Source organism: Mastigoproctus giganteus, chromosome 12, assembly GCF_048544385.1.
Source record: "Mastigoproctus giganteus isolate SK-2022 chromosome 12, ASM4854438v1, whole genome shotgun sequence".
In the NCBI taxonomy this organism is placed as follows: Eukaryota; Metazoa; Arthropoda; class Arachnida; order Uropygi; family Thelyphonidae; genus Mastigoproctus; species Mastigoproctus giganteus.
The window spans coordinates 151,839,868-151,984,046 of record NC_143586.1 but is presented as its reverse complement, the minus strand read 5'-3'; the positions used below and the strand labels follow the sequence as shown (position 1 = coordinate 151,984,046).

Genomic DNA, 144,179 nt, shown 5'->3' with positions numbered 1-144,179 from the left:
AAAAGCTACGTTAACACCGGATGGGAAATACCATTTAAATGTTGTCTGCCGAATTTGAACGTATGTGGAATTTGGTGTGTCAAATTCTAATATGGGGGTAACTTTCAAGAAAGATGGAGCTTTTAAAAATCATAAAGGAAACGCCTCTGTGTTAAATACTTCATTTAAAATTTTTATATGGAGGGGGGGGAGGTTAGATTTGAAAATTCAAAAGGCCTCCATAATGAAATATGTTTCTAAAATTGAATATTAGGAAAGGTTAATTGAATTAAAACTCAGAAGCAGCAATCTCTTACGACTGCTGTTAATATTATTGCTGTTTTAGTGGAACTTTATTTAAAATGTTTATTTTAAATGCTGAGCTTTAAATTTATATTATTCAAAATCGAAGTTTTGCCACCAATTCACAAAAATGGAGTTTTCATGAATTGTGGTTCTCACACTGCATAGGCCAAGCCGAGCCTCTCATAAATAATCACCGCACAAATTCAGTATACGCCATGAATCTCTATTTCTCTGTTTTTAATATTAATAAATAATTCTTGAGGTTAAGTGTCTAAGAAGCCAATAAAGTGCTGCCATCTCTGAGTATGTTAAGGAAACATTAAAAATATATGAACCAAGTTTTCTTACCGTTGTTAATCACCTCAAAAGAAAAATAAATTTAAAAACAATGGCTGGATCGTCTTAATAGCTAAATAATTTAGTCATCAAATATCACGTTATGTCAGATGTACAAAATGCAGTAAAGTTATCCATGAGCAAATATATGTTGCGATGTTCGGGCGCATTTGATGTTTTTACTATAATATACACTGAAATGACAGAATTCATGGGGTTCTTGGACAACGCTGCGCTGTCACCCCTCTCGCTAGTGTTCGAAACCACGCTTGGCAGGTATATAGGTTCACTGCATTCACGTAGACGACAATGCGATGTAATTATGGATAAGCATCTTGAGTTAACTGACTTTGAAAGAGGGATGATGGTGGGTGTCCAATGCATGGATCACTCTATAAATAAATAAATAAATAAATAAATAAATTCTTTATTGCTAATAAGTACAGGACATGTACTAGAGACAATAATACTCAACACGGCGACATGGCTAGGAGTTTTACATTATAAATGAAATTATAAATGAAATTAATTGGCAAAAAGGAAAAAAAAAAAAATCGTGGAGATGGTACAGAAATTGCACTATCCCCGTTCGATAGTATCAAGACTGTATCGGGAATACGCCATTCCCGGAATAACATCTCATTGTTCACAGCGCTGTGGGTGGAGAAAGTTGATGGATGAATGTGGCCGTCGACATCTGTCTCGAATTGCTAACACCACGACACAGGACTCTACATCTCAACTGGCGAAAGAACACCAGCAGTGGACCTTGGATGATTGGAGACGGGTCTCCTGGTCCGATGAGTCCCGTTTCCAGTTATTTCGAGCGGACAGAAGGGTGCGTATCTAGCGAAACCGCTCGAAGTTATGCATCCGTCATGTCAACAAGGAACTGTTCAGGCAGGTTGATGGTCGGTAATGGTCTGCGGCGTGTTAAACTCGCACACGTTGGGACCTCTGGTACGTCTAGAAGCGGTCCAGGTTTCGTGTCCATCCATGCAGACCATCTGCATCCCTTCATGGTCATTGTGCGCCCACAAAGCAATGGACTCTTCCAGCAGGACAATGCGCCCCCCCACAGAGCCGTGGTGACTACCCTTATCCGGGCAAAAGGTGGGCGTAACCGTTAATTGGTAGGTATCCCATGATTTCTGTCCACTCAGTGTATTACGAAAGATAATTTATTTATATTCAGCAGAGCGCCCTTTTGATATCGGTTTATGTTTTTAGTAACCAGCTGATTGTTTTTTTTTGGTTTTTTTTGTGAGTCGTTCGGAACATTGTTAAAAAAAGTTTTGTATTAAAGAATGCTTAGAAAAAAAAATATAACTGGTCAGTAATAAGAGAGGCTAACAAGGTTCAAGATTTGTTAATTTTTTTGGAGGGGGGTGTCAAATATACGTACTATACGCTAAACCTTTCTACCATAACCTCGTCCACAAAACTAATAAATCCGAACCATTCTTGCCTCTCTTAATTTCGTCCATATAGTCTGTGGACTCAAATTTCTAAAGCTGCATGGTCTGGTCCACTTATTTCTAAAGTAGTTTCCACGGATCAAGAGAAGCCGCGAATCCTTTGCAAACTCGCGCCATTAAGCAATTCCGGACCATAATAGGGTTTAATAGTGACCACTACTGTTACCCTGGCAATTTCGAAACTGATCAGTGAAATAATTCAAAGTATACACGAACTCTTGATCCCAAAAGTAGCAACTACGAACCTTTGTCTTCCGACACAGATTTTCACATTTGGCTTTTCCAACTGAAGTTCGTGCCAAATATTATTCCCAGATCTGCTGATTATTGATTTGTGTGCGAAAATTCTAGGTTTCAATCCGGTTAGTGACTCAAAGAACAATTTTTGCGAAAGAGAAGGCTCTGCTCTGTGCATGCCCATACCCCTCGACGTGGGCACCTGTACCCTCACCGACGTGGGCACCTGGTGAGGAGATATCCCAGTGATGCTGCTGGACTTCCAGATTAGCATCACTGGGATCTAAAGCCCATACCTTGGTTCCAGGGTTACATCGTTGGAATCCGGCGTGTGCAGCCGTGCGCCGCGACCCGTGGAAACTCGGAAAGGGGAATCCTGGTGGTTGAGGGGCCCAGCCTTAATACACCATTTCTGCCCCTGGTTCGACAAACGGGAGGTCCCGGACCGGCCCGACTGGGATCAATCGGCGGATGGTTCTTACTGCTTGGGTCAACTGCGTTCCAATAAGTCTCCCTCCCTTTGGTCCTGGGACGGGATCAAGGCTTATTGGAAACGTGGGTATGATGCCCCTGAGCGAACTTGGCGTCCCATTCGTGTACGCAATACCTGTTAGTTCATGAGTGGGCGTCCCCTCGTAGGGCTCCGTGGTGGGTGAGGTACTTAGGCCATCTGAAATTTTTATCTTACTCCTATTAGTATTATAAATTCAAATTCTTCTGGGGCCCTAACAAGGCCCCTACCTAACCGACACCGATAATGCCAATTCAAAAAGACCCAGAACTGAGGATAGACCACCATCAGTGATACCGCTTTTCCTCATTCTCCATTCCACTGGAGAGCAATCACTTGGGAAAATGTCACCCTTCTTCATCCAGAAAGGATTAGAAGGGTTGGTAGCATCTCCAAAATTCGTCAAAAGGCTGCGTTCTGGAGATATTTTAGTTGAGGCTGCAAGCCAAAAACATGCACAGCAAATTCTAAAAGCTATATCGATGAGGGGAATACTCATCGTTGTTACGCCCCATAAAACTCTGAACTTCTCACGTGGTGTCATTTCAGAGTGGGACCTTCTTCATGTCTCTGAAGAAGAGATCTCCTGTGAATCGAAAGATCAAGGCGTGACAGCTGTGACGAGAATATCGATGCGTAAGGATGGGAATCTCGTCCCTACTCGGGTTCTCATCCTAACGTTCAACACCCCACGTCCTCCAAATTCGATCAAGGCAGGCTATTTAAACTGCCCGGTGAGGATCTACATCCCGAACCCACTGAGGTGTTTTAAATGCCAAAAAGTACGGCCACTCCCAAACAGCTTGTCGTGGCTCCCCTGTCTGTGCTCGTTGTGGTGCTAAAGACCACGAGAACAAGGAATGTTCAGCTTCTAAGCCAAACTGTAACTGCCAAGGAGAGCACCCTGCATACTCTAGAGCATGCCAGCGGTGGAAGGACGAAAAAGAAATTCAAAAAAATAAATACAGAGCTGAACATATCCTATCAGGAGGCCAGAAAACGAATCCAACCAGTAAATAGCGCCAAGCCTTCGTACGCCCAGATAGCTTCTGGGAAGAGTACCATCGGGACCCAGACGGATATGACAATTCCACCAAGGGAATCATTTACTCAAGTTTGGCGCTATTTATTAAGCTCGCAAAAGCCCACCCAAAAATCTCAGTCAGCTGCCACTCCTATATCCGTACCTTCTAACGCTCCAGCACTTCAAAAACCCAGTGCTAAAGAAATTCCAAAGAAATTGGAACAGCCACCTGTAATCCAAGAAACAATAGATGTGGAAGATAAGGAGGTACAGGAAGAATCAGTCCTGGAATTATTTGCAGAAGTAGAAGAAATGGATACGGGCCAATGTCCAGTCTTTCCTAAAAAACAGAAATCCAGGACTGAGAAAACAAAGCCCTCAGCCCTTCGGAAGCCACCAAGACAGACCCAATAAATCTAAACGATGGGTACATTTAAATTTCTACAATGGAATTGTCGTAGATTCCGTAGAAATAGTAATGACATCAAGGGTCTCCTGAGTAAGCATGAGCTAATTTGCTTTTGCTTACAGGAGACGTATTTTAACGAAATGAGGATCATTACTTGCGTAACTATTGCAAATACTCTCGGGGAGACATTCGCTGAAGTGTCTTCAGAAACAGCGTACCCCCCAGAGGTCCTCGCACTCAAACTAAGAGCAGAAAGACATCACCTGAAGCTCTCCTCTAATAATTGCGAGGAATACAATCAGCCCATTACACAGTCGGAGTTCAAAGCAGCACTCTCACTGTCCAAGGCGAGTGCTGTTGGGCCAGACGACATCCATTATGATATGATTAAACATCTTTCATCAGAATCCATGGATCGTTTTCTCTGTCTCTATAATAGAATCTATATTGAAGTGACATTTCCGGACTCATGGCATATGGCAACCGTCCTTCCTTTTCCGAAACCAGGAAAGGATCCAAAAATACCAAAAAAAATTACCGCCCTATTTCTCTGAAGAGCTGCTTGTGCAAGATCCTGGAAAGAATGGCGAATGCTCGCCTTTTGTGGTATTTAGAAGCTAACTACCTCCTTTCCCGGATACAGTGTGGCTTCCGAAGGAACAGGTCAACACTTGACCATTTAATACGCTTGGAAACATTTATACGTGATGCTTTCCTGAAACGTGAGCACCAGGTGTCGGTTTTCTTTGATATGCAAAAAGCGTACGACACGGCTTGGAGATATGGAATTTTAAAAGACTTTTATATAACTTTGGCCTTTAGGTGACACATTGCCCTCTTTATTAAAATCTTCCTTGCAGACCGGTCTTTCTATGTTCGTGTAGGATCCATCCTCTCCCGGCCACTTTGCCAAGAAGAGGGAGTTCCACAAGGATCAGTTTTAAGCGTTACGCTTTTTGCTATCAAAGTTAACTCTGTAACTGAACAACTTCCTCCAACCGTAAGCAGTGCCCTCTTTGTAGACGACTTTAGCATCTTTTTGCAGTCATGCAATATGAGGGTCATTGAAGGACAATTGTAGCATGCCATTGACCACGTCAACTCTTGGGCAGTGACTAATGGTTTTAGGTTCTCGCCACAGAAGCCTGTCTGCGTACACTTTTGTCGCAAACGAAACCTTCACCCTGAACCAGAACTTAAACTCGGACAAGACATCATTCCAGTAGCACCCGAGACAAAATTCTTGGGGCGCATTTTCGACAAGAAGTTGACTTTTTTTACCATATAACCGGAAACTGCGGATAAAGTGCACGAGAGGGTTGAACATGCTATCTCCTCCAATAAATTGGGAGCAAACCGCTTCACTTTACTCAGCTTTTATCGTGCGCTTGTCCGATCTAACCAAGACTATGGGTCTCAAGTGTACTCATCGGCTAGAAACAGCGTACTTAGGTGGCTGGACCCAGTTCACCACCAAGCCATCCGTATTGCTACTGGAGCATTTAGAACATCCCCTGTCCAGAGTTTATATGATCAAGAACATCCCCTGTCCAGAGTTTATATGATCAAACACCATTGTCATTTCGACGAAAGCAATTGTCTTTAAAATATACTTTTAAATTAAGATCCCTGCCAGACAACCCTACGTGGACATCCGTTTTCAAGCCACGATGGGAAAACCTATATAACACTCGTCAGACTGCCAACCGGCCTTTTGGTATCCGTGTCCAAGAGCTGCTCAGAGAGCGCGACATCATGGTAGACAATGTTGCCCAGTCACCAAGGCAACCACTTCCACCCTGGCGTGCTCACTTACCATCATGCGACTTCTCCATTAAAAATTGCCGTAATTCGACAACTCAATCTTCTGTCTACCACCAACTCTACGCTGCCAAACGAACCGAATATTCTGACTTCTTGCCTGTCTTCATTGATGGCTCGAAGTCGGAGTTGTCTGTTGGATCTGCTGCTATCTTTCCAGGTCTTTCTATATCTGGAAAGACTCCCCAAGAATGCAGCATATATACAGCTGAGTTGTATGCTATAGAGTTAGCCTTGGACCACATTAAAACCCATAGGTATCAAAGGTGTATGTTGTACACTGACTCTGTAAGTACACTGCAGGCTTTATCGGGTATGAGGTATAATCCTCATCCATTTGTGACCCGGATTCAGCAGACGCTACACTTTGTCTGAGTATTCTTTTGACATTTGTTTCTGCTAGATCCCAAGCCACATTGGGATCGGGGGAAATGAACTGGCAGATGCTGCGGCCAGATCACCAGAACCCCACAAACTTATTGCCTGTTAGTCCGCTATACAGACTACAGGCAGTTAATACACGCTAAATTACTGTCCCAGTGGCAACGATCTTGGCATGAGCAAGTCACAAACAAGCTCTATCAGATAAAGCCTGTAATCCGACATTGACAGTCTAGTCTGCGCAGGAACCGCAGAGAGGAAGTTGTTCTAGCTCGTCTCCGCATAGGACACAGTCATCTTACACATGCTTTTCTGCTGAGGGCGGATGACTGTCCTGTGTATGAGAACTGTGACACCTTTTTAAATATTCGTCACATTTTAACCGATTGTCCACGTTTTAGACACGAACGTGATTTTTATTTTACCGCTTTTAGTCATCTTGCTGAGCTTCATACACTCAATCAGATTTTATCCGACAATGACAAAAAGTGTTGCTATTTTTGCTATTTAAAATCAGTAAACCTTTTTACTCGTATTTAAAGTTTACCTTTTATTATTATTTCTTTGTTGATATGTTTTATACCTACGTTATTATATATCTTGACATGGTGGCCTGACTAATTAAGTCACTGAATGCTTAATTTTTATATATAACCTGGTTTTGCCGCATTATAGCCTTAGTTGCTAATGCGCCAATAAAATCCAATCCAAAGCAAACCAAGCATGCCCATACAGCTTAAGTTCGCGCGAGTAAAATTGTGAGATGCAGAAGTTGGAAGAGTTATGCTACTAGAAAAATCTTGTCAAAGCTTGATTTTATCTCCATGTCATAGTCGTGGTTCGGATAAACTCGTACTTTGTGATCTTCACGGTGTTACTAAGAGGTGACTACCCACTTTACCTTCAATTCTCAAACGGTCAGCCGAACTTAACTCTCATTGCCACTTGAGAGTGCGGGTAAACTTGAACGGGTAAACGCTAGAAAACAATATCCTACACAGGTTGGATTATATTCCAAAGTTTCAATACTGTGGAATTTAGAGTAGAAGACAAATTGCGGATTGCAACGTTTCAAAGGATGCAAGACGGCCACCCCTGGTGGCCGTCTTGAAAGAGTCCATCGCAATCCGGCTAAAAATGAAGCGCTGCAGGGTGAGGTTGTTCCACTAATACAGAAAGATATTCATTGGGGTAACAGGGCCTTCTATTAGTGTGAACAGACCCAGTCCATACCAGCAGAATGCACCCTATACCATGCCGTTTGCAGTAGCTTTTAGTGGTAGATACGAGAGTTTGAATGCATGAGGTTCATGCCACCAGAGGCGTAGCTAGGTGGTTCCTTTATCCCAACAAGCGGTCATCTGTTGTTTCGTGGAAGTCAAGCGGAACTGTTTCAAAGCTATTGGCCAATCATCGAGCACGATATGAGATACAGAGGAAATGATGCCTCCCACACTACCATCGTAGTTTTTTCTTAAGAGTTATCTATGGTGTATCCACACCGATATTATATAGATAGAAAACTCTTACTCGTAATATATTATGCCTCGTTGCATTTAGTTATTTTAAATTGTTTCACTTCGTACTTTTGTTGCTAACAAATTAATAAATTCATTCTGAATTTCTGGAGATAAATAATTAGTTTGGCGTTTAATCGTGCTATTTCCACGAATTATTGAAACATCGGCCATTAGTGACAGGATACGTATTTAATACGGGTTGCACCATAAAAGATCTGTTTTTGTGGACATTAAAGTTCCATGTGGTCGGATCATTAAAATTCAGACTTACGTGTTCCACGTTAATTAATATTTTATTGCTGCCATCATTTTCTTCTGCTAACTGTTGTTGGTATTGTCCACACTTTCTAATTCTTTTAAAATAACTTCAACTGTTTGAACTTTTCTTGGACTTCCATTTCAGTGGCATCATTTTTTTCATCTTCATTCGAATCTAGTGGTAGATACGTTTCGTTTTCTTCGTCACTTTCAGGTTTGGAGTGGCTTATTGTAAGCCAGTTTTGTAAACTAGTGGAATGTTTTTTTCTTATTTCCTGCTTATGCAGTCTTTCTACTCGGTACTGATGTCCAATTTTTTCTTTGGTGGCATATCTGAAATTAATTTGGCCTTTATTGTTTTATTTAAATTATAAATCACAATATTCACGATTACCTATTTATATAGTGTGTTTATGGTCTAACGGCACCAGGGGTTTCCTCCATCTCCGCGTAGTATACATTGTGGTGTGGTGTGATACAGAACACTGTAGAGACCAGAGGATTAAAAGTGTGTGGATATTGTGGTGTGTAATGTTTTGTACCGTTGTTCATCTGATCTTTTAGCCGTTGGGCCTCAAATGAGACCCACCGTTACCCACACTATACCTCGTGGAGGCAGACCAGGTACACCAGTATTTTAGAGTTTTACTATTTACTCTGGCAGGTCCTGCCACCTAATTTCCTGAGATTTCAGTGGCTAGGACCTTAAAAAAAAGAAAGTATGGGGGAAGAGAAACATTAGAAATTGGGTCAGGCCGAAAGGGATATAAGTTGGGCACCTTTGTAGCCAGGTGGGAAGGAGCAGCAGTGCGTAGCACACGCTCCTTGATTAGACCGGGGTTTGAGCCGTCACCACCAAATACGGAGGATGCGGAAAGGTCAGAGAATAACCACTGCATATCCCGGAGCAATATGGCCTTAGTTGCTAATGCTCCTAAAAACCAAATAACAACAACAAGATATAAGTTATGCGGGATAGAGTTAAATTTTTTTTTCTTTTTTTAGTGTGGGGCTTGTGTAGTTTTGACAAGAGTCAAACGCTAGTGGCAAGATAGCTAGAGATGGAAGGGAGACTGAACATTGGGGGCGTGAAAGACAGAAACATGGGGATTAACAGTGAAGGTAACCCCAAAAGTTGGTGAGGCAGGCCCATGTCTCACCAGGTGAAGATAGGGGATGGCAGGGGGAGGGTACAGAGTAACTATCCCCCTGCCAAGGGAAGGGATGGAAAGTGAGCCGGGTGAGGGTACAAGTTCAGATCGTCTAATGACGTTTCGGCAGCAAACTGCATAATGTCTTTGTCAGGGCTTCGTATGCAATTCCTGTGACATGTTGTCCCGTCCGTGTGAGTGGTCAAGTCCAGATAATGACTCCAGTTTAAGCCAGTGGTCAGATCCAGGTCAAGTTAAAGATTACTTGTTTTTCAGATTGTAGCTGTTAGGTTTTTGTTTGGTTGACACATCTATAGATCTTTATTCTGGATGACGAGTGGTTGGTTTGTAGGAAAATTCCTGCTAAGGTTGTGGGTATGTCCTTCTAGTAAAAAGATCCTGCGCGAACTGCGTTAAAGCTTTATAATTGTCATCGCTCTCCAAGAGATATTGTTCTTGGCTTATTGGCGAGAAACATATTCTGGTTATTAAGAGGCAGCGGAGGTCTTCGTATAATTGGCAGTGGTGCATCAGGTGCTCCCACGTCTCTGGCTGTCTACAGTGGCACGTCGATGACGCGAGGAACTTTAGTGGGCTTTTTTCACTCCTTGGCTGAGTTAGTCGGTCTCAGGCGTAGATAGCAATGTTTTTTCCCTCAGAAACAGGTTTTTTCGTCCAGCAAAACAGGCAAATCGACCATAGAACACACGCAATTTACAGACACGAATACGGGTTAATGTAATCATTTACGGGTAACCCTAATATAGTAATTTTTAGTAATTTTTGTCCACAGTGGCAGAGAGGGGTGTCACTCAAACCGAAACTCGAGAGTTTTGCTCTTATTGCGCCTGTCCCGTGAGTAGGTAAGATGTCAGCAGTCCTGGTTGTTGTTGTTATTTGGTTTTTAGGAGCATCAGCAACTAAGGCCATATTGCTCCGGGAATATGCAGTAGTTATTCCCTGACCTTTCCGCATCCTCCGTATTTGGTGGTGACGGGCTCGAACCCTGGTCTAATTAAGAAGCGTGTGCTACGCACTGCTGCTCCTTCCCACCTGGCTACGGCGGCGCCTAGCAGTCCCGATGAAATCCAGTTTGGGCTTTTGGGAAACACTAGTTGATTATCCGGTATGAATCTTCCGGTGACTTCCCCTTTTGTCGAAGTCGTCCAGCGGGTTTGCCAGGCCTGCTGTAGGTGTGTGAGAAGGCGTTTTTTTTCGAGTTTACGATCGTTCGCCGGATCAGTCGTGTAGTCTAGGCAGATGATTGCTTTGCCTTTGGATAGTTGATAAAGCAACCCACAGCGGACGATCTGCAGGTCCAGGGGGAGAGCGCCCAAGAGGACCTGGAGGGCGTGGGTGCTTACAGTACAGCAGGCTCTCGAGATTGTCAGTAGGATTGAACGTTGAATGGTCTCTAGCTTCCTTTTGTTTACTGCTGTTACCGCCTTGTGGAACCAGACTCCTGATGCGTATGTTATTACTGGTAAGAAGACTGCCTTATAGAAGAGGGCTAGGGTCCTCTTCTTAAGCCCCCCAGTCGCGACGAGTGACTCTAGCTATTAGTGCGGAGTATTTTTTGATTTTGCTTCGGAGGTAAGTAAGATGGGGTGTGAATGACAGATTTTTATCCAGCAGAATACCAAGATATTTAAGTTCAGTGGAAAGTTTAATTGTTGTTTCCTGAATCTTTATCTGGGGAGGCCTTCTGATATTGAGAGAACCTTTAAGTAAGATAGAGCAGGTTTTGGTGCTGTTCCGGGTCCAGTCCAACTGTGCTGAGAGAGTGGTCGGCCATGATCAGTGAATCCTTAAATTGCTGCCATTTTGCCTTGTCAATTGCAAATATATGTAGAGTTTGCCTTATAATTGGTTGTCGGCCTACTGATCGGTGCAGTTGGAAAGTTATTACACGGTGGTCCAAAGTGGCCCAGCTTTCTCTAACTGTCCAGGATGAAGGGTGTTGTGCAACGGATCTTGTGGCCAGGGTGATATCAATTGTGGCTTCCCACATTGTACTAGAGAAGGTCGGTAAGTTATTTGGTTGGTTGAGAAACAACTGTTTGAGAGATATTATTCCAGTCTTTGTCCGTTGTTTGTGCCTCGTCTATCTTGCTTTTCACTGAACCACGCTGGCGACCTGCAGTTGACGTCGGCGGCAACGATGATTTTCGCATTTGGGAATTCCAAAGAGATGCTTTGTAAGTATCTAATAATCAAGAGAATATCCTCCCCCGGCCGAGAGTAGAGAGAAACTGCGTAAAATTCCCCCAAAATGGTGTTGATATGGGCACAGGCTGCCCAGGGAAGGCAGTAATGTGGTATTTTTGTGACAGTGAGATCAGGGTTTCTGACCAGAATAGCTGCCCATGGGGTCTCCCATCCACTTGAACGATCTTATAAATCAACGGATACCCTCTGACTGCTTTACTATGCGAGTATGGCTCTTGAAAAAAGAGGATATCGAGGTTCTCATCTGCTTTTTTCCTCAACTGCGCTGCAACTGCTTTAGCTCGTTGGGCATGGATTTGTGCAAATTTTACAGTGGTAGTATTAAATGGTTTAAGGTAAGTCCCCATAATCGAGCCTTAGTTGACATGTGCTCTTAGCTTTTGTGTAGACAGAGCATTTATTGTCCCGGATGGAATGATCCGCCTGCATTTTCATTGATTTGCAGTTTGCGCAAGTTGGTGGGTCTTCTTGTTTAGGGCACGAGTTAAAGTCGTGGCCTCTCTCAGCACAGTGTCCACATGTGGGTTGAGCTTGGGTACAGACTTCCTAATAAATCTACAGTTGGTCCTGACGGTTTCCCTCTCTTCATGGTTAAAGTGTGTAGTGCCTTCATTGTGGAGCCCCCTTCTTGTAATCTTTAATCGCATATTGAAGTCCGGATCAATTCCGACAATGTGGAATCACTACAGGGTACAACCCATACCGAAAAGAAGAAACCCAAAGGAACCTAAGGACTTGAGACCGATCTCAGTGGGTTGCTCTCTATTAAAAGTGTTTGAAAAAGTTATCTTATCAGCACTGATCGACCAGTGCTTCTCTCATAGACCGAAACATCTGCATACCGTGATCCCCAAAAGATCTACATATACAAACCTACTGGATACCCTATTTAAAATTCAAACTGCTCTCAACAGTAAATCTCAGCTAGACGTCATCTTCCTGGATATTTCATCTGCTTATGACAAGCTCTCAATTCCCGCTCTCATCAACATTCTGGAAAAGTACTTTGGCATTTCTGGAAGCCTGCTAAAAACCATCAACCGCATCCTTACACCAAGACAACTCATCATCAGCTATAAATCCTTCCAACAGGAGTGCATTATAACGAGAGGAGCACCACAGGGAGGTGTCCTATCCTGTGTACTGTTCGCCGCTGCCCTTGAACCCTTCCTCGCAAGGTATACTGATTTCTCATCGTATGCAGACGACCTCAAATTATACATAACATCTAAAGAAGCTGAACAAACTCACCTGACTAATCAGCGAGTCTCCGTCCTAATCGACAGCCTTGTAGCATATCTACTGCAGATAGGTCTGGAAATAAATGCATCAAAGTCAGCTCAACTTACCTTCACAAAAAAGAGAATAAAAAATGACATCACAGCCTATCACAGTGGAGTGCACATAAGGAAAGTGAAGTCTCACACCGACCTCGGCTTGACTTGTGACGAGGGCCTCACTTTTCAGAACCATTTCTCGACCATGAAAACGAAGACTTTCTCGGCGATGTGGGCAATTCGACAAGAGCTGACGGGGTTACTGAACGTAGATGTAGTCGGAGGATACGTTCAGCGGTGCCTACAACCTATCGCACTGTATGCATCACCAATCTGGTCTTCTGCCTCGACGTCGTACATAAATAGATTCCTCGCAGTCGAGTACTGGGTAATGCGATGGATGAACAGGGTCACGGGCAATGCTTTCACCATCTCCAGGGCTGTGTTATATACCAACTTAAATATGACTCCCTGGAGAGTTCACATTGCATCCAGGAATATTCTTCTTCTTTCTCAGATGCTTACCGGTGTGATTGACGCCCCCAGTCTTCGAGGACTTATCTCTACTCCACGTGCTGGACGCAGTAATGACAGTCCCTACCTACCGTTGCATTCTACACTATCCAACCTGTGCTGTCTGAAGAACTTCTTCCCAAACAACGCAGTGAACCTTTTCAATTCATTGACAATAGACCCTGTGAAATACTCCGAAAGCAAGCAGTACAGAGTGAAGAGCATCTCAGAAGCGCACAGCTTACTTCAACTATAATCTTGACAATGAGTGAATTTGTAAACAATATTGTAAATATACGCACTTGTGTAAATTATTGTTAATAATTGTATTCGTGCATTTTTGTACACTCTTCTTATATTGTAAATACTGTAAATAATTGTAATTTTTGCTTTTTGTACACCCTTCTTATATTGTATATAATTGCAATTCTTGCATTTTGTACACCCTTCTAGCCGGTCGGCTGTGTATAAGGGGTGAAAGCAAACACTTGCTATTTTTTAATAAACGGATTTTAATAATAATAATAACATGTGCGTCCAAAACGACAACACTTGTAGCATTTGGGGACAGCCACATGTTCCTTGAATCGGTGACTGCCCCAATTTATGAACACTATTTTGTTGACTTGTTGTTCTCCAGGCTGCGGGGGAAAGCTCCACTACCCAGTTGGTAGAATTTCACACTCTGGCAATTTTTTGGAATTTCGGGAAAACGAGGTCATTTGGTTCAACATCCGGGTGGTCCTGCTGAAGGTTTCTTCTGTATAGTTCATCCTGGAGTGTTGCTGGGGTTAGGTCATTTTCGGTGTCATAAATTATTATGCTGGGCCCCTTTCTTTTCGGGGGTGCAGCCTGTAGGCCAAGTGTTTGTATTTTGGGAATACTAATGATTTTGTTAGCTTCTTCTTTCGTGTCAGTTTCAATGATGACACCAATATTACGTGTGTTCCGCACAGATTTAATTTTTGCCATTTTCAGGTCTTCTGCTAAATTTGCAACCACTATATTTTTTACTTCCTCACTTGTGTGAAGATCTTCTGTGCAAGTAGGTCTAACAATGACCAGATGTGGTTTTTGTAGAAGAGTTTTCCGTTTGGTTGAGCTTCCTGATTCAGTTGTTTGTTCAGCATTTCTGGGAATCCCCAGCGCGTCTGCATAGGTAGGGGCGCGCTGTTGCATTTGATTATCCCTACCGTCAAGATATGCCTCGAGTTTAGCCACTGCCTTCTCGCGTTCCAGGTGCGTTGCAAGTAAAATGGTTTCCAACTTCGTCCATAGGGAAATTGTCTGCGCGCAGAGCTGTACTGACTCTGCTGTTGGTTGTCTTCATTAAAGTTTCTAATGAAGTTTTTAATGAAGTTTCTAATTGAGAACTAGTGCAGTTCTCAATTAGAGAACCTGCTCTAAAACGGGACCCTCAGGTAGAGTGGGATCCAGTGGCGTCTCTTCATCATCATTTTCTCCTTGCTGGGAAGTTCGGTCTTGTAGTTCCTTTCGTTCACTTTGGGATCTGGTTTCCATTTCTGATTTCGGAAATGATTTCTTATTACGCTTCTTGGAGGCCTCCGTATCACCCAGTAGGCCTACAGTTTGGATAGTTTCAAGAGTAATTTCCTGGCATTCATCAATGATATTATGGTCTGCAGTGGACATGATTTTCGAAACACTGTAACTTATAACTTATTCAGGTCATACACAATGCATGAATTGCGAACTGCTTTGCATTTGAGCATGCGTTGATGAAGCGATCACCTGATCGGTCCTTTCAAAGTTACATTCTGGACAGCAAATAGATCTATGATTTTATGCAGTATGTACTCAGGTGTAAGGATCATGCAGGCTTGAATCGCCGTGTGAAAATTAATTTTCGCCCTCCCTGTGCTGTCATCTTGATTCGACATCATCGAGGGGCGCCATTCCGTCAGCTAGCCTTGGGTGCCGAATAGCTTGGCACTGTACTGACGTGTCCGTGTCCTGTCAGTGGCACCCTTCTGTTCGGCGCCCTTGGCACCTGCCCCAATGCCAAGGCATTCCTATGCCGCAATTTCACCCTATCATTGGTGCAAAAAACCGTAGCCGAGTGGTCAAAAGCGAGGGTGCATAAGTACGCTTGTCTTGAGTGACCGGGTTTCGAGTCCGTGACTGCTAAATACGGTGCTTTTTCTTGTATTCTCTCCAACTTGTGAACTTCTGTGGTCGTCTCGGAGTATAGATAGAAAATGAATTTATTTTGTTAAGTTTGTCGAGAATCGTTGAACCACATGATCTTTTTCCACTGTTCCTTGTCTATTCTTGGGGTCAGCGGTACTACTCCAATGGATCTTTCGATTTTTCAGAGATTCAATAAGAAGCTACAGGGAAGCATGTAATATTTCTCTGATACCAAGGAGCTGGTAGATTTCGTATAGGAACAAGACCCACATCTCAGATCCTTCAACTCCCGCCGTACGGGCGAGAAAAGATCCGTTTCTGTTGGAAACGGGTCTTTTTTTTCGTCTAAATTGATTTTTCAGTCAATTTGCTGCACACTGGACAATCTACTCGGACGCACAGTTCGCTTTAAGTTCCTCTAGTCTCGGAGTACTGAATTTCTACCTCATTTATTCCTTTTAGAGCTGTATTAATCTTTCGTCTTTCACTCATTGAATACATTTCCGATGGTTGTTTTCAACACACCAGTGACTTCCTTTTTTATCAATTGTCGTTTATGCTAAATGTGCCTCTAATAATATTTCCTTTCTGAAAATTGGAGTGATCACTTCTTTTTTATGGCCGGTTCGAATAAGAGGGCTACAGGGAAGCGTACGGTATTTCTCTGATACCAAGGAACTTGTGATTATACCATGTGACAACTTACATTTGTGTAGGGTACGTTTATGTGTTGAAGCCATTTGCAAATTGTAACTAATTGATTAGCTACTGTTTGTGTATACAGAAGATAGCCTCAAGAAAACTTGCAGAAACTAGATATGAGTTACATTATAGAACGTCTTGTATTTATGTAATAATTGAATTAAGGTATAGCTCATAGCAGCGCAATACTTCAAAATAATCGACTATAAGTAAATAAAATTTATTGAAGCATGGTAATGTGGTGGTACAACGCGTGTTTTCGCTTGTCTTCAGAAATTTCTTCAGAGTGAAGACATTTCACGAATATAATGATCCTGAGGTCCTCAGAGCGGAACCCCATCGAGCATGTATGGCATGTTCTCAGATTACAAATCTTCAGACATCTGCCTCACGTGAGTTACGTGCTCTCTTCAAAGAGGGTGCTTTAATTCTACGAGTATTAGGACTCTTAAACCCTCACTAATGGCATGAAATTTTATGAATGCTACCAGGGATAATCGTATCCCCCCCTCGTAAGTTCTAGAACATTCTTTACTGGTCATTTTTAGCTATTTGTGACTGAAGATCTTTGTTCCGGGAGAGTATATTATGATCCGCAATTGCAACTTGATACACTTCCATATCAAAGATTAAAAAGAATCCATACCAAAATTAACTGACACAAATTTCATTGATTTGTGTCAGCTAGTTTTTATTTGTCTGTACCATAACTTTTTCCATCAGCAGTAGTATCGATATGACGAGAATGAGCCAGTACGTTTTTCTTGCTTGTTCCGTCATGTTGGATTTGGCATTTCTTTTAATAAATATTACGCGTATCAGATGTCCTCTATGATATTGTAAAACATTAATCGCAAAAGATTTGCGCAGAATCTTAATTAAAACCGGATATAGGTAATTTTACAACAAATATGAGCTTAATTAAGGAGACCAAGGGTTAATTAATTAGCGTTATCAACATTATATTGAACCGATACAAAATATTATTCTAATTAACAATGGCCAAAAGCTATTTTGGGATTTTCCAGGGCTCCATGGTTGCGGCTGGGCATTTTCGTAACTGAGTAGAGTATTCAGACGTGTCTGGTGGATAAAATAAATGTTTGAGATTATTTTTATTTTTTTTTCAACGATCTGCAATGAAAATCTCTTGGTGGCTAACAGAGACAATTTTTTACATGATATTAATATCACCTGAAAAATATCCGGTTCGATATCCAACTGGATCGGAGAAACGTCTTTTCTTTTTTCTTTTTTTTTTAAGTGAAACTTTTTTAGGCAGTTTTCAGATGGGAGTAACGCGTTCGTGGACTGGCAAAAACGCAACGAAAATTCGACCGTTGCCATAAGTAAACGCGTTACAGGCACTCTGAACAGCCAACTATCGTACTAGGCTAAATGCCCCTGTTCTGGTGCGATCACAGTTACTAAACGTGAAGCATTAGGCCCCGTTAGTAATTGGAAGGATGGCCATCTGCGAATACACGGTGTTTTTGCCTGCCTTCCTTTCTTTATTTTCTTTTGTTTAATTCGAGGAAACAGTTTTAAAAGATTTATGTACGTCGCAGAAATCAACTCCGCTATCTCTTGGAAGTCTAAAATGTGAATGATTCTAATATTCAGTTCACATGCATTCAGTGGCTGCTTCAGAAAAACTAGCTGATTTTCAACAACCGCATCCTCTGATCTGAAGATCTTTCGGTGAGCCCGAGTATATCTCACACTCAAAAGGCATTAAGGGATCTGTAAAAGTCTGGTTTACTGGAAATGACCAGAACCAACTAACATTTCTTATGTTTCGTGGTATATCTCAAAAAGTTGCTGACGGGATCTATAATCAGGTTTCTAGATGGCAGAAAAACTTATTGTAGGTTGTTTCCAGGTTAATTCAGGAGTGATATTGCTGCTGCCATTCTCGTGACTGGGAAAAATCTGTAGCATTCATGATATTTGGGGGTCGATGCGAAATACTTCTTCCATGTACATATTCCTAAAATTTTCATCACTACTTATTTAATATTTTCTCTTTTGTCTTTCACAACCGTATCTCTGAAAAAAAAAGTTGTAATTCATTGCAATTGTAAAAATTAGACAATCCGTTTCTCTGAAAGTACACCACAATGCATGTTATGTTGTGACTTCTAATTTAAAGTCACACATGTTGTGGTTTTAATTCTAATCTCAGACAATTCAACTTTCTTTAGCCCTCATTTAAAGGCCATGTTCTTTCCTAATAGAATTTCGATGATTGGTTACTTGTGTATTTATCACTTTTGAACTCTCAAATATACTTTTTGTTCAACTCATCTCGTTTACTGACTTCCTCGCACTCTCGAACGCTGCAAATCACTGTGAAAGAGTTAGTTGTAGTATATAACTTGAAGTTTTCTAACAGGTGTCGTTAAGCGCCAAAATAACTAAGGCTGTGAGGTGTTAGTATATTGCATATGCAATGGTGTGCACTTCGGTTACTTTGCTATTTGTTGGACTAAAAACTTGAGTTTCTGGGAGAAAGTACCATGGAACTCTGTTTGAGACTGACAAACTCAGCACTTTGTGAACCTCCCCCACAAAGTTCCTCGCACCATTGATAGGATTCCAAATCAGGCCTTTTTTACCTGGTGCGTGTGTGTGACACTAAGCTAGCCGCGTGGCCATTGTGCATTGTGCAGTGGAGATTGAGACATTCGGCAAGCAGGTGGCTGACAACAGCCAATATATGGTCTGATGATGGGTACCGGAAAGATTCCCGAATCGTCACCTTAATGTACAGGAATTTAGTTATTAACTGAATAAACTATCTTAATATTAACGTGGTATAAGAGTGGTCATTAATAAAAAGTATAATTCCGTGAGGCCATTGTTTATCTTGAAATATTCTGCGAGTATTGTTCTCTGATACAACGTCAGAAGTGCACGGACCTGTTCTGTTTAAATACTTAAATCTGTATGAAATCTTCACGCTAGTGATTTTCTACCTCAAATTGCACTCACCAGGGGCTTAGACAGTGGGTATGATGCTCTCTCTCTCTCTCTCTCTCTCTCTTAATCCATTGCTGTGTGTAAGTGACTCCACCCACGTTTGAATCCGTTTGAGTAAACAGCGTAAAACATAAAACGAGCTTCGTCTAAAGTTGACCTCATGATACGTTCCAGCCTACCTTTGTCGTTTTCCACCACCGCAAACTGATATGGTTATTTCACTCAGATACAAAAGGATTGCAAGCACTAAGTCCACACAATCATTACTCTCTCGAAGTTGCTTATATAGTAAAATATTAATCACCACGCAGTGGTTAGCACTTCTACTACAGCTAAGCTCACTTCCAACACATTAAGAATTATTCCATTTAGATTCAACAGGTAATATTTGCATATTGGTTTGCTCCATTCACTTTTTTTTAATGGGCATGTATTTTTAATTTCCTGATTCCAAACTTAGTCGGATACCAGAAATCATTCTAGCAGCATGAAATCCCACTAGAATGATTTCTGGTTTTCTCGGTTGCTTTTGGCATATCAGTCGCAATCTGAGGTGGTCAGTGTTGTAAAGGTATCAAGCATCTTAAGAGTTATGACAACAAAATTCAGGATATAGGAAAGATGTCTCGAAGGAAAGAAAGGGCAAAATCAGCAGGGTTTACCATTGAATAATAATCATTGCCCTGACAGCGAAACATCTTAGGGAGTTGATAGCCAGACAGATCTCTCGAGCTCTAAGAGGCTAGAAAATGATAGTTGCAAGACAAACAGCACAGAGACGTTCTTACCAAAGATGGACTGTACGTGGCCCATGCATTGTGTCACTCTCACACCAACCCATAGGATTATCATGCTCCCCGTTACTGGTATGAATTATTCACCCCTGACCACGCAGATTTGATAGACATGATCTCACGATTATATTTCAAAACGGGCGTATTTCTTTTCAAACTCAATATAACTGGCATCTCAGATTTTATGGTTTTAACTTAAGTTTGCAGGGTAGTGTAGGGTAATATTTTAAGCTATTAAAGGTAGATCAACCCAACAGCCTTGATACAAGGACGTACACACACACACACTGGTGCGTTTTATCTATTGGAGAAATGCATGATAAATAAAGCATACTCGGATATGCCATACAAACTATGTAGAACGGTGGTAATTAGAAATTAATGGGAAATGTTTAATTCAAGCAAAGAACGAGGGAAGACGCAATGTTTTTGTGTAAGGAGGTGTAAAGTTAATCGATATTTTATTTTATTAAGGTCACAGCTGTTGGAAATGTGTTAACTTCTTTTCTGGATTATGGCAAAGTGTTCGGCAACGAGTGTTATAGATGCTCTTGTAAGATTTCTTCCATATTAAGAGCCTCAAGTGATTCAGAAATCTCAGTTGTTTGATTTATATGATAAGAAGATTCGCCCTCTTAGTAACCAGTTTTAAAATTTATAGCGCAGCACAATTTTTAAGAGAAATAGGAGATCTATTGTAAACGTCAGCCTTGGCATTGGCTTTGATATATTTTTATTGTAAAGAAACGCCTTTAAATGAAAGAACAGCCGGTGGTTTCTTTTATGCTTGGATCTTCTATATTCCTTGCATTCAGTAATAAAGCAACGCTTTAATACTCATTTTAGTCCGATGGATACTGAATATTTCATGAAAATAGGGTCATTGGATTTGGTAAATGATATTATTTAATTTTAAATCCCGTCAAACGCGAGGAATTTTTATGCCTTTTTTCCCCAACGTGGTTGAATCATTCGGTCTCAGAAGAAGATTTCGTAGTTGTTTTTCTTTCGGGGTTTTCGTCAAAAGATACCAAACCGGCCGTGGAATAGACGCAGTTACATGGACAGTATAGTGACGCCCCCATAGCGCTAGTTGTTTTGGCGCTTAACACACCTAAATCTAGAGACAGGGCCATTTCCAAGGAGATGGTGAATGACAGAGCAAAATACAACAATTTTACAATGCTTATGAGCAGACAAGAATATAGATTGTCTTTCATTGAGCAGAATTTACCAAAAATGTGTTCAGGTAAATTTCACTACGTCGAAACTTCACGAATATCAAAGATCCCAGTTTCTGTCGGTATAATCTACCTAACAGTAGGACATCACTTGCTGGTTCCAAGAAGCATATGGGTTAATCGATTCATGTTTCTTTGTAGATTTACCATGTCATCTAAATAAAGAAAATGCAACTGAAATAGGGAAGGCATTCCTTTTCTAGGCCTTTAAATTTGAGTTAGTAATCATTCGCACGATTGAAAAAGTTTTGTTTTCTGGCACTTGGGGATGCAGATGTTAAGTCACAGTTGTACTGTTGAGATGTTATTATGGGTCAGAGTAGCTCATCAGCTTGTTCATATAAATTTTCTGGATTTCAGCAAATTTCTATGAACAAGTCATAGAGCTTCATTCCCCTCTACGTGGGTACTTGTACGTGGTGAAGGGACTTCCCAGTGAAGCTGATGTCGTTCCAGATTAGCATTACTGGAATATAATGCACATACATTGGTTCTAGGGTTGCATCACTTGAAACCTGCGTATGCTGCAGTGGGCTGCGATCCGTAGTAACCAGAAAAGGAGGTTCTGAATATTCGAGGTTTAGCAAAAGACATGCATTTATAACTGCAGGAAACTATTCGTCTGGCCTGCAACTTTTTTTTTTTTTTTTTTTCTCCTTGGTTCTTGGGTTTGGGCGGCCTAAGACCAGGGATGTTGGCACCCAACAGTATTGCACTTCCTCTGTTGGGTGCAGGTTTGTGCTTTGCACTTCAGAATAAAATAGTAGAGACAGGTCCGGCTCCACGTGCCGGGGACGGGCATCAGATCGCAGCCGAAGATATTGGCTGCTTTCTGATGGCAGAGTGACCTGACATAAACAACATATTAAGCTCACAAACACTTTAACACAATTTTAATCTTTCCTATACAAAATTTGATTGTTTATACTTGGATACATCTATCTACCTCAAAATTTTGTTTGAATATTCAACTTCTTAGCTATATTTCAGGCCCATTTTACAGATTTCTGTTTTATTGAAAGAATTAGGTGGAGATGGGCATATGCCTGGGAACCACCCCGACACAGTTTACACACACACACACACACACACACACACACACACACACACACACACACACACACACACACACACACATGGCCTGCAACTACCACAACAGAATTGAGGTCTCCACAACTTATGTTCAATCGTTGGCATTCCAAAATAGGCGTCACATTGCGCTGCAAAACTTGGTACCACCAAAGATATTATGTTTCATCTTCTTCGGCCTATATAACATTGAAAAAAGCACAGTTAAAGTTCTGGAGATAGCTTGTACCTTTGTTCTTCTTTTCTTAGCCATTGCAAACAAACAAGCAAAAGAGCTAACTATAGGGTCCCTTTAGGCTTCTTTGGAAAAGTCCACCGTTTCATCCATAGATAGCTATGAACCTCCATTAAGGTTATCATTACCCATTCAAAGGTTTTGTAATAGTTTGAGCAAAAGTTAGTGGTATTGTGATTTTATTCTGACTGCTATTTATCAAAGAGTTTTTTTATAAAATATTCGTTTTATGTTTTGCATATCTGCATTCAGGAACAGCTAAGATGTAGTCGTTTCTATGATAGACATTGAATATTTAAACATGAATCGAATTCTTTTTCAGAAGAAACTTTCTCTCGGATTGCATGAGGCTGTTGCTATGTGGCGAGTGAAACAGCCTTTGCTACGTATGAAACGGCAACACCAATAATGTTTAAATTTGGAAGTCTATTACTACCAAAGGTGGACGTGCTTGTTATTCAGTTAGAACAGCGAACATCCAAAAGTTTAAGGTCGTTCATATATCCACATTCTTAGTTCACTTTCGCTGATTTATAGATATAAAATTGTTTAATCTAGATTTCATTTTTGGTATCTCTTTTCAGGAGGTTTTTAATCGACTGTATTCGAGCTATGGATATACAGCTGATATGACCTTCTTTGTACTTTTATTTCGTTCTTTTCTTTCATATTGCGGACAATTCTTCAATGACAGTGCACTTAGAAATGAAGCTGGATCAAGCAACAGTCCATGATGTCATCGTTGGGTTTTTACAGTGGACACTACCGATTTTAACTATGGTGTGAGTAAAGATGAGGTCTTTTCAATATCTAGTTTAGCGAATGAATAATGGAACGGCATTTGCAGCGCATTCATTATAGATTGACTTCTTCTGAAACACCATATAAATTGAAAAAAGGCATCAAAACCAAGAATACACAAGTTCTGTCTTTAATTGAGTAGACGGATTGTGACAGTGCTAGTGAAGGCCGCTTTGAAGGGAAAATTTTGGGATGGGAGCTGTACATTGCGTTTGGTTTACGGCCCGTTAGAACCTAAGGCCATATTAGTCTGTCTGTATGGGTTATGTCTATAGGTATGCGTGTGTATTCATGGGCAGATTTGCGTGTTGTGCCATAGGTCATTTAATTCGCGAAATGGACTTAGATTAATTTTAATTATCTTTGCTGCGGTCTCTCTCCTTTTCGAAATAATCTCCTTCGAAGTACACTTATACCGTCATTGTGGTCACAGATTCTCGACATAAGTTTCGAATAGGTGAAGAAGAAGAAAATTTGATATGCTGTATTTACCACAGTCAGTTCGATATATTGGATGTGGAGAGTATCCTTGCGTCGATCCTTGCACGTGCTGTTAATGAAAGCCGTGTAACACGCGATTTCGAAATTAGTTGCGATAGTTTTTGACACTTTGATTTCCATAGGTTGGCAGAGAGTGATGTCAGATTTAAATAGCGAGTTAATGCATTCCGTATTGCAAAATCTTCTTTGAAATAAAGCCTCTCACCGATTTGGCATCCATCTTCCGCGAAGAACAAGTCTTTACTCATGTCTACATCTTCTAAGGAAGTAACTGGCTCGCTTGATGAGACAAGGAGGGATCATAAAATATCCCCGACTGACGTGTTAATGGCAATTCAATCGATTAAATAAAAAATGTCAGATACTCAACGTGAGCAGCTTCTTGCCTCGGAATCTTCACACCTCTCCAAACTTATAAAAGATGTCTATGGGTTGCTTTAACACCCCAATATATAAACGCTGTTGCTTTTGAATATATATGACAATCAGGTACCTTGGCCTTATAATCAAAACATCACTGAATTGGCCAGTGTACTCATTTGCAGCTTAAATTTGAGAGGTGCAAATGTTTGATTCCACATCGAACACGTTTTAAGCTGTGCTTTGGCTTTCTTATACATGTTTCCTTTTATACTTTATGAATATTTGTGGCGTTGATTATTATCTTTTATCTGTATAAAATAGTACCTTAATTAAACCGTGTTTAATTAGGTCAAAGATAGAAAAATGACTTAAATATCGATATAATCTGCGGATGTCACACTATCGATGTAATTTAGAGATTTCTTTTTAATGTTGATGGGACTTAAATGAGCATCTACATTAAAAACAAAACGTGAGAGTAAAGACAAATAGCCAAATTTTTATTCACTGTGAAAGACCATAAAGTGATTTTGTAAATCACGAAAATGTTAATAGAATGGGGAAACCCTACAATAGCTAAGAAAAACTATTGTTCAATATTACCTATTGATTTGAATTCTGTTTTTATATATTTTTTGGGTATCTAACTCTAACTGCACTGCTGATGGACAAACGGCGTGTTTCAGAATGGTACAATATCGCTCCGTCGAGGAGGCGATGCCACAAAACGCCCAAATTTCATCACAATATTTTAACCCTTCATAGCCCTAATTTCTTTGGTGTTTAGCATTCCCACTAACTACAAAAATTCGAAGAACGAACCTTTTATCCCCAGAAATACACTTCTGGAGTTTAATCTCACAAATATCACGAACATGTTAAAGGGTCACACACAAGACCAATTTCAAAATATCTCCTCATAGTTAATTCAACTAAAATCAAAAGTAGACGAAATATGCCCATTTTTGTTTTGTTTTTTTCCATCAGTAATATGTTTTGGATTTGCGATCTTGACAGCATTATCTGTAGAGGTGAGTCTTCCTTTTTATATCTTTTCTTTTAATATAACTGACAGATTTAAGCAATAAAGGTAGGTTGTTCAGCTGAGCGTGAAATTAACCCTAACGAGACCTATCAGTCGATGTATGATCCATCTGTAGATGTTTTCATTGACTATGTTAAGCTGGCTCCTCTTACGATGTTTATTAATTTTCCATCCTATGGCATGAAATATGGGTAATCTCTGTCATTACATAGTTTAATGGTGAAATGCTGTCTAAACCATAAATATGCAGTAGGTGTCATTAAAAGAAGCATTTCTACAATTTAGTAATCTTATTTAAAGTTGAAGAATCTACAGTGTCTCAAAAAGATGTACACACACTTATTGCTGAACTTATATATCTTGTCTTTGATTAGTGTTTTTCCGATGTAAACCAATATGATAAGAGATGACTTTAGTTGTTAAAACAAAAGCCAAATGATGCCCATCACGCGAAACTAAATAAGCAACATGGCGGCTGGATGTTCGAACAATTCAAAGAAATTGTAAAGTTATACTGGAAATCCCAGAAGGAATATAAAGTTCACGGTGGAGACATGAATTCGCCACTAAAGCACCTTCTCGAATAACAGTGATAAATTTGAGACTTATGGTGGTAGAGTGCATACAAACGTCTGGGAGATCCTGACCATCAGTGGTTGAGTAAAATTCTGATATGGTGCAGGAGTGAGATCACCATGAAAATCTATGGGGTCAGTTGCTTGTGAGATTAGGATCTATAGAGAATTTATTTATTACGTGTGCGGCTTTGACCAAACTTTGACAACTCTGCTGTATAATATATGAAGATATTGTACTGATAAAGGCCAATCAACAAAGCACTGCTGAATCATAGTATAATGGTATGTTAGGGTGTTCGTGTTGAGTGACTGGCTATTTAGCCCAGATGGGAGCAGGAACTGTCACGAACTGGTTACCCCGATCAGAGGAAAAAAATCAAGCAATCTTGTTTGGGTGGCTTATCACCCAATGGTTACATTGGAGAATGTTTTTCATTTGGTTCTTCGCCGCTGTGAAGATTGAATGGTGGAAAAGTTGAATATCTGCGCTATTTCACCATGTGCCACCAACTATTGGTTTTGCACAGACCCTATGATAGTGGTTTCTGAGGTTTATAATCAATTTCATTTCTTAAAATATTTGCACATCTTTTTGAGACCCCTAAAAGTTATTTCGTCCAAAAACTATGCATTATTCTATTGGAATAAGCACAATGCGAGCTTTATTTTCGAAAAAAAAAAGTTAGAAGTTGTATAAGATATTTAAGATAATAAATTGACTGGTTCCGTGTTTTGATTTCGAATTCGAAACGATCAATGCACGCCCTGCCCTACGGATAGAGTAGAAACCATCCCATGTCCTAGATGCAGACGTATAACGACATCTGGGTGTGGCCAGGTCCATATAGGTATTAGATTTCAACCCAATAAAGATAATTAAGAAACCGTTTCTGGGATGAAGTCGAAAGGATCAATAGGCATGCAAACCATTGCTTCCATCTCCTGTTATGGTAAAGAGGATTGCCAACGAGTTTGCAGGGCTGAACCTTCATTTGACTGGACGTTACCTTCATTTGACGACGTCCTGTTGTTCTGGGGCTAAATGCAGATTTTTTTTAATAACTGCTTAGTGTTGCTAATAATTGCTTTACTAGTGTATAAACTAAGAGTGTTGGGTTCTGTTCTTGAAATAGAGAAATACAACAGAGTCAGTCAGGTGAACAAAATACACTATGTTTATTTATTTATTATCTATATTTGATATGTTACAATCTAGTGCAGTGTAAATTATGATAGTACGTCATTATAGTTAAATCACTGGAAGGAAATATTGACAGAAATGGACCCATTTTTTTGAGAAGCAAGCGCGAAATAATGAAACTGTGCTACCGTAAAGAATTATACAGAGATGAGGTCATGCATCGAATGTTTCCTGAAAGAAACAAGAAAATAATTAATTGTACGAATTTATAAAACAAAAGACTATTTAATATAATCATATAACTAATATCCACGCTAATAATCCTCACTTACTAATTAGCATAAGTAACAATATACTGTAATTCGAAATGATATACACGTACTCAAAACTGTCATAAATAAATTTTATGGTGTATAAAATATGTATAATATTTATAAATAAGGAGTACAGAATATGATAATTTAATTTGAGAGAAAGTAAAAACGAAAGTTTGGCAAAGACTGAGTTAGATTAAATTGTTTGACATTATAATTTTGAGAAATTTAAAAATAATCTATAGATCTCATCTTATTTACTAAATTATAATTGCCCCACTAAAGTTTATAGTCTAGAAAACATCATATTATATACAAGGATGGTTCATTATCAATCCGAAATAAACTGATAGCTGTTAAAGTTAAATGAAAAGTGCATTCTGATTGTGATCCACTACTGGAACATATTTCCTGTGGCTTGTATTTGACGATTGGTTGGTTCTGTTAGTTTTTAGGCGCATCAGCAACTTAGGACATATTTCACCGCATATAATATGTCTGTAAATTGGGGGTGTTTTGTGGTCGATTTGCTGGATGAAAAACTCGAGTTTATAGGAGAGAAAACCATGCTATCCTCGCATAAGACTGACGAACTTAGCCACATTGTGAAAAAGACAGTTCCTCGAGTCATCGATGGGATTCTAACTCAGATCTTTTCCACCCGGTGTGGGGAGGACGGTGATTATACCAACTGTGCATCCCACATCAAATACATCCCACGAGGGATGTATTTCACGAAATGATATATATATATTCTACTCGTCCAAGTACACGCAAAGTATCTAGGAGGACACTTCGACCAGATACATTGACTGAATCGTCAACCAATAAAATTGTAAAGCGACATCAAGAAGTGTCCACGCTGTTGGTTGCCTTTTAAAGGACTGGCATTGTCGGGTGGCTATGTAAACTAACATTCTGTTGGTACAGCTTCAGAACTAAGAAAAACTTGTTTCGAACCATTTCTTTTTTGTCATGAGGCATCCAATTGCATTACTTGTAGTTCACGCGGTTGAGTTAATCGGATTCAAGCGCATGTAATTGGTCAGTACGGCGATATTCTTGTATGCTTTCTGTTTTTTGAATCGTTCTGACCATGTGTGGTTGTCCAGGAGTATGAAAATGGAAATTTTATTTATTTATTATTATAAATAATATATAAATAAAATTTCCTTCGCTTCCCCAAGTTGCAAATAATTTAGAAAGAGAAACATATTTTAATAATAAAGGGAGAAAGATATAAAGAACTGATTATTTTTTTTCAATTTATACATTTTTCGCAATGGAAGCGTCTTTTTTTTAGTTATGACTTTGAATTAACAAGTTTGGAAGACAACAGAAATTTACAAAAATTTTAATCTTTTAAGTTTGAATCTGAATCAAATCTGAATAATCATATGTATATGTATAGGGTTTTAGATTTCTATTAATAATAATATGTAATCTGTGTAATGTATTCCGTTGACAATTATCTCTTGTATGTAAAATATTAAACATTCGATCATTTTAATTTGGCATTTTGAATGGTAAAAACCTTTACCATATCAAAATAGACAAGAAGCCACCACCATTATTATTACCCACTGAGAACCATCACCAAGTTTCAACCATCACTAAGTTTGAGCCACCACCAATTCCAATATACAGCATTCTCTATTTCAACCAATATTTCAAACCTTTTTGAAGTCCAAGTTCTGTTTAATCCGAAGAATGATAGTGACTTGTTTATATCAGGGAATGGTGATTTTCTGTTGGTAGCCTTTCTGATCTTTTCTTCAGTAAGCTTAAAGGTATGTTTCTCTTTCCGATTCCGTTTTCATCATTCCAGGTGTTCTGATCTTTTCCTGAGCCAGCTAAATCGTCGTACTGACATCCTGCAGCAGTATTAACACAAACTCTTTTGCTAAATTAAGAAACAAAAACAAACCAACAATTTTATTATAAGAAAAGAAAACAAGAACTGACTGATAAATCTGGGGTTTGAACAGAAGTAAACTCAATAATCGCCGATAAAGTTTGAAGAATTTCAATTTAACATTGTTTCTTTTCCTAGGTGTTTTCTACCTTTTTGACAGGAAAACAATTATTGGCAGAATATATCTCGAATCTTAAAAGATCTTGTTCGCACGCTTCTGTTAAACCTCAGACCATCTTGTCTAACAACAAATATCTTTTCTTACCGTGTTTATTATTACGTTATTTACTGAAAGATGGTTGATAATTAAACATACTACGACGACATCTCTACTTCCTACGCTGCTGAGAAGCAAGGGACTTTAGGAACCTACTGACCGAAGAAGAAGATGGTGGAGTGTTCATTGACATGGAGAAATCGGATGGTGACAAGGATCGTCTCCGTCTGCCTGGAGTGTGCTCAGAGGACCAGTAATTTTGCTCATCTACTGCACTTACCAAGTCCTTGTAGTCACAGCTGTGAGACATACCGGCGTTGAAATAGCACGTGCGTTTCCTGTTGAGGTGGATATTTTCGTTGAACATCATGATCGAAAAAATAAATATTTACTTTTTTGTTGTTCGGTGACTGATCATATGAGAAAAGGTTATAAAATTCCCCCTAAACAAATTAGTTAATGTAAACAGTTAGTGACACTTTAGGTGCCTTAGCAAATAGTAATAATTTATGATTTATAATAATAAAAACAAAAAAGCAACAGCTTTTACGCACAAACTGAGAAGATTTCCTTTCTGTGCATCTGGCACCTTGCCCATTCATTCTCTAACCAGCTTATGGCAACCAAACATAAAGTGCTTCAATTATAATATGGGGGATACAGATAATTATGTGATGTGTATGAAAAAAAATGATAACTGTAGAATTTCAATTGGCCTGAATTTATTGAAATTGTCCTACTGAATTTATTGCCTGCCTTTGTCCTACGATCTGCAAAGATTTTGCAGATCATAGGACAAAGGAATTTATAACTGAAAGGATCAGCTGGGTATCTTTTGAATTTCTCCGTCGGTGGCGCACTGTTATTACCGAGGAAGATATTGGTTGGATTCCTTCGCTAGCTGAAGCTAGGTATTATTCCCGGCAGGGCAGAAGAAATTTTGATGAACAAAAACTTTTATGACAAACAAAACAACTCCATCTTTGAATTTCAGTTGATCAGTGACCGTACAATTTAAGAAACAATTAATAGAAATATATTTCTAAGCAATCGTATTTCATGCTTTCTAATAAAGAATACGGTTGTTAATTTTGTTTTTTATTAACGTGTGTTAACTAATCTATGCTAATATTAGATTATCTAATTGCAATTTCTAATTCTCTTCTATATTAATTCATTCTATTTTGTTATACTTTTCATTCATTGATAAACCCTTTCAAAGTTATTATGCAACATCAATAACTCTCCATAAATTTAGTTAAATCCATCACAAGAATTGGAAATTTCGAATTAATGCAAAGACAAATGTACAGTCAAAACATTATACCCCCCCACCGTGCGTTAACAATCGGTGGTGGCACACGCATCGTGGTGAGAACCGGTAAATGTGATATTGCAGGTACGTAGTTGTAAACCATACGAAGTATTATCCACATGGGCCAGGGACATGATATAACGGACTTCAAAAAAGGATTAATTTTCAAGTACCGTTGAAGGGTGGCAGTATTACGGAAACCGTGAATCTTGTGAGTTTCGCGAAGTGCTGTAGTTAAGGTGTTTCTAAGAGTGGACGGATAGTGGACAGGGCAGCAGTCGTCAATGATAGGCCGCCCACGCCTAATCGATGGTTGTGGTGACTGTAGGCTGTCACGCCTTGTGCATCGAAAAGGTGGAACTGTTCATCGTGGACTTTAACCAAGACGATCGGCGATGTTTCCAATATCACGATTCAACGAACCCTCCTCTGTATGGGTCTCTGGAGTAGGCGTCAACTCAAGGTGTCCATGTTTACGGCCACCCATCACCAACGACGTCTACAGTTTGCATTTGAATAGCGTTATTGGACTGATGGCGATAAAACGTTGTATTTTCCGATGAATCACATTTCCTCTTATGACGTGTGGACGGTGTATGGATTTCCTGCTATGGTGTATAGATAGCAGATGAAGGGTACGGCGACAAACTGGGGAAGGAATCATTCAGATGTTCTGGTCCAACAGAAACAGACATGTGGCAGCAGTATTTTTTCGGGGGGAATGCTTCCTAGAAATCTCTTGGAGCTCTCATATCTGTAGGCCGCTGTGAACTGTAAAAATTTCACTGTGAACGGTGAAAATGGCATATCCATTGTGAGTGATTATTATTAAAATCAGTTAAGATTATTAGGTACATACCTTCATGGTGACTGTATTGCAGCATTGGTACAGGTGTGCTCCAGCAGGATAAGGAGCCCTGCTACGCTGCCCGTATCCTTAGAGAATCCTTTGCCGAATATGAAAGTAACTTCCAGGGGCGACTTTAGCAACTGATCGCCGAATATGAAACCCATAGAACATATCTGGGATTAGGCGGACCGAAAGATCCAGCGTTTGGATCCTCCACTATGGACTAGCGCAGATCTATGGGAGGCAATCCTGGCGACCTGATACAACATACCTCCTGCGACGTTCGGAAGCCTTACAGAGTCCAAGCCTAGCTGTGTGCTTGTTTGTTTATTGTAGGGTGTTTTAGGGACATCAGTGACTAAGACCATATTTGCGCCGTATATATTACCTGTATTCTGTTTTTGTTTTCTGGACTAAAAACCATACTGCCCTTGCCTAAGACCAACTAACTCAGCTACGTTGCCAAAAAGACAGGGAAAAAAATTCCTCGCTTCATTGACGGGATCCGAACTCGGGTCTTTTCCATCCAGTGTGGGAAGGACGGTGATTATACAAACTGCGCTACCCAGTAGAGTGGTACTGGCTTACTCATATTAGGTATGGGGTCATAATGTTTTGGGTGGACAGTGTATAATGACTTATCAGAAAAAAATCAATATAAAAAATTTATATATATATGTTTTTATTTTACTGCATTTATGAATATTAAATTTAATGTTCATCAAATCGCGAAATTTATAGTTTACTGACAAAAATAATGCTGGAAAGAAAGCTGTTACTTGTGTTTATAATTTTTTCTCCAATTGATGAATTGTACGGAACCAATAATTGAGTGTACCACTTTACAAATTGGACTTGTAAAGAAGGTCAGTTAGTTGAGTTTCTTGTCAAATCAACTATCGAATGATTTTTGCGCTGTATGCAACATATTTATCTAAACAAAATTTTGAATCCAACCTTGGCTCTTTGTGTAGGGATTAAGAAAGAATTAATGTTTTAATTTTTATGACTAGGGATTAGAACTTTTTGTTTCAAATGGCAACACTACACGAACTTTTATCTTGTGCAAATAACACACATTGTAGCAGCAAAGGCAGACAACAAATTCACCCTTTTTCTTATTAAATCCTTCGAATTTCTTCTGAGGAAAAAGAAGATCGCTTTATACACGTATTTGCATAAAAATATTTACTTAAAAATTGTGCAGTAAAAAGAGAATCGATTAATCATTAATTGACAAAAAGAAGTTTACTATGGCTTGTTTTGTTGTGTATTTTTCCTGAATTATACCTCCTCAACCAAATCTGCCTGCGACGTTCTTTAATATTTCTGGTTAATTTTATAATTACACCTTTTGTTGCATTCAATGTTTTTGTTCTGGGGTTTAGTAAGCAATAATTACTCCCGAGATTACAACTGTCCGCCTTCATTAGACTTTAATCTCTTTGGGTTCCTAAAAACGAGTAATTACGCTTGCTTTTATGTAATTTTAATTAAGGTATGAAGTATCGTTGAATTATCCTGTTTGGCAAATTGAAAGTGAAGATAAAAATAGAACTTTTACGATACACTTCATTATTTTGTCGGAATTTTGTTATCTTGAAACCCTGAAATTTAAAACTCTTATGAAGGAAATAGGGGTGCTCAGGGGTGAAGCATAAATAGTCCGATAATGGTTTAGGTCTTTTCCAGTTGAGATCGCTAATATATTTTTGATTAGCTCATATCAGCTGGATTTTTAAGTGAAACAATGTTAACAAAATCAATATCAAATCAGCCAGTGCTAAGAACTTAATACTCTTAAATTCTGGTCATTTAACAAATAGAGCAACGTTCCTTCTTCTTAAGGAAACAGCAATGAAAAGGGATTTTTTTTTTGTCAGTAAAATCCAAGATAAGATGGTGAAGAAATGATTTATGGGTGCGAGAAGTAATCTATAACTTTTCTCACCCTGTGGTAAAGGCTTGGATTCCACACTCGAACTAGTTGGTCTCTGGAGTGGGTCACATGCATTTTCTATTGGAAACGAGCGCTTTTATTTCTACAAAACAGTTATCGAACGATATACTGACTCCTTATGATGTTAGTTGCCTTGGCGCAAATATTAAAACAACTACTATTTTGGAGTATTAGTCGGTTTCGTTGCAAGAGCTTCCACAACACTTCCTGATAGACGATTCCGTTGAGAGTAACCGACTTCTGGAATCACTGAGTATATCTGACTAGGCGAAATGAAGGGGAAGAGCTCCAGTAGTACTTCGCCACAGAAATAAAACATTAAGGGTACTAAAATTTCAGCACAGAGAGGATTTTTAATGCCAATTTTGGAGTTTCAAAAAAACTTGAAAGCGACATCGCAAGAGACGATGAACCTGGGTTCAAGAGGCATCTTCAGCAATAAATGACAGAATTGCTAGGCTGGGTGATTCGCTTTAAACAAAAAGATAAAGAAACGTAGAAATTGCAGAATTGTGCAAGTGAATACATTGTGTAGTAAATATGGCTTATTGATCATACATGGAAACATGTTAAAATGTGTGTTCTTCGTAGATGGCATTCATACTTCATATTGCCTAAGGCTTGAAGCAAGTACGAAGGTACCGAAGGTACTAGGAGAGAGCTCTGTGGGCACATCCATTATCGTCTATTAAAGGAAATTTTGGAGCAGTTGAGTCTAGAAACGATGGTAATCATAAGGGTATCTTGATACCTTTGGTGCGAGATAATTCCTCGTTGAAAGACACTGGGATGCCACATTAACAGTGTGTTCACACCATAAAACTATCACCTCCGACGTATCTATTCAGTAATATTAGGGGAATAGAATCTGGTTACCAGCTTTTTCAAAAATAGTTCAATGTGAATCTAAAGGCTATCTCGATTCATCAGTGAAGATCACTATATCTTAGTTGGCACACTTTCGACCCTAATTTATACGGGATCTTTGGCGAAATTCGGAGAAGAGAATAGAGATAGCTGATAGCATGAACAATGGCCACTTTCTGAAATCTGTTATGATATATATTCAGTCCTCCATGACAATATTTTTTGCCACTTGTTACGTCTTTGGAGAAGTCTGAGATTGAATCCTGACATGAACTTTAAGGAAGCATCAGTCGAGGCTCAATTTAGCCGATCTCAGGCGTAGGGGTTTCTGCTGTGAGTTATTTTTTTTTGTTTTTCAACTGGAACTGGAACAAACTGCACGAATGGGGTACCACAGGAACTGGTGTAGTAATGCGTGAGTAGCGGACGCGCCAGAAATCCTGAAGCAAAAGAAGCCTCAATACACCCTGTAGATTTAACAGGCTTAAAAGGAAGTTCGCTAGATGTGCGGTCTTAAATAACGAAATTAGGTCCCGTATGTGTTTGTACTAAAATATATATTTGCATTTTTTTTTTTCGTTCCCTATCTTTTTGAACACTGGTGTGCTTTAGAGGGGATTTGTCATCAGATAACCGTTGTCGTGTACGCGTTAACTGCCATATATTTTAACTTTCACCGTGTACCTTAGATGAGAGTGCAGTTTACTCTGATTTAGAGGATAAACGCAGACATAGCGGGACATTCTGAATTCTTGTTGCCTGTTTTTCACGCTCAATCTATAAACTGTTTGCTAAGTGGTGCAGCTCGGTATTTCTAAGAGAAGACTAAAAGCCAGATAAGTGAAATATGAAACGTTTTTATTCCCCGATGTTTGCCATCGGAGTGGGAACGGACTTTAGCGAATTTCTACTTCAATGAAAGCTTTACTTTCAAATACGTTACGTGAAGTGTTGTGTATCTGAAGAAATCACTTCTAGTTAATAAATCCTGACTGTGGTCGTTTGCCTTTCGAAAGGAAGTGATTAACAGCTCTCAACTGATGTAACGCTCCCCCTTATTCGGGTCTTCACGTGAAATTGAAAGTCAGCCGTCGAACGGTGCGCAAACATTTTACTCGCCACTTGACAAGGTGACTGATTAAACACTTGACTTCGAGTTCTGTCCTCTTTAGTTTGGCAGTGAGATTAATTGCAAGGAAGAAGCTGTTTCCACAGTACATAACACATGTCTGCTTCTATACAGAAAGCTCTGTATCCCATCAGAAAAGAAATAATGCATTGCAATTTTGTTTTAGAATTGGAACACATTTAAAATTGTGACGTTGGAAAACGTACCAGAAATGAGCGAATTTGTATTCATGTTAATCTTGATTTAAAAATTTCTGATGTCAGCGAATTTCACTGATGAGATAATTTATGATACGTATGCAATAATTTTTACAGGGTGATTATCAAATAGTAACAGAAAACCACTCGTCTACAGGGAATATTCCGACAACCGTATCCACATCATGATACAAACTTAAAGCAACAACAAAATGCATCAATGAACTCAGGATGAGATAAAGAAACTGTGGTCTGCAGTAGTTGATGGATGGGTTGAAGGAACTTCCAAAAAACCATCCGCCTCTAACAGATTCTATATGTTGTCAGAAAACCTATCAAACAGTTTCGAAAGTCGTTTGATGTCGGTCTATAATTTTAAACTTATTTTTTATCTTCCGATTTAAGAAAAAAAATACCTTTTTAATTTAAAATACGTAGTATTTTAAATTAAAAAGCGAAGTATTCATTAATATTTTTAAAAAATGTTGAAGAAAAAATAGCGAAATTAAAAATCCTCTACTCATGCTTAATTTAATTATTAATACCACAATACATATTCTAATGATGGCATTATATAAAGAGAGCGAGACCTGTAGGTGAAGTAATGCATCTTATTGATTCCTTGTTAGAACTTCTTTCTTCAGTATAAGGCTGATCATGCTAGCCATGTAATTTTCACCAAGTATGTGAGTGTGAATTCTTTCCACTTTTTCTCGGTAAAATAAAGATTGATGTTTGTGGTGCTATCCAGTGGTTCGATATTTTTGGAACGTTCGTGTACCTTATTAGAAAATTGAAGATAATATTATCCGTTGATACTGGAGGAAAGGTCGTTGGTCCAAATAGCATTTTTCACCTTCAAAAAACTTCCACTATAACTGGATTAAACTTCGGAGAATCATGTATGCAAGCAATAAACTACGGTCCATATAAACTTTACAATTGAACTTTGAAATCGAAATCCTTTTTAGTGTTGCCTAAGGTGATTTCCAGCATCCTTTATTGCCTTTCTTTATTCTCCTTGTTCTTGTTTTTTTTTTCTTAAATCACAAGAATCTTTAAAACATATATCTGGTTTCGCAGATAAAGATTAATCTCATACTTCAATGTTTGAATATAATTCTTGACAGGAATTGTCTCACAGGTAATAAACTGCTCGAAATATTATAATCGGTTTAAATCAATGGCCACTTCAGTGACTGGAATAATCCATGGGTACGAACGTTTCTCTGCTCTTGCAACCTCAACGCTCAAGACAATATTGATTTATAGTTATTCTCTTATTTTCTTGCAAATTTCTTCGAAGTATAGAATGTTCGAATGCCGTCCCTAAGTCGTAACTTTTAGGGGTGTCTAATCCAATTATGTCATAAGGAAATATATGGATTTTGACGTCCAGCCTTGTCTTGAATAAAAAATAAATAAGCTGCTCATTATAAGAAACATGTAAATTATAGCAATAAAAATAATAAAAAAGATGATGGACACTATATGGATATATTGAATTCAGTAATATCAATTCCAAATAATTTATATTACGGAATTCAATATTAATTAAATCATTTGTTTAAAGTCAATGCATTAAATTGAATTGAAACTTACTGTAATTTCAAGATTTGTGAATCCAGATCCTGAAGGAGGCTCTTAATATAATCTAGATTTTTTCTTCTTGTAATCAAGTCTCTGATGGAGCTAGAAAAATAAAACGAAAAGGAATCTTATTGTTAACTAAAATAACGTACTATTTTAACCATCCATTAACTATTTAAGTATGTTTGTATCATTTTATAAAGTACAGCATTAGTGTAATTAATTGCTGAGAGAAATTTGTCCACAGCAAACTGGTATAATATTTTCTTATTCATATTTTTAAGGACACATTTTGAACTTATTCTAGAAAAGTAATTCTCCCTATTACTTTTCAAGAATTACTGGTAAACATTAGTCGGTGGAGTTCGGTATTTTATTTTATTTTTTTGAAAGTCAAGACGCGTAAAGTAAGTAGACGTAAGATATACTAATAAAATCGTCATACGCCAACAAGTACACTAATCAGAAACATTTATCAACCATGGCTGCAATGTGCGTTAACTGAATATCAAAGATTTGAAAGTACAAGTTTGTTATTCAAAATTTCATTGAAGCTGAAATGATTCATTTATCCCGTTTGAAAGAGATAATAATATTAACTGAATTGGGATTTGTTGCATTTTGTATGGCTGTATTTTTATCTTTTGAGAGATGTAAATCTGTGGGCAGCTTATCACAGTCCACAGAATATCGCTGACATCTGAAAATAATTTCGAAGCTCGCTGTCGAAGATGCTCCTTATTTTAATTTTTCCATCTGATTCAAGAGATTTCGTTGTTGTATTCATAAATACGTTCATCGTGCTCTCAGCAAAGGATCACCTTCATTGAATATGTTTGGGGTATCCAGAGAATTCATCATTTCGAGAATATTACGGAGAAATATATATTTTGTAAAGTGAACTGACGTAACTCTCTTCAACAAGAGATCATCCATTATCTATGTGAATTTATTAAAACAGATTGTAGCTTGGCACCGAGCGGTATTCATTCCATAGAGATTAATGACATCCTATATAGCTACAAAGCAGCCGTGAAGTGAAAGTGACTTGGGTTCTCTCCCGATCGCTACTTTGGTCAATCGGAATTATTGTATGCAATTTAAATTAGGTATAACTATTTTAAATAAGAACATTTCTTAAGAGAAACATTTTATTTTATATATAAAACGTTACCTTTAACTCACCTGCATAAAAGAAAATGATCTTCTTGAGAGCATTAAAAAATCAAAATAACGTCAGCTATTTTATAATTTTTAAGTTCGAACATTCTGTGTACGGCAGCGCCCAATGAACAGCTAGCGACTGCAAATCGTCCATTGTTTGTCCTGACACATATACAGCCCATCATGACACTTTTAGTCATAACAAAATAAAAGCCGGCCAACCGGAAAACGATTTTACATAGTTGTTGAATCAGCCGATGAGCAATCTCTCATTCAAAAATGTCTTAGAAAATGCGGCTGGTCACCAAAGATAGTCAGGATACTTCCAACCTGGAGATAATCTTGTTGAAAATGTGCAAACAACAAACACTCAGAATGCCTCCTCAAGCGTTTAACTTTTGGCCGAGACCCTGTCGAGATGATTCCTTACGCAACTTTAAATTCTTCTAGAAGTTTCGTCTCTGAATGGGACCTAATGAGTGTCACAAAGGAATAAATCATCCAATACCTACAGAATCAAACAGCTGTACTGGAAAAATAGTAAAGATGATATATTGGTTCCCGTGTGCCGAAAGTCATCCTAACTTTCGGCACAACAGTCTTGCCAAATTTGGTAAAAGCAACCAATTTAAATTGTCGAATCCGCCCAAATATCCGGAATCCTATAAGATTTTACAAATATCAGAAATATGGACATTCTCAAATCATTTGTAGAGAATTTCTTGTTTGTCTTAGCTGTGGTTCCAAGGACCATACACAAACTGGCTGTAACTTCCGAACTGCAAAATGTCTGCTCTAAAATCAACCATCCGGCCTACTTCACAGCATGTAGGTAATGGAAAACAAATAAAAATAAGAGTACAACATCTCAGATACTCAGAATATCAGGATGCACCATAGTTTATACCATACGTGAAATGTACTTACGCTAAAGTAATTCAGTAACGACAGTCTGTAGGAACACAGACCGACGATCAATCCCTGTGAATATTCCACTTACTAACTGGGCCGGCGCACTACGTACTACTGAGCAGTCTTCTGAACAACCAGTAAGTCCCCAAACAAGCAATATACCGATTTTAATCCTTCCAACCGCCATCGCAATCCAGTCAACAAAAACAAAATGAGAGGAAACTGTTGTGAAAAAAAAAGCAACCCAGACAAGTATACGGATATTGACCGAAAGGAAATATTAGAGATCCATGCAGAAGATGACATAGATACTTACATCATCCCATCTGCCCTAGAAAAGAAAAGAAAAAATAATCTAAAACTGGCCGAAATAAACCTGGCACTTCAATGAAACAGACAAATCCTCTTTTCCTAAACAAAAGTAACTCATCCAATAATTTAATGGAAATGTAGAGGTCTTTAACAGTACAGAGAGCATTTAAGATCTGATTAACCAGGTATTTGCCTAATAAACAAACCTAACACCACAAATAACACCTACAATTCAAAAGCACGCCCTCTACCGAGGAGAGACCACAGTGCAACTACTGCCGAAAATGGCCTGGATATCCTCTTAGAGGAAACAATATTATCTATGCATATTCCATTGCAGACAGATCTAGAGGCAGCTGCTGTGCACGTAGTTATCGGAATCTGCTTGACACGTGTATCATTTTGCCTACCACTAAATCTTTCTTATGGCACAAAAGACTCCCAACAATTTGCTTATACAGTTACATTTCCTACTTTGTTTTCCTGGGAAATTTCAGTCTTTGCCACCTTCTATGGGCATTCCCAACTAGGTGGTCAGGGTCAAGTAGTTGAATCTGTTATAGATACTCAGAATCTCACTCTGTTAAATACTTACAGATGTAAATGGCTAAACATCATGCATTGATCTTGATCTTTCCATTTGTTCCTCATTATTCTACCCCAGCATTGAATACACAATAATAAATGACTCATTTAATAGTGATCACTTTCCGATCATGTGCAGATTCAAACAGCAAGCATCATGTAAACAGAAATTCAGAGGAAATGAAAATTTTCTAAGGCAGGCTGGATAAAATGATTCATTCATCTCAGATTAGATGAAAAACTGTTCAGACAGAATCCACTGATGATGTTACTGAACACATTACTAATCAATTACTAGATGCAGCGCTTATTGATATTCCGCAAAAAATTTCTAAGTACTAAATTGTGGTGAAATGAAACATGTAATATCATCCGAAAAGAGAAGAACAAAGCCTGGAACCTTTCGGAGATTTCCTGCCACCCACCACCAGTCTAAAAAATTACAAGAAACTCAGATCAAAGGCAGGTCGTATCAAAAATAAGATAAACGCGACTCCTGGATTAAGTTCGCCTCAACGGTCACCGAAGACTGATTCAAAAGTCATCTTGGGTAGCATAGTTGGGGTAAACACCGTCCTCCCTAGACCAGTAGGAAAAGGCTTGAGTTCGAATCCCGTCAATGACCCGAGGAATTTTTATCGGTAATTTTCACAAGTGGCTGAATTAGTCGGTCTCCCAGAAACTTTTTTGTCTTCCAGAAACTCTGGTTTTTCGTCCAGTTAACAATAAATCTACCACCGAACACATGAAACTTACAGACATATAATGTATGTTGCTGATATGTCTAAAATCCTACAACAACAAACAAGCTGAATCTAAATTAATATGGCATAAAATTAATGTAAGGGAATTATTTTCCTCACTAGATATTGCAAATTCTCTAGGTACCGCTTTTGCCCAAGTATCAGCATGAATTGCATGCAGTCCATCTTTCCAAAATATTAAATCCATTAATGAAAAACAGAACGTTAACTCGCTAACAAACTTCTCTCATGCCTATAACGAGCCCTGGGAAGGCTCACTTAGATGCACACCAAGAATCATAATTACGAGTAATAATGGCTACAAGTCTGTCCGAACAGAAAACGTTTGTCACATATTTCTGCAGGAAGCGGAAAACGCACCCTGATTCTAAACTACGGTTAGGAGGGCATAAAATATCTCATATATAAATGCAATTAACCATATAAATGTCATATTTATCATTTATATAAGATAAACAAGCCGCAAATAACCTTTTACGGGTTAATTTTTACTGGTAGTGCAAATACCAAGGTAGCCCATGATAAAGACATGGTTGTCTTGTTAGTATTAAGACTTATTGCATTTAGTAGATATTTTAAATTCTGACTGCCACAAAAACACAAGGAAGACGAGAAAGGATCCATCCCTTGCGTAATTTTCTAGACGAGCACATTTTGTCAACATTAACTGCATTTTACGTTAATTACAGGGAAGCCAAAGTGGACTAAAATTACCATATAATAGCTCACAATGCAAGTTAGAGGTCTTTAGCCAGAGGGTCCCTTTACTAATCAGACTTCATTTTGCAATGCAGATGGAAAAGGTTGGATTTAAATTAGGCATCTGGTTGCAATCTACATGGAGGAATAATGGCCATTTTGGGATTAGTCGATTTTCTCTGTAGGAGTCAAGAAATGTAACTTCAAAAATACTGCAAGATTAAAATTTAAAAAAAGAAACACTTCACGGAGAAGAAGTTAAATATTTATGATTATAAAGACATGAATCTAAACTAAGTAACCCAAAGCCCTCGTTAACAGACAGTTGAGGATGTACTTTCTTTGCAGACTATAAATGCAATAGAAACAAGAACCCTTGTGGGTTATCAGAAATCGCATTTTTAAGCACTTTTAGGTTTTGTTTCGAATATTGAAAATGAGGGGAAAATGAGCTTTCCAAGTTGGAATGAATTTTGTCTGGAATGGACAGAATCAGTTCGAATTTTAGCTGACTTCATCAAAAAGACATGCCGTTCCTTAGATCATAAACCAGAATGACAAAGAAATAAATGTAGAGCAAAATTAATTGGACTTTATTTAAAATGAAACATTTCATAAATGTATTTAATTCCAACAGTCGAAACATTTCCAATTTTTCTGTTACTTGAAAGTATTAATTTAAGTTAAAAATTCTGAATTTGTAAATCAAAATCCATGAGGATAAATATTTCATTTAAAGAAAGCCTTATCAATCACTTGCACAAGCTTTTACCGGGAATCTTGAAATAACAACAGCTAAGATTTAAGCGATAACAATTTACTGAAATGGTATTACGTTAATGATAGTATCCCTAGCTGCTAAATTGAAAATTTAATGACACCGTTGGAGAATTACTGTTTGGACCTGAAAGAACTGCTTTGCCTTTTGTCAATTATTTTCGATATATTTCATTAAAGATTGGAAAGGGCTGCTGTTGAAGAGTTCTGCTTTAGCTAAATTCTTTCTCATAGTCATTAATTAGAGAATATTGATGCTGTACGTTGTTTATAGATATCGTTTTGAATTTTGAATTCTGTAGAGTGTGCAATGAAATTCTTGAGATGGTAGATCGCGGCACATTTTGAAGAAAACAAGTAGATCGCGTCACAAATTAAGTTGGCCACTCCCTGCTATATAACATATGGGCCTATTGCTTAACTTAAAATGCAATAGGAAAGTATCTTCATACTTACCAATCGAATTTGGAATTGGTCGCAGAAGAATATATATTGATATAAACATTGTAGAACCTTGAAATTTGTTTTCCTATTTGATATATTTCTCACCAGAAAGATATTTTAAATGAAAAAACGCAAGAGAAAAAGATTTTTCCAGTCAAACTATTTCGACAGCAAGATGGATGGTCCGTAATTTCAAAGATAAGTTGAACCAAAGTTGTCAAATTTATTAAAAAAAAAAGAAACAAAATATATATATTTCAATAGATATAATGCTTTACTGAATAACTCGCTTCCAATATTCGATTCGTGCATTTCTTATTTTAATTTCCCATGGGTGTGAAAAGGAACCGAACAATACGCATCCAATGAATGAAGAGTGTCAAAAAACTATTTTCTCCCGAAACACAAACACGCCTGTGTATGTGTTTGTTTCGGAAAAACACATACAAAGTTAGGAGAAAGCCAATTAAAATTTTCCAGGAATAGTGTAAATTCTTTGAGTGTCGATATTCCATCTCCTTACAATATATTTCGTAGCATTTTGATTCCACCAAGCAATCACCGACCTACCTCGATAAATGAATTCTTTGTTCTTCAGTAACATAATACCTGATAAAAAGCCGTAGATAAAACATATCGTTGTAACTGAGTATTGGTCTTAAAAAACAATAATATAATATATCTGGAAATGTTTTTGTTCTCTCTCTCTCTATCTTTGTTCTGATTGGTGGTGAAATAAAATCCTGCCTCTGCAGGATTTTATTTCACTGAAAGAAAATTGATTTCAAAAATAAGTAACTAAATATGGAATAATTCTCAGTTAGGCTATATTTTAATTAGTTAGGAACAACAAGGCTGTAGATAATAAAGGCACAAAGGTATCTGTGTTCGGTCATCTTGATTCGTGCTCATCCTTCTACCTAAACAAATTAAAGGTTTGTGATGATTATGGCTCTTAGAATTTTTAACTATTAGTTCAGGAAAATTATTATTCATTTTTAGGAATTCTCAATAACTACTGAAAATTACAGAATTGCGATTATAATCAGACTTCGGCTGCAGAAATTTCTGATAACGTCTGATTGCTCTTTGAGATGAACAAAATTACCTCTAACAAGAATCCAATTATTAATAACATATTTTCAGGAAGGTAAGTGGGCGGTTTATTTTGCAAATTGACTAATTTAATGAATTATCGTAAATTCATTAAATTGGATAATTTACAATTTCGTTTCCAGCCAGGAAAAGCAATTCCAGTTGTTTATTTCTGTGGGTAGTTCATCCATTAACTGCCCACAGAAGTAAAGGATTTGATTTGCTTGTTCCAAATCAGCGTATATATTTCGGGATAAGAACTTAGTGAATAAATAAGAAAGACCGAGCTTTATTTCTCCCCTGATACCATGGAATTCAGTTCTGTTTCAAAATCCTAAAATAAATGCAACTCGTCTTTGAAATAATTCAAACATAACTTTTCCAATGATTGATGAATGCCATTATGTACCATGATGGACCCTTTAGGACTAAATGTTAGTGAAATCTAATAAATATTTATATAATTTAAAAATATTTTGAGAGAGAAATTTTAAGCTACTTAAAATGATATACAACCACAAGATTCCAAAATGATAGTAGTATCATGGAAAGCCGACTTAGCTATTTAATAAGCTGATTAAGTGAAAAATTTATGACATTCTGTTCATTGCCTTTCTTATGGTTCTTACCTAATGAACATCTAAGGAATTATATTTCGAAAAATGTTGCGATACATCACTAAAATTATCGGCGTAATACTTGACTCTCTTGTACCTTCCTAGTTATTATAGCCATAAAATTTCTCCTTTGGAATTCCGAGACCGATACTTAATGGGTTCCAGACATTTGCACTATGAAATGGAATATTATTCTTTATGAAGTAGATCATTAAATGAATTTCATCCGAAAGTCTGAGAAATAAGAAAGCAGTTTCTTAACGAAAACATAAATCTTGACCGAATGCGCGATACTTTCATTTATTCAATTTGTGCTAGTTTCGAAAGGCACGCTTCGAATAGGACATTTTTATTTATCGAGATGAAACCAGTAAATCCTGACTTAAGTTCCACGTATACGAGTGTATTTGACTAAAGCTTTCATAAGAATAATTGACTGCATTTAGCATCAACACTACGGACCAATGTTTCAAGAGTCTTACTATTAAAAATAATCAAGAAAAATCGTTGTTACTAGCCCTTCGAACTAAGATGCCTCCTAATAGCTATTGGAAAATAATTAATAATTGTAAATAAACATTTTCAAACAATAATTAATGGAATATAATAAGTATTGTAGAATTTATAGCGGTTGGAATAATTACTGATTTTTTTTCAGGTATCTAACAACAGGTAAAGGATATTCCTATTTGTAATTATTTATAAGATTAATGTATTAATAATATGGCGATTAATACTGACTGTACCAAGTGTCTAATTATTACCAGCATGTTTTATTATAATTGATAATTTTCTGGGTTAATTTAGACAAAAATAGAAGCAACATGTTGCGAAAGTTGTATATTGATATGGCTGACTAACACGGTTGCTTAAGGATATGATAAATAATTCCAGTTTTAATAATATTAAAAGCAGATTGATGGAGTTCATTAATAAGATGACTCATTTATTCAGTTTTGGTTTTTTACAAATACTTTAGCTGATCACACTTACCATATTTTTATTTTTTGTTCCTTCTATATACTTAATGACTTCTAACCCCTTTATAAATGTTGATTTTCACTTGGTTTAAGATAGAAGTACTGAGCATAACACTATTTATTAATAACATTAGCACTATATTAAGTGAACATTTAATAGTGTCTAATTTCTTCAAGTTTAATTCCATCTGTAAAAAAAGTTAGCATCGATCACAAAATATTTTCTTGATTCCTCTATTTAATGTTCTAGAAATATTTCAAGGGAGTTTATTATTTTAAAATGTTCCCTTTAAATATTTCGGGTAAAAATATCTTGTTCAATTTAGAGGTTCAGGTACTTTTGATTCATAATTCATCGGGGAACATTGATATCACCAAGAAAATTCTTTTCACCCAACAAAAAAAAATATAAAAATAACCGAATATTTGCAATCTTGCCACAACACCAAAGGTCCTGGTGGATTAAGGAATTTTCAACAACCAGAAGGGAACACAATAAGGGACGGGAAAAAATCTCAGGTATAGAACTTGGAATAACATCATACTTTTTTTTTCAAAATGGTAGAGTAGATGTTAGATGACGGAGTAGAAAAAAACCTCTTCGATACGTTCTGCCCAAAGTGCCGCGTACGTCTTCTGTCTCATTCTGGCAAAGTGAGTCCAACATCCCAGGTGAGGTCTAGGTTTGTATGGGACGTTACCCTTTGCACCCTTTCACCGCTAACAAAGATTTGGACATCATTTTTTACTATTTTTTTTGTTATCGGTAGTTCAGCAGATTTGGAAGGGTTCAGCTGCAGCCCAATTGTGGCTAGATAGTTTTCCAGTTTCGTCATCTGTGTAGAGGCACGTTGGTTAATATCAAACACCTGATGAGGATGATTTGAACTCAAGTAGAACTTCAGATCGTCGGCATAAGGAACAAAGTTAGAGTTACATGCTAGGAAAGGTTCTAAAACAGCTGGGAAGAGAATAGTTGAAAGCACACTCCCCTGCGGGATGCCTCTTGTGACGTCCAAAGTTATCTGAATGTCGTTGACGGTAACAGATGTCTGGGGAGTAGAATTGACTTCAAGATTTGTAGCAAGGTACAGACAGAAGTAGTGTTTAAGTATGGTAAACAGCGCTGGAAGGTATATTATGTCATATGTCGATTAAATGTCCAGGAAGAGATGTCGATCTCTTCTTGGATTCTGAAGAGAAAAGGAGGAATTACCTATATGATGTCTTATAGAACACTTCAGTGCTGATACTCTCCGTTGTTGAATCAACTCTACAAATAGTTTACATGCATTCCATATCTTCGTAGACAAAAGCAATGTTCCAATTCGCCACAGAATCGGCCCGAACTCAGCTTCTTGTAAAAAGAACAGAACAGATGAAAGAACAGATCATCCCAGTTAAACATAGTGTCCGTTTCTTAGGACTAGTTTTTGACAAAAAATTGACTTTCCTAGAGGATATCAGTCACATAAGAGTCCACTGTCTGAAGGAAATGAATATCTTGAAGGTCCTGTCTGCTATACCCTGGGGAGCAGACAGGACAATCCTACTACGTTTATATCGCCTTCTCATTCGGTCTAAGCTAGACTATGGTGCCCCAGTCTATGACTCGGCAAGATCTAGTGCCCTGAGATGGCTCGACCCGGTACATCACTGCGCACTTCTTTAGCCCTTGGGGCTTTCCGCATCTCACCCGTGCAGAGCCTGTACGCCGAAGCTCAAGAACCTCTTCTACAAATCAGAAGACAAAATCAATTACTTTCTTATGCAGCTAAAATAAAATCCTTACCAGGTCACCCCCTACAGAAAACGTTTTGCTTCTGAATGGGAACAACATTATCAGCAACAACAAAGAATCAATAAACCTGCGAATGTGAGATTAAAAAACCTTCTTCTCAGTAGAGAGCTTAACCTAGATAACATAATTCCGCTGACGAAGCAGTCTACACCACCATGGATAATCAGACAGCCTTTATGCGACTTCTCCTTCCATATTTTGAGCAAACAAACCCTTTCTTATATAAACCATCAACAGCTGCATGCTGCTTATAAGGCACAATTTTAAGATCATTGCTTTCTATATACAGATGGATCCAAAACTGATTCTCATGTGGGAGCTGCAATTTACTTTTCTGACATCACATTGGCCTAAAAACTCCCAAAAGACTGTAGAATTTATACTGCAGAACTGCAAGCCATTATGTTAGCACTAAACGAAATCGACCATTCAAGTTTTCAAAACAGCATCATTTTTACTGACTCCCGTAGTTCCATGATAGCAATACAAAATATCAAAACTCCTTGAACAACGTCGTAACATTAGATTTTGCTGGATCCCAAGTCATGTCGGAATACATTGTAACGAGCAAGCAGACAGAGCTGCCAAAGAAGTCAACAAGAATATTTCTGCATCAGAATATATCCCTTTCAAACACGTTATTGATCACAGTGGGATACATCACTGACAGCAGCAATGGCAAGTACTTATCACTAACAAATTGCATCAGATTAAAAGATTACTCCAGCCATGGAAATCCAGCATTCAGAAAAATAGAAGCGATGAAGTGATACTTTCAAGGTTAAGGATAGGACACGCGCATTTCAGTCACTCTTATCTATTGCGAGGAGAGGATCCCCCCCCCCCCTATGCCCAATCTGTAACACACGACAAACAGTAGAACGTGTACGGATTACTTGTCCAGCTTTTGCAGATGAGTGCCGAAACTCCTTCAAAGAGATAAACAAACATCATTCCCTCACTCTCAAAACCATACTGGAAGATAGAAAAATATAGCAGATGTTTTTCAGTTCCTCAAGAAAATAAATTACTATAATCAAATATGAAACCAAATATTATATCTAAAGCAAGCTATAGTCATTCTCTGTGAACCTTGGAAATTATTAGCAGCAATATACGAATTAGAACAAAACCGTTGTATAAAATCTTACAGGGGCATTTTAGCCACAGTAGCTCTTGCGCCAAGAATTCTTAAATCAAATCAAACCACAGAATCGGAGGCTCGCGAACCCAAGCTCGACCCCAAAATACATCGAATCACCAACCCTAATCTTTTGAATGAGAGAATACCATACGTCCTTATTTTAAAAACAATTTGATGCTTTTCAAAGCATTCAAATATTCGATGTATTTTGGGGTCGAGCTTGGACTTCGCAAGCCTCCGATTCCGTAGTGCATTGGATCATTGATTTTGTCTATAAGGGTTCGGAATACATGTAAACTATTTGTATAGCTGATTCAACAACGGAGAGTATTATCACTGAAGTGTTCTGCAAGACATCATAGAAGTAATTCCTCCTTTTCTTAACTAATTATGATATGGTAAAGGAACTAGGAGATGAGTCCCATATTTCCTCTACACTCCTCTACAACAGGATCTACACAGAACAACTTATTTTCAGACCAGTGGTAGGATGTGCGAACATGGTGTGTGTATGTATATATATATATATATATGTACTCTCAGTGATCAGTACAACCGAATTCTGACCAGGTACCTAATACCGTGTTGGGCCACCACCGTCATAGTTCTTGCCAGCAAAGCAAGCCCCATATTAAGCAACCACTTTCCTGGATAGTGGGCACCATGCAAGTTAGTTGTCTGACGGCAGGGGGATTCCTCCCCATCTCCGCTGGGCACGATGGATCCATGGATTTGCGTTGCTTGCGCCACACACGAAGCCGTTCGTCGGCGTGTTGCACCAAGTGTTTGGACTCATCCGACTAGCACAGTCGTTTTCAGTCCTCCACTGTCCAACCAGCGTATTGTTGACACCACAGCATTCGCCATCGACGATAATCAGCGGTGGGGAGAGGGTTGTCTTGGGTCGTCTGCTGTGGAACCCTATATGTCTGCGTGTGCGGCGCATCGTCATTTGGGATATTGTTCTTGCATTCCCCATATTGTATTGCAATGTGAACAATCGCACAGTGATCTGCCGTTGAATCTGTAGAACGTGCTGCGTCCTTCGCTCGCCATGACATCTTGCATAATCCTTTAGAGTTCTGTCGGCTGGAGATTCGACACTTCCTTTTACATATTAACAACAGCGGGCCGTGAGCAACCGACAAGGTGTACTCTTTCCGATATGGAAGCATCCGACAAACGAGCTCTCACTATCATGCCCTTTTCGAACCCCATGCTTCATAGGCCATTACGGATGGGGTGGTCATAATTCAGTGATCGCTGAGTGTGTATTGTGGGGGGTGGAAAACAAAAGAATGATTTTTTATATATTTTATTATTTTTATTATTTATTATTTTGTTTTTATTTGTTCCCTTATATGGTTGTTGTCCACCTTATTTTAATTTCCCCACTTACACATCTGACTTTACTTTACAGGAGAATTCCAGATTCAAGGGAACTTCTCAATTTTTTATAATTCCCCTCGGACAGGCTGAGTGTTCAAGAATGACAAACAACACACACATTAATATATAACATAACATTTTATTTACACTTATATACACAATATAAGGATTAACAACTCTCAAGCACATATTATTATTACTCAAATTTTGCCTATGTATTATCAGTTATATATGGCAATTAAATACATTGGTTCTACACTAGAAGGTTATTTCTTTATACACAACAAACTTAATATCTTTACAAAAACTGCTATAGCTTCTTCTTCACACATGAACAATAATTACTTAAGAGGATTAGGTACACCCCTTCTCCTACTTAAATCAAATCCTTACCTTATAAATTGATTAAGGAATTTCACTTTTAATTAGTGCCCCATTTTGTCTTGGGGAATATAACTTCACAACTTTCTTTAATCAAGACAGATAATACATTTGACACCAATTTCTGGACTAATGCTGGTCCTAAGTGTTAGCTACATTCATAAGGCTATTTCTTTCTCTGTATTCTCTACCCTTCCCTTCCAAAATATATTATACCTATATGTTAGACAATAACTAATAACAAATATCAAATTTCTCTCCTTTGCTTTTCTACATATGTCTAATTATACATTAATCAAAACCCCTATCTGATTTATCTCTATATTTATGCATATATAGTATTTATATCTTTGTATATCCTTTCCTTAACATCTTTCTAAACATTTATAAACTTTCTAAACTAATCTGATATTAGAGTTCCAACAGTCCTTTATTTGCGAGGGAGAATACTATATAACTAGTCACTTACTTAATTTCACGAATCGGATTTCTCCGTTTTGGTGCCTTCAGTTCTTGTCTGGGAATGGCATCATCGTTTACCATCTGCATTCATCTCAGAACTTCAAGTTTCTCCATGGGCTGTAGTCTACGTCTGGACAGGGCATCATTGAGTCTTTTAGTAAATTTATGGGCTCGTCTTCGATACTGCTACTTAATCTTCGGTTCAGCTATTCTGGCGGACTAGGAATTACAACTTTATCTTCTCAGCTCACTTATTTGCGCCTTGCCTTTATCACTGCCTTCAGATGGTCGACTAGGGTTATTTCTCTCCGTACACAACACTTATTTGCATGCTGGCCACTTTCACTACCTTCCGATTACGGACTAGGCTTATTTTCTCCTTACCAAGGCTCCTACTTTCAGCTTCACAAGGCTGCTTCTTTCGGTTTACCAAGGTTCCTCCTTTCACTTATTTTCACTCTGGCCACTTTCACTTCCTTCCGATGACGGACTAGGCTATTTCTCTCTACTATATTTCTTCCATGACCAACTACTCGACTGTTCTCTTTTATTATGAAACTCATCTAACCCTTCTTAACCCACTGACTGTACTTAACTTATCTTACTACTCCATCTTAACTTTGTCAGAACATTCTCAATTAGCTGACAGGACAGGACTTATCTAACCCTACACTACTCCATCTTACCTTGTCAGATCTTTCCTAACTGGCTGACAGGACAGGACAGGACTTATCTAACACCACATAACTTATTACTCAATTTTCCCACTAACACTGTCAAAAAAACTCACGTCTGTCTTTCCTAACTCATCTCCACAAACCGCCAACAAAAGCGCAACTCTGTGTTCTTTTTTTACCCATTTTCACAAAACACTAACAAAAACTCAACTCAGTAACTTTTAACTCATTTTTTCCCTAACACCGTCAAAACTCAACTCTATGTTTTTACTAACCCATTTCCACAAACACCAACGAAATCTTCTCAACTGTGTGTCTCTTGTCTCTCCCCGTTCACTCACTTTTTGTCATCTCAATTCAGCAACGCCTCCTTATGTCGGGCCTGCCTTTTTTCTGGGTTTACCCAATCTACTCATTTTTGTCAACTTTCATCATTTCCTATTCGTCCTTTAAAATTTCTCAAGCTGTATATTCAGAGCTCATTTTAATAAATTTCCAAATTTTTCCCAGGCAATCCGCTGCTTTGAAGTTCGCCGTCACCTTCGCCACCCCTCGTTAAACTTAGCAGATTTATTTTACATGCTCTAACGACCTTGCCATCGCCGACAGTCAGACGCAAATACCTGGCCGATATTTTAGGTGTCACCGGACAAAGGGATGTCCGACAATGTTCAGTCTACAGCCCTTTTGTTTTTCAGAGCCATAGATATTCGCACCTGCACGTCATTAGTCGTTGTCACCATTCCCGTTGTTATTGTTTGTTCTGTGCCATGGTGGGAACTGAAATGTATCCCTAATTGCTAATAGCTTACCGCTCCCTTCTCTAATTCAACCTTGTCTAATTTTTAATCCTTGTGAGTGACCTAGAATAATATTTGTGACTGGAAATGTTTACTGTCCTATTTTGCTATTTCCTAATCTTTATTTTAAATAAATCTCCCTCATTTCTAAAATATTAACATGTAAGATTTTTCATCTTACAGTATATATAAACCATGATCGCCCAAGGGCGATGAACTTTAAGCGTAAGACTTCAGGCGGTTTTAATAAATTACAACTGAATTATAGACCACGTGGCTCTTTAACTGAACTCTCCACTTACCACCTTCAATACTCTAAGAACAACGTGTGAGTCGTCCTTTTAAAAATGGGGAAACACATCCTTACGTAGACTTGGCTTTAAACAAATATATTCTGCTCATCCTGTACAGTTGTCAACAGATAGTCCTGTATAAACGGATGAAGCAAAATCAGGAACTATGATAGGAACAGTCGCAGATTTTTCAGATGTTATCTATCATAATAACTCCCACAGGAATATACCAAATATGCAGCAGGACTCCAAAGAATAAAATTAGCATTAGACTGTCTGAAACGTTCAGCAACCAGAACTGAAGCAAGTATAAAAATACAGCATCTACACTGGCTTCCTAAGTATGTTACAAGCATTGCAACACAAGACAACCTATACACAGATTCAATACTTTATAACGTAAATGCTAGAAAACAACAGAAACATTCATGTGTGGACCCGACGACATGCTGGAATTAGAGTAATGAGTTCACCGATGTAACAGCAGAATCACATAATCCTGTTGCTAATGGCTTCTTAATTCGATATACAGAGTACAAGTGGCAAATGAACTGGTCAGACTAGACCGAGAACAAATTGCATCTGGTAAAACAAAAATAGTATCATGGACTAGAGGCTTGAGATACCAATGGCGCGAAGAGGTAGTGCTACCCCGGATTACGTATAGAGGTAAACCTGATAGGTCTAGTCCTGTTATGTATAGGACATTCATATATTACTCGCTCTTATTTATTCCGAGTAGAGGACCCACTGATCGGAATAAATAATGCCAAAACTGGCTTTATTCAAACTATCAAGCGTAATTTGAGTGCCTACGTTTTGAGAAAGAATGTCCGGAAGGCTCCACAAATATGGGACTCAGAAAAAGTTACAGAGAAGAAGCAATGCTTGCCAGACTGAGAATTGGTCACACGTATATTACGCATTATCAATTATTAGCTAGGGAAAATCCCCTCTCTGTGTTCATGGCGAAGTTCAAGTTCATTGCCAAGTTGGTATGCTGTCGATTCAGGCCTTCCTTTGCTTCCACAGTTTATATAAACAGAATCCACTTACCCTCAACAGAGGCCCCGAGTGCCAAGCGATATTAGTGACCACAGCGCCTTTCCAGAGTGATTATCTAGTACGCTTAATTGTAAATACGTTTCTCCTGAGTTTCGAAAGTCCGATAACTCCTGAAGATTATAATTAAATAGATATATTCAAATACTATAACCTAGAAAGGAAAGCCACCTTTCTTTAATCCCTCTTTTTATTTTTAGTTATTACTAACCCTTTTCTTCGCTTGGGTCACTAGGCGGCACCGCTCTTGCCTCCACGTGGCGGGGCTGGTAACCTGGGAGAAAAAGACAATCTCCCGGGGCCAAAAAGAGCATACCATGAGTAAATCAAACTCAGACTTATCTGGGCTGCCAGACGCAACCCAGATATCAAAAAAGAAAGACAGTTCCACAGCAGGAACGGCAAAGCGCCAAAAAACTGAGCCAGAGACATATCCAATTCCAACCTATCTAATCATCCATTCAACTGGTGAGAATGCAGTTGGCAAACTCTCTCCCTTTAGAATTCAAAAGGAATTGGAAAGTAAAGCAGGATCTCCGAAATCCGTAAAAAGACTCAGATCAGGAGATATTCTCATTGAGACATCTAATACCAAACATTCTGAGCGACTTCTGAAAACAAATTTCTTTGCAGGTCTCCCAGTAACTGAAACACCCCACAGATCACTAAACACCTCTAAAGGAGTGATCTCAAACTGGGACTTACTAGATGTAACTGAAGAAGAAATGCTAGAAGAACTGAAAGAACAAGGAGTTATTCATGTCAAGAGAATCTCCACGAGAAAAGATGGTAATCTGATCCCTACCCGCAATCTGATCTTGACCTTTAACACACCGAATCGTCCATCATCCATTAAGGCCGGATATCTGGTATGTAATGTGAGACCATACGTCCCAAACCCGCTACGGTGTTTCCGATGCCAGAAGTATGGACATTCCCAAACAGCTTGCCGGGGAATCCCTACTTGCGCAAAGTGTGGTTCAATCGAACACGATTGCGAAAACTGTAATGCTCCTCAATCAGTATGTCCAAATTGCAAAAAGGATCATCCCGCTTATGCCAGAATATGCGAGCGCTGGAAAAGTGAGAAACTTATCCAAAAATATAAAACTGAGCATAATGTTTCTTACCAAGAAGCAAAAAGAATCATCTCACCACCAATTCATTCAGACAGACCTACGTATGCCCAAGCCACCAAAAAATTCCAATCAACCGGATCGCAAACTGAAATAACAGTACCTCCAAAGCAGTCTTTCTCAAATTACGTAAAATCTTTGTACAGTGCAACTCAAACCCAAGCAGTCAATACACCAATTACCATACCACAAGAAAACATAAACACTCCGGACGAAGGATTTAAAGAAAAACATATCCTAACTTCTAGTCACCAACAACAAATGGACACTAAAGAAAAATCAGCAGATGACCCTGTTCTTCAAATCTTTGTTGAAGAAGATATGGACACCGAAAGGCCTTCCTTCCCAAAAAAAGATAAAAACAAAAGTGAAAAACAGAAAACATCAACAACCCGAAAACGCTCAGAAAGTCTAATAAGAGATAAACAATGAACAGAATAATACAATGGAACTGTCGTGGATTCCGCGCCAATATCGATGACCTATACGATCTTTCCTGTAAATACTCACCAATATGTATCTGCCTTCAAGAAACTTATTTAAAACCCCAAAATACACCAAAACTGTCTCATTATAACATTATTAGAAAAGACAGAACCAATCAGAATATCGCACATGGTGGCGTAGCTATTTTAACAAACCCACATATTCCTACCAAACAGGTCTCACTGAACACTCCCCTCGAGGCAATAGCAGTCCGTATAGCTGCTGACATCCATATGACAATCTGCTCCTTATACATTCCACCAAGCTATACCTTCCAGCAAAATGATCTCAACAATCTTATAGCTCAACTCCCAACACCTTTCCTCATTCTGGGAGACTTAAATGGTCATCACACTCTTTGGGGTAACAACAGCATCGACCAAAGAGGAAAACTAATTGAACAGTGTCTTGACAATAACAACCTCCTTCTTCTAAATGACGGTTCACCTACATACGTTCACCTTCCTTCAGGAACAAGCACTGCAATAGATTTGTCTATCTGTTCTGCAACCTTATATCCTATTCTAAAGTGGACGGTAAACAACGATCCGCTACATAGCGATCATTTCCCCATAATAATTGAATTACTTAATAAGCCCCCTCATCATCCTACTAAAATTCCGCACTGGCTTACTGATAAAGCAGATTGGCAGTCCTATAAAAAATTAACCAAGCTTGATCCCGAAATAATCCAAAATTCCACAACTGACGAAGCAGTTGACTATGTCACCAAAATGATATTACATGCAGCAGAACAAACCGTACCGAAATCCTCATCAAAATTACCGATTCATCCAAAAACCTGGTGGAGCGATGAATGCCTTGTGGCTAAAAAAATGCAAAGTAAAGCTTGGAATTCTTTTCGCCGGAGTCCAACTACAACCAATCTCATTCAATATAAGCGTGCTAGAGCAAGAGCGAGATATGTTAGACGCTGCAATAAAAAGGCTGCTTGGATCCGCTTCACTTCGACTATTAATCAAGCAATGCCTACACATAAAATTTGGAAAGCAATCAGAAAAATGAGTGGCAAATATAAACCGATACCCCTACCCATCATGGAATGGAGAGGGCAGAATGTAAATGATCCTGCTGGAATTGCCAATATACTAGGTGAAACCTTTGCAAAAACATCAGCAATAGAAAGTTATACACCGACCTTCAGAAGATTAAAAACAAGTTTAGAAAAACATAAGTTAAACTTCTCTTCAAAAGGAGATGAACAATATAATTTACCTTTTACCATTCACGAATTACATAGAGCTTTGTCAACATCTAGACGCAGTGCTGTAGGACCAGATAACATTCACTATTCCATGATTCAGGAACTAAGTACCGAATCATTACAGTTACTTCTTCATCTATTCAACAGACTCTTCCTGGAAGATAAATTTCCTAATCAATGGCATCACGCTACGGTCCTTGCCTTCCCTAAACCAGGTAAAGACCCTACAAATCCCACTCATTATAGACCAATCGCCTTGACCAGTTGCATTTGCAAAATTCTCGAAAAGATGGTGAACCATCGACTGATCTGGTACCTTGAAAATCTCAATCTGCTACATTCTGCCCAATACGGTGTCCGACAAAACAGATCTACACTAGATATACTAGTCAGACTAGAGAATTCCATCCGTAATGCATTCCTCAGATCGGAACACCATGTGTTAGTCTGCTTTGACATCAGTAAGGCCTATGATTCCACGTGGAAGTATGGAATACTCCGTGAATTACATCGTCATGGACTTCGGGGTCACCTCCCGATTTTCATACAGAATTTCCTATGCAAGCGTACATTCCAGGTTCGATTCAAAACCTCACTGTCCCAAGTATTTTCCCAAGAAGAAGGAGTTCCTCAAGGCTCTGTACTCAGTGCTTCACTTTTTATAATTGCAATAAACTCCATTGCCGGACAAATTCCAGACACTGTTGATAAAGCACTGTTTGTAGACGATCTTAGTATTTGGTGTCATGCTAAAAATATGAATACTATTGAGAGACAGTTGCAAGTGGCAATAAATAAGATCAGTTCATGGGCTCAGACTAATGGATTTCAACTTTGTCCAGAAAAAACGTTTTGCATCCATTTTTGCCGCCAACGCAAACTCCATCCCAATCCGGAGCTACAACTGAATCGCCAACAAATAACAGTTCATCCCAGCATACGGTTCTTAGGAATCACTTTAGACCATAAACTCACTTTCGTTGAGCACATCAAAAGACTAAGAACATCATGTCAACAAAAACTAAATATCATCCGGGTTCTCTCTGCAACCAAATGGGGAGCTGATCGCCTTACTTTATTACGGTTATATAGAGCATTAATAAGATCGAAACTTGACTACGGAGCACCAGTCTATAGTTCAGCAAGACCTAGTGCCCTTCGCTGGCTTGACCCTATCCATCATAGTGGAATACGCGTTGCTTTAGGGGCATATCGCACGTCACCAATACATAGCTTATATGCTGAAGCACACGAACCACCTCTCTCAATCAGGCGACAACAACTGATACTACGTTATGCCTATAAAATTAGATCTATGCCAGAACACCCGAACTGGCCTATACTTTTCACATCACAGCACAGTAGGTTATACCAAAACCGCCCTAATGTTAATCGTCCTTTGGGTATGAGAATAGAACACCTCTTAGAAGAACTAAATCTAACCTTAGACAATGTGGCACATAGCCTCCCATCCTCTCTTGCTCCTTGGAATATCATTCCACCCTCATGTGACTTACATCTGCATGAATGGAATAAATCTACTTTGCCTAGAGAAAACTTCTCGCAACTATACCATGCAGTAGTAGACCAGTTTCCCAGCTTTTCCATAGTACATACGGATGGATCAAAGAATGATGTCCACGTTGGAATCGCCGCAGTTTTTCCAAACATCACATTAGCTTATCAGTTACCACCTGAGTTCGGTATATTTTCCGCCGAACTAATAGCAATTCAGGTTGCACTGAACCATATCGAGTCCTCTGATATTAACAACAGTATAATTTTCACAGATTCTTTAAGTGCACTCCAAGCACTAAAAAACACCATGAACATCACCCACCCAGTCGTGAAAAGAATAGTCAGCTCTTTACATAGCTTATCAGAACTTGGAAAAAACATACATTTCTGCTGGGTCCCAGGACATATTGGAATTCCTGGAAACGAACTAGCGGACAATGCTGCCAAATCAGCTCACCTACCACCCGAGAAAAAATGGAAAGTGCCTCATCAAGACTATCGAACAATAATCCAGGAAAAATGCATGTGCCAATGGCAGTTATCATGGGAAAATCAACCTAATAATAAACTTCGAAGTATCAAGCCAAACCTTGAGCGATGGCCTTCCAGCTTTAATTCAATCCGACATCAAGAGGTAATATTGGCTCGACTGCGAATAGGGCACACAAATATCACTCATGGTTATCTTTTAAGAGGAGAAATACCCCCTCAATGTCATCACTGTAATACACTGCTCTCAGTGAAACACATTCTGGTCGAATGCACAAAATATACAAGAGAACGCCAGATTCTTTGCACTTCAGCCACGACAAAAGATCTTACACTTACCTCACTTTTAAACAATGAAACAAATGTCTCAAGCATATATAACTTTCTGAAGATGATTAAAGTATATCACCTCCTTTAGTTAGGGAAAAAAAAAAAAAAATTATTTTCTGATTTCTTTTTCCATTTTCTGTAAGTGAAAAGAAATAGCATGCATAATTATCATATGTATGGCGCACTATGGTCATAGTTGCCGATGCGCCCAATAAATCCCGAAACAAACAAACAAACAAACAAACCCTCAACAGAGATTAGATAACTCTGCAAATCTAGATGAACTGTTTAATTTCATTCGGCAAATCCGATTTCAAAACCAATCTAACAAATTTGATTTAAGTTAATAATTCTGGAAAGGCAAATCTTGGTCAATGATGCATTCGTGGCTTAAAACCCACCTTAAAAACAACAACAGGCGCATTTTTTTGTCCGCTTTTCTGCGAATTAGAAACCTTTATCGCATCATTATAAAAACTCATACAAACTATAAAATATTATTTTCAAGTACAGATCCAGTACCATAGATCGCATTATGAAGTGAACTTTAGCTTTTTTATATAAAGGGATGATCTTAAACCATTGATACTGGCGTATTATGACCTCGGCTGCCCACACACCATAAATCTTCAAACCAAACTCGCACTCAGCCACTTCATAACATAGCGGGATGCTGGTTTATGAACTTATATCCATTTGTGATCTGAGAAGAAAATTGACTTTTCGTAAAGTTTTGCAGAGTTACTCATGAAAACCATTTGTAGAATCTTTCTACTCGCCAAGTTCCAAGTAAACTAAGTGTCACTATCGCTAAAAATTCGTCCATAAAATTTCAATTGAATGGGTGAAGAAGAAATTGGTTTTGAACAACATCAAAGCATGTTTGATTGTGTTATGATATAAGAGTATTTCTTACTAGCGCAATATATTTTCAATAAAACGTGTGAAATTTCAAAATCATGTTGCGGAAGTCCTAGAAACTCAGACTCAAAAGTATAACATAGTGATGAATGGATTTCATCTATAAACTCAATCATCTTTAAGAAACATACCTCGCACGGTGCTTATGTGGTCTGACTCTACTAGAGTTAGGGCACAAAGAGACCAGGTTGTATTTATTTTAGGTGAGGGAGAATATAATATTTGTTTTTTTTTTTTCTGAAAACAACCATCTCTTTCGTATAAATAAGAAATTAGAATTATTTTCTTACCTTTCTATTTCGTACTCAGCAACGACGATAGCTGCAAAGAACAGAACACCCAGGACAATTATTTTGGCCATTTTAGTAGCAAGTGAAAACGCCTGAAAATATAAATATTTTTAATGTATAAATCAACTCTCACTATGAAACAGTCTGTTTTGAAATAACAAACCTATAGATTTAATAAAACAGTGGACAGAGATTAAATTATACGTGAAAAAGTGCATTAATTTGCAAACTGATTCAAAGTATTATGTCATGACGCAACAGTACCATGTATAATTAGGAAAATCTTGAAGAGGTCGGGTTTCTTATTTATTACTTTTACAGAAATATCGTTGGAATTCTCAAAAAGGTAACCCTGAATGCTTCTCACACGCCACCCCGGATTTTTTTAGAGTTAATACAGTAGCAGAGTAGAATATTCTTAATGTACCCAAGGAAAAGTTCGTTTAGGAAATAAGTGATCAAATTTTAATAACTGCTAAAACAGAACAGTTGTCAAAATAATGTAATATTTCATCACTTGGGAAATTGTTCTCACATTTAAGACATTGAATCTGTAAAAAGCTGCTGGATAGTTAAAATGCCAAATTCGACCTTGCATTTCCCAATCCAGTCCAGTGCTTTAAGTTCCAAATATTTGGTCCTTCACAAGTAGTCCGCAGAGGTGTTAACTACTGTTCTTCCAGTGGTTCTAAAGAATATATCCATATAGGCTACACTAATCAATCGCAATGCTGCCCAAACCGTCAAGGAAATCATACGGTATATTCAATCTGAGTCCTTCCAGTAGAAGAGGGAAAAGAAATTTTAAAATTCAAGAGACTGATTTTTAATTTCTCACAAATATTTCAATATCTTAATAAGCGAGATTAGCCCTCTCCACATTAAAAGGATTATCTTTCAAATCAAAATGCGACTCGTGCTCTAAATACATCATCAACAGTCCTTTCCAGATAAAAATCCAGCACAGCAGCCTGTAGAACAAATAAAAAGCTCTGTATAAGATTAATAGAAAAATCTAGTACTGAAAACATTTGAGGGAAAAAAAAAAACACATGGATGGAGATGAATCGGTTCTTGAAATTCACGCATAGGAAAATATGGACACCAGCAGACTACTAATCCCCAGAAAATGGATAAGAACAAAAGTAAATGAGCGCAAATATATCACCTCCTCAAAACAAACAGATATATTTGTTAAACCCAATCCATTTAGTTCAATGGGACTTGGTGGATTCTCCGCTAATGTAGATGATATATATGACTCAATTGGTGAATACCAGCATATTGCTCTTTGTATGCATAAACTTGACCTCCCACAAATATATGAAAATAAAACATCATATATTGTATTTTATTCTAATACAAGATGTTTCACAAAGGACCCAACCGCATTATAGGAATTTTAGCAATTCACACAAAAGGGAAATAAATTACACATACTTTTACCTTTACAACGAAAAGAAATTACACAACCTTTACAACAAGAGTTGGAAATGGTTCCCACTCCCATGGATGCAGGTTCGTACCCTTTTTCATGACATTTGCAGCCACCTTACGTAATTTTTGCAATTTTTTTTCAATGTTAGCCTTCAATTCGTCAAGAGTATGAGGATTGTTGTGAAACACTTCACCTTTTAATTATCCCCAAAGAAAAAAATCTGAAGGAGTAAGATCTGGAGATCTTGGAGCCACAAGTTTTTTGAGATCAAGCGATTTCCAAAAAAATTCCTGTAACATGGCCATCGTTTCATTTGCTATATGATAGGTCGTACCACCTTGTTAAAACCAACATTCTCGTTCATTCACCTCCTGTTGGATTTATGTCACGATAAATTTCTACATTCACACTTTTGTCAAAAAATATAGGCCCTATAACACGACTGCGCGAGATGGCAAACCCCAATATTCAGGATCTGTAATGATCGTTCGTGATACGGATGTGGGTTTTCGCTGTTCTATATGTGGCTATTCTGACTATTCACATAACCATCCAAGTGGAACCAAGCCTTACCACTAAAATAAACACGATCCAACATCTCAATTCCATTTTCATCAACAAAAGAACGAAACCAACGACAATACCGTACACGTTTTTCATGGTCGGGTTCTTTCAGTTCTTGAACGACACCAATACAGTAAGCATGCAATTTTAACTTCTTTGTAGCCCTGAAAACAGCAGTTGATGACAGTCCGGTTTGAGAACATAACTTCCTAAGCGATTTTCATGGTGAGCGGGTTAAACGTTCGCAGTTAACAGTGATGGCCGGCCTGGGCTCTTTTTGTTCTCCACACTTCCAGTCTCACGAAATTTCGCAATTATAGCGATATTGTTGACTTTTTGGGGACATAGTATTAGGGTCAGGCGCCACCTGTGGTTTTCCACATCTGTGCCGCTTGTATGCTGTGAAGAAATACAATACTACTGTAAATACCAGAAAAGTGTTGTGTGTATATGCCATATTTCGATAGGTGGTTCTGTTGTGTGTCTTGGTATTTGGCTTCAGGGCCCTTGGTGGGACCCTACGTTACCCGCACACACCACTAGGAGGTAGCCAGGCTGCCCATAATTCTCTGGATGGTCTCCGCCAGGGTCGCCTGAGTGTCCTAGGGAGAGACCACTTTTTGGGGGCAAACGACCGAGCAAATTTCATCTGAAACTCGCCTTGCACACGTAAGATTTATACGCGAAGTAAGACTCTAAAATAAACACGCTCATTCTTGGAAAACGAAATGGCCGACACAACACAACACAACACAACCGACTGGATGCCTGATCGAGACTAATGCATGTCACGGTTATTCAACTGCTTACTTTGGGTGCAGTGTTGCCACCTACACTTCAAACTTGACATAACATTTGCCTGCCCGTAAATTCTAACTTCTTCATTTGCGTCCTTTATGAAACACCCTGTAGCTGTTTGAAAGCGCCATTAACAGCATGGCGCTTTCATGGCCCAACAAGTATTTTGGTATCTATTTTTGCAGCTGAAAGCATATTTGAGCCAGAGAGTATAAAGAAGAGTTAGATTGCAGTAAGATAATGATCTCTGAGGAGCACCTATCAGCAAAACTACTGACCACTGAGTTTAGCTTCGGTGGTGGATAAGAAAAAAGAATCGATGATTTCAGAATACATTTCATACTTGAAATGTCTTTTCATTCCTGTCAAGGTAATGATAAAATCCTAAAGGAATCAAAGCACGAGTTTGCGAAAGGAAAGTCTTGTCTGATAATGAAATCATAAAGCATTTAGACTCTCAAAACATTTTCGATATTTCTTACTATTGGACACTTTAGTTAAAGCTTTAGATTCAGTCTTCCATTAGAGACTGTTGTACAAATTGGTGCACGCTGGGATTATCGGGAAGATCCCTAAGGGAATGGCTGAATGGAACGAGACAGAGGGCGATAATCATGTTCTTCAAAATGGGCTGATGCAGCACACGGAGTTTCTCAGAGTTTGGTGTCGCCCCCCTAATCATATTACTGATTTTCTTCATATCATCAGCAAACTTTTACAGAGAAAGCTGACAAGGTTTGACTATAATTTAATGATAGGAGGGATGGTAAATTGAACCAGAATGACTTAGATTGGTTAAAAACCTCTGGTCATCTTTCAAAATATTATTACCATTGGATTTTTGCATCTGTGTTAAAGAAATTCTGGATTTATTTCACTTTAGGGATCCAGAATTAAAAGTGGTTTAGGATGACCGACTTAACAGCTGTGATGCAAGCATATAAAAATCAGGAGATTTTCTGGAGCTTTAATGTGAGTATCACGCACCCACTGGGGACTTTCAAGGAAAACTTTGCAACTCTATTATAATGGAGTCTTTCTCCCAATGGTAACTTATGCATCTGGTGCATGGTTTTATACGGTGGGATAGGAAACTTTCCTTGCATTCAAGAATGCTCACGGTGCACTATTGATGATCAATAGGACCTTTAATAGCAGGCAGAAGGATCTTATTATTTAGCCTCACCTAACATAAAAAGACAGAATTTGTACAGAGGATCCACAAAAGGGCAGTTAGATTTACTGAAAGTGTTGAGGGTTGCCACTATGATGAGTTTGGTATCCGTAAACAATCGAACTGAGTGCTGCATTATCAGAATTAATGTTTTGCACCAAATGCCATTACTTAAGATGTATTTGTGAGTGAAATTTTCATACAGCACTTTCAAAGTCCCCACGAAGATATTGGAACATTCTTAGGTTTAGAATATTTTTTAGATTCTCTTTCATTCTTCTGTGATTTTTTTAAATCACTCATTGATTGTTTTTTTTTAAATTTAAGTTTATTTCAATAAAATTTCCCCACCATAAAAAAGTTTCAATACAATTCCTTCACGTGTAGTAGAAGACGCCAAATACCCTCACCACAGTTTCTCATAGGAACGATATTCAACGATTACATTTGACATTTTCTTGAAAGTTAGTCCTGATATGAGATTTGTAGTTCTTTCAAATCCATCGTATGTATCACAAAGCACGAGACAGTAAAAATAAACTGACGCGTGAGAGGGAAAAAAATCTCTGAATAAACACTTCAAAAACTATGGGTGCCTTAAGAATAATATTTTTGTTCCACGCATGTTATATTTTTTATGAGAGTGAGAGTTAGAAATAAGTATATTATTTGCCATGGTTTAATCTGCCTTTTCTTGGTTGTTTCAACCGTGTCACTGACTTTCGAGCCGAAAGAAAAACACGATATAATGTGAAGAATTGGTAATGAAAAGAGATTACGTGTATACTTCCCACTCCTAAAACAGAGATCGCGTTATTTTACTACAAATCACTTTCGTTTTATTTTGCTTTGGTATTAAATAATCAATTAACTGTCTACAGCCATTTGTTGAAAATAATAAACGTGTTTAATAAGTGAGAAATGCAATCGTACATCAAGATTCAGTGTTAAACAGATTAGTTTCTTCTGGAACTCTGAAACAGAGTTCCAGAAGTTCTCAATTTTTAATAACACCATAAGGCTGGGATCGTTTATAAGAGGTTTATAATAAGAAGTCAGTCTAGAGTGCCTATGAATTGTTTTTCTCTTATCGGCAATCGTAATCATACAGTGAGAAGTGGTTACAAGTACTGTCCTTTCAAAAAGTGACAGAAAGGACTATCTTTGAATCCAGTCATGATGGAAGAGACTTTTACGGGCTTCATTATTATTATTTTGTTTTACACCAGGGTCCAATTCGTCGTCTCTAGTTTTACCCATAGTTTTACCCATAAACTTAGGTTTTCCATCCAAAAAAAAAACAATCAATGCGACCAACTTTGAGTCAAGGTTGCTTTGTCTCAAATACAGATGAAAAACCCGAGTTTCCGGCTGAAGAAAACCATACAACCCTTGCCTGAAGCTGACAAACCTTGTCATGATGTGGCGTATTCTTATATATATAAAAAAAAATACATAGGTTTATTTTTTGAGATATCTAAAAATATTTGCAGTTTTGGCCAGAGACTTTAAATCTATCCCAACCTTTTCTCATTACACCCATTTAAGTCGACTGCAGCTCTTGCCTACCTGACTGCTAAATCGGCGATGTTATTGTATTATATATCTCTTGTATACGTGTTTAACCCTAAATGGCCACGCCAGATCAGAAAATACCCCCTTAAAAATACAAAATAAATCATTAATAATTACTATCAAGATACGTTTACCATAAGTTCCTGAGGTATTTAGAACAAGATAATCCACACTAAACAAAGTGCAGCGAAACAAAACTCTCCCCTGAAGGGATATTTAATGAAAACGTAATTTCGATTTGTTAATCCACACATGGAAAAGCATCATAAGCAGGCGATCGCAAACTGTATCCTTGTCATAAAGGAAATTATTCAACGTCCATTGCCTCTCTTTAGTTTCTTATAAAGCTGCCACCAACAGGGCTTCCTCTAACAAGTATAAACATAAATTGTTCCTCATTACTCCCACGGTGTCAGAAAAATAATCCCAGATGTTTTTCCATCTGCTACGTCGTTTATCGTAAGATGGGAATGGCGATAAAAATCAATTTTCTCTTGACGATCTTCCCTATTTGTCTGTCTGTTTTTGATATATTTTTCATTATTTCCTGCCACAGCGCGGCTTTTATTGTTTGATTAAACTTTCAAGTTGAAATTTTGCAATTTATGAACTGCTTAAATTAAAGGCTAGAAATGGTAGTTGCAAATTGTTTCAATTATGCATTTTAAATGTATCGACAAAACATTTTTGTTGTGAATTAGCTAGATGAGGTGTCTGGTTTATTTATATATCTCTTTAAAGGAACGTTGTTATGTATGATATTTACTTAAAACCGTTTAAGGTTGAGTGAAGAAGAAATAGTAAACCTGTCTTCATAATACTGATATGTAACAAAAATATAAACCGTGCTACGATTATAATCCTTCAGCTTTTTTCCATCCACTTCTTAAATTATCTTAAGGTCAGATTAAATGCATAATGTGAGTTCAGGCTTTATCTTTGCAGATATACAGCATTCGCCCTGCATAATTTACATCTACTTTTAAGATTATAGCGAATTATAGAATGTGTATTTTTATTAGTAGATGCTGTTTTTCATATCGTAAAGGACACGGACTTACTCAGCCATGTTGTGAACAAAGATATTTTCCACATCTTGTGAAAATCCACTAATAGAGGCTTTTAATAAAGCATGTGTTCAATATGTGCGGGTAACACAATAATTATAATCACCATCCTACGCACACTGTGTGGGAATGTTCCGGGTTTGAATCCTGTCAATAACGCGATGAACTCATGATTTTTTCACTTCGTGAATGAGTTAGTCGGTCTCAAACAGAAAGCAAGGTTTTTTCTCATCTATAAAACAAGGCAAATTGGCCAGAGAACACACGCAGGTTATAGATTACAGATGGACAGATGAGATCGTTCTTGGGTGGACTTAATACGATAGTTTTTTTTTTGTTTTTTTTAGCATGTGTCGGTCAAGGACACCAAACATGCCTTGGTAATGTGTTATTGCCCAATGCCGAAATATGTTCACTGTGGTTTCTCCACAGTGAAGCACAATGAAGAAGTGTTAGTTATGTGTTACGTCTATAACTTGCATGTTCTTCGTTTGCCTAATTTGCTGGATGAAACACCCGAGTTTCCGGGTATAAAAATATCTTGCTATTCTTGCCTGAGCCCGACTATCGTAGCCGTAATGTGCAGACAGTGTTCCTCATGTTATTGACAAAGTTCTAACCCTCCTTTTACCACCCTCTGTGGGTAGGACGGTGATTGTATTCACTCTTCCACCCTTCTACCTCACTATTGCCCACTAGATCGCCTAGATTTGAGTATCACCAGGTTTCTTAGACAATTATCAAGCAGCTTTGATGGATTTTATCAAATCTTCATAAAGATAAGTACTATATATTTACGTTTCGGTTTTTATAGTATTCAGTTTTATAGTATTCTGAGTATTTGTTTGGTGTAGCTCCAAACAGGATCGCTGATTGACAATTGATCCAAAGTGCCTTCATTTTCATAAGACTGTATGCCCAAAAAGACCTAGGAGTAATATTTAGCAAAAATCTTTCTTTGAATTCCCGCTGTTTTCATATTGACAAAAAGAACTAAAAAAAAGCAAAATGGTTGGTCATACAGGAAACAGCAGCGATCTAATATAAAAAAAACATGGTCATAAATCATGCGCAAAGATGCATCTTTCAGTTATATGCGTCCGAAATCTGGCCTGGAGCCACTCAAATAACCGTCAATAAATTTCTTTCCCTAGGGTGTCGGTTTCTAAAATAGCTCAATAGAAAATCTTGTCTTCTCAATACAATATCCAAGCAACGGTTTTATAACAATTTAAATATGAAGCCTCTGAAACTGATCATCAACGAGTAGTCACGCTTCTTGCCAAAGTTGCTAACTTCTTCCAAATATAGCCATCGTAATAAGTGTATCTTCCAACAGAGGAAAATTCAAGAATCCAGCAGCAAATGAACATAATGTTTCCAAATGCATTCGGTCCCAGGTGCCAAGCGATTCTGTGACCAAGTGACACTGCTCTGAATTAGCGCTCTTTCTTGAAATAGAAATAGTTTCCCTTATTTAAAGTCTTCATTAACATACAATTAGATAATCTATAGTAAAGGAAGAAACTTTACTCGATCAAAAAGGAAAGTAACCTTCTCTTTTCCTTTTCTTGTATATATATATTAGTTAATAACTTCATAGTGCTTGGTCACAGGGTGGCACTGCTCCTGTCTCCACGTGGCGTGGCCGGTAACCTGGAGGGGAAAAAGCTCTCCCTTCCAGGGCGAAAGGGAGCGAACTGACTCCAATGCCCAGACATTCACTGGATCAATGGAACCGAATAGAACTGATCCAAGATATGAGGAATCTAGTTCTTTCGGAGATACTTCTAAAGCAACTAGAAAAGGCGATAGAAGTGACTCTGTTTCCACAAAGAGATTAAAAACTGATGCTAAAGCTTTAAATTCTCCAACATATATTATTATACATTCAAACACTGAGAAAGCGATAGGTCAATTGTCACCCTTTCTCATACAAAAGACTCTTGAGAGTTATGTCGGCCCACCAAAAAACGTTAAAAGACTAAAATTAGATGATAATTTGGTAGAAACGGCCAATGCTAAACACTCCGAAAGATTATTACAAATGACAACCTTTGCAGGAATACCAGTAATGTTATCCCCACACAATACATTAAATACCTTAAAAGGTGTCATTACGGAATGGGACCTTCTAAATGTGCCCGAAGAGGAAATTCAAATTGAATATCAGGAACAAGGAGTCATCAGTGTTAAAAGAATTATAGTTAAAAAAGAAGGGTTAATCACCCCCACAAGGAATCTGATACTCACTTTTAACACCCCGAAGCCACCAAAATCAGTAAAATCAGAATACCTACACTGCAGTGTAAGACAGTATATCCCGAAGAAATGAATACTGGTAGACCATATTTTTCAAAGAAAGACGAAACCAAGACGAAAACAGCCACAAGGAAACAATCAGAGGGACCATCCCCAAATGACAGACACGATTATCCAGTGGCACTGTTGAGGTTTTCGCCCAAACATTAATGATATTATAGACCTCATTACTCAGTACCATTCACTAAGTATGTGCCTGCAAGAAACCTACATAAGATCACAGGACATTAGTACAATCACAAATATAGCACATATAGAAAGGATCGCATATCAGATAAAACAACGCGAGGAGGAGTTGCAATATTAGTTAACAGGCATGTGCCTTTCCAAGCAATACCATTGAACACACCATTAGAAGCAGTCGCAGCCCGTCTAGCAATAGACTTCAATATTACCATAACATCAATATATCTATCTCCTAGTGAAGAATTTCCATTGAAAGATTTCAAAGAGCTGATTGCTCAACTACCATCTCCGTTCTGCATTTTAGGTGACCTAAATGAACATCATCCGCACTGTCCCATTATTTTGAAAATCATGAAGAAAACCCGATGTGAAGCCAGTAGACACCCCGGGTGGAAAATATATGATGGAGATTGGAAAACATTCAGGACACTAGCCAAGTTAGACCGCAATATTGTTAAACAATATTGTTGTACAGCCTCCGTAGCCGAGTGGGCAGGAGCGGGAGTGCAGAGTAGCACACGCTCTTTGAGTAGACCGGGGTTAAAGCCCCTGTCTGCTGAATACGGTCGATCTGCCAACCCGCACTGGACCAGCGTGGCAGATTATGGTCCATTTCCCTCAGCATGAATTGTTGAGGAGGCTTCCATCCTGCAGTGGGTTGATAATGGCTGCACTTTACTTTTTTTTTTACTATTGTTAAACAAGAAACAGTATAAAGATCAGTGGCTTATGTCACAGATACCATTCTTCAAGCAGTGGTAAAAGCAAAACCAAAAACATCTTCTAACATTAGAATATATCCAAAACCATGGTGGACAAAGAGTGCCAGGAAACTAAAAAAAGAGAGAAATAGAGCTTGGAATCTCTTTCGCAAAAAAATCCAACAATGGACAATCTGATACAATTCAAGAGAGCCAGAGTTAAGGTCAGGAAAGTTCAAAAAATCAGCAAAAAAGAAACTTGGATGAAATTCGCATCTACCATAACCAGTACCACACCAGCTACACTTATCTGGAAAAAGATCAGAAAGATGACTAACAATTCTCAAATAAAGCCCTCTCCATTGTTAAATTGGAAAGGACGGTTCACAAATACCTTAGATATTGTCAATGTGCTTGGTGAAGATTTTGCCAATACATCTGCCAAATGTTTTGCCCAAATAGCTCTTTGGGCAATATCTTAGAGAAAATGGTCAAAAATAGCCTAACATGGTATCCAGAAAATAATGAACTTCTCAACCCAACACATATGGCTTTCAAAAAAATCGTTCTACCTTAGATGTACTTGAACAACTGGAAAATCCGGTTAGAAAAGCTTTTCTCAGGAAACAGCATCAAGTCATGGTTAATTCTGATATCGAGAAAGCATATGACACCACCTTGCACCATGGTATACTTAGAAGGTAACATCAGCTTGGCCTTAGAGAACATCTACCCCTCTACATAGATAATTTCCTTAAGAGTCAGACTTTCCAAGTTCGAATGAATAATACAAAAAAAAAAAAAAAAAACTTACTGTCAGGAAGGAGGAGTCCCTCAAGGATCTGTGCTAAGTTCCACACTTTTTACAGTCCACTTCAGTACAATAATAGAACAATTACCAAACAACATCTTCACAACTGTCTATGCTGATGGTTTCAGCATTTCTTATCAAGGGCAGCATATGAGGACGATAGAACGACAATTACAAGTAGCTATAAACAAAGTCATAAAATGGACAGAAAGAAATGGATATAGGAGTTTAGTACAAAAGACCACATGTATATATTTCTGCAGAAAAAGGAATCTTCACCCGGAGCGAGAACTCAGGTTGAAAGAACAGATCATCCCAGTTAAAAATAGTGTCTGTTTCTTAGGACTTGTTTTTGACAAAATATTGACGTTTTTAGAGCATATTTGTCACATAAGAGTCCATTGTCTAAAGAAAATGAATATTTTAAAAGTCCTATCCACCATATACTGGGGAGCAGATAGAATAATACTACTCAGTTTATATCGCCTGCTAATTCGGTCTAAGTTAGACTATGGTGCCCCAGTCTATGACTCAACAAGACCTAGTGTCCTGAGATGGCTCGACCCAATACATCGCTGTGCGCTTCGAATAGCTCTTGGAGCTATCCGTACTCGCCTGTGCAGAGCCTGTACGCTGAGGCCCAAGAACTTCCTTTACAAATTAGAAGACATAGCTAATTACTTTCTTATGGAGCTAAAATAAAATCCCTACCAGCTTACCTCCTACAGAAAACTCTTTTTACATTAGAATGGTAACAACATTATCAACAACAAAAAGGAATCAATAAACCTGCTAGAATAAGACTAAAAAACCTTCTCCACAGTAGAGATTTTAATCTAGATTTGATTACTCCACTGACGAAGCTGTATATGCCACCATGGATAATCAGACTACATACGACTTCTCTTTCCACTTTTGGGACAAGCGCTTCCACATATCAACATCCATCTGCACGCTGCGTACAAGTCATAATTTTTAAATCATTGCATCCTATGTACAGATGGCTCAAAAACTGAATCTCAACAGGAAGCAGCAGTTTATTCTTCAGATATCACATTGGCCCAAAGACTCTCAAAAGACTGCAGCATTTAAACTGCAGAACTGCAAGCCATTATCAAATAGCCTTAAATCAAATTGAATCTCATCCGCTTTAAACAGGCTCGGGCAAAAGCAAAACGTATTACGTAGACTAGCAAAAGGGAAGCATAGAGACGTTTCGCCTCCACAATTACAAAAATGCAAACGATATGGGCAAAAATACGACGTATGTACTCAAAACATCCATGCATAAATCTTCCCATACTAACTGTAAACGGTTGTGATGTTACAACACCAGTGGAAAATGCATTTGGCGAATCGTTCATGAAAATCTCAGCCACAGCATCTTAAGCACCTCTTTTTCAGGTACACAAGGCACGGGCTGAGAAACATTTCATCAGCATCTAGTGCTACATACAATCTCCCCACCACAGTGTTTTGCACCATACTTTAGCCACCACTAAATTCAGTGCAGAAGGGACTAGACTGAGTATATTACATCATGATAACAGAACTGAGAACCTTAAGACACTGTTACTTCTTTATAACAGAATTTTCAAAGAGAATACCTTCCCAGACAAATGGCACCACGCTTATGTTTTGGCTTTTCCGAAACCAGGAAAAGACCCTACAAAACCACAACATTACCCACCCATTGCACTCACCAGCTGTATGAACAAGGTCCTCGAAAAAAAAAAAGATCAATGTCCTCCTGACTTGGTTTCTTGTCCAAAACAACCTTTTTAATCCAATACAATGCGGTTTCCGTGAAGGCACATCCACTCTCGACTTACTCATCAAGGCAGAAATAAACATCCATGATGCTTTTGTACGAAAAGAACACAATGTCATGGTCCTCTTTGACAGACAAAAAGCGTTTGACACAGCCTGGTATAATGCGAAACCTATACAAAATAGGACTACGAGGACACCAGCCAAAATTTATCAGAAACTTCCTCCATCATCGCTCATTTCAAGTTACAGTCAACAACCAGTTATCTTCCAGTTTTATCCAGGAAGAAGGGGTGCCACAAGGTTCAGTACTAAGTGCCACCCTATTTAAAAATAACTATTATATTTAAGCCACCCGATTAATTAAATTCACCTGCCGTGCTGTGTCTTATATCTGTTAATTGCATGTGTTCTATGGCCGATTTGTCTGTTTGCTGGACGAAAAACCCCAGTTTCTGCGAAAAAACCTTGCTATCTACGCCTGAGACCGACTAACTCAGCCACGGAGTGAAAAAAGTCCATTAAAGTTCCTCGCGCCATCGACGGGATTCGAACCCGGGCCTTTCGAACCTGGTGTGGGGAGGACGGTGACGATACCACTGTGCTACACGCGCAGACCCGCCCTATTTAACATACCAATGAACTCCATAACACAGGATCTACCATAGACGGTGTCCATTGCTCTGTATGCCGATGACTTCAGTATCTCCTGCCATACGCCTAATATGCGAATGGTAGAAAGACAGTTACAAGGTGCCATCAACAAAGTTGTAAAATGGTCACAAAACAATGGTTTTCGCCTCTCACCACAAAAGACTGTCGGGATACATATCTGTAGGAAGCGTAATCTACATCCAGACCCAGAACTTCACCTAGAAAATTAAATGATCCCAGTGGTTCGCAGTGTCTGCTTTCTTGGTGTGGTTCTAGACCAAAAACTTACCTTCCTCGAACATATAAAACCGCTCCGGATTACTTGACTTAAGAAGCTAAACATTCCGTACACCGCCAGTTCAGAGGTTATATGCAGAAGCAACTGAAACCTCTACATCTACGCAGAGAAATGCTTCTGTTAAACTGCGCAGCAAAAGTCAAAGGACAACTAGACAACCCTACTCGGAATGGACTTTTCTCGCCCAAATGGGAGAACCTTTACAGAGCCTATCCATCTAAAAACCCACCCATCAACAGGGATATGCTTGCCTTCCCTGCTCAGTGACTGACATATTGACCTTAGCATGATACAGCCTACTACTTCTCGTACAGGTTCGCCTTGGATGTATCACATACGGTTGTGTAGCCTTTCCCTCACATCGTTGGGTAAACACACCTTACCCCAACAGAACCTACTGAAAATTCATGCCGCATTGAGAACCCAGCACGCAGAGTACACGCCAGTCTACATGGACGGATCTAAATCTGACGCCCATGTTGGTGCAGCAGCAGTTTTTCCCAACCTTATCATAGCCAAGAAACTCCCCATTGAATGCTCATTTCAGACACTGTCCTCTCTTGCAAGGAGAAGATCCTCCTCAATGTCTTACCTGCCACACACAACAAACAGTAGAACATGTACTGATTACTTGTCCAGCTTCTGCAGCCGAACGTTGAAAATGCTTTAAGGAGTTAATAATAAAGCATCACTCCCTCACTCACAAAACCATATTGGAAGACAGGAAAAATACAGCAGATGTTTTTCAGTTCTTCAAGAAAGAAAATTCTATAATCAAATATGAAATCGAATATCTCTGCCCTCGGAAATCATTCCCAATAAAATATAAACACGAACAGAATTGCCGTATAAATACCTCCAGGTGCATTTTAGCCACAGTAGCTCTTGAGCCAAAAACACTCAAATTAATTGAAATCAAACCAAATGCATTCCTGCTTGTCTTAAACCTTCATAACATTCACTGCCAAAGATTTGACAACTCTGAAATGTAAACAGCACGATCAGATTTCCATTTAGATGAAATGAATTACTAACAGTAGTCTGGCTACTAATTAGCAACCCAGCGCTAACGTACTGTATTTCAACTGTCTTACTTTTTTAATACATGAATATATTCATAATCATTATTTTATGTATATTTCTACGTATATTGATTATTTACTAGTTTTTCTTTGTCTATTAAATTATCTGCTCCTAGCCATGTTCCTTGAAGGGCTTGCTGTAATATGCAATAAATGAATATATATTTATTTATTTATATGACTGAGTCATTGCAGTGGAAAGAGGATGAACTACAGTCAGGTACCACATAGCAAGGTTCCTGAATATCCGTCCAAGGATGATATCCGATTGTAGAGTCAGTTTCAGGAGAACCATCCCGCAAGCGCAGCCATTTTATTCTACATTAAATGAAGGAGGAGGACTATATGTCATGTAAAGCTGCCGAAGCACTTCTGGAACTCGTTTGCGTATATCGATTTTAAGTTTTTTTTAACGTTACTGGATTTACTCCAAAGACCAAAAAATGTGCATTTATCGGTGAAGTTACATTTGGAAAGAGAAAGGATAGTGAAGATCTTCAATCTGGCGTTTTGACCATTGAAAAAGAAAGGATAGTGAAGATCTTCAATCTGGAGTTTTGACCATTGAAAAAAGAAAGGATAGCGAGGATGTTCAATCTGGTTTCAATCGTTACGTAAAAGTTCTCCCACTTTTTGTCAGCTTTTGTCATCATTAGATACTGAATCGAGAATCGACTCGTTTGGTTTCTTTTTCTTTCGGAATGCAATTTTGCTACTCGAAAAACTCATCCCTTGGACATTGACCGTCTCAGAAACTTCTTTTAACAATTCGTTGTAACTTTCGATGGACGTTTTCTTCAACAGAACGGGAATTCCAGAGTATCATATACTGTTCTATAATATTTCCATTCATTTTTATGTTTTTTAAAGTGTAACGCAGTTTAATTTAATAGTGAAGAAAGATGCACTGGCAGCTTTGTGGTACCAACGACAAAATTGGCAGTGCATGTTGTATCCTGTTTCTCCAACACCTTGGCAGCATGAATTGTATAAGGGCAAAAATATATTTCCTTATCACAAGCACTTGAGGGTATTGTCATTCTTTCAATTTTCACCAGTCAGACACGATTCAAAAAAAGACCGTGACAAAAAAAAGCTGCCATTAATCACTCTCATGCATAAATTCCGATATTTTCATTATATTTTTGGAATCTCCTTTCCATATATTGTAATTGGTATGGTAAAAATGTAAGAACCTTTGTTTTCTGTAATTACACATCTTCACCAGCATGAGTTGAAATTTTAATTTTGACGTTCACCCGTTGATATGTTCATTAATGCCAAAGTAATTGCCAGAGGCTGCTAATATAGCTAAACTAATTTTCAGAATCACTGTTATTACGAAGGCAAGATTTAAAAAAAGACATTTGCATTTAGAAGTTAAATAAATAAATTATGTATTACACAAGGAAAAAAAGAAAAAATGCGCTATTTCTTATTGGAAATGAACAAACACGCGATCACATTTTTCCATTTATTAAATGAAATAAGTTTTAGTGAGTGACGCACCAAATTAATTCTGTTTGCAAAGATCATGACTCAGCACTGGCCTCTACGAAGTTGAGTGCACCAATTATGGGATAAACTTGTTAATTAATAATTATTATATTAGGCCGCGATCGTTAGCTTCTGCTGGGGATATCAACTGATTAGTAAGTGGATGGCCAGAGCAGATGTTCGGCTACTCATATAACTTCTGTTCATCAGCATTATTCCCTATCTGTGTAAATGACAAGCAGCAAGGATTAAACTTTCCCAGTACCCACTGTGGATGACATATATGCAGATAGAAGCAGCATGGATTCCCATATACTATCTAGTTTAGGAGAATCAAGTCGTATTAATTGTAAGTTAGCGACAGCAGAATTAACCTGCATTTGTATTTTTTGTGTCAAAGCAACGAAGGCTTGGAAGCACGAACTTACTGTGTTCGTATATTGCGTGCAATTCTTCTATGGTCTGTTTGCCAATTTGCTGGATGAAAAACTCAGTTCCCGAGGATACAAAAAAATTGTATTCGTGTAATTGGATCAAATTGGTAATAGGAACTTGCGCACTCTGTAAACTGCTTCATACTTAATGAAGGACGTGTTATAATAGTATATAGCTACATAAACAAAAAAAATAATGTAATTAATTACTTTGATTTTCTTTATTTGCACTCCTATAAGAAAAATTTCACTATAGCCAAAGTTGAGGAATCAAAATATTATAGAAAGTAACAGAATAAAGATAGAATTTGAGTATGTATTGTACATTGATAAATAGAACTCGTTTAAGATGTAATTAAGGTATACTGTAATTATTATCATAAACGTAATGGACATTTCAGGATTCTCTACGAGGATGACCATCTTTGTGGTCAAATATCTCTGCATCCTTCTAACTAATATAACTGTAAATAAACACAAAATGAATGCTTTTAATAGTCCGAAATTTAGTGCTGCTTGGATTAATAAAGGTATGATAATATATTACTTTTAAACTGGGACAGGCGATCTAATAAATTTTTGTTTTAAATTAGTGGATTTAATGTAGATTTTTAAATAGTTATATAGGTTTTTGTATAAAAGTGTTATATTGGTTTAAAGTTAGGATTTTGTTTGTGGTATGGAAAATATTATTTGAAAGAGCAGATTACTGAAATATTGCTAGTAAAATAGAGATTATCTTCATTAAATTAAACAAGAAAGTTGTTCGTTCTTTTAAGTGTTTGGGAAGTCCGTTTTAAAAGTAAAAGCCCTCACAAACACCGTTTGTAAAGAATATTTAATGAATAAGTTCCACAAACAGCAATTATTGAGTTACATTCATTTGGGCTAAAGTAAACTTCACCCAAATTTTGCTTAATTTCTTGAAGTGGAACAGACAGTTCATAGAGGCGATTAATAACAGTGTGAAACTTTTAATAGCATCCGAAGATTGCATTCGAAATTAAACTATAAAAATTAAAATAAAGATGTGTACTAGCCCATTTTCAAAGAAAAATTGCGCCTTGAGAAGCAATTCATTTAACACAAGCTTAATTATCCGAAAAGTACAAAATGGAAGTGGCTTTATTTCCTTATAACCCCAAGGAAACTATCACAGTATAAAAGACTTGATAAACTGTACCTTGATTTATTAATTTAGCGTTTTGACCTGCAATCATTTAAAAGATAATTAGTAATGAATAAAAGCTATTTTTCTTCCCCATCGGCCCCGAGTGCCAAGCGAGTGATCGCAGCGATTTGAAAGAGTCTTTTTTTTTCGAAGCGACTGATTAGAGATTGTTAAAACCTTTTCTTTTATAAAGTTATTTATTTCTGGCTCTTCCTAAATAAAGAAGTAAGCTTCCTACCAATAAAGGAAAGACACCTTTCTATTCTATTATATTTATAATTAAGTTGTCTAACACACTAACCACTTTTCGCTTGGTCACTGGTGGCACCGCTCCTGCCTCCACGTGGCGGAGCTGGTAACCTGAGTATAAATCCAATACTCAGGGCAAAAAGGAGCAATTATGGATCCCTTAACACCAACTATAGAGCCTACGTGCTCACGTGAACTTGAGTCATCTCAAGCAAAGAGAATCAAAAAAGACGATTGGTCACCTGAACTACCTGCTTTCCTAATTCTACATTCATTGTCAACTAAACCTCTTAGCAGCTTATCTCCATTTCTTGTGCAGAAAAGCATTGAGGCCGTAGCAGGTACTCCTAAAATTGTCAAACGACTTCGCTCACGAGATCTCCTTATTGAAACATCTAATCCCAGTCATTCTAGGAAACTCCTGAAACTAACAACCTTCGGAGGCCTTCCCATTTCTGTGACTCGGCACAGAACTTGAAACACCTCAAAGGGAGTCATTTCGGAATGGGACCTCCTTAATGTTCCCGAGGAAGAAATTGCTGAAGAACTTAAAGCACAACGTGTTATCGGTGGTAAGAGAATTATGACCAAACAAGATAGTGTCCTTACAACCACAAGAAACGTTATCCTTACGTTATCCTTAGCAGTCCGAATCTCCCAGAATCAGTAAAAGCTGGCTACCTTTCCTGTAAGATCCGAGCATATCTACCAAATCCATTTAGATGCTTTAAATGCCAGAAGTATGGTCATTCTCAAACAGCATGCCAAGGCAAGGCCGTTTATCCCCTGTGTGACTCATCAGACCACTCCCAAAATGAATGTACACCAGCAACGCCAAAGTGTCCCAATTACCAGGGTGCTTACCCCGCATATTCTAGAACTTGCGAATCATGGAAAATGGGAAAGAAAATAATGAAGTACAAGGTAGAGAAAAATGTATCTTACCAAGAGGCACGTAAACAGATATTAAATGTGATGCCTGCCAAAACATATTCCAATGTCGTCAAAAACACTAAAGAATTTTCAACACAGACTTATATTACTATTCCTCCTAAATTATCTCTTGCTCATTGGGCTAGATCCATTCTTGCGGATGGTGAGACACTGACAGCAACAAAGACCAAGAGTCCATCAAATTTTACTAATAAAAAGCCATCCAAGCCACAACAAGACGTTCCCATCTCAGGAACATTATTAGTATTAGTAACGGCCGCATGGTGCAAGAAAGCCTATGGCTTATGCTGCACCAGCCAAAAAAAAAAAAATCCGAACAAAACAATGATAAAAACAAAAAAATAAATAACTAAATAATAATAATTAATAAATAAATAAATAAAATAAAAAGGAAATTAAACTTGTCATCCTATGCGCTTCCCTTACCCGAAAGTACTATCCAGATGACCTTTGAATTTCCCCAAACTGTCGGCCTCTACCACCCATGAAGGCAACTTATTCCAGTAATTTATAACTCGCTGGCTAAAATAAAACTTCCTGCAGTCCAATCTAAACATTTCATCTCGTAACTTGAATTTATGTCCCCTAGTTCTATCATCATTTATAATCTTGAAAATATTGTCCTCATTCATTTTACTGGTGGCTCTCAGGGCCTTGAACACCTCAATCAAATCGCCTCTAAGGTGTCTAGTTTCCAAACTCTGCAACCCACATATTCGAACTCTTTCTTCATAAGGACGCCCTTTTGCCGATCTCACCAGGCGAGTTACCCTTCTTTGCACCCTTTCAAGAAGCTCGATGTCTTTCTTTAGGTGCGATCTCCATACTTGAACACAGTATTCCAAGTGTGGTCTAACATAGGCCTTATATAATGGGATTATCACGTCCCTATCTCTACTTGCAAAAGTTCGATAGATCATCGATAGGACACCATGGGTCTTCCTTGCAACCTGTTTACAATGCTCAGAGAATTTCATATCTGACCGTATCGTAACACCCAAGTCCCTTTCCTCCAGTACTGGGTTTAGTTGAACTCCACCAAGTGAATAAGTTTTTTTGGGATTACTGTTTCCCAGGTGTAATACTTTGTTGGATTAAAGCACAGCTGCCATTTTTCTGACCATTCTTGAAGTCTATCTAGGTCTCTCTGAAGAAGCTCAGCTTGACAGTGATCATTAACTACTCTACCAATTTTAACATCATCTGCAAATTTAGACATCACGCCCTCTATCCCTTCATCAATGTCGTTTATGAAAATTAAAAACAACAGTGGTCCTAATACTGATCCTTGGGGAACCTCACTTCTTACATCAACCCAATCTGAGGAATAGCCATTTATCACAACCCTCTGCCTCCTGCCCTGAAGCCATTCTATCCATCTAAGGATTTTCCCAGTGATTCCAACCTGTTCCAGCTTATAAAGCAACCGCTCATGTGGGACTGAGTCAAAAGCTTTGCTGAAATCTAAATAAACAATGCCGAAATTATTCCCTAAATCCAGCACGTGAGTGACCCTTTCGAAATAGCGAACCAGATTTGTTAAACATGATTTTCCCTTTACAAAACCATGCTGAGTATCCTTGAGAATTTCAATTCAATCCAAATGATCCTGAATTCCACCCTTGATCATTGCCTCCATGATTTTCCCTACTACTGAAGTCAGACTGACCGGTCGATAATTTCCAACTTCACTTTTAGAGCCACCCTTATGTAAGGGAGATACATTTGCACTTTTCCAATCCAAGGGAATCTCCCCAGAGTCTAGTGATGCTCGCATTATTACCCTCAATGGTTCAATACACTCGCTTGCCGCCTCTCTTAAGATTATAGGGTATATTCCATCAACTCCAGGAGCCTTACTGGTCTGTAGGCTCGAAAGTTTTTTCATTAAATAATCTTGCGAAATTTCAATATCATTAATTACATATATTTGTAACTTCGCTCCCACAATTTCCCATTGCCACAAAACGTTTTTCATTTGTAAATATCGATGCAAAATAACTGTTGAGTTCATCTGCAACGGCAGCTGGTGTATTTATTCAAGGAGAAAGATGCTCATCATACACAAAATAAACCATCTGAATGAAATATGGAAATCGATGAGAAGTCAGATAATGAAGATGCAGTTCTCCTGCTTCATACTGATGATGAGATGGATATTATTCGCCCAGGCTTTTCAAAACGAGAGAAATATAAACAGAATCGAGGGAAAACCAAACAATCAGACCAATCCACCTAACCTAAACCCAAGTAATGCAGAAAATTATTCAATGGAATTGTAGAGGACTAAGAAGCAATCTTGATGAATTAAAATACTTAATACACCAGCATGATCCTGCATGTATTTGTCTCCAGGAAACTTATTTATCATAAAATTATACCCCATACTTCTCACGGTATACGCTATACAGACGTGATAGATGTTCTGAGTCTCCGTCAAGAGGAGGAGTAGCAATATTAGTTCGTAGTAACGTACCATCCAAACCTATTCAGCTTTCCACCAATCTAGAAGCAGTATCCGTTCGAATAGTTCTTGTAATTAATCTTACTCTTATCTCCATTTATATTCCGCCAAACGTTTCATGTTCCACTGCAGAACTTGACAATTTACTTAATCAACTGCCCCAACCTGTATGCTTTCTAGGTGATCTAAATGCTCATCATCCTTTGTGGGGTTTCCCGAACATAGATCGTAGAGGGAGGATGATCGAAACTGTACTTGATAACCATCACTTAGCATTACTGAATACCGGTGTGCATACTTATATCCACTTGCCTACAGGATCAAGTTCTGCTCTTGATCTCTCCATATGTTCCTTGTCCATTTATCCTAGTTTTGATTGGACAGTATTAACTGACCTTCACAATAGTGATCACTTTCCTATAATTTGCAAAATACATACAGATACAAACTATACATCTAACCAAAGAATTACGTGGAATTTTCATCGAGCTGACTGGGAGAAGTTTTCGAAAACAGTGCAATTTGATAATCACTTGATTCTTACTACATCTGTTAATAATGCCACTAGACATATAGCAGATATAATAGATATAATAGTTGGTGGACAAGGGATTGCTTTCTTGCCAAAAGAAAGCAAAATAAAGCTTGGAACAATTTTCGCGGAAATGCTGCATGCCGAATTCGTAGAAAAGCTAAACAGGATGCGTGGATTCGATTCAATTCTACCATCTGCAGAAACACTGACCCCAGAATAATTTGGATCCGTATTCTCAATGGAAAGTTTCAACAAACCAAAGCCCCAGTCCTGTCCTGGAAAGGAATAGATATATCTTCTCCAACTGATATTGCAGAGGCATTCGCAGTCACTTCATCATCTCAATTTTATGAAGACTCATTTAGACGCAAAAAAAAAAATTCCGTAGAAAAATATAAAATTAACTTTGTTACAAACCAATCTTATTCTTATAACCTTCCGTTCACTATGAATAAACTCAAGGAAGCTCTCCAGAATTCTAGAAATAGTTCTGCTGGACCAGATCGCATTAAGTCAATAGTCGTCTCTCTCTGTCCTAATATATTCCGATTCGCTCAGTGCTATCTTAGCCATACAGGACATTCTCGCCATCCCCTTCTACAAGAAATTAGCTTTCTTATCAACCGATGTCAAAAAAAAACCACTCTGAAATAACCCTTTGCTGGATTCCAGGACACTCTGGAATAGAAGGCAACGAAAAAGCAGACAATGTAGCCAAGTCAATATCAGAATTGTCAATCGAAACAATGTTAGTATCATACACTGATTTCAGATCAATTATTATTAGAGCAAGTGAAGATGAATGGGGTCAAATATGAAGAAATCAAACTAATGATAAACTCCAAGAAATAAAACCGAATCCAGAAATACGAAACTCAAGCATCAGAAAAAGTCGCAAAGAAGAAGTAATACTTGCCAGACTAGTACTACAGTACTAGCTAGTGAGAATCCCCCTCTCTGTTTTCAATGCCAAGTTCAGGTTACAGTGAAACACATCCTATTAGATTGCCTGCGCTTCAGAAATTCCAGTTTCCTTTTCTTCGAGTCTGTGCAATAATCGGAATCCATTTACCCTTCAATAGATATTAGATAACTCTGCAAATCTAGAGAAACTGTCTAATTTCATTCTGAAAATCCGATTTGAAAAAAAAAAGACATCTTGGCCTGATACCCTTGTCTTAAAACCGTTAATCAACAACAACTACAGCGTCCCCATCCCTAAATATGATTTCTACGGGTACTCATGTTTTTCTTCTCGTGGTCCGTTACCTAAGTCGGAGACTACTGCTTCTTCGTTGAAAAATCATTTTATAATATATCAGAGAGGGAGTCCAGACATTGGTGTAGAATAAGAACATATCAACAACTTAACTTTCTCAAATAGTTCCTGCACATCCATTACTCTTTTACTGATCCCGTACTTGGAGAATAAGCTCGTCAACGTTAAGGAGCAGTGTAAGACATTAAAGACCAGAAAATAAACCCACTTACTTAATGAAATGAATATTTCACCCGGCTTATCGTCCACTGGTCTCAAATTGTTTAATTTTGGAACATCAGCTCTGGTGAGAAATAGATTCATATTTCTATTGCGATCACTTCAAGATATTTAGTGGAAAATGAAAGTGTGAGTGACGGCGGTTTGTTTCTAAGTGCTCTGGGAATCTCACTGCGACTGATTTAATTTAAATGTCGAATATTAATCCACAATGCTATTAGCCAATTCTAGTCGGACAACTAAGATAATCTGAACAACGAATACTTAATTAGTTTCTGTGAACTGCATTTGCTAATACATCTGCTGAGTTGATGAAAGTGTGGCCTAATTATATTTTTAAAAGACGGGCTTTGCTTTGATGCGCTGTTTTCTTTACTGCAGACGTGTTTCTGTCATATTTCTTGGTAAATAAACACGAATAAGCCTTCCTAGTTTGTTAGCGGAAAGAGCGAGAAATTACGAAACCTTGGAAACTTTCTGCAGTTGTAAGCAAACAAAATTTCCCTGTTAACTTCCAAGAAACTAATGAAGTCAGAAATCTTGTCAGCGGAAGGAATGATAGGAACGTTTTTCCTGGTTGAAAATGCGCAACGAACCATTTTTTTGTAGGTACTCGAGGTTCGCTCAAGATTGATCATAGATAGGACTATATTTACATAGCGAAATATTTATTTATCTTTTCAGTATGACTTTTATACTTTTACTTATAAGAATTAACTAAGCATTTTATCTATCAATAAGAGCATTGGGACAGTTATATAGCAATTATTTTATATATCATCTAAATTTAGCATTGTGACATTGGGGTTTTATTGTGTTGTGTTGTGTCGGTGGGCACTGCTCTTCTTCGATTGGTATTATTGCTGGGGTTCCACAGAATTCGATGCTTAGCCCATTTTTTCTCTATGTAATGATGATACTGATTAAAGGCTTCGTGTCTAAGTTTGTGAATTATACGGGGCCTAACAGGGTGGTTTCCAGCAGTGTGTGCTACTGCAATTGGATCAGGAAAGATTTGCGTGCGAAGTGAGAAGCTGGGATAAGGAGGTTGATTATCCTTGTTGTATAAGGCAATGGTAGTGATTTTTTTTTTTTTTTTTTTTTTTTTTTTGATTTGGTAGTTGTTGGCGCATCGGCTTCTGTGGCTATATTGCACCTCCCAAGGTTTTTGCAGTACTTTGATCCAAGCCCGAGGCGGGAATCGAACCCGCGACCTTTGGGTTGCCGGGTAGGTGCTTTACCCACTCGGCTAGCCCGGTCGGCCCAATGGTAGTGAAACATATTAAGTAATACATACCGGTCTGGAATTTCATTTCAGGCAGGACGTGGATTTGTTAGAACGGGTGCAGAGGAGTGCAACAAGATTGGAGAGGGGAGCTGAAGGGGATGCACTTACCACCAGAAGAGGCTTCAATTTTACAAATTGCAATGTGTGGACAATAGGCATATGCGGGATCTGATTAAGGTTTTTAAGGCCATGAATAGATTGCGCCAGCTCAATGCTGATGGAATCCATCCCCTTTCTCAGACTACACATAAGGGATCATAAATTTCAAATTAGAAAGATGGACGTGCCGAAATCTCTCTTGAACCAGCGGGTAGCTGATTGTTGGAACAGGTTCCCATCTGGTGTTCTGGAGGTGTGTAGTGAATTCGATGAAGAACTTGGAAAACTATTACAGTAGATGCAAAGATAAGAGAATGGTTGTTTTTTTTCTGACTTATGCTGTATAAGCTTGCTTTCTTGGATCATTTGTCACTACTAATAATAATACTAAATATCAATAAGAACATTAGATTTTATCTCAGCTATTATGCCTTTTAAGCAGAAAAGTTAAAACTTAAAGAATAATTACAATCATGTGAAATGTTGTCGGTTTACAGCTTTTATCAGAGCATTTGCAGTGGAGTGATTTATTAAACGGTTTTAGGGTGCTTGGAACGAAATACGGCGGATAAGTCTAAGTTTGGTATTACCAGGGATTAGAGTATATTATATTATATTAACAGTATCCTGGAAGTAGTAACAAAATAGATAGAATTTAATAGACATAATCTTCTCCCCTCCTTTATCATATGAAGTAGAGGAATTAGTCAAAGTTGATACTTGAATTTAAAAAAACTAAAAGGTAAGTTGATAAAGATATCTGTGTAAAATTTAATGAATCCTTCGCGGATTAAGATCGTAATCCTTTTAAATGTGGACGGGATTGCAATATCTTCAATGGGATTTAATTTAAAATGTAAATTTTTAAACAATTCGCATTGCTCTTTGTGATTACAGTTTCTTTGAACATTTGGTCATTTAATTAAATTTCTACACCTTTGTAATAAGATTTGCTACGATACGAAAATTACCAACGGTCTAATCTCAATTATCCATTCATATTCAAATCCTGCATTCATATTATTACAACCGGTTAATCTTCGATTGCCGCTGTACACAAACACGTTTTAATTAGCCATATAAACCAAAGGAAATACGTTGACCTGCAGATAAACAGAAGTAATTTATGGAGTATGAAATTTCGGTACGAATTCGAATCTTATCTGTCTTATTGGAATGGGAGTGAGAGGGTCAGTAGCATCACGCCAAATCTACATCTGCGCATGTAGTTAGCTGGTGTCAAAAATTTACTTTAAAACCATTTTTTATCTTTGCACGTAGTTGCATAAACTTCTACCAAATTTGAAATTCTGACATATAGCAAAAAATAGCAAAATTTGCAGCTAAAATATCGATTTTTAATATATTTGATAATATACAATTAACCATTGAAGGGTAGTGATTTACAGAATTAGCCTAGTAGATAACAGTTATGCAGCACTAAGGTCTATAAACTTGGAGATAAGCAGATAAACTAATTTTATCTGTTACTTGTATTCCCGAGAGCAACGAATTTATGTAAACAACAAAAACTAAGATATCTCTTTGTATGGAAGAATCGTCTGAACCCAGAGATAAGACACTGCATGTTGTTTGAGACAGCACGAGTAATGCCGTGTAAATCTTACTTTCAGATGTGTAAATACTTTTATAATTCTATGATTAAGTACTTATTATGACTAAGGAAATAATAAAAGATATTAGCAGTCTCATGTTTTAAGAAAGCAGTAAAAAGGACCATTGCTTTGAAAATCCAACTCGGAAAATACAGCAGTGAAAACAAAAAAAAAGACATACTTCAAAATGTTGAGAAGCGTAGAGCTTTAGAGAATATCTTCTGGGAAATTTTCGAAAAAACCTAACATAGCAGAACACCATTCGTTCAATGATTCTGTTCAATTGGGACTAGCTATCCCAGCAAGGAAAGAAAAGAAAAGAAGGCAGCAGCCACTAGACAACGCATAGGTCAATTTATCAACTTACCCACAGCTGTAAAGGGAATTGAAGAAAGGAACAGAATCAAACACACGGTAGCATTTCACAAATATCATGTTCGGAAGTAGGTTTTACGAGTAAAAACGTTGTCTTAAAGCTATCTGATACATAGGTATTGTTATGTATTTATGCAAGGAAGAGCAGTTTCACACCAGGACACCTAACTCAATAGCTTCTCTCTTTCGATGTAAGTGTTTCAGTTGAATTAATAGTGGCAAGACCCCTTTTTATTTCTATTGAGGAGAAGACAGTGCTCGTCTTGATGTCTCTTTCTTCCCGACTACGGGTGGTCCAGCCACTAAACGTTCTGTGAACAGAACGTCAGTGTTAAGGATAAACTGTAAGCCAATTTATCCAGAGATGTAATTTCATTTCCTTGAACATTTTTTCGATAAAAAAGGAATTTATCTCATGTGAGCTGTGCCATATGTGACATCTGTGTTATCCTAAAAGTAATGCACACTGCGCTTGTTCAAGGGGGGAGAGAGAGAGAGCTTAATCGCAATCTGAAATTAAGATGTCCAAAGTACAGTTAATGTTGCAGTCTACACGTCAGGGCACACAGGTCAGGTATTAACATGACAGGGCAGATCAGGGATTAAAAAAAACAAACTTCCACACAATGAGAGAAAATTACAAAGAGTAAATGGTATTTACAAATAGAAATTTAAAGTTAATAACAGACAGTAAGAGATGGAGCTCTCCACGCCTCCACTTTGTATATCACATGAAAGTTGTTTCTTTTTGGAAGCATCATCACAATATAAAAGTTAAAACCAAAAATGTTTGCAAGTCTGATTAAAAAAAAAAAAAGACACCAAAATGCTTAGTCCAACTGTTGCCCTTTCATAGATAAGACTTCTTTCTGTAACTTTTGCCTCATGCAAATTAGAGGTCAGCATCAAGTTTATAGACCTGAGACTGCATATGAAAAGGGAGGAAACGATCCGTAAGGAAAAGTCCTGTATTCTTGGGGGGGGGGATAGTCTTGGAGAAGTCCACAAGGCTGGGAGAGGAATTCTCCAATAGCATGAATCCCATATGGTTTGTTCAGAAATAAGTCCCACTTGATTTTCACCGTGATGACATAAGCCCATCGGAATCGATAAGCTCAGTGAGACGGGGAACCCCATTGCACTTATTAATGCTGTCGTTCTGTTTTGCGGCGGTAGATTGGGCATCCAAATGGGCAAGGTCAGTAGCCAATATTGAGATGTAATGAGAGTCTTTTTTGGTCGTTAGGGTGGGCGAAGCCTATACAATAGTGGTGCTTCACGAAGCCATACCGTTTATTGTAACAATCAGAACTACGCTTCGGTTTGAATTATGAAAGATTAGCAGAGCTTGCTCGTAAACGCAAAGGTGAATTGAAGCCTACAGATGAAAAATACTCTTTCAGTTTGTAGGCAACCTGAGCAGGATCATCAACCGTGAAACCATCGATATCGAGTGCACCAATTTGATTCCTCCTCTTCCTTCTAGTGTTTACATAAGCAAAGAAGCCTTTCTGTTTTTCTTTGAATCTCTCACCAATGATTTCTCGTAATCTGCCTTCACTTACTTAGACTACGTTATATATACCATAGACTTCTGCGTCGCCCGATAATTTATACGCATCCTATTCACTTTTCTTCGATGCCACGAGTTTCATCGATTCATGTGACATCCATTTAGGACTATACCTTGAAGAGTATTTCTTAGTCGGTAGGAAAAGCCTAGTAGCTTCTATGATTAATTCCTTGAACGCTTCCCATTTGGAATTTGCTAATGGTAACATCATCAGTTGGTTCCACTGTATAGAATTTAAAAATAGTCTGAAACCACTGTAGTCACCTTTACGAAATCAAAAGCCCTTCCCTTTATTCGTGATGGTAGTTGCACCTTTAAGTGAATCCAACATCAGTACATTGTGATCATTGCACTTAGTTCCTTTATCTGCAGATTCTTAATGCATGATAATCAGATCACGAATATTACTTCCTCATTTTTCCTCTCTAACATGCTGCTGTAGAAACTAGCCATCTAATAAGTCTGCAAAAGTTTTGCTAGTCTTTGAGTGAACAACCCACAAGTTCCAGTCACTATCTGGAAAGTTAAAATCCCCCATTATAAGACATTCCGATTTATTCGCTCATTTCCCTCTATAGTTCATTGTACTCATCATTGATAATGTTACGAAATATCATATCCTTAATGGTTTTAATCAGTCGAGATTGTTTCTGTTGCATTCCATTAGCATTTTTTAATGTTATATACTTTACGTTTCTCTAATTTTGTCATCAAACTGAAATATATGTTTACCAATCAGGTAGGCGAAGGAAGGAGTTACATTTATAAAGTAAATCTTAAAGAATGTGGTAGCACACGAGAAAATTACCTGGTATGTTTAGAATTGGAATGCATCGAAATTTCATCCTTTCTTTAAGGCTTAAATTGCTGCTTAGCTAATCCGGAGACCGAATATTAATTGCATCTAATTAAGAAATCGATGTATTGGATTAGAGAAATTCCAAAAGGAACTCTCGCCGCAGAGAGTGTTCTCGGTGCCATGAATAATTCATAAGATATTAAACAATTAGTAAATAAGCTGCTGGCAGCATTTCAAGCCCTGTATTACACACGATTTGTACGAAATAATTTGATGGTTTAAGTTTGTTTATTCTTTTGTTTTTAACTTCGTGGCAGCGCTCACATTACGAAGTTTCGAATAAAGAGTGCGTAGGAGGTGTGGAATTAAAACTCACAGGAGAATCATTGAAGTAACGCAGTCCAGATCTACTAGAATGCTATTTCTGGACCAGGGAGCCGATTAACAAGGAAGCCATTCGATCATCAGGAAATCTGAGAAACAGCGTTTCGAAGGGTGTTCCTGGTCAATTTGATATGAACATTAAATAAGAGGACGCGCGGTCGACAACTGCTGGGTTCTGTGAGACACAAAAATTTATTCATAAGTTTCTGCTTTATTTTTATTCTTCCGATTTTCCATTATGCTTACATTTGGTTTCCAAAAAAATCTTAAAATATTCCATCGTTGAATCATATCAACTATTTTCATGAAATGTTTTAAAACCTTTTTTCATCCGAACTGTCAAAAATTGCTGATTTGAACAAGTTAAGATTTTTATTCCAAATCAGTCTCCTGACATTTACTAATTCAATATATCTGTCCTTCAACATAAGTCCTTGTTATGGATGAAGAAATAAATAATTCTAGTTGCGATACTTTGAAGATATTGTCTCCTTTCGATGCTTTTCCACTGGGTTTCGTTGTCAACTAACCGAATGTTTGGAACTGAACTCATAAACCAATTCCAGCTTTGTTATTGCTTTAAAACAGGTGTTATTTAAAATTTTTAATGTGTAAGGCTACTATGCATTTCAAAATGGAAGTTATTATGGAGGGAGTGATGTTAACTGCGTCAATCCGTTAGTTGTTCAGCTGGTAAAACATTTTAAAATATATGAGATTATGCCAACGTGCCAAGTGAAGAAATTAAATCTCTTGAAATATGTATTTCTTCATGTGAAGTTTTAAGTCGTCGTAGCGATAGCTTAAATTTATCAACAAATGTATCTGGAAGTCACAGAATAAATTATTAGTATCCGATGAAGTAAAATAAATATCTTTCAAGAATTTATTGGTAAATTTTTTTGGTACTCAAAAACATTTAAAATCGCAGATAATACGTAGGATCTAATTTCATTTCAATTAGAATGATTGTTTTCAAGAAAATACTTCTAATCTTTTCAATGCAATCATTCTCTGGTTATAACGATAAAGCAGTACCCCCAATTTGTTTTCCCACATTTACTGCAATGAAAAATCTCACTAAAACTGCTCCAGGATCTGTTTATCTCTCATATGAGCTTTGCTATGTAGAACTTCAAGAGGATGCTTTCAGCATCATCTTTCTTACCGACATTTATGTCAATAATGATGGAGAACATTCTTCTAATTCAATATCGCGACTTCCCTTTTTTAATCGAAACTATCTAAAATTCCTTAGAGGAATCTCTCTCTCTCTCTCTCTCTTTGTCTCTTTAAAGAAAAAGTAAATGGTTCAATCAGACCCATTTTAACGGTCCTTCAGAGCATTAAAACCTAGAACTTAATTATTTAAAAATAAAATAAATTAGAGAAGCATAAATAGAAAAAAAAAGAATTTGTATAGTACACTTCGTGTCAGAAAGCTCAGTTTACTAAAGGTTTGGATTGATTCATTTTGCTTTGGTATACAAACAAGACATAAAAGTATTGACAAGAAATGATCAAGATATCAGAAAAAAGAATCTTATTTAATGCGGAAGAGAAGAATACCCGCTGCGAAGTAGCGGGCATTCTGATTTTTCGCATTAAATTTCCAGAGTCTCGACCTCAAGGCGCCTTGAGGAATGTCTCACATGGCATAAACTATAACTGGTTTTATATGTTCCCTTAAAACTGTTATGTTTTGCACCGATTGAGCCATGGCTCTAAATTTCCATGGTGTTATGTTCCTGATGTGCTATTCAGAAGACAAGTCAGTGAATTTAGAAGGTCAGAGAGAAATCTCTCTGACCTTCTACAAGGAAACTTGAATAACATTAAAGATACTTGGTCGAGCATGTCCTGTTGTAATCATAGCAAAAGGACTGGTCTGGAACCGGAATCAGCGTGAACATCTATCATAAGAAATGGCGTACAATTTCACCATTCCTGGAATTCCTAGGCACTGTCCACAACGGCAAATAACTGAATGGCAAATATTCTCCAGTGTAACTCTCTTTGAGCTTTACATTTCATTCTCGTATTTTCTGCATCACTTTAAAATTGCGTTGTTCGAACATCAAACATCTAGCCGCCATATTGTCCATACTTTGCATTCTGGGTATGATTTTACTTTTGCTATTCTTTATCAGCAAATGATACTAATCAAAGACCACAGATTGACTTCAATGTTTCATTTGAACAATCCTATACTGAAAAAAACACAATTTTACGAAAAAATTTAGACCGTAGGTTATTAAAACTAAAGGGGCTAGCACAGTAATTACGACGGATGTCCTTGCACATGTGAAACAGCCTGGATTGAAACTCTCTCTCAAGATTAAAGAAATTTTCATTAGGTATGGGACATCGTAGCCAGTTCAGTTGGTGTCAGGTTTCATGCTATTGTTTTATCCGAAAAGATGACAAAACTGACCAAGAAATCGAAGTGATTTACGGAATAAACAGTACAACCAGAGGATCGTACGAATTTTAATTCGACGTTCCAAAGAATCAAGATAAGAGTGGAAATTAAAATTTAATTATTGCGCGATCTGTTAATAACTATAATCTTTGTAGGCATTGGTCAATACTGAATATGATACTGTGCAGCTGCTCGGAACTGATTCTATTTATTACAAGTTTCTAAAAGTGACAACTGCTAAAACAAAATAAGAAGATCGCCTCTCTCTTGGTGAAAGTTTCGTCATCTTTTTTCCTCGAGCTCACGTTAAAGAAAACCGACCGAAGCAGAAGATTAGCGGGATTAAATTCCTCGTTTCGTGTTGCTCCCTAATCCAGTACGATTGTTTGATACGATTCTAACTCGCGCTACGGCAAACGAGATCATGAATAAATAACGTGCCGGACCGAAAGGTTCGTTATGCTACGAGGTTCGAATTATTACCGCAAATAAGATTTGCGATCTAGTTCATTCGACTTTTATTTCACAGAGGAATTGCTATATTGCCCTAGGTATTGAATCATCTGTCAGCCACTCGACTGTTTTTCTGCGGTTCTTGTTAAGGAGGTGAAGATAATTGAGAAAGAACGTTTTAGAGAAAAGCTGTTGTGGACGAAACAATCTTGACTGGAACAGGTTTCTCTATTTGGACGAATGCGATTTTGAGTGGAATGCATTTCGTATTAATGATGCCCGTGTTGCATTTTATCCCTAAGATACAGTAGACGATCTTTCGTGTGGTGTAGTTTCACAAAATTCAATCACCTTCTGTACTATTTGTTGGAATCTGGTGGCCGAGTACGTTTTCTTTTATTTTGAATTTTTTAGTAATATGAACGATCAAGATACGTTACAGAGATATTAAACTTCATATTTATCCCCAAATGAATTCGAGTTGCATTATGGTTACATTATGCTCCAGGAGTTTTTCTGAAAGTATCTCTGCATTTATTCTAAACTCTTTTCATACGAATCTCTATTTATATCAAGTGATTACCGTGTAAGAATATGCGTGGTAGCGTGCATATGGCGCAGCCACTGATGAATGATGTATCGTCATCATCCAGCTATTCGATTTTAAGATTTAGTGGATGAACTTCATTTATTGTTATGTCTGAGTGGCACGTAAACGCTAGGTTAGGAGTCCACGAGTGTTCATGGTTATGTACGATTTGCTATTTTACAATGACTGGACACCCTACATTTGTCAACATAAACCTGATGGCTTAGATGTGGACAAGATCTGAAGTTTTAATTATCTTCTTCCTAGTGCTGTTCGCATTTGTTTTAAATACAGAAAATTGAAAATATGTCTTTCAAAATAAAACTAGCAATCCTGTTTTAAATTTGCTTAATTTTTAATAAATTTTGCAAACAGATTACGATAACATAAATCATAAAAAATGAACGCTAATGAGAAACAAAGTTTTTGATATTTATTTTATTTATCGAGTGAGAAATTCGAGATTAAGTGAAACAGAAAGAAGTCTGATTTCTTATATTGGATCCGTTAAAGGATATACTCGTAAAATCAATTTATAAAGGTTTGTTGACAAAGATTCCGAAAGGGATTGAAAAGGTATTGTTTAAGAAAAACATAGTGAATCAATTATACATTTTTTTGATGTTCTAATCAAAAACTTAACACTGGAGCGCAGAGGGCCAATTCCGAATCGAAAGCTGCTCACTTTAGTCGGGGCGAAAGACAAGTTGATTTTAATGCATAAGAATTCCAGTCAACATTTCCTAAATTTGATTTGAACCTCTATTCTTTGAGAAAGGTGTTCCTGTTGAGGATATAAGATGACGTGGCAATAACCAAAAATTAATTCTGATTTTTCGGTATTACTTATAAAGATCAAATTGAATTCTTTATTTAAATTCTACAACGACTGATTCTGAAGTTGTTTTTGACAATGGTATTTTATTGATTCTCTTTAAACAAATATGACATCCTTTATACTCTCCAAATGAGCTATTGTATTTATTAATATGACGGCTACTTAACATAACCGTGAGATATACAGAAACGCAGCATCGTGGTGGAGTTGATCTGAGTACCATAAAAAAAGTTTGGCAGCATATCAAAACATGATTGGTAAAATGCCATTATAAAAGGATAGAATAGACCTTTCTTTATCTATCCGTGATACCATAACATCCAACAGTATTTCATGGATCGAGAAAGAGGATGATTTCAAGTTCGTCCACTTTACGTTTCCAGACAGACTCTTCTCCTTCTAAAATTTAATGCAGTTATTCTTCCTTCATTACTTTAAACTTTACCAAGTTTAAAGTTTGATGCTGTGAATAAATCCAGTAAGCTAGAAAATCCTTCAATCTTCTAATAATCAGATGATTATTAGTTATGGCACAAAGAGATATCTAAGGACTAGATGCAACAATTCGCTTTTCATAATTAGTAGCTACTTTCTAGTCATACGAAACTGAATTACATATTTGTAATTATAATAAACCCTTTTATGACAATAGTGGTTTAAATAAGAGGAAATACAAACGACACTGATTAAGGTGACATTGAAAAATTATGATTTTCGTACATGCGATTACAAAAGTGACACACGCTAACAAACTTATTTAGTCGCCGCTACACATCATCACGGTCATTCTGAATTATGCAAAATAGTCTTTGTTGGGGATTCTACTGTCCATTTAAGCAATTTGGTCCTTTACATGTTTCCAAGATTTCTCATTGGCCTCTGTATATTTTTGAGTCGGAATGCCACAAGTCTGGTTTACAGATGACTTTGTGAAATATCGAATTTAGGAGGGGTCTATTGAAGTTCATCAGTTTCTTCAGCCTGGCAGGTAGTGCAAAGGAACTTCGGAGGTCATTAGCTAGAGAAAACTTCTCAAAATATGGGCGTAAAATTAATCAGCACGAAATGCATTTACAAACGTTGGATACTTATTTCAGTCAAAAGAGTGTGAAAGGCTCACAGCCGAACTTATTGAATATAATCATGAAAGAACATAACGAAATTTTAGAAATCGAATCTTAATGCGACTTATTGTACAGGAATTTAAAAAGAAAATCAGTCTTATAAAGAAGTATTCAAATATGTCTTGACAGCTTGACCTTTTCCAAACTAGCGTTCGGGGAGGTGGAAGAAATAGTCTACTAAGTAAACATTTAAATAAATTCTCTCTTTTGTTCTTTGTGACAGCGTTGTGGATTTTTCAATCATTTCGAGAGAGTTGGGTTCGAACTTGTAGGTGACTGCGGAAATTCTTAAAGGATTCTTCAGGAGTAGCTGCAATTAGGGAATCGGGTTTTCCTCTTGAGTTATTCTGTGTTTTGCAGCCTTCACAATATGAAAATTGGTCCCTGAATCACTTACGCAGACATAATACGTGTAAAACCAGATGCGTTCCGCGTACTACGACCAAGGAAGTCGGATGTTACTTAGAATTGATTAAAACCTTAGTAAAGTTGCAACAAAAATGACTATTCTGTGCAACGGAGTAATGTAGGAGAACAGATTCTTGACTGCCGTTTTTATAAATAGCAAAAGTAGTAGTAGAGGCATGTGATGCAAGAAAGCAAGCTTTTGTAGCGTCAGCCAAAAAAAATTCATTTCAGAAATTCAGTATATACAAATTAGCCTCTTAACACTTGAAGTATATGCTGTGATATTTAATATACTTTTTATTACTGTATATTGCTCTTTGATTTAATTATATTTTGGACTGTTGTCGAATAGTAGTGCTCAATAGTTCATAGGGTTTAATAATAAATCGGCATTTGTATGGTTGATCTATTGAACAAGTCATTTAACTAACTGTCAGCACTTGTTTAATTCATTAAAATACTTCAGTGTTTGGAGTACATGTCTTTGAGATCTTTACCGCAAAGATCTCTCAGTTTCGGAGAGATCTTTGTAACCATGCAGAGAACTTTTAGATTTTAGCGCGTGTGGCGCGCTAAAATCTGATTGATTTTTTTGTTTGCTGAACGAAAAACCCAAGTATAATTTCACTAATATTAACTAATCCACTTCATTACCCATGAGGGCTTCGCCTTGAATCACAAGTGTGCCGAAAATAATTTGTTAAAATATTGCAATGAAATTGATTATAAAATATTGAAACCGGATATAAATATCTGAATAATTTTATTTGACTGTATAACACCTACGGTATTCCTTTTCTGCATGTAATAGTGAGAAAGGGCTGAAGTGGCCAGCTCTTGAACGGTTGATGTAGTTAATCCACTCAAAATTCTATCTATTCCTATTTTTACACAAAACTAAAGTCATCTCAAACTCCCTTAAAAGTTCTTTGCTTCAAGAAAACTTATCCATTTATGACACGCTATTGTCATAGAGAATTATATAAAATCTGTTCAAATTACGTGTTATTTTAGACATTTTTGTAAGCCTTATATAGGACATTACATCTTATTTTTAAAAAAAATCTGTTTTCAGCTATTTTCAGGTATGAAATTTCAATTTCCACTTTTTCTATAAAAGGGGTTACTCTGTAAAGAAACTTTTCTCAAATTCTTGTCGCAAAAAAGTGAATTAACTTCTCTTCTTGAAAGGGAATCTTACCAAGTATTTCTATATGATAACACCGTCTGTTCCTTTGTATTCGTAGTTTATATACTGCGAGTGGCGTTGAATTTCTTGAAATAAACTTCGCCTATGTGAAATTCAAATATAAGAATACCTTTTAAAGAAGTCAATTTTTATACGAGTAGCAACTGGTAAGTGGAGATCATTTAGTGGCGAGTACAATGGTATAAATATAGACCAACCTTTTGAAATAAAGAAAATATAAACGATTTCTTTTCCTTATTTTCCAAGATTATCTTCTAAAGAGTATAATCTGGTTATAAATGTTAGTGGGCATGATTTTTATATAATAAACGTCTCATGGAATCACTGCATATTTCTTTTACTTACAACTGTGTTCCAATACCAGCCCTATAGATACTAACGATTTCAACTCAAAGTTGTTGAAAATTCCCAAACTCTCTGTAACTGTTTAGTGTAATGTTATGCATTCAAGGGGACCACAGAGTTTCCTTCCTGTGTTACTAACACAAGAAGAAAAGTCGCCTTTCTGTTTACACGAATCAATTACTTTTCTTTATTTCTCCACTTGGTCACTATGTGGCCTACTCTCATCCCCACGTGGCGGGACTGGAAACCCAGCAAGAAAATCTATCACTTCTGGGGATAAAAGGATAAAGAATGTCTGATAAAAAAATGCCCACTGATGGTACCAATGTTTTTAAACGTCCACTCTATAGGAGGAGAAACGTTTATCTACTTATCTAGATGATTTCGTATTCAGTCCTCAGGAGAGAAGAAAAGGAACAAATGCAGACTTCCCTGATTCAGACGGATTTGATTTTTTTGGTAAACTTCATTTTTTTTAATAAAAATAGATTGATTATAAACAGTTATTTCTTCTGGCAGTACAGAAACCGCATACGGGCTGAAAAGTAGATGGATAAGTAGAGTAACATTCTGAAACTATGCTACAAGTTAGGTCAGAATGCAACTGTCTACAGTTCTGCCTTGGATTATATGCTGAAAGCAATGTGATTAAATTAACTCTAGTTGAGGAACTCTCAAAGACATTTTGGGAGGAGGGTTTATACGCTTAACTAACCCTAGTCGGTAGAAATAATTTATATTTTAGAGATAAAATACATTTGAAGAAATGAGTTACAAGGGCTTTTGCTTATGCCATTGAGGCAACCTTTAAAGGTCTGGGTTGTTGTAGTAGGGTTTTAGGAGCATCATTGACTAAGGCCATATTGTTCTGTGTATATTGTCTGTAAATTGCGTGTGTTCTGAGGTTGAGTTTCTATTTTGCTGAACGAAAAACCCGAGTTTCCGGTAGAAAAAACTATGCTACCTTCGCCTGAGACCGTCGATCTCAGTCACGTTGTGAAAAAGGCCCATGAAAATCCCCCTACCATCGAGTGCTGGGGTCTGAGAAGCTTTATTTTTCCGGACCCTTAAGGAAATACAGATATGCTTCTTTTTACAGAGCTCGTGGAGATGGGGGAAACCCCTGGTGCCATTAGACACAAATCCACATTCACACATGTACAGTATTATTGTAGGAGATTATGAAAGCTAAGGGGTCTTCCACTAATGGAAAGATATTTCGAGAAGTGGTAATTTATTAGTATTCACGTATGGTTTAAATCCCAATCTGGAGATTCCTTAAAAACTGAGACAGAACAATTTCTCGAGTTCTAATCTTGCAGTTAGCTTGGTTTCGATCAGGAGAGGAAAGTGACAATTTATTAATTTAATCATCAACGTTTCTCGATTGGAATTATGCAGACCACCACTGAAACCTCCAGATATTCTAGAAAATTGGATTTTTATTCTGGATAGAATATTCACATTAGCTGCTCCTGAATCATTTTTAAATTAGCAGCAAAAATGCCATAATGCAAGCTACCAAACGTCATATATGAAGCAGACACATGCCGGTTACAGAATTTCTGGAGGGCAATACTGCCACCCATGGTTGTATCCCTAGATTCAACGCTCCCCGATTATTACATTCTTTTCAGTCGCTGTTCTTTCATCTCCTGGTCTTACTCTTCTCTCTACCAAAACCTCCGTACTCCTTGGAGAAAAGTCGTCTTCAAAAGAGAAATGTAGTTGTATAACTTCATATAAATTCTCGATAGTTCTCGTCTAAATTCGATTTAATATTCAGTAAGCAACAATCAAAGCTGCGCCTAGGCAGCTTTTCTCTGGTGGTCGTAGCTTCTTTATTGTTTGAGTATTGAAGCCGATATCCCAGGTAGACAGAATACATTCAACCAGAATTCAGTTATTATCTGTCAAGAGAACGACTGAAATCATTAAATATCATGGTCCAACGGGATTATTTTTTTCCTCCATTATTTGATCTCGCCTTGCATACAAATGGAAACTTGTATGGCACAAAATAAGAAATCTTAAACAAAAGAAAACATACTTTCGTATTTATCATCATCTGATCCATTATCCTATCAAATTACTGACCAAAAAAGGAAAAGGAAGAAAGAAAGACTAGATTACAAAAATACAAATTATGCCCTTCCCTATTGACGTAGGTAACTATCCAGTTGATCTTTGAACGTCTTCAGGCTGTCAGCCTCAACTACCTGCTGATTCAGTTTGTTCCAGTAATCAAGGACTCGATGCTGGAAGAAAACTTCCTACAATCTAGCCCCTGAAATTTTGAATTTATTGCCCCTAGTTCTGGAATTCTTTATAATAGTAAAAATTCTGCCTTCATTCACTTTATTAACCACACTCAGAGCCCTATACATCATAATCAGGTCCCTTCTAAGGTAGCTAGTTGCCAAGCTCTGTAGATAATCGAAGTCTTTCCTCGTGCGATCGCCCTTTAGCCAATCCCACTATACCAATAGCCCGTCTTTGGACCTTTTCAAGAAAATAAATGTTTTTTTTTTTCAGATGAGATCTCCATACCTGGACACAGAATTTCAGCTGCGTTATTGCAAGTGCCTTATACAGTGGGATTATGACATCCCATCTCTACAGGATATTGTTCGATAAATCATCGATAAGACCCCCATGGGCTTTCCTGACGGCCTATTTACACTGCTCAGAACCGTTTCCACTTCATATCCGATCGTATCCTAACTCTCAGATTCCTTTCTTCCTCTACTTTTGTAATTCAACCCCACCAAGCGTATGAATTATTTTTGGGTTTACTATTCCCCAAGTGTAAGACCTTGCAGTTTGCTGCTTTAAAATAGAGCTGCCACTTTTCTGACCATTCTTGAAGCTTGAACAAATCATCTTGAAGGAGTGGTGCTTGGCATTGATCATTAACGACTCTCCCAATCTTGACGTTGTCTGCAAATTTTGACATCATGCGGTTTATCTTTATCACCGTTCGTTCATGTTGTATATGAAAATCAAAAACAGCAGTGGTCCAAGATTGATCCTTGGGAGACTCCACTTCTGACATTACATCAACCTGAAGAATATCCCTTAATCACAACCCTCTGCCTTTTTCCCTGCAGCCACCCAGCAATCCATCTTAGAATCTTTTCAGTAATCCGAACATGTTCAGCTTATACAGTAACCTCTCATGAGAGACCAAGTCAAAAGCCTTGATAAAATCCAAATAAACTGTCTAAATTTTTCCCTTCATCTTCATGAGTAACTGTGTGAAAATAGCTTACTAGGTTTCTTAAATATGCTTTTCCCTTAATAAAACCATGTTTTGTGTCCTTCAGAATCCAAGTTCTATCTAAATGTCCGTGAACTGCACTCAATGGTTGCTTCTACGATTTTACCTACCACTGAAGTCAGACTAACCGGTCTGTAGTCATTGACTTCATTGAGGCTATATAAGAGCGGAAATCTCATGACTCACACTGGAAATGACAGCAGGCATTTCAGTCCGAGTCATTATGTCCCTGGACGACGAAAGTTTTTGCTTACAGTACCAGAACGTTCTATACCTGTGGTATTTCCAGAAACGATGACGAAATTCATTCTCTTCTGTGGACCTTATTTGGTGGTGGTGGTTTTCATGAGTATTTAGCAACTTAGACGATATTGCTTTTAATATATCTGTACAAGTGTGTTTATGCTGTGCAGACTGGAAAACCCGGAATAATTCATGGGAACTCTACTCCTTCCGCCTCATATCGGCTAACTACAGCCCGATTGAAGAGACCTTTAGAAATTACTGCAGCTATCGACGGGATCTGAAACCACGCATATTGAAACGCTGATAAATGGCGTGTGGACGAAGGTGCCAGATTGCCTATGGTCTGTCAAAAACAGGTAGTTCCCATAAAAATACGAATACCTCACATCCAACTAAATCTTTTGTTTCTACGCAATGAAGGAAATCCATCTCTTTGTACGCACTGTTCATCCCTAATTACCATCAAGCACATTATTTTGGAATGTGCACATTATTCAAAATCAGAATTAGTACCTTCCGTTCCCTAGAACAAGTTAAACAATCTTTTATCACTTTCCCATATCACAGGAGATAATAGACAAACCTGGATAAACCATGTGGTCCGGAGTCCATGGTGCTAGAGGTGAACCTAGTTTTGAAATAGGAGAATGTGTATACGGAAACCAAATGCTGTTAATTTCTAAAAATGTGTCAAGACTGGATTTATTAAATTAAAAGGCTTCACACTGAAATTGAATGAACACCGGCTAACATGTCTGTCGCTCTGGAGATTTCAAAGATTGTCTTGTTGGAGTGATTAAATCTTTGAGAACATAGAAGGAAGTAGCAATAAAATCAGTAAGGATCACTTTTTGAATACGATTGCGTTCAGACAGTCCGACATATTTCAGATCCTTGTCCCATATCACAAATGGTCCCTGTGAAATATAATGTACAAACGTAATATTAGCCTGAATATCTAAATTATCGCTTCTTGGGAAATGAAGAGTATATTCCATTTTAGAAACTTCTAGGATATAAAATTATACCCTCAGTTATCATTGAAAAGAACGTGTAATGAGATCAGAATATAAGGTCAGTACAGACTTCAAAATGCTATTCATGAATGTATGAATCACAGACGAAATTAAGACTTTGGTCTTCTCCAATGAATGCTAAATGAATTAACATTTAAATTAAAACAGTAATGATACTGTATTAATAACTGTAAGGTCAAACATTATAAGAAGGGTGGTATAAAGTATGAAATAAAAGATTCCGATTTTAATTTTAAAAATATTTTTTCTTTTACTATAAATTTGTCTTTAAATTAAAGAGTTTATTTAGTTTGAGCTGTCTTGTAGAAAAGTAAATCTTCATTATAACCACTATTACTCAGTTTAAGAGGAGAGGGAGAGAAAGCATTTTCAGCTATCCAGTTGTTTTTCTTTTTCACAGAGAACGTTCACCTGAATCTTAAATGTAAAACTTCATACATCTTAGCGAAATCGCGATTGCGTTTTAAAACATCAAGACAAAAGATTCTAAGCGTAGAGAGAACTATCTGAAATTCGAATAAATCCCAGTTACCGTTCTTTGTTGCAATTTCTCTGAATTGCAAAATAGGAGTAGGAAGAGTATTTGTATTGATGTAAAAAGGAGTTTCCATGGATATAACCATGAATATCATCTACAAGCATGAACTCATTGAGTTATAACGGTTCATTGCATTTTTCTCCACGTTGTCCGAATAAACTTAAGCAAGAGAAACAACGAAACATGTCAGTAAGTGCATTCGATTGCATTTCAATTCACTGTGGACTGAAAGTCAAATGAAATACCGAACAGCAAGAGAAGCATGTTTCCATAGGGCATCGTGTAAGCGAAACCGGAATAACTGAACAAATTCTGGTTGCGCAGTCATCTGTAGAGTAAAGGTAAGTGAAATGCAATGATTGAAGAATGCAGAAGGAAGTCGCAATAAATTCAACAGGGACCAGTTTTGAATGTAACAGAGTTCAGAGAGTTGGACTTAGGAATTCGCAATTCGGTTCCAGTGGCTAGGAGGGTCAGTCGTTTCTCAAATCATCTATCTGGTTTATATAATATAATCTTTTTATTAAATCAGTAAACACTGTATCGTTTCTCGTATTCACCTCAAATTACAGGGGTGAGGGGATAGTTCGTGCTATACTATTTGTTATTGTTTTATTTATTTATTAAACTAGGCGGTTCCAGCCAACCTTCCTGTAATAACCTGCCACCTATTTACAACACCTTACAATACAGTGAAGTCTCGTTAGCTGTACATGCCTTCCATGGAATTGTATGGACACTTCCCCCACCATTTGCTACAGAACAATGTGAAACTCTATGGTGCTCTTCAAGTTGTTGTAATACTGGTCTCCTCTGAAAGACGTGTTGAAATGCACGCAAAATGGCCTTTGATTTTATTAGAGTCACAACCATCCTGCAATCTCAGCAAACATGGAAATTGATGCACTAGCTAATTTCTCAAGTCGTTGTACTCATTGCATGCATAAAACACGTTAATCCAGTCTTTAAATGCTCCAAATGTGCACGTAGACCTTTCGCTTTATCTTTTCTTTGGTACTGTAGTTTCAACTGTCCGGCCAGTAATCCATCAACTGACACCTGATGCGTTTATTTTCTTTCTTACAACTTGCATCCACATTCTGTTATATTCATCTTTTCATACTGTACTCCCCTCGCACATAGAAACATATCACTTTGAAAATTAAGAATAAATCTAGCGGTGGTCGTCCCGCTATTATCTGCAGAGCATCATTGGACACTTCTATACACCATTGTTGTTTTTAATAACACTGAACTTTGAATTGCAAACCAATTTGCACAATCAATCCACAGATGAGCTCTGTAACTCACTATTAGCAAAAATACACAACCAAAAAATAACTCTACCTTTTAAACCCCAGTCCTTTCTCGTCACCCTAGCAATAAGTCCAACAAAATGACGGATTTTCTCTGTGATGTAATTAATATGGGAGACTAAACATAGGTGTTTGCCATTTGTACACTTAAAAATTTAATTGTTTTTAAACACTGTAAATGTACATCATTAATCTCCGTTACTGGGTTTCGATTAACCGATAAGTACCCCTTCAAAAGGATAGTGTTTTTTTTTTCCGCTAGATATAGTTAGTATATATATACTTGACCAGCAACTTAGCTCTGCTAGCACCCCATTTGACGTGTCCTCTAATTTCAATCGAGAATTGCCTTGCACCAGCAAACAGCCAATTATTTAACACCAAATTCCAAATAAGTGAGCAAAGACTGGTCGCTGTGGACACCCACTTACAACTGCCCTATTTACACCCCCCCACGGTTACAGAAGTGGTCCCTTATTCTATTCGATATCAGCCTATTTCCAAGGGAACGTAAATATTCCCTCCTTGAGGCACACATTGAACATACAATGAAATTGGATTATTTTGAAGCTATGCAAAGCTATCACCTCTCCCTCTATCAATTCCATTCCAGGACATTTGTTACTTTTTGTTCTCCCTATTGCATTCTCTATTGCTGTTCCTTCATATGAATCCTTGTTCATCATCCTCACCTTGATTTTTTTCTCCCAGTAGAGGCCTAAAATTAACTGAACACTTTCTCTCCAAGTCCGGATCGTCAGTCCGTTTGCTGATTGAAAATGCAAGTCTCGGACAGGATTTTTATTTTTCCAGTATTTAATTTGTATACCAGACCCCATGTGACGAAGATTTCGATCATGTAGCTCCGTCAGTAGTTCTTCTTTGTTTACTTCCATAACGTCTTAGATGATTACCTGTGGCCCTGGCCGTCTGGGTTTCGAGAAGACCACACCGAGATGTTTAATTCTTTCGTTTTTTCTTTATCAGTTCTAAGTCTTTCTTACTGTTTACTTCGAATACAATATCCCTCTCCGCTATTTGTCTGACCCTCCTTACTCGCACTGTTTTTAATATATCCTTCATTGTTCCCCCCCCCCTCTTGTTAAACATCCGCATTGGTTTTCAACCTAGAAACCGACTTTGCCTTGATTACCAGAGAATGGTTTCCCTGCGCACATTCTGGAAAACTTACCGCTTCATTCTGCTTAACATGTTCATTAAAACTCTCATTTTGAATTGCTAGTTCATTTGCCGCACTTTCTAATGTTCCCCAACGGCATAAAATTTTTCTTACAGGAGTTTTGCGTATTCCATATGCCCAAGAGAAAATCTTGTAAGTTACTTCGAAACATACCCTCGTGCGTAGCAAAGTTCGTAGGATTGCCGTCTCACACAGTTTGCAAAAGTCCTGATTTCGAATTACATCGATAACGGGAGGAATTATGGGCCGTTTTCACAACGTGGATAAGTTAGTCATTCTCAGGCGAAGGTAGCGTGGTTTTTGTCCGGAGGACAGAAAATCGGCCTCAGAACAAACTCAATTTACAGATAATATACACAGAGCAATATGGCTTTAGTCTCTGATACTCCTAAAACCCTACAGTAACAACTTCGGGGCATTTTTGTTAGTTCCATCAACGTATATAGAAATATTTTATCGGCATTATCCATACCGCTGATATTTCTGGTTTTCTTCTCCGGTTGGTTTAAGTCACAAAGAGTGTCATCGAGCTCAAAATCAGGTTTAAAATTCATATTCACCTCTTTCACGCCATGCTCTTTTGCTTTACCTGAGCCTTCCCCGTTTGCCTTTCAGAAGCTAATGTCAAGTCCATCTGTGCATCGGTTAAGTAATTCTTCGTTTGACTTTCCCACATTAATGCCAATTCCGTCTGCACCTTCCTACATCTAAGACCTCGGTTGCTTCAGCATCCTGCGAAGTGTACAACGTTCTTCTCGTCATCTTTCTGGTGTGTATTTTTTGCTGCTAAAGCTCACTGGTTAAGTGACCTGGAGTACATATCGACACACCAAAGCGTTTCTTATATGTATTTTCCATTTCCTCCTGATCTGCAAATGGTATTGGAAAAGAGGAGATTATCTGAATGTCATCCTGTGATCACTCTATATTAGACAGAGGACTGTCCTCAAGAGCCATTCCAGACAATACATCCTCCCATTTTTTTAAAGATTTTGGCAATTTTTTACTGAATTCCACCTCATTACCTTCACATATTTCACAGCTCTTAACTGAAACACTGATTTTAACTCCCTCCTCTTTTTCAACATCTTTTCTTTTATTTGTGCTCCTCTTCTTTGCTGATGTGGCTTGGGAACTAGTTTGTAAACTAATGTATCTGCTGAAAGATAATTCTTATTTTGATTATAAAAACACATTCTAGATATTTTTTTATCTGATACAGGTACTACTCAAACACAAACTTCAGTAGATTTTTCAGCGTACTGTATCCGTTGCCTTCAATAATTTCTGTTTGTATCAGACACCGGATACTCGTCATAATTTTTCCTTAATTATGTTACACAAACATCAATTTCAAAATTGAAAAATATCATTTAGTTATAATGGAGCTTTACATCTTCAGTTTTTTAATAATGAGAAATATAATCCTTTAATTGCCAGTGGCCTAATAAAAGCGATTAACGAAAAGGGTGGTATGCAATATTACGTACATTACAAACGAGAAGGATGAACTTTATTGAAAATTCCAAAAGAATTTCTTACCAAAAAAAAAAGTAATACTTCAGAAGATAGCTAAAGCAAAGATCGGGCTTATAGAGTTCAAGTTACCAAAGTATTAACCTACAGGAGTAAGACAGAGTAGAAAGAAGGTAGGCCGTGGTAAAGCGCACATTCAACATTGACTAAAAGGACAGTGGAAGATTGGAAAAGCGAATTTAGCTAAGAAGAAATCAAATTCAGGTTGCGATGCAGTCTCTAGAACATAATTTGAATGCTTAGGTTTAATGTGGTTGAAATTTGATCATGAATGCTGATAGATAGCATTCATGACCTACAAGTAACAGAGTAAATTATATACTAATAGTTAAAGACTCAATAATTAAACCACAAGAACCATTTCAGAAGATTATTAAACTTGCAATCGTATACTATAAGCTGTTATCGAAAAATATTTAAATAACAGAGTGCATGGTTTAGGATTTCAGAGATTATAAAAACAATTTTATTGATTTTACATTCGTAAAAGAGGAGATGCAGCTACATCACCAAACAAGGGCCCATTCAGTAATTGCAGTAATTATATTGTAGATCAGTGGTAAACTTTTGGACTTAAGTATGATTGGAACAATTACTATTTTTGTTACTAAAGTATTCTTCCGTTTGTCTATGCTGATAATCATCCATCCCTACGACCAATCAAAATGTCTGTGCATTCTACAGAAAAAGAAAACCCGATGAGATGAATTATATACCCTGTGACATTAGAAAATAAATGGTTCTTTTGTAGTTTGCATATTTATAGCCACCTGATTTTTATGTAAAAGAGCCATGGTTAAATTCGCAATCTGACGTCATATTCGGAACTCGAATCATGTAATAAATTCAGTGTTCAATATTCAAATACATTTTTCCTTTTTAATTTATTTGCTTTAATTTCCCTTTCTTCAGAGGCGACAGCTGATCGTAATCATCTTAGAACTATTGTTGATCAATACGCTGACGATACGGTTGGTAACGCTCACTGAGGGATTGATTAACAGTCGGCATTATCCACACTGCACCTCAACTGCGATTAAGTCATGCAGAAGTTGTTTGAATCTTCCACTCCTTTTTCACGCAACACCTAACAGAATCGATCACCGCCGAAATGGTACTTTTGAAGTTTCTTAGTGTTTATCAAAATATTATGTGCCATAAGGAATGCTTCACTCTTTTTAGTACAATTAGTAGTTTCATAATTAATGACTTACACTATACTGCCAATAGTTTCCGATCATCTTCAGTTGTTGTGGGGTTTTAGGTACATCGCAACTTAGACCGCACTCAGCTGTACATAATATCTATAAATTGCCTGTGTTCTGTGGTCGGTTTACTGTTTGCAAGAAGAAAAATGCGAGTTTCCGGGAGTAAAAACCTTGCTTCCCACGCCTGAGATCGACAGACTCAGCAAAGTTGTAAAAAAGACCCATAAAAATTCCTCGCGTAATTGAAAAGACCCATAAAAATTCCTCGCGTAATTGACGGGATTTGAACTGTGGTCTTTTCCACCCGGTGTGGGGAGGACGGTGATTATATCAACTGTGCTCTTCACGACATGCCATATTAGAAATCAATCTGTACCTGCCATTGCAGCAAGATTGTAGATCAAATGAGGTTGACAAAAATTTAGGGGAAGAGAGCGGTGGGCACTCAAAAGAATAGGTACTTAAGATCCGATCAGCCCTCATCTAGTACTACTAATAACGAATCAAAGGATGCCGCAGAAACTGATATTGTAAAAGATGATCGGGAACTGCATATCATCGGGTTTTATGGTGGAGCAACAACACACAAACCAAACATTCCAGCACTTAATACGTAGGATCGACTTGTGTCCCTGAAAAGTTTAAAAGCTACATTATCAATTGATGGGTCACGTTAAGTGAATTTCCAATTTTAATGGCCTCGTTTGTATCATGTTTTTGGGCATCTGCCCAAAAACATGATTTACCAGACTGTTTTGTTAGAATTGTAAAGTTTGGAGAGTTATTGTTACTGTTTCAGAATGTGTGTTTCATTGATCTGCACAGAAATACTAACCCAACCCCCATGAAACTCCATTGGGATGACCTGGAAGGATTTCTGGTCAGGCCAACAAGCCCTTAATCAGTAGCTGCATTAACATCTGTGTTGAAGAGGACTGACGTAGCCGAGAGTGCACTGTAGTTCAAGTCCTCGTAACCACTAAATACAATTAGCGGTTGTATTCATGGTTTATTGGTTTATTGTAAATGTCTTTGACCTGGTCCTGCTGAAGTACAAGAACTACCAAAACAAAATACCGGTTTCATGTTATTAATAAATAGTTTGTACTCTACCGGCAAGGATGTGGTGCGCATTTTTAAAGTTGACCAAGATGTTATTAAATGGTGTATCAACAAAAAAAGGTTTTAACTTTTTCAGTATAGGGTAATTTATCAGAAGAAGCATGAACAATTGCTTAACGTTTTAGTTAATTCTAAATATCGAAATTATTAGGATTTATTAGGAAGCCTTTTGAAATAATGACATAGCGATTTTTGAGAGACCCCATTGGCGACCATCTTTTCTCATTCGTACCAGCAAAACCATTCCGTTAAAATGATTTTTATAGTTGTTGGAGTCTTACGTTATTGACCAAAATGGGAGTTTTATTGAAAAGGTAAACGAATCTCTGAGAGGATAACTCTAGGAAACGACTTGAATTTTACGTAACAGCCATAAAGGAAAATACTTCTATTTTGGAGCAGCAAAATATGTTCGTTATTACTTCTTGAATGTCGTGTTGTTTTCAATTTGGGGAGAACAATCGGATCAACTGTAGATGTAACGATCTTTATTGCATTAAATTAAATGAAACATTGTTTTCTTAAATAATATTAACCCATCAAATTTAAGGAAAGACAAGGGACGTTTCAATTAGATGCGTAGCTATTATCTAGAATGTAAGAGAATGAGTGCAGATGGAAGCCAGCCTGGTTTAATTTATGTGCTAACAAGAATACAGATTGTGTTTTCCAGGAGTTAAGAAGAATAGATTAAAATCCTACGTTTCGAAGGCAATTGCATGCCTTTTCCCTCGGAGTTGTTCCTGTCAGTCACTCGGAGAGAAAGGCTGTGCAAATGCAGGTGAAATTTCACTGCTTTTAAGGCATTGTTTTTTTGTTCCGATCATGTGGTTTTTGTGCCTTCCTTTAAATCGGTAATCTTCATGCATCTTATCATTTAGAAACAAGTATCGTACCTTTATTGATTTTGGAGTCTGTTACATCGAAGCTTGCTAAGAAATTAAACAATTGTTACAGTCATAATATGTTTCCAAACAATATATCAATCAATCACGCAAGCCATCAATCCATTACACAAATTTGAGAGAAAGAAGTCTTTCTCGGTCATTACGTGTATTTATGTCCTTATGTCCAAAGAGGAGAATAATTATTTCACGATCAATTACTCACGTTGACCACTTTCGAGGTCAAACGGTGGGGAGTTCTCAGCGAAGATTCATATCATCTCTCAATAAGCGAAGCTTTCTTATTAATGTTCAAATACGGATGATACAACCATCAGACATCTACACAACAAATGATCAAATAAATACTACCATAAATCTTTGCGCATCGCATTCACGTTAACGTTTCCATCGCACGTCTTCAATGTCTACTGCTGATTGACCAATTTCTTGTTATCAGACCAAATGCCTGCACACATTTGGATGCAATAAGAAGTAGACAAAACAAATTGTCGAAATATTTTGCTGGTGCAGGAATTGTAATAATTTAATATTTACAGATTTTAAGTTCGATGTTAAACCTATAAACGTTTGGCTACAACGCATCAAATAAAATTGGAATTCTGCAGATTTTGCTAAAGATAGAAAATGTGTCTAATCATGGGACCCAACCGACTAAAATTTCGTTTAGCTTGAAGACCAATGTTTCAGTTGACTGTTGCTTCCAGATAATGGAATTGCATGATGAATAAGAAAATAAAATAACGCAGGTGCCCCTCGATATTTCTTGTTTTACATGAAAACGATTTAAATTCGTTGGAATAATTTTTCAAATAATTTTTCAAATAAGCGATGCATTTCAAGTTGAAGCGAACCTGTAGTGAGCTCACCACAAGCACTTTTAAAGAAATTATGTCAAATATTCTGTTTGTATTCAGATAAACGTGGTTGGATTCCTGGAGCCTCACAAATATTTTAAAATTGAATACTGTATTAAAAACCCTGATGTGATTATCACGCGATCAACCGCACATTCTAAAAAGTGCCTGCATCTGCCACCTCACGCATCACACGCCGTCGTACAATGGGGACAGGACAAAACACAGTTAAGCGGAAAATCAACAAATGTCATATCCGGTGAAAGACTGATTAGGTAATTATTAATTTAAAACCAAGCCTTTTTTTTTTTCTATTCGCATTGATGAGAGCACTGATATAATTGTAGTCAATTAATGTCGCATGCATGATTTGAGCTGAAATGAAAATTAAAGAATTTGTGTTTTGTGAGAGAACTGCACGTTACTGACAAACTTTGTCTTCGTTGTGGTCTTTTGTTATTTTTGATGTTTCTACTACATGTTCTCCAAATGCCCGCAAAATGCACAAGGAGAATGAACCTCCTACTAGAGGTTTCGTCCAATAATTGGGGAGCAGACCGCTGCACCTTACTCAACCACTTGTCCGTTCTAAATTAGATTATGGGTCCCAAGTGTTCGCATCAGCAAGAAACAGCGTACTTCTATGGCTAGACCCAGTTCATCATCAAGCCATCCGCGTTGTTACTGGAGCTTTCAGATCCCCAGTCGAGAGTTTACATGTCGAAGCAGGTGAATTGCCACTGTCCTTGCGACGAAAGCAATTGTCACTGACAAACTTTTAAACTGAAATCCCCTGCCAGACAACCCTAGGTGGACATCCATTTTCGAGCCACTATGGGAAACTCTCTATAAAACTCGCCAGACTGCCAAACGTCCCTTTGGTATTCGTGTCCAAGACCTCCTCAGAGAGCCTATCACGGTAGACAATGTTGCCCAATCACCAAGGCAACTACTTCCACCTTGGCATACTCGTTTACCAGCCTGCAACCTTTCCATTAAAAATTGAGATAAGGCCACCACCCCATCTTCTGTCTACCGACAATTCTATGCTCGCCGAGCCGATTAATCTGACTCCTTGCTCGTCTTTACTGATGGTTCGTGGTCAAAATCATCAGTCGGTTCTGCGGTCATCGTTTCAGATAACACTATATCTGGGAGGCTTCCCAACGAATGCAGCATACATACAGCTGAGTTTCATGCTATAGAATTAGCCTTGGACCACTTAAAAACCCACAAGTACCAAAGGTGTATGGTTTATACTGCAGACTTTATTGGGGATTAGGTACAGTCTTTATCCATCCCTGACCTGGGTCCAGCAGACGGTGCATTCTCTTTCTGAGTGTTCATTCGACATCCGTTTCTGCTGGATCCCAAGCCACATCGGGATCAAGGGTAACAGACTGGCTGACGCTGCAGCCGGTCACCGCAACAGCACAATACTCGTTGCTGTTAGTCCACTATACAGACTGCAGGTAGCTAACACGTGCTAAATTACTCTCCCAATGGCAACAATCTTGGCATGGACAGGTCACAAACAAGCTGTATCAGATAAAGCCTGTAATCCGACATTGGCAGTCTAGTCTGCGCAGGAACCGCAGAGAGGAAGTTGTTCTAGCTCGCCTCCGCATAGTACGGTCATCTTACGCATGCGTTTCTGCTGAGGGCATTTGACTCTCCTGCGTTTAAGAAGGATTGTCCATTTGAGCAGGACTGTCCGTAATAGTCTGACACTCTGGTCTTTTTTGTTTTTTAATAGGAGAGGAGAAGCATGCCATCACATTGGAATTAGAGGTAACATGAACTGTGGTCTATACTGCAGTTGTCAAAATAAGTTTGATCAATGGGCAAGCCAATAACATTTTCCCCTAAAGGAAGCATAGTAAACTTATTCGCAAGCGCAGTTGAAATAATGTTAACGTCAAGGTCCTGCAGTCATGATTTATGATGTCCATTAGTCATTTGCGCAAACAAATCAATTAATCAATTTGGTATTTAAAAATTAACTCATTAAATTCTGGTTTTGACAACCAGACTAAAACTACTAAAACGATAAAATACTAAAACTAAAAATACTGACAATCACTAAAATACATCCGACAAATAAATTTAAGTTTTCCTTACAATAATAATGTAGTAAATGAACACTGTAATGGACTTCGGATATCACTACCAGAACGCAGTTATAACCAAACCCAGATGGACTGTTGATTAATCAATTGTTTGGATTTTAACCAGCATTCAGAGAACATTAAGAAATCACATGAAGATTTTAACAGAATGTCAAAAGATTTGCAAACTTATTTAGCATCATTCTTATAATATTAATAGTTTGAACTTTATGAATCAAATCAAAGAACAATCAAAAGCGGGGGATGGATTTCTCCTTTCTCTTTTACCTCTGCAGCATTTTTTTCCCTAATGCATTTTGCTTCAAGAATTAAAATACAGAGAGAGAGAGAGAGAGAGAGAGAGAGAGAGAGAGAGAGAGAGAGAGAAACAAATGAATGGATTTTCAACATGAAAAAAGGCGGGTTAAGAATACGAGAAACTCAAAATGTACATGAGGGAATTAAGAAACGCTGCTGGAATAATTTGACACGACTGATGAGACGAACAACCGTGACAGTACGAAGTATACTAAGCCAATTATAACATAATTAAAACTTATTCGAAGTTGTTCGCCAGACAGTCATAAATGCACCAGATGTCTCTCCCGTTAATCACTTTACAATTTGTCACTGATGTCGATACCCGACAACAGAAAGATACTGCGTTCGGACAAATCTCGCTCTTTGATGGCATCTAGTGAGAATGACTGTCATATGCATAGTCCTTTCAATTACACTCTTTCCATTCATCATAAAATGAATATATCTTTTATAGAAAACCAGATTACTACCTAATAACACTCCAAAAATCAATATATGTAGATATAATCTCCAACTTTGTTGGAAATGTCCGTCACCTTTTGGACAAATGGTTTTTGTTGCTGTTGGTGTGCGAAATTCTAATGTTTACTAAATGTCCGTTGCATTGGTTTTGTTACCCGATTATATTAAATCCATTAACTTACAGGAGAAGTCGGTAATACATTCATAACCAAACTTTCCTATCATAAACATTTTTCAGAATAGCTCCGTTTAAATCAGAATATTCGCTAGACAGAAATGGTATTTAATGTTTTTAATCTGAAAAGTGCCAAAAATACAGAAAATGACTTCATACATTCAATGATCACTTTATTAATACCCGGAAAACGGCCGTTATTCACTTAGGCAATGACTCCAATAGATAAATGAAGAAGTCCGTAGACATCTGCAGTCATATTGCCTGCAACACTTTCCACAGTGTCGGAATAGATGAGGATTGCGTGCTCATATGCCTCACTTCCCGTTCCGAAACATCCCACACAGGTGTTCAATTGGATTGAGGTGAGGCGAATTTGGAGGTCAATCAAGATGGGTGATATTGTGCGTGATTAATTGACGGGTGATATCAGTGGTTCGAAGAACACTATCTTCATTGTGTTCTCGAACTATTTGTGCTCTGGGCGGGCCCGATAACATGGCGAATTTTCGTTTAGGAAGGTCTCATTTCTGTCCAGGAAAAATGCATGTCAGTGTACACATAGTCTCCTAAGAGCTCCGGTACTTTAGTATCACCCTGTCGGAATTTACCATCGATATCATCTGAGCCTGAAGATAGATCTATAGCCTCCACAATCTTGGACTGACAGAATCGGGACGCGTAGACTTTATCGGACCATAGGCTAATTACCTTCTTCCTATCCAGATCCATAGAACCAATCTCACATCCCAGGAGTAACCCATCTTGTTTTGCCGTCACTAAGGCTGGCTGGACGCAGTTTCCTAACGCAATTGAAACTTTAGAGGGTTCTCATTCCCTTAACTTTACGGTATCATCGCACAACCAGCACCAGCGACAAATAAGAGTCATTATCACAAATATTGCAACCAAACTATGAAGATAAAAAATCCGAACATAGCGGCACTGTCCCATGGTAGTACCTTAAGCTGGCTGCTCTCCGCCGACAGGCCCACAGCTCGCAAAACCTTCCAATGGGCCCGTACATCTTGCCTCCCCCCAACGAGGTGGAGGAACTTCGCAATAACTATGCCCTCTTCCTACATCCATGATTAGATGTAGGAAGAGGGCATCCTGGAAGATCCTCGTGTTCACCACTGACAGTAATGAACTGGGGAGTTGTGTACAAAATCGTTAACAACGAACTGCCCAGGGAAGAAGTCATCTCATCCACACTAACTCCTCTCACTGGGAAGATTCCATCAATAACATTCTGGTTTCACTCTTCCGCCGGGAGGAGAAACCGCAAACCGCTGCCCAGCAACAAATGTGTCTAGAGAACAGTTACAACGCTAATGAGGAAAAACACCCCTTCTCAGCTGAGAAGGGGTGTTTTTCAAATTATCAAAATGGTTGTGGAAATCTACCCAAACCTAACCTCTACAACAAATGTCTTGCGTCTGGACGGTTCCCGGACCACTGGACTGTAGCCAACCTTCTATTTATCTTAAAGAATCCGAACAAGCCACCAGAGCAACTCCGGTCGTATAGACCTATCGCGCTACTATGAGCAAAAGAATCTATGAGCAGTCCTGCTATGAGCTAAAGAATCTTCAAGTACTAAACCATTTCGGTTTCTGCCCCTGACGCTCTACTGAAAAGGCTCTCTTAAGACTTATTAAAGCAGCCACCAATACTACCTAAAAGTAATTACTGGTAATCGCTGTCGATTTCGCTGGGGCTATTGATCAGTTGTGGTGGGCATGCATTCTGAGATGCCTCCGGCAGGCTCACACCCCTGCCAACCTATATGCATGCGTCCAGGACTGCTAAGTAACATGAAAGCCACTGTATGAAAAGCCTATTGTCGGGTGTCTACAGAGGCTGTCCGTAGGGTTCTATCCTGTCTACACAAGATGTCCGTAGGGTTCTGTCCTTGCCCCATTCTTCTGGAACGCGGTCATGGATAAGGTTCTCGTCTTGACTTAGGGAGTGACACAGCCCAGGCCTTCGCAGATGACTCTATCATCACTATTCCTGGGGGTTCCAGGGCAGCATTGGAAACAACTTGGAATCGAACTGTGCAAATTCTCGAAGAATGGTCCAACTTGCATAAACTTCGAATCTCTCCGAAGAAGACAACCTCCTCAAGGGAACACTTTAAACCACCAAGCCTTCACAAATTAAAATAGCGGGCAGAACGATAAAACTTCAAACATAAATAAAGTATCCCGGAGTTACCCTATATTCTAAACTTACGTTTTTCGCCGACTGGCCAATCGCCAACAGAAAGTAAGAAAGAACAAAGCCATGCTCGTAAGGATTAGCAGACTTGACTGGAGCTTAACACGTCGCATTCTTGCTCTACTATACAAGGTTATTTTTCTTTCCACCATAGCATACTGTGCCTTTGTCTAGTATCCGCAAACCACTCTCGCAAAGTATCAACAGAAACTCATCACTATACAGCGCAGTATCTTATTAGCTACTAAACGTGCTTGCTGCACGACTAGCAATCCTACCATTCAGGTCTGGCAAGCATTCTTCCCTTGGATCTGAAGGTCATTAGACGGGGTATACATTACCGCCTCTCTAAGGGGCTCCCTGCATCAATTCTCGACAGCACCATTCATCCAGTTAAAAGGCATGGGGGATGTCTTCCTGGGAATCTCTTGGAATTACCATACCCCTAAACCGTACTCTAAATGTTAAAAACTACCAGTCGATCATGGCTGGATGTTTTATCAGAGAACACAAGCGATTAATGGACATAGTACACATGGGCTTATAAGTTCTTCTTGGGTAGCCTTAATATGACAGTTTTTATCGATTGTGGCGATCAGATCCCCATCCTCCTTTATGGTGACTGTCTTCCCGATTGGCACAGGTGTGTTGCAGCAGGGTATTGTGCCCTGCCACTTTACAGGTATTGTTTGAGAGTGGTGTGCCAAACGCGACAGTTACTTCCAGGAATATCTCTTCCACAGAACATATCTGGGATTACATGGATCGAAAGATCCGGCGTGTGAACTTTTCTCCCCGTGCTATCGCAGATCTACTGGACGAAATTTAGGGGGAATGGTATAGTCTTGCAACGTTTTGAAGCTTTATAGAATCCTTGCATCGCCGTGTGGTAATGGTATTGGCAGCAAGAGGAGGACATACTCACCATAATTAGAGGAATTTAATTATTCGGATGGCCTAAATATAATAGTTTGGTTTTGATTTTTTAGTTCCCAAAAGTTGGCAGGGACCACCTAGTACAGTAAATAGGACAACATTGTGGAAGCCTTCATCATTTTTAGACAGAAATATACATCACCTCACTACATTCATGTTATACGGTAATATGCAGTCATGTTAGAAATAGAAAATAAAAAATAAAAAAATCGCCTAAGCTCTACCCGTGTTCATGATCATCATAATTTATTTTCAGGGATTATAAACTGCCGTGCACTAGCTCAACCTAATTTAAACTTACTGAAGTTTGGTGAAATAAGGGAAAGATTTTCAAGGGGATTTCATAGTCCCGGTCCTATAGACAATGCGAATTGTGCACCGGTCAATAAGTTTAAAAGAACTGAGTCTGTACGTGATGAGGAGAGATGCTGGCCCCAAGGACAGCACGTTAAATCAATTCAAGAAATGTTCGAAGAGGACCCAAAATTATCAGGAAGAGATCTCGAAGACTGAACGTCAGTTCACAGAATTTTGCATCGACACTGATGAAAAAGACCTACCACATCCAACTGTTGCACGACCTGCATGAAGAAGATTTTCCACGTCAGGCAGCAATGTGTGCAGAACTTGTCGATCAAATCCAAAATAACAGCTTCATGGACCATATCTTGTTCAGTGATGAGGCGACTTTTCACATCGTAGTAAGTCAATCGCTACAATTGTCGTATCTGGGCTTCCCAAAAAGGTGGCTTGGGATGACGAAGTCAAAAATTTATGGACCTTACTTTTTTACAGAAGCAACAGTCACAGGAACTGTGTACCTTGATATGCTTCAGCAGTTTATTGAACTCCAACTCCTTGATGGTATTATTTCAAGTGTAGTGTCTCAGCAGTAACGCTATGCCATTACGCTCGAACTGTCCAGGAACACCTGAACAGGAGCTTTTCGAATCGGTGGATCGGACTTGAAGGACCTAGAACTTGTGCTGCACATTCTTCGGATTTAATTCACTTGGATTTTTTTACTTGGGGTTTCATAAAATCAAAGGTTTATCGCAAAATAAGATACAAGGCATTCGGGAGGCAGTACAGGAAATCACTCCTGAAATGGTTGCAAATGTGTTCCGCAACGCGGCTGAGCAATTTTAAATTTGCAGGGACACTGATGGGGCACATGTGAAAAGCAATAATTAAATTCTTGACCTTCGTACATTTTTTTTTTGTGTTTCAAACTTGGATATTGTATAAAAATAAACTTGTAAATGTGCTATTAAATAATTCGTTTTAAATTCATCGGATTTCAACAAAATACGCAGTGATTTCTCGGATACCCTGCATATAAAAACATGCTGTACAAATCAACCACGTATATTGACACTTGTGATTAACTTCCCATTCAGAAGGCCCCGGGTGCCAAGCGTTATAGTGATCAAGCAATTTCCTGAGTGATTATTAGAGCGTTTTCTCAAAGATATAGTTCTGTTTCAGTTATAAAAGTTTTCTTACTTTCCTATTATTAGGCAACTTAGTCTTACAAATCGTAAGCTAGTTTAAGAAAGGAAAAACACCTTTCTTTTTTTCTTTAAATTAACGTACTAACTTTTATACCGCTTGGTCACTCTAGCGGCACTGCTCCTGCCTCCCCGTGGCGGGGCCGGTAACCTGGGAGGAGAAATTCACTCTCCCAGGGCTGAAAGGAGCAAAGATGGATAAAAATATATATCCACCTATAGAGCCATTGAGCTCAAGACGAGACAATATAAATGACAATGATAATGACTTCTCTCAACCCAAGAGGCTGAGAACAACCCCTCAAGAGGAGATACCATCATTCCTCATTCTACACTCTCTCTCAGAGCAGCCTCTGAGTAAGTTATCGCCATTCCTTATCCAAAAATGTATTGAGTCTGTTGCAGGTTCACCGAAAATGGTAAGGCGACTTCAGTCCGGGGATATTCTTGTAGAGACCAGTAAAGAGCAACACTCTGCAAAGTTATTAAAGCAGACTACCTTTGGTGGACAACCAATAAAAGTCACTCCCCATGCCACCCTAAACTCCTCGAAGGGTGTAATTGCAGAATGGGACTTAGTAAATGTATCAGAAGAGGAAATAGTCCAAGAGCTTCAAGAACAAAAAGTAATCCAAGCAAGGAGAATCCTGACTCGGAAAGATGGTATTCTTGTTCCTACAAGGAGTATAATACTCACTTTTAGTTCTCCTATCCTACCAACATCTGTCAAAGCTGGCTATCTTCATTGCCGTGTGCGTCCTTACATCCCGAATCCAATCAGGTGCTATAAGTGCCAAAAATATGGACACTCCCAAACTGCATGTAGAGGTGAGGCAATATGTCCAAATTGTGGATCAAAGGAACATAATCAATCTGAATGCACTGCTACTCCTCATTGCCCAAACTGTAAAGGTAATCACCCAGCTTTTTCCAAAATATGCGAACTATGGAAACAAGGGAAAAAAAATCCAAAAATATAAAGTCGAGAATAAAGTCACATACTCAGAGGCAAGAAGACAAATACTCATAACAGAACCAAAGCGTACATATGCCACTGCTGCTAAACAATGTCAGTCAGTAGGTATTCAAACAGATGTTACAGTTCCTCCAAATATATCCATCGCCGATTGGGCACGTTCCTTGCTCTCTGCTTCCAAACAGTGTCCTTCACAGCAAAAAGCTGAACAAGCCAGTAACACCCCAATTACCATTCCAACCGACGTGCCTCAAACAGCAAAACCAAAAGTGGCAGAAACTAAAGTTCTGAACCCACCAGTAGCTACGGGCATGGATGTTGACCAACGCAATGAATCAGATGATGGTATATTAGAACTGCATGCGACTGATGAGATGGATGTCACACGTCCCTACTTTCCAAAAAAAAAAAGAGAAAGGGAAATTGGATCGATCTAAGCAAGTTTCAACTAAAAAGCAGTCAGAAACAAAAATAAACAATAAAACCACTTAATGGAAAGATTCCTCCAATGGAATTGTAGAGGCTTTCGCAATACAAAAGCCCCTCGACGTGGGCACCTGTACGTGGTGAGGGGACCTCCCAGTGATGCTGCTGGGTTTCCAGATTAGCATCACTGGGATCTAACGCCCATACCTTGGTTCCAGGGTTACATCTTTGGAATCCGGCGTGTGCAGCCGTGCGCCGCGACCCGTGGAAGCGGAAAGGGGGATCCTGGTGGTTGAGGGGCCCAGCCTTAATACACCACTTTGGCCCCTGCTTCGACAAGACGGGCGGTCCCGGACCGGCTCGACTGGGATCAATCGGCGGGTGGTTCTATACTGCTAGGGTCAACTGCGTTCCAATAAGTCTCCCTCCCTTTGGTCCTGGGACGGGATAAAGACTTATTGGTAACGTGGGTATGGTGTTCTAAGCGAACTCGGCGTCCCATTCGTGTACGCAGTACCTGCTAGTTCACGAGTGGGCGCCCCCTCGTAGGGCTCCGTGGTGGGTGAGGTACTTAGGCATCAGACATTTTTTCTTTACTCTCATGAGTAATTTAAATCCTTCTTCTGGGGCCCCAACAAGGCCCCTACCTAATCGAGATGATGACGCAGATAACACCTCTGCAAAACGAGCCAGAACTGAGGATAAACAACCACCATCAGTTACACCGCTTTTCCTCATTCTCCATTCCACCGGAGAGCAGTCCATTGGAAAGATGTCACCCTTCTTCATCCAGAAAGGATTAGAAGGGTTGGCAGGTTCGCCCAAATCCGTTAAACGACTGCGTTCTGGCGACCTTTTGGTCGAAGCTACCAATTTTAAACAGGCGGAAAAAATCCTGAACGCCATATCAATAGGGGGAATACCTATCATTGTCACCCCCCACAAAACTTTGAACTCTTCTAGAGGCGTCATTTCAGAGTGGGACCTTCTTCATGTTTCTGAAGAAGAGATCTGCTCTGAATTAAAAGACCAAGGAGTCACAGCTGTAAAAAGGATATCGATACGGAAGGATGGGAATCTCGTCCCTACCCGAGTTCTTATCCTCACATTTAACACCCCACGGCCTCCAAGTTCCATCAAGGCAGGTTATCTAAATTGCCCAGTGAGGATTTATATCCCAAACCCACTGCGGTGTTTTAGATGCTAAAAATACGGCCACTCACAAACATCTTGTCGTGGTAACCCTGCCTGTGCTCGATGTGGTATGAAAGACCACGAGAGCAAGGAATGTTCAGCTCCAAAACCCACCTGTGTCAACTGCCAAGGTGAGCACCCCGCCTATTCAAGAGCATGCCAGCGGTGGAAGGACGAAAAAGAAATCCAAAAACTGAAAACAGAGCTGAATATTTCCTACCCAGAGGCCAGAAAACGTATCCAACCAATAAATAGCGGGAAACCTTCATATGCCCAGAAGGTTTCTGCTAAGAGCACTATCGGGACACAAACTGAGATGACTATACCACCAAGAGAGTCATTCACTCCGATTGCACGCTATTTATTGAGTACACAAAAGGCCACCAAAAAAACACAATCAGCTGCCACTCCTATATCCGTACCTCCTAATGCTCCACCACTACCCAAACCAAGTGGTAAAGACAGTCCAAAAAGTTCGAAAGAGCCACCCGCAATAACAGAAAAAATGGATGTAGAGAATAAGGAGGTACCGGATGAATCAGTCCTGGAACTCTTTGCGGAGGAAGAAATGGACACCGGACAGCGTCCATTCTTCCCCAAAAAAGATAAATCCAAGACTGACAAAAGTAAGCCCTCAGCACCTCGGAAGCCGCCTGATGGACCCACCAAGCCAAAATAATGGCTAAATTCCTACAATGGAATTGTCGTGGATTCCGACGAAATATTGATGACATCAAGGCACTCCTGCAAAAGCACGAGCCAGTTTGCTTTTGCTTGCAGGAGACATATCTAAAGGCAAATGATGATCCCACAATGCACAACATCACATTTTTTCGAAAGGATAGAATTGCGGATGGCCCTGTACATGGGGGAGTGGCTATCCTTGTGGGAAACCAGACCCCAGTGCAGCCCTTGCTAATTACAACCAGCATAGAGGCCGTTGCAATTCGCCTTTCAGTGGGATTTTTAATAACTGTGTGCTCCATTTATTTGCCACCTGGGACTGACATCACCCAGGCAGACCTTGATGATCTTCTAACGCAGCTGCCTCCCCCTTTCTTACTTCTCGGGGATTTTAACGGACATAACACCCTGTGGGGTAGTGTTAACATCAACGGAAGGGGACGAGTCATAGAGCGTATGCTCAATGACAATGACCTTTCCCTTCTGAATACTGGAAAAAACACCTTCTTCCACATGCCTACCCGTACTTTTTCTGCCATTGATCTCTCTATCTGCTCCCCTTCTCTACTCCCTTCACTCACTTGGGAAGTGGAGGAGAATCCATACGGAAGTGATCACTTCCCTGTGATAACCTTGTTACACAGTGGGAGACCATGTCTTCCTTTCAGGTTACCACGGTGGAAGATTGATCAGGCTGACTGGTTTGCCTTCCAAAATCAGGCAAATTTTGATCTCAGTACCGTCAGCCAAGAGCCTATCAATGAAGCAGTAACGTACATCACAGAAGTTATCGTCCAAGCAGCTGCGAATGCAGTTCCAAAAACATCTGCCCGGTTTCCACCATTTCCCAAACCTTGGTGGAATTCCCAATGCACAACAGCAAAAAAGGCCCAAAACAAAGCGTGGGGGATATTCCGCCGATATCCTACCACGACCAACCTTATAGCCTTTAAACGTGCGCGAGCCAAAGCTCGCTACATCCGTCGTCAGAGTCAAAAGGAATCGTGGATCCGTTTTACATCATCTATTAACCAGTCTACCAACTCCAAGGTAGTCTGGGAAAAAATCCGGAAAATGAAGGGTAAATACACAGCACACCCCTCATCGGTCCTTGAATATAAGGGATGTACTATTGCAAACTCTACTGCAATAGCCAATGCTCTTGGGGAAACGTTTTCTAACATCTCTGCAACGTCATCTTACTCCCCAGAGTTTCTGGTCTTAAAGTGCAAGAGTGAAAATCAGGCCCTTAAGTTCACATCGAAGGGTTCCCACCCATATAATGGGCCATTTACTATCCACGAGCTAAAAACAGCACTTGCCTATACAAAGGCTACCGCTGTTGGACCAGACAACATCCACTATGAAATGATCAAACATCTTTCATCAGAATCCATGGACTGTTTGCTTTTCCTGTATAACAGAATCTTCCTTGAAGAGCACTTTCCGGATACCTGGCGCAAGGCAATTATACTTGCTTTTGCTAAGCCGGGAAAGGATCCTAAATGTCCAAAAAACTATCGTCCTATTGCTCTGACCAGCTGTCTGTGCAAAATATTGGAGAGAATGGTCAATGCTCGTCTCTTATGGTATCTAGAATCGAACGACCTTCTCTCCCGCTTTCAGTGCGGCTTCCGAAGAAATAGGTCCACACTGGACCACTTAATTAGACTGGAAACATCTATTCGAGATGCTTTCCTAAAAAGAGAACATTTGGTGTCCATCTTCTTTGACATGGAAAAAGCGTACGACACAACTTGGAGATTTGGTATTTTAAAAGACCTTTACAATCTCGGTCTGAGAGGCCACCTCCCCATTTTTATTAAAAATTTTTTATCCTGCCGTTATTTCCAAGTTCGTGTAGGATCCTCCCTTTCGCGGCCTTTTTGCCAAGAGGAGGGGGTACCACAAGGATCTGTCTTAAGTGTTACGCTTTTTGCCATTAAAATAAATTCTATTTCTGAACAACTTCCTCCAACTGTAAACAGTGCACTCTATGTCGATGACTTCAGCATATTCTCTCAATCATGCAATATGAGGGTTATTGAGAGACAACTACAACAAGCTATTGACCGTGTTAACACCTGGGCCACGGCCAATGGTTTCAGGTTCTCACCGGAGAAGACCGTTTGCGTCCATTTTTGTCGCAAACGTAACCTCCACCCCGAGCCTGAATTACGACTTGGACAAAGCACCATTCCAGTTGCATCAGAGGCGAAATTCCTGGGACTCATTTTTGACAAAAAGTTGACATTTGTTCAACACATTCGTCAGCTACGTACAAAGTGTACGAGAGGGCTTAACATTCTCCGCTCTCTCTCTTCTACCTCTTGGGGTGCAGACCGATGCACTCTACTACGTCTGTACCGTGCACTTGTACGCTCAAAATTAGATTATGGGTCTCAGGTGTATGCATCTGCTAGAAATAGCGCTGTTCGGTGGCTTGACCCCGTCCATCACCAAGCCATTCGTATCGCTACTGGTGCATTCAGAACCTCACCTGTCCAAAGTCTGTATGTCGAAGCAAATGAACCATCTCTGTCGCTTCGACGAATGCAGTTGTCGCTACAATATGCCTTCAAGCTGAAGTCGATGCCGGACCATCCCACGTGGACATCCGTTTTCGAGCCACGATGGGAAAATCTTTATAACACACGACGGACCGCCAATCGCCCATTCGGCATTCGTGTTCAAGAGCTACTCAATGAGCTTAACATCTCTGTAGACAAGGTCGCTCGATCACCAAAGGACCCCCTTCCACCCTGGCATGCACAAACACCAGCATGTGACTTCTCGCTGAAGATTGCGACGAAGTCGAATACTCCAATTTCAGTCTACCTTCAGCTCTATTCACAACACCGTGCAGAACATTCTGACTTCTTGCCAGTTTATACAGACGGCTCGAAGTCAGAATCATATGTAGGATCTGCTGCTGTGTTTCCAAATAAAACCATATCAGAGCAGTTACCTGTTAACTGCAGCATTTACACTGCAGAGCTGCATGCCATAGAGTTAGCTCTAGATCACATAAGAAAACACCGTTACCAACGGTGTATTATATATGCCGATTCAATGAGTGCACTACAGGCTTTATCAGCGATGTCACACACCAATCATCCAACACTGTCCCGAATTCAGCAGATAATATACAGCCTCTATGTAAGTGGATTCGATATCCATTTCTGCTGGATCCCCAGTCACATCGGGATTACAGGAAATGATTTGGCTGACATTGCAGCCAAATCGGCAGCCCTGATGGATAATCTTGGCCTGTTGGTCCCCTATACAGACTACAGGCAAGTGATCCGTAATAATTTACAATCTCAGTGGCAAGATTCGTGGCATCGACTGATTACTACAAACAAATTATGTCGAATTAAGCCTGTGATCCATCCTTGGCGGTCCAGCTTACGCAGAGATCGCAAAGAGGAAGTTGTTCTTGCTCGGCTCCGCATAGGACATTGTCATATTACACACTCCTTTTTGCTGAGGGCTGATGACCCTCCTATGTGCGAGCAGTGTGACACCATTTTATCCGTTGAACATATTTTATGTAACTGTACCAGTTTTAGAAATGCTCGTTTTACCGCTTTTAACCATCTGACTGAGCCGTATACACTCAGTCAGATTTTATCCGACAATGACAATGTGTCTGCTGTTTTTAGTTTCCTAAGATCATTAAACCTTTTTACACGCATTTAAAAAAAAAAAAAAATCTTATTATTTTAACATTTACTATGGTTACTTGTTTACTGATCTTTGTCTTTTATAGTTTATACTTGTTTTTATACCCTGACTTAGTGACCTAATTCATTAGGTCACTGAAAGTTTTACCTTTTTATGACAAGGTTTTGGCGCATTATAGCCTTAGTTGCTGATGCGCCAATAAAACTCAACTCAATCAATCAATCAATCAGCAATACAAAAGACGATTTATATGATCTCATCGACCGGTATGATCTAGCAGGCATAGCCCTACAGGAAACCTACTTAAATGCACGAGTGTGTCCCACCATTAAAAATTACACCATCTTCAGACGAGATAGGAGAATAGACTCGCCAGCCTGTGGAGGAGTGGCAATTCTTGTTAGAAACAACGTTCCATCGAAACATATTGCTCTTCAGACCCCTTTTGAAGCTGTGGCAGTGCGTATTGAAATTGGCATCACTCTTACAATAGCGTCAATATATATCCCTCCTAATTTCTTATTCACTTCAGACGACCTAGAAAATCTAATAGACCAGCTACCATCTCCGTTCTGCTTGCTCGGAGATTTCAATGCACATCATTCGCTGTGGGGATCTCCAACAATTGACAAGAGAGGTAAGCTAATAGAATCCTTTCTTGATGCTTATCAACTCACCATTTTAAATACTGGCGAGCCAACCTACATTCATTTTTCGACTGGATCCATGAGTTCAATAGACCTCTCGATCTGTTCTCCCTCCTTATATACTATTATGGAGTGGTCTGTTCTTAACAATCCAATGAACAGTGATCACCTGCCAATCCTCTGCAAACTCCAAACACGAGCAAACTCCCCTTCCCCACGTCGCTCCATTTGGATATTCCGTAGGGCACACTGGAGTGAATATGCCTCTCATGTTCAATTAGATGATAAAATTATACAATCTCAGACCATAGAAAATGTCACGGAACACATTACTACTCAAATATTACTAGCTGCCACCATTGCAATACCAAAATCTTTACCAGGGAAACGGAAACACAGTAACTACTGGTGGAACCAAGATTGTACGCATGCGAAACGGGAAAAAAACAGATCTTGGAATTTATTTCGTAAATTCCCCACAACTAGTAACCTAATTAACTTCAAAAGACTAAGAGCCAAGTTCCGCAAAATAAGAAGAAATGCAAAGAAAGAAGCCTGGATCAGCTTCTCCTCAAGTATAAATAAGGACACAGATAGTAGAATCATTTGGAGGAAAATTCAAACGCTCAATGGCAAATATGTCCAGTCCCCAGCTACAATACTAAATTGGGAAGGGAAGGAGTTGTCATCACCAGCAGATATAGCAAATGCCTTAGCTGAATCATTTGCCAGCATATCAGCAATATCCACCTTTAACCCAACCTTTCAAAGAATTAAAGAATCTGCAGAAAAGCGTAAGATTAATTTTTCTACGGCAGTTTCACATCCATACAACCATCCATTCACATTCGCAGAATTAGTAGGGGCACTCAATAAAACACCAAATAGTGCTGCTGGTCCAGATGGGGTCTATTATATAATGTTAAAGCAACTTGACAACAGAGCAAAAACAACATTGTTAAAATATTACAACCGTATTTTCTTAGAAAATACCTACCCACTCTCCTGGCGTCACTCAATTGTTCTAGCCTTCCCGAAGCCAGGAAAGGATCGTACCTTTCCGCATAACTACAGGCCAATATCACTGACTAGTTGTCTAGGAAAAGTCCTTGAAAAAATGGTTCACAGGCGGCTAACGTGGTTCCTGGAAGCAAACAACTTACTAAACAGCAGCCAGTATGGATTTCGAAAGAACCGGTCCACGCTAGATGTGATGATAAAAGCTGAGGCAAACATCCGAAATGCCTTTATAAGGAGAGAACATCTAGTCATGATCAATCTCGATATTGAGAAAGCCTTCGATACCACCTGGCGATATGGTGTACTAAAAGATCTCCATTCTTTCGGCTTGAGAGGTCAGTTACCTCAATTCATACAAAATTTTCTATGCAACAGAACGTTTCAGGTAAGGTATATGAACAATTTATCCAAATCATTTGAACAAGAGGAGGGTGTACCGCAGGGTTCTATTCTAAGTCCAACATTATTTGCAGTAAGAATTACAAACATGACACGGGAAGTACCAAATACAGTAGAATCCTATATGTTTGCCGATGACCTCATTATCTCCTGTCAATCCCAAACTATGAACATCATTGAAAGACAACTTCAAATTTCCATAGCTAAAATAGAATCATGGGCACTGCGGAATGGTTATTCTTTAGCCGAAAAAAAATCCACTGCAATTCACTTTTGTAAAAAACGAAAACTCCACCCGGATCCAGAAATATTTTTAAAAAACAGCCTGATACCTGTCACTAACAATTTTCGTCTGTTGGGGCTACATTTAGATAATAAACTTAATTTTGCTTCCCATATATCTTACCTTCGAACCACGTGTCTTAAAAAACTGAACATCCTAAGAGCCGTTTCCGCCATGTCCTGGGGTGCTGACAGAAGCTCTCTTCTCCATCTCTATAGAGCTTTAATAAGATCACGCTTAGATTATGGATCACCTGTCTATGACTCCGCTAGGAACAGTTCCCTATTACGACTGAACACCATACAGCATAGTGCCCTTAGGATAGCTGTGGGAGCCTTTAGAACATCTCCGATCCACAGCCTGTATATTGAGGCAAATGAACCTCCACTGCACCTAAGGAGAAAATCCTTATTATGTAACTATGCACTAAAGATTAAGAGTATTCCATCACATCCTAGCTGGCAGCACTTGTTCGACCCTAAATACACCATGCTATATCAAAATAAACCTAATGAGAATCGCCCAGCAGGGCTTCGACTGCAAGAGCTCATGATCAGTTGGAACATTAATTTTCATAATGTCTTCCAAGACCTTGGTACTCCCGAACCTCCCTGGACTGAATTCGTACCTCTCTGTGACAATTTCTTTTTAAGATGGGGGAAGACATCCCTGGCTAATACAAATTTTCAACAGCTCCATAAATCGCATTCCTTGGAAAACTCAGCAAAAGTACATATCTATACTGATGGCTCCAAAACGGATACAGCCGTAGGTGCTGCAGCAGTCTCCTCCAACTTCTCAGTAGCTGTTTCTCTTCCCACTGAATGCAGTATTTATACTGCAGAATTATTCGCAATAAAACTGGCTCTAGATAATATAAACAAGTACCATATCAAGGAATCCTTGATATATTCAGACTCCTTAAGCGCTATCACTGCCATTCAATCTACTTTTTGTCCCTCTCACCCCATTCTTAAAGAGATCCGATCTAAGTTATTTCACTATCAAACAGTCAATCAGAAGGTTACCTTCTGCTGGATCCCTGGTCATGTTGGCATCTCAGGCAATGAACATGCGGATGCTGCTGCAAAGCATCCCGGCGCTGGATCTTCCAGACAAATAAAAGTTCCCTACACCGATCACAAATCTGTCATTAAAACAACATGCAGGAAACAATGGTCTCTCCTTTGGAAAACTCAAACCAATAATAAATTACTGCAGATAAAAAAAGAGCCACAACTGTGGACATCTAGTTGCAGGAGAAGCAGGCGACAAGAAGTGATTCTAGCAAGGCTCCGCATCGGCCATTCGCACCCAACTCACCTGTTTTTGCTTATGGGAGAGAATCCTCCTCAGTGTTTCTTCTGTCAGTCGCAGCTCACAATAAAACACATCCTCATAGAATGTCCCCAACTTTCAACAGTCAGAAAATCAAGCTTTAGCTCCCTGTCCAACTTAAAGGAACCATTAACGTTATTTGATATTCTTGGCAATGAAGCAAATTTCGAGGAACTGTTTAATTATTTGAAGCACATAAATCTGTATGATAGACTGTGATCAAAGTGACAAACAAATCCTGAATAGGCACAATATGGCCCAAGAGGCCCTTGTGCCAAAAAACCCCAATACAACAACAACAACAACCCATTCAGATTGGCATTGAAAATGTTCACCGATTTTCTTTTTGTCTTATTTTCCTTTCGTTAATAAGGAAAGAGCAATTTACGCTCAAAAACATTAGGATTAATAGCTTAGCGGTTAATTAATGTAACTAGCTATTAATCATATAAACTAGTGGCTAATTAAAGCAGTTGGTTAAGTTCTAATGAGACAAGTGGCCAACTGAAGCAACTAATTTGCCAATCGACACAAGCCACAGTTTAATTAAAGCAACCATTATCAATTTATTCCTTGGCTGGTAGAAGCGACAAAATGGAAATATCACGAACCAGCTGGACCCAGCTGGACCTATTAAATGGAACCGGCCTGTCATAGATTAGTCGATTTTGAGACGGATCCCCCAACTTTCAATGGACTCTCGAGATGAGTTAGTTTGAAATGACTCATTCAACCCACAGTGGAATTTTCTTCCGTGCAATCCAGCTGTGACAGTTAGGTAAGGTTCGTATTAAACGTCAAAGCAATTAAGGCTATGAGGAGTCAGTATATTGTGTCTGTAATCTCTGAGATAGAGTGATTCCTTCTTTACAATTAAAATTCATTTTTATTCATAGAGTGAAAGTGTCTACGTTGTATGGTTATCGCTGAGAAAAAAATGTAGGTCGCTGTAACCCAATCTTTGAAAACTTTCATTTTGAAATTTTCATCAAGGCCACTAAGGGTATGAGGTGTAATCAAATTGACGGCTATAAATGTCGTGCATTCTGCGGTCGATTTACAGCTGAGCGTGATGAAGAATAATCAAGCTCCCTCCCAGAACCGACTAACGCGTCTAAAATTTGAGAAGGGGCCATAAAAATTACTCTCGTTTTGATGGGAATTGAATTCGGGCCTTTTCCATACAATGTGGAAGAATATGATGATAAGAAGAGCAGTGATTGTAATCGCTGTTGTGCCAAAAGGTATTGCGCATGTTGACGGAGGATTAACCTCAGTCGAAAGAGAGAGAAGAGAAAGAGAAAGATATTATACACGTAGATGAATTCGATGGTAATGCAAGCTCTCTGAGAATTACTCAGCTTATTTAGAAGTAAAAGAAAAAAGAAAAAGAAGTAAGGCTAAGAATAACTGAACATTTGGATCCCGAACCTCCCAAGGGCGGATGGAGCGTTTTCCAGGACAGTAGTAGTAGTGGCATGTGATGCAAGAAAGCAAGCGTATGAGCTTATGCAGAATCAGCCAAAAAAAAAAATTACAAAACACAGATGGAAGTTTGTTCCAGCAATTAACCACCCCCTGGCTAAAAGCAAATTTCCGCACATCTATTCTACATCTGTCCTTCCGCAATTTCAATTTATGCCACCTTAGGTTCGTAATCTGAACAAGTGGAAGAATCCAATCAGAATTCAGCGTGCTCAACCCATTAAAGGCCTTATACACCTCAATCAGATCACCTCGCAGGTGCCTAGTCTCCAGCTGCTGCAATTTGCAGAACTTAAACCTCTCCTGGTAAGAGGATCCCTTCATTCCCCTCACCAATCTTGTTGCCCTTCTCTGTACACGCTCATGCAACGCTACATCCTTCCTAAAATGAGGCCTGCAGACCTGCACGCAGTACTCAAGGCGTGGCCTGACCATTGCCTTATACAGAGGGACAATCACCTCCTTTTCCCTGCTAACAAAATTCCTGTATAAAATTGACAACACCTCATGACCTGCCCTGGCAGCCTGTCTGCATTGCTCAGAAAACTTCATATCCATAACATTTGAACTTCATAGTCCAAATGTTATGGCGTATATGGCAACTTAACAAACGGTATGAGTCTTCATAGTGGTAGAGATAATTTATGATTATCCTCATCATACGATCATGATCCTGTCTGTTATCAAGATATGGGCGAATAGAGCATGTATGGAAAGTTTACATCACATGAAAGATATGATACAGTGAATCTACAGATGCTGTTGGGGTGGTTGCAGCCAGTGTGGGGTTATTTTCAAAGGTTGAATGAGGGGTCGGGGTGTCTGAGGATAGGCTTTCTGTAAGAGCGGCTAATAGAAAACTATGAGGTTACTTCCGATTTCTTGTACTCGTAAAAACATCTGTTGAAGAACGAAGCGATCCGATAGGTGAGGGGGGGGGACTCGTGACAGAAGATTGCAGAGGTCGCTTTGAGACGAGGAAATAAAATCCTTCAGTCTCAGAAATGCTAAATTTAGGGAGATGTAGAGGATCATCCAATGAACATCTTTAGTGAAATGTCTTATTTCTTGATATTAATTGAGCCATGGCCGAAAATGATATAACAAGTGAGAGAACTCGGAGTGAACCATTGCAAAGTAACCACGCTGAAAACGGAGACAGATGAAAAAAAAAAAAAAAACTTATAAATATATCTCCCTTTGGATGAGGAACGCCAACGTGCTTGCCAAAGAGAAATTAAAATTTGGAAACTGCAAGATTTCTATTCTTTAGGAGATGCTTAAGGTTAATTAAAATGCCATCAGATTCATAAGGACGACCTTGTCAGATATAATAAGAAAGACCGCTCTGTATTAAGAGAAGATCAAAGGGAAGGGTACCAGCAAGAATTTGGAGCGAGGGAGTAGTGACCGTGCGACAAGCACGAACAAGGGCACGAAGGAAAGTACTTGGAATAGAATTAAGCTTTGGTTGAACGGTAAGGAGCCTAGCAAGATGAAACCAGGCTCCAGCCCCATAAGTAGCAACAGAAAGAACTACAGCTTTGTAATTAAGACAGGCGAGAGGTTTTTGCACTGTCGCCATTCCTGCCTAGAAATAAGAACAAACTTAGCTATGACCGTTTAATTTTATCCACAAGAAGAGTAATATGCGGTAGATATGTTAGTCGATTATCAAATCGACTGACCTTTTTTAGACACAAATATTTAGTTGCTGTCACAAAAGGAATAGATTGGTTATTCATTTTGATGAGTGAAGGTCTACTCAGAAAGACAATCGTTAAAAATCATTATACACGTTTTGGACAGATAGATTTTTAATTTATTAAGAGAAGCCAAATTAAAAAGATCCTTTGAAACATTGTTGGCATTAAGTTCCAGATGAGCTCTTGAATTACCGTAAAAAATAAGTCTAAATGGTCAGCAAAGGCTGACGAGCCTTTGCTGACCTAAATTCAACAAGACCATCTTCAGTGCTCCGGCCGGGGTAGAAACCGCATTGATTAACAGAAAGGCAACCGTTGTTCAGAATTGTGAAAAGCTTAAAGGATAGCAATATTTCAAACACCTTCCCCAGGACAGACAAGAGGGCGATCGATCTATAAGCACGAGGTGAAGAAGGACGTTTTCCAGGTTTTTGTAATATCTTTAGGAAAGCATTTCCAAAATATTGAGAGGGATCCCTGACTGAAATTTTTTTATGTAGATTAACTAATACGGTTAGATTTAAAGAGAAAAAGTCGAACTATAAATTATCCTTCTATAGCATTGGAACTTGGACATTTTTTTGGTTTGTTTTTTGAACTGCAGCTTTCGCATCATCAATTGAGAACGGATCCGAAGACAATTCAGTAGAATATTGAGCATTAAGTTGTCTGATCAGAAGGTGTTCTGGATCATCCACAGATTGAGCGTCAGAAGGGAAAAGAGTCGAGAATAATGTTTACAGTAAAATGTCATGCAGTAGATCCCATATCGGTGGAGGTTACAGAATTATAAATAAACAGGACAAATCAATCCGTTCCTCGCAATGTTATAAATTACATCTCAAGGATCCGTGTTACCCGAATTTGAAAACAGTTTTTGCCATGATGTTATTTTACTTAGAAAAAATCTGAGAGAAAAGCTTAGAGAAAAGCTGAAAATGTTATCGAAGGTTTACGAGGCTTCACGGCCACTGAGGGAATTGGCAATCTCAGCTGAACTGCAAACTCCCAACAGATTTACTAGTAAACCACAGTTAACTGGTATATCTGTTATTAGCTCTTCAGTTAGCAGAGGCATTTTCTGATGTAGAACGTGTGATGGATCCTTCTGTGGAAAGGCGCTTAAAGCTCCATCGACAGAATCGAAGTGTAAAAATTCCAAAATCTCTCTAAGTTATATCAGAAGTCTGATGGTCTATCTACTGTCATCGATACCCAGTAGGTGCCCCATCAGTCTTTCTGGATGAGTCTCAATTTCAAATAAGACATCACCACCTAGCTGATATCTTTCCAACCCCGATGCTTTAAATCCTATCACAATTTTTCTATAGACCTCTTAAGATCACAGTTATCTACAGAACGTTTTCCCGCCTACGGTGAGGTATATTCGTGGGAAATCTCAATAGTTTTTGCTAGTAGACGCATCCATCCAGTATTCACCATTTTGCCTAAATGCTAGCTAACATCATTTAATTCAACAGTTGAGTGTAAACACTTCAGGAATTAAAACCATAATCTACTGAAAGATAACTGAAAAGTAAAATCAGTATACTTTTTACCTTCATAATTTCAGCTTGTGAATAAATTTAATTTCTATGTTAAATTATCACATTTGTCTGAGACATTGCACAAGATTGCATTTCGCATAATCAGAGAGAAGTTGTAAGATATTTAAATTAATAAACTGCAAGTTAGTTAAGTGCACGTTTCTAAACACGTCTAATGAGCATTAAGTTCCACCTTTCCGTCTGGAACTCAGAACAAATCTTTCCTCTGAACTAACAATTTGTAATCTATAATTTGAGCACTTATCCACGGCGGTAGAGCTCTGAGGCAATATCATAGCTCGCGAATGAGTGATTTTCTTATCCATCCGGTTACATAAGCATTTATTTAGACTGTGGTTTATAGGAAGGGCACGTTTAGTTTGACCACAAATAATCTGAGTTCAGTATTAAGTGAATCAACAGTTAAATATGAACTCGGCACAGTTCTTCGGGTGGTCACGTTTATTAAACACTGAAAACTTCATGGATTTGGCGAAATATTCACCGCTTATTCATAATTAAGAGAAGAAAATTGATTTACGAGTTATAAGATGGTATTTATCGTATAAGATGTTGAAGATGGAATTTTAATAATTGATAATATATAGTAAGAGAGGATGATATTAGATGTTGAAAATGGCATATATCGTATAAGATGTTGAAGATGGTAACTTTAGAAATATTTCTTTTAAATATTCGAAAAGATCTTTGCTGTGCAGAGATTCGAAATGGTATTTAGAAAGATATAAATAATATTTTACAAATATGAAAGAGAGAGACTATTTTACGAGTGGGATGTTGGTGTCCAGCACTGTATCTTTCAAAAAAAATATCATTCTTCCACGTGAATTTAACAGATAATTCCTTTTACGTTATTGGTAGTGATAGAGAAGAGATATTGTGACACTTCTTGATGGATAAGTGTTTTATGAAATAAAATGTATTAGCAGTAAGCAAAGACATTTCTTTTCGTACGAACTGCAAGAGTAAAAGCTTGACTTCGGGTTCCTACGTCTCTTTCCATTCCCTCCCCTCCCCTTATTTCTTCTGTTGTGAAAACTGACGAAATCCAAAATGAACAAATCGTGCACTGTTAGCTTTTTTCACACTTTGAGAAGCGTATACTGATGGAATTAGTGCGCACCAAAAACAAATTACCATCAACAGTGATAGTCTGATGCAATAGGTAAAAGGAAGGTATTTGTAAAAATTAAAAACATGATTGTTAGGGATTATATTGAGATCGGACTGTTTCAGCAAGAAGAAAACCGATAAAATCTTTTGAAAAGTGCTTGCATCTGCATTTGTAACTTTGAAGAAAGTAAAGAAGCGTGCGATGAATAAGAGAAAGTATAGAGAATAGAAAGGGGGAAATCAAAAACTTATAAATTGGTTGGGAAGGCAGAAGCGGTCTTTTATACCAACATTTGACTCAAGGAGAGAAAGTTTTCGCTTACCTTGTTGGATCTTTCCAGTCGACCGCAAAATGATCACACACAAACTCCGTCCACAGCAGGAATGCTACGTCCAAGACCGAAGTTGATGTGGCTCTCTGAATGGTCAGATTTGCTTTTATAGGTTCGATAGGAACTACCACAGGTGGCACTTTTTAATTAGCGGGTCCTTCTCGGTTGTTTACTTTTTTTTTCCCTCCGCTGTCGGCGGCAATCTAAGAGATAGGAACAGAATTAAAGGGGGTGTCGTCATCGGCGAAGCGCGCTTTCAAGATGCGCGAGACACTTACGCAATATGTCGCGCGCACCTGCTATTGGCTCCTTTTAGTATGTGTGTGTGTCACGTACACAGACGGAGACATCGGTTCGAATATTATATCTGGGCTAGGTGGGAACTTGTGTTTATAGTAAAGAAAGCTGGAGATGATAAATGTAGATGAAGAAAAATGCCAGAAGGGCCTGTAAAAAAACAAAAGCTGTTTTTTCTTAAAGTTGAATTGAGTCTTAATTTTATTAAAAATTATCTCCAAATGGAATGAAGCCTCAACAGGTTATAGTTAAGACGTATAATGTATTTATTGGAGAATCTGTTGCATAATAAAACTAAAGGATTGAAGTTTATTAAGGTTTTTTCCATTTTTCGTAAGGGACAATATTTATTTCATTTTAATTAGGACATTTCATATTCTTTTCTCATTTTGGTGCTAAGTGGGAAATGTAGATACGGAAAGGGACTTATCGTATACTTTACACTTAAATGGATTAGGCCTATGGTCTATTAAAGATGCCGATGGAGCCAATTTTATCAAAATCTTGAATTCCACAAATTTTATCAAAATCTTGAATTCCACAAATTTTATCAAAATCTTGAATTCTAGAATTTTGACACACACATAGTCGTGAATGGATCAGAATCTTTTCGGTGGTCAGAAGGCTGGTGGTCTAGCAGTTGGCTATTTCTGGTCTAAATAACAAAGAACATTCTACAATCATATCAGTCCTTAATTAATCATAAACTGTTATTAATCGTTAGACTAAGATTAATCAGATTAATCCATCAGCTATCCAATATACAGTAACTGATTATAGGGCACGTTGAGATGATCGAATAATTAATATTATACTGTAAGCGAGGGATCATATAAAAATAGACATTAGACATTACTTCTCAATAAGACTCTTTTGCGCTCATTCCGTTTTTAACAGCTCTGAAATAATTTCGCAGTCTGTGAATATCTAAATGCTGAACTGTGGTATTTTGCTTTTTCTTTTTTCACATTTTCAAATATTTTACAAAGCTTTTCTTGTTAAGTTTAGGAACAGAAACGCTTTTCATAGAAGTTGTCTTACTGCAGGCTGGACAGATGGGCAGATGCACATTTTTGTTTTATATTTCGATCAGTTTACAAAGTTATAAAAGACATTTAAACACCTACACGTCACTTCGTTTTGTTTAAGTTTTAATCACAATAGCAATGAACCTCTTAGGGCGCGATGCAACATCAGAGGGTATTCGATTTCAGCAAATCATCCATCAAATAGAGCAAGATGAGAAACAATTATCTGTAGCCATGATTGGATCACTAGAACTTTGATTTCTTATTTCGTATTGTATCATTTCTCAGAAATAATGCAGTCGAAGGTTCCCCGATTTGACTTACAGAGCTGCTAATAAACACACTATTTCCATCCTTCTGGAATTCATTCATAAATCTTTAAAGAGGTATACATGATAAGAAATGAAACTAAAGATAAGATCATAAATACATTTCACATTAATGATACTTGTGTTTCTCCTTTCGAAGAAGATCAAATTGCAGCAGAAGAGAATTTGTTCCAATGATTGTCGGTAAAATTGGATGAAGACTGCCCAACTGCTGCGTTGTTTCATTCCTCCTGTGGATTTTGATGTCTTGTTTTTGTTTATGGTTGTTAGTTTCTGATTATTCTCCTATGTGTACATATATCGATATGCCACACTATCCAATTAATTTTTAAAATCTAGGTCAGAATAAACAGTTCTATTTTATTAAGAATGCTACAGTGCATTCTTAATAAAAGAATGCTTAAAAAAAGAAAAAGATACATTTCATTAACACCCAGAATATTTGAATTTATCTCAAATATATATTTATAGGATTGATTTCGCATTATCCCTTGCTTATTAAATATTCCAATATCAGTGTTCGAATATAATTGAAATTGCAGCCATTTTGAACTTATACTTCACCACGAGTTAGAAGTTATCAGATGAAAAAATATACCGGTATTCCTAAAATTTTAGCTGGCAATGCTTCTTCACTGAAGACTTTTATGGAACATTATATTTTTCATCTAAATGATTTTCTTATTTTCCAAGTAGCCCCTTTTCCCTTTGTGGGAATAATTTATTATTTTGAATGTCTTTAAAATAAAATTTTAAAGACATTATTTTAAATGTCTTTAAAATAAGCTCTGGCAGGTCGACAAGGCTGATCATCATGAGATTGTGCCATCTAGTTGGGAGATTTGAAGGCAGGAAAGTCTGCATCTAGCCCCTATGTTGCGGATAATGTCGTCGAATCGTACACCGAACAGGAGTCGGTGTCAGCAAAAGAGGTTGAAGTAAATGGGCTCATGGAAACCAGGTAATTCAACTTCAGCAGTTTCCACGCAGTGTGAAATCCTGCGTTTGCAAATCTCTTTCTACTACCCATATACAAGGCTCAGAAATTAGATTGAGAAGCTGGGTGCGAGCATGAGTTGGCCTCAGGAGTTGATCGCTATCAACCGTGAGAGAAGAATTAAGTGGAACCTACTGGAGTTGTTGTTGCACGTCTTGGAAAGGAACAGTTTGTTGGGTGTGTGTGTTGCCTTTTTCCTTTAATAGAAAAACTGGTTGTAGTGGTCACGTTTACTTCGGTGGAAGCAAGGCTGACCGAAGTCGATGAACCTGCAGTAAGACGGTGGCCCTTGCCGTATCCACCAGTCTTCCACAACTTAGATCTGCACTGAAATTAAAACCTAAATTCTAACACTGCAACCAACAAATTGCAACGTTGGGAAGGCGCCTCCGTAGCCAGGTGGGAAGGAGCAGCAGTGCGTAGCACACGCTTCTTGATTAGACCGGGGTTCGAGCCCGTCACCACCAAATACGGAGGATGCGGAAAGGTCAAGGGAATGACCACCGCATATCCCGGAGCAATATGGCCTTAGTTGCTAGTGCTCCTAAAAACCAAATAACAAACAAGCAACGTTGGTTGCTGTGTCAAACAATAGCAATCAATCTAAGAGTTGCTGTTAAGCTTGTTGTTTATCGCCATAATGTATTTCTTTTTCTCCGAAACAAGGCAGTATTTCAGTAAAAGCAGCTAAGGTTTCCCTGGTATTAATGATTTCTTGTTCTAGTGGAATTGTTCAACCCAGCGTAAATTGCATAATTAGACACGAGTTAATCGTGTCCAATTTATGCAGATCGGCGTATATCGCCCAACCTTGTGTTTTATCAAACGCATTCCAATTCATCACAGACTCATTGCTCTTTTTATATCATTTTATGTCATACAATACAGGAAGGTTCCCAGTTACATTGCATGAAGATAAAAAGTAAACTAAAATAACAGAGTACAAAATAGAATACTGCAAACCGTTATAAATTGTACTTACAATTTATAAACGTAGAAACATTCAACTCGCCATAAAATAACTGTATTTTTGACTATTCTGTAAACTTACATAACAGTCATAAGTATTCAATGTATATATATTATTAATGATATATTTATGTCTAAATTCTCATTTGAGAAAGTAGACGGTATCTATTTAGGTACCTTGGCACGTAACGCTTTTCTTATTTCTGATGGATTTCCCACCGATGTGTCCATTTCGACTTATTGTACGTGAAGATATTCAAAAGCTAGTATCCAAACTCCTGTCTCCTTTCTGTACTACTGGAAATATTATTGGGTATCATTCCTTGTTGGGTAACCAGGCACTTAATAAACGGGGTAAAATTTGGGGAAAAAAATAATTACAGACTAAATATAAAGCCACTAAACACTGCGTCACATTTATCTTTCGCTTTCCTACTAGATGAAGCTCGGCTATCAATTTGTCTTCATGTTCTCCAGCTCTCTTTCTGCTATTCAACTGGTCACTATTATTATTAACAGTTACAAAACTGCAATCAAACATACCTGAGGGTGCAGCTACAAACATCATTACACAGCTCCAAAGCAAAAGCTTGGAGTTTAAATGTCCAATGTAAAGAGAAAAGTAAATGTACATAAAAAGAAAATGTAAATTGAAATCTACAGATAAAAATGAAACTAAATAAATAAAAAGAGGACGGATTAGACAGACCGAAGTCAACAGGAAGGAGAAAGGTTGAACACTGGTGTTTCTTCACACACACACATTACAGAATCAGAGTCTTAGAACTAGTAAGAAGAGTCAATTTTAAGGTTCAGGTAACGGATATGGTTACCAGTTTCAGTTGTTTCTTGAAGTGTCCAGGGATATCGAATATCTCCAGATTTTATTTGTTGATAGATCTTGCAGTCCTGTTATAATAGCTGTAGTATCCATAATTAGTTCTTGCATAGGATGGTTTTCGCAGTGGATGGTTTCTTAAAGCTCTTGTCGGTGCGTTGAACGTTATTTGTGAGATGAGATGAGGGCAATTCATGGTACCATTTAACAGCTGGTTAAAAAGGAGTACGTCGGCTTTATCTCTTCTTTCTTCCAGCGTTTCAAGTCCAAAGAATATGCACCACTCTTGGTAAGATTTCTCATTGTATTCAAGGCCTGTATTACTCTTTTTTGAATATTTTCAATTTCTAATTTTTGGTAGGCTGCATGTGGGGACCATATCTGTGAGGCAAATTGTAGGGCTGGCCCAACATAAATTTTGAAGAGAAAGATGAAAAGAACCAGGTTAATTCTTTTAAGGAAACCTAGTTTTTTGCTAGCTGCCTTCATAATATTTGAGACATGAACATCAAAGGAAAGTGATTCTTTAATAAAGATATCTAAAATTTTGTACATACTTTTCTGATCGCCTTGTTTATACAATAAGAAAAATTAATTTTTTTGTGTGTGCATTGGCAAAACTCATCAGCTCGCACTTATTTTCATTGACTACCATTTTGTTCTCCTTCAGCCACTGAATAACTCGTTGAAGAGCTTCCTTTAGGATGATGCAGTCACTGTTATTGCGAATTGCTTTATAAATTTTATGTCGTCTGAAAATATGTTAATTTTGATTAGTAGTCTCCAAGGGTACTTAGTAGGTCGTTTATGTAGAATAGGAAATAACAGTGGGCCTCAGGATGAGCCATGTGGGAGACCAATGCCAGATTTAAAAGGATATTAGTTTTTACTTTTAAACATCACCGACATTTTCCTACCTTCCAAGTAGTTTGCAATCCAGTTTAGTGCCTGTCTTCTGAGACCATAACGATCCAGTTTGTTAATTAGTGTCTGATAAATACCTTGTCGAAGACTTTGCTTAAATCAAGGAAGATGAAGTCGACTTGTTCTCCTTCGTCAAGCGCCTGGGATATATTCGAGGCATTCATTTTTTTTTAAAATTTTTATTAGAAAGCGGCCACTAGCCCGAAACTGGCAACTCTGCTATATACATATATGTATTATACACCTTCATATGATATATAAATCCATATGATATACAGAAATATAAATTAAGGCACAAGAAACTACAGGATAAGCACATGAAACCATGAGACCAAAGAGGCGCAAGGAGCCACTGATCTTACAAAGTCAACATGAGATGATCGTCTATAAGCCTTCTATTCTTCTTTCCTGAACGAAATCATATCTGTGCAGGTGGAACGACCCTTGATAAATCCTTGAGAATTGTCCGACAGATTAAGTTTCATAAATTTGAATAGCTGCTTCATTACAATGGATTCAATTATCTTTGAAAGTGTATTTAATTGACAAACTGGTCTGTGGTTGTTGGGTGAGAATGGGTCTCCTTTTTTTTAAAATAGGGATAACAAAAGCCTTTTTTAGTTGAGCTTGATAGATTCCACTCTTAAAGAACAATTTTATTAAGTGAAGATTATTTTATTATGTGGTAATGTGTGATAAATTTACCAGTGTGGTAAAGTCATTTCCACATTTTTCCACAAAACAGTAGGGATACCATCCGGACCTAGCGTGTTTACAGCCGCATTTTGATTTTTTTTGCCTTGAAATAGCTGAATATAGGCTTCATATATTTTGCCTCAAAGACTCTTCTTTCAACGAAGCCCAAATACTTTTTGTAATCCTGTTTTAATGTCATCTTTACCTGTCTTCTTAAGGAAGAATATTTATTATAGAGGCATATTTCCTTATTTATCTTAAACCTACTATGAATTTTTCGTTTTTTTTTTTGCCAGTAGGGATTTTAATTCCTCAGAGAACCAGCGTGGGTAATTTGAATCAGGAGCACTATAACATGGAACAAGGTTGTTTGTAATTTCGTTAATGATTTGATAAAAGCAGTCCAGTGCCTCTCGAGGATCATTGATTTTTAATAGAAATTCTCAATGAGTTTTTAAATGCGTAATTCGTATCGGGCCATTTCGCTTTATTGAAATTGAACTTATGTTTTCGCTCTAAATCCGTATCTTTAACTAGAATCTTCTTGATGGAAAAAGTTACGGGGATGTAATCTGATTTGAAAAGATTAGTAGGCTTAAAGACCACCAAAGGAAAGTTTTCGAAGACTAAATTTAAGTAGTTTTCGTTTCTAGTTGGAAATTCACAGATCAAATTTAAAGAAATGGTGATTTTTTTAAAATCTACCTTTAAGTATCCACACATTAGTTGGATTGGCATTACATCCATTGTAGGCATATTAAAGTCCCCCTAAAACAATTGAATGGTTCAGTCCCAGATGTTGGTCAAAGTTTGGTCCATAGTGTTCTCAAATTCCATCATAATATAGCAGGTATGGGGGCCGCTGCCCAGTTGAAGGAAAATGCCTTCAATTTTAACCAAAACTTTGACTTTTGAGATAGGAATCTCTTTTTGGCAAACGATCATGAGACAACCGCCTTTCTTATCCAGTCTATCCCTACGAATAACAACATGGAAACATGAGTGAGCCATGTTTCCATGGCTCACCCATGATCTTTTGATAGTAACATAGAAAATTATCTTGCAAATATAAAAGTTCATGACAATGGGTAATGTCCATTTTCCAAGTGTCTAAAAATAAATCCAAATTTACCATCCTGATTTAGTTATATCATCAGATCGAACGTTGCCACTGCTAAATAGAAAAACAGCATAAACAAGCAGCAACAGTGGACAAATCGGTTGCATCAGATGATAGCGTTGTTGTTTATGTAAAAAAGAAAAACCAGAATGTAACCAAGCTAATCGTGAGAAAAATAGTTTATTGTAACTTCTACAAGCGCCCTACTGCTGTTACTATGCACCTTAAGAGACCCAGAACTAATTCCGAATACATTCATCTGGCAATAAAAAAAAAATCTTGGAGAGATGTGCCGCGACAAGTAACAGGTATACTAAAACGCAGACTACCTCAGATGAAATCAGTAAAATGTATAATAAATATGTCACACCATATCTGTGTTCATAAAGAACTTGAATGGACACGAAGTTTCATTGCAGAAAGACATAGGTAACACTCTAAGCGGATTATTTGCTGAAATCCCTGGTGTAATTTCATATCCCCAGACTTGCAGAAGTCTGGGGATATGATGCAATTGCGCTTAAAAATAAATGCTACACTAGGGCCACCTGAAATATACTTTCATCTGCCAAAGTTATTATGTTTGTGAATTGCATGTGTTCTTTGGACAATTTGCCGGTTTTGTCCAGCAAAACCGGCAGAAAATCTTGCAATGAGACTGACGAACTCAGCCACGGATGAATAAAGCCCATAGACTTCGTTGATTCATATAGAAACCCAGATTCGTAACACTTTCATTAGAGGACATCTAGCTGTGGTTTTGTTTTGACATTGAAAAAGTGTTTAATACAGCTTGGCATCATGGTATTATGCTTGATATATACACTCCAGGGCTAAAGGGTCATCTTTCAAATTTATTCAGAACTTCCTAAAATATAGACACTTTATGTTCCTGGCTCAGTCTTTTATATCTCACAACTTCATCCAGAAAGGTGGTGTTGCTGAGGGGTCGGTTTTTAAGTGCCATGCCACCTAATTTATTATGAAAATTAACTTGATAAAGCAGAATATTCTACTTCTACGTTTCACCATCCTGAATGAAGACGATTTTAGCACATCTTGCCAATCTCAGAACATGAGAATGATCAGAAGATAATTGCAAGGCGCTAACAACAGGATTTCCATCTGGATTGCAAAAAATGGTCTTTGCCTATCTACTCAAAAGGCTGATCGCGATGTTAGATTTACCGAGCTAGTTGATAATGTTTCACAGTTCCTTTTACAGGTTATAAGCATATGGTAATGCTTGCCACAGATATATAAGCATATGTATATCGGTGGCAAGAAATCTGGATTTCTCAGGATGACAACAAACTCCTACAAATTAAACCAGAAGTTAGGTCTTGGACATTCCTCAAAAGAAAGGATGACGGCTGTTGCAAGCATGCGGATAGGCCACACAGTTATCCACCCACTTTTGCTTCCTCATTACTTCTGACCCTCGTAGTTATCACGGTTAGTATAATCTTCTTCTAGGTGGAAAAAAACTGAGTTCGAATTTCGTCAAAGACGTGAAGAATTGTTATGGACCTTTTTCACAAAGCGGCTGAGTTAGTCGGTGTCACTAGAGGCTAGCATGTTTATTTTTCCTCCCGGAACCTCGGGTTTTTCGTCCAGGAAACCGAACAGAGAACGCACACAATTTAAAGGCATATTATACACAGCGCAATATGGCCTAAGTTGCTGATGCGACTAAAACAGGAAAAAAAAAAAAAAAAAAAAAACACACATCTTCTGACCCACCTTCATATCTTCACTGTGAAATTCATCTTTCAGTGTCTGACACGTGATTACTGACTGCACGCCCTACAAGAGATTTCGGCACACTACATTTTTATTGAGATTTCATTATCCAGAAAATTAAACTGTTTCTTGTCAACACCAGGGATTCTTAACTTTTGTGTACTCGTGTCCCTTCAAATCTTTCTATTACAGCTTGCTTCCTTTATTCTAGTCTCAATATTTTTAAACGAAAACTTCTTTGTGGAAATAAGTTGTACTTTTATAGTGGTAAGAAAAGTTAATATCCAGAAAGAACTTGTTGTTTTAAGCCGCATTCTGTTCATTGAAACAACTTGAAAATGAAAAGGTGAAGCAAAAAATGAGTATTTTGGGAGTTCTATAGTTTTCAACTATAGAACAGTTTAAAACCAACTGTTCTATAGAAATAACCAACACGATATACACTGCGTGTATAACGTAGTTCCGATGTTCTT

At 38.2% G+C, this 144,179-nt stretch overlaps 1 protein-coding gene across 1 annotated transcript; it reads right to left on the bottom strand.

The window, feature by feature from the left end:
* Positions 1 to 27,064: 27,064 nt before the first annotated feature.
* On the bottom strand, positions 27,065 to 134,991 carry LOC150077518 (uncharacterized). The gene is made up of 5 exons (XM_090386411.1): positions 134,757 to 134,991; positions 60,161 to 60,252; positions 37,420 to 37,509; positions 29,548 to 29,837; positions 27,065 to 27,284 (listed from the first exon to the last, which is right to left on the bottom strand). Exons 2-4 carry the CDS (start codon positions 60,229 to 60,231, stop codon positions 29,612 to 29,614), a joined length of 387 nt encoding a protein of 128 aa, XP_090242537.1. The 5' UTR covers positions 60,232 to 60,252; positions 134,757 to 134,991; the 3' UTR covers positions 27,065 to 27,284; positions 29,548 to 29,611.
* Between the last annotated feature and the right edge of the window lie 9,188 nt (positions 134,992 to 144,179).

What these genes read in the sequence shown, in the direction of transcription:
- LOC150077518 (XM_090386411.1), bottom strand. Translation starts at nt 60,231, where the DNA reads ATGGCCAAAATAATTGTCCTGGGTGTTCTGTTCTTTGCAGCTATCGTC. An exon ending in GCTGAGTACGAAATAGAAAG is followed by an intron (nt 37,510 to 60,160) that starts GTAAGAAAATAA and finishes TTATTTTTCTAG; the next exon opens with CTCCATCAGAGACTTGATTA. An exon ending in TCACAAATCTTGAAATTACA is followed by an intron (nt 29,838 to 37,419) that starts GTAAGTTTCAAT and finishes CCACCTCAACAG; the next exon opens with GAAACGCACGTGCTATTTCA.